Here is a 122,500-nt window from a genome sequence, read left to right on the forward strand (position 1 = left end):
AGTCTTAAAGTTGCCAAGTTTGGGGACCCCTGATTTAGTGGTTAGGTTTGAATCCCACCTTTTTTTTTTTAATTTGCCTTTTCAAAATCTTGGTGCATCTTATACACCGGTGCATCTTATACTCTGAAAAATACAGTATGTGCTAGTCGTTCCCAATTCTAGGGGGCAGTGCCCATCTCCGTTTCAAAGCCAAAGAGCCAGGGCTGTCCAAAGACGTCTCCGTGGTCATGTGGCCGGCATGACTGAATGCCAAAGGTGCACAGAACATTGTTCCCTTCCCACCAAAGGTAGTTTTTTTCTACTTGCATTTTTACATGCTTTCGAGCTGTTAGGTTGATCAAAGCTTGGAAAAGTAACAGGAGCTCACTCCATTACGTGGCGCGAGGGATTCGAACCGCCGAACTGCCGACTTTTCTGATCGACAAGCCCAGCGTCTTAGCCCCTGAGCCATCAAGAAACCATTTGGACTTCCTCACATGCTGTCTTCTGGCTGAATCATTGTTGTCTGTGGGTCCAGAACAAATGGGGGGACAAACATCTCTTGGACATCAGAGACCATCAGAATAGCAGTAGACTTAGCAGTAGACTTATATACCGCTTCATAGGGCTTTCAGCCCTCTCTAAGCGGTTTACAGAGAGTCAGCATATTGCCCCCAACAATCTGGGGCCTCATTTTACCCACCTCGGAAGGATGGAAGGCTGAGTCAACCCTGAGCCGGTGGGATTTGAACCGCTGAACTGCTGATCTAGCAGTAGCCTGCAGTGCTGCATTTAACCACTGCGCCACCAGAAGAAACTCTGCGCATGGAGGGGAGACGAAGAATAGCAATAGCAATAGCAGTGGACTTATATACCGCTTCATAGGGCTTTCAGCCCTCTCTAAGCGGTTTACAGAGTCAGCATATCGCCCCCAACAATCTGGGTCCTCATTTTACCCACCTCGGAAGGATGGAAGGCTGAGTCACCCCTGAGCCGGTGAGATTTGAACCGCTGAACTGCTGATCTAGCAGTAGCCTGCAGTGCTGCATTTAACCACTGCGCCACCTTGGCTCCTTGTATCCCAACTGTCTTCCAAGCCCTAAGTAGGATCAAATCCAAACTCTTCCACTTTCATCCAGAGATCCACTTTCACTTCCTCCAGACAAGGCTAATCAACATTCTTCACACATTCTTGGCTTGAAAATGACCTTTGTAACTTTTTTTCCAGCCTGGACAAATGGCACCATGCTGGAAAGGAAGAGAGAGAGAAGGTATCTAATTTCCCCTAATTGTTCTGTCAAAGTGTAATTAGGCCAGGCAGAGCTGGGATGTTAGGGGCAAACTTTGTGAGCCTTGAATGTCACAGCTATTAGGGGGTTTCCTTAACCTCCGAAGCACCGGCCATTTTTTTTTTTTAAAGTTGGCATCGAATTACTCCTGATCATCTTCCATCTTCCGCCCGGGGCACCCAGCAGAATAAATGGCGGCATTGTCACGGACGGAATGGAAAGAAGGATGGAAGACTCAGCTGAATTTTGCAGGATCAAATCCCATCCTCTTGGCAGCCCACCTGCCCTCAAACAGAGCAAACAGACCCAGATGCGACCTGGCAAAAGCCCTTTTATTAAATGGATGTGAATTCCTCTCAATCACCTTCAGCAAAGGCCTGGCAAACAGTCTTTCAAAGGAGTATTTATAACTACAGACCTTATCTATCTTGGAAAGCTGCCATGTCAATATTTTCCAAATGAGGAGCTGTGCAAGGAAAGTCTGGGCACAGAGTCTCTGAGATTCACGGACAGATCTTCACACTCCTGAAAGGATCTAATCAACAATCAAACAGTTTCTTGCAAAAGCCCCCTCCCCTTTTGCTCCTCTTTTATTTCCTATGGGAGGGGCCACTCACTGTCCACCTGTGGCTTTACTCCCAAGCCGACCCTGATTTCTGAGCTGTTCTTTTCTTCTGGCAGCTCTGCGCATGCGCACACTGGGAACAGGCTCCAGCTGTTCCTCTGCCTCACTGATGTCTAGCTTTGAAGGCAGCTGAGAACTTCCAGATGGCCCTGGCCCCCTCTCTGCCTCCGACGCAGAGCCCTCCTCAGAGCCTTCCCCAGACTCCAGAACTGGTCCATGTTCCTTCCCCAACCTTCTCACTGTCCGACTCTGCTACCAGCTCCTCTGGCTGCTGGCATGCCACAACAGGAGGGAGTTGGGGCTGAGAAGATTTCGACCCATGGAAAAAGAAGAACCAAGGAATCCCAACGTACCATTCAAGTGGCCGCCTCTTCTTGGTGATTAGTATCCGTAAAAGCACCACATCTGTTCATAAACAGACTTTTCTTCCCCTTAGAATCATTCTTTTAATGGCCAAGAAAAGTTACTGAAGAAAACATTCTGAAAAAAGTGACTCATTCACATTTTGACGACCCCCCCCCAAAAAAAACCCCAAAATCTGGGATCAAAATTGGGGCACCTGGCCACGCCCAGCCATTGTTTACGACAAGAGCCAAGGTGGCGCAGTGGTTAAATGCAGCACTGCAGGCTACTTCAGCTGACTGCAGTTCTGCAGTTCGGCGGTTCAAATCTCACTGGCTCAGGGTTGACTCAGCCTTCCATCCTTCCGAGGTGGGTAAAATGAGGACCCGGATTGTTGTTGGGGGCAATATGCTGACTCTGTAAACCGCTTAGAGAGGGCTGAGAGCCCTATGAAGCGGTATATAAGTCGAACTATTGCTATTGCTATTGCTAATTCCAGCTACGTGATCCCCGTTTTGAAACGTTCCCAGCTGGCGTTCAACCCAGCTCTCCTTCCTTGGCTCCCGCCCAAGCCAATTTAAGTCTGTTTGTTTGTTTTGCATTGCAACCTTAAATGCCACTGAATCACTCCTGGAGGCTCTGGAGTGACTTCCCGTTTGATTGACGCTCGCGGAGCTGCTCAATGTTCAAATCTGGGATCACAAGCCTTGGCTTCCCCCTTCTCCTTTCACATTTCATTAAAGCTGCTGATTCTAGCCAGAACCACATAGATGTCTCTCCTTCTCCTCCTCCCCCCCCCCACTCCTGTCCCCTCCCACTAAGTAGTAGAAAAATGATGTCGCCGCCAATCAGTCCTAAATCTTGGTCCTGGGCTCTTAATATTCTCAGGAAGCAGGAGAAGGGGGGAGGCTAATCTCCAGGCTTCAGCAAATGAGATCGAGAGCCTCTGAGTCTAGGGTTCAATGCCCGCTTCTTGGATAAAACCTGAAAAGCAGCTCTGAGCTATAATTTTATCTTGACCTTTGTGAAGATTGAGCACCGTGGAATTGAGCATTTCAGCTTTTCTGGCCCAAATGTGCGGGGATATTGTTAATCTTGGATGGAGGGGCTTAAAGGTCTCTGGGAATTTTTTTTAAAAAATATACTTTTTTTATTTTCCATTTTCATAACATACAATCACATGTATACTATTACATAGCCAGTATCCTATTGTATTAAGTAGTAATTACAACAGTTCCTCTTGCAATTAACGCCCAGAAAGATAAAAACCCATTATTAGCTCTTCTGCTCTCCATACACCTCTTTCTTCTACCTCTCTCCTACCTCCTTTCTTCCCTCCATCATGCTTTTCTACTCTACTTCCCCTTCCTTTCTCCTTCTCCTCTCTCTTCATTCCACTCCTCCTTATCCTTCTCGTCTTCCCCCCTTACCCTCTCTCCTATCCCTCTCTTCCTATCTTTCTTCTCTCCTCTGTTTCCCACTCTTCCTCTCATTGGTGTATTTCAGCTTTTGAGCAAACTCCATTCTATGTTGATGGTATTTATGCTTCCATATCAAAATACTTAACATATCTTAGCTCTCTGGGAATTTCTGGGGAAGAGTTCAGAGCACGCCAAGAACCAGCTGCACAAGGATTCAGCCTGGCGTCCCATTAATATGCTCAAATCAAGATCTACCGTATTTTTTGGAGTATAAGACACACTTTCCCCCCCCCAAAAAAGAGGTTGAAAATCTAGGTGTGTCTTATACACAGAGTACAGAATTTTTTGCCTCCCCAAACCCCACCACCTTCACCAAAATGTCCATGTAGAGCCTCTAGGAAGTTTTTAGAGAGCCCCTAGGGGCTGTGATTGGGTGGGCGTGGACAACTCAATGTCACTCACATCGAGGGGGCGCTTCACCAGCCTCTACTCACCCCTCCCCTCCCAGCCCCTCCTCACCTGTCCGCCCAGGCTCCTTAGGGCGCCAACAGGAAGCAGTTGCTGGAGCTAAGCAGCCACCAGGAGAAAGAGTTGGCAAAACAGCTCAGTTCAAATTGGATCTGGCTGAGAAGGAGGCTCAGCAGAAGCACCTCACTGAGGACTAGGAGCATGGGCTTTCCAAGCAGAGGGAAGACCTGTGGGAGTGCAAGGCCAGGTGCCAGCGCCTGGAGGCTCAATGGGCTGAGATGGTCAGCCAGTTCCAGGCCGTGATGCAGTCCCACTGGAACGAGGCCCTCCGGCTCTTCGCCACCAGCAGTTCTTCCCTCCAGCCTTTGCCCAAAGCCCCCTACCAGGAGGCTGAAGCAGACCCCAAGTCGGAATTTCTGCCCCCCATAAAAAGACCCCAAAAGGGGAGACTCTCTGCAGCAACACAAGCGTTCATTGCACGTATCCAGCCCAGGGGCCGTAGTTTGAGGACCCCTGATTGAGTGCAATATAAAAAATGCAAATAATATTTCTGCGGACCACCAAAATTTTCTCACGGACCACCAGTTGGTGACTGATGCAGTGGAGGAAGGGAACCAATTTCCTAGCTCCTGTGATTGGCATCTCCATTCGCTGTCATTCAAGGAAGAATTTATTTCCCCAAACTGCCGTGCTCTTCCTGGAGCTAATTAAACTCTTAAATTACACCAGGCAACAAGCATTTGTTATTGTGGATCTGTTCCCAGCCCTGGAAACTCACAATTGCTAAAAACAACAACAACAATAACAAGATGTGCCCGGAACCTCCTGATTGATGACCTCAAACAAAACACCGTACATATCCAAGAAATATTGTGGGTAATATTATCGTTATTTTTTTTACAAATATATTGCTTTCATCCAGTTTTAAAGGACCGGTTGTAGCGTGGGAGGGGGGGAGGGGGCAAGGGGAGAAAATGTAATTAATTACACCCCAGAAACATTTTACTGATTGAATCCATGACCCCGACTGGTGGTAAGGTCTACCGGTGATAGATTAGTGAGCCAAGAATACCATGGATGAGTTTGTCCAGGGAGCTCATTACAAAAAATATGTCAGGGCACGTAAATCACCGGAAACAAATAGTGCCATCCATCAGCGATGGGGCCGATAACGATTACAGGCTGCAGAGTGGAGCGGGATTATTATGCAAAATTTATTTTTACGCTATTAAAATGTGAAGAGAGGAGTCGAAGTTGTCCTTTCAACAAGGCTTGGTGGCTGATTAAGAGGACGGATTAGGTGGGCATTGTATGAGCCGAGAGTGGCGCAGTGGGTAGAGTGCAGTACTGCAGGCCACTTCAGCTGACTGTTATCTGCAGTTCGGCGGTTCTAATCTCACCGGCTCAGGGTTGACTCAGCCTTCCATCCTTCCGAGGTGGGTGAAATGAGGACCCGGATTGTTGTTGGGGGCGATATGCTGACTCTGTAAACCGCTTAGAGAGGGCTGAAAGCCCTATGAAGCGGTATATAAGTCTAACTGCTATTGCTATTGTATGTCTCCCGTGGGCCAGGAAGATGAAAAGGAATAACAGAACAACAGAGTTGGAAGGGAACTTGGAGATCTTCTAGTCCAACCCCCTGCTCAGGCAGGAAAGCCTATATAATTTCAGACAAATGGTTCTCCCATCTCTTCTTCAAAACTTCAAAACTTCCAGTGTTGGGGCATTCACAACTTCTGGAGGCAAGTTGCTCCACTGGTTAATTAAGGAAGAGCCAAGGTGGCACAGTGGTTAGGGTGCAGTACTGCAGGCCACTTCAGCTGACTGTTATCTGCAGTTCGGCGGTTCTAATCTCACCGGCTCAGGGTTGACTCAGCCTTCCATCCTTCCGAGGTGGGTGAAATGAGGACCCGGATTGTTGTTGGGGGCGATATGCTGACTCTGTAAACCGCTTAGAGAGGGCTGAAAGCCCTATGAAGCGGTATATAAGTCTAACTGCTATTGCTATTGTATGTCTCCCGTGGGCCAGGAAGATGAAAAGGAATAACAGAACAACAGAGTTGGAAGGGAACTTGGAGATCTTCTAGTCCAACCCCCTGCTCAGGCAGGAAAGCCTATATAATTTCAGACAAATGGTTCTCCCATCTCTTCTTCAAAACTTCAAAACTTCCAGTGTTGGGGCATTCACAACTTCTGGAGGCAAGTTGCTCCACTGGTTAATTAAGGAAGAGCCAAGGTGGCACAGTGGTTAGAGTGCAGTACTGCAGGCCACTTCAGCTGACTGTTATCTGCAGTTCGGCGGTTCTAATCTCACCGGCTCAAGGTTGACTCAGCCTTCCATCCTTCCGAGGTGGGTGAAATGAGGACCCGGATTGTTGTTGGGGGCGATATGCTGACTCTGTAAACCGCTTAGAGAGGGCTGAAAGCCCTATGAAGCGGTATATAAGTCTAACTGCTATTGCTATTGCTATTGTATGCCTCCCGTAGGCCAGGGAGATGAAAAGGAATAACAGAACAACAGATTTGGAAGGGAACTTGGAGGTCTTCTAGCCGAACCCTGTCCGCTCAAGCAGGAGACCCTACAACAGGGGTCTCCAACCTTGGCCACTTTAAGACTTGTGGACTTCAACTCCCAGAATTCCTCAGCCAGCCATGCTGTGCGCCCTTAGTTAGCAATGCAATGTTACCGAAGAAGAAGCTTGCAAAATTAAGTTGCTTTTGCAGCCTCCTCCTTAAATTGGCTCTGTTGTCCCCCCCCCAAAAAACCTGCAATCTTTTCCCTAGGTGTGCCATTATACCCGTGGACCCGCGCGAGGAGAGCTGGTGTCAGAATTTTTACAGCAAGACCCCAATTGTGTGTGTGGAGGGGGGGCAGCAGGAAGTCCTCTGGGGACTTGTACTTATTTGACAATCATAAGAACCGTTTCTGCTTTGCTGGAAGAAAGAGAAAACGGCGATTATTTTTTTTTTAAAGTGACACAGAAGAGATGCAGCAACCTGCCCAATTTGTACCAATCACAGAGGTGACACGATGCCCCCAAACATAACCTTCCTCAGATTGGAGAAACATGGGGTTTTTTGCCAGGTGCCTTCCCATGGCATGGCACACAAAATATGTAATGAAATGAAATGAAAAAAAAAAAGCTTTCTGCAAAGCTTTCACAGCTAGATTAAGGACAGGGTTTCTGAAGCTGTAATTTACTTTAGAAATATATATATGTGTGTGTGTGTGTGTGTGTGTGTGTGTGTGTGTATGAATGTGTGTATGAATGTGTGTATGAATGAATGAATGAATGAATGAATGAATGTATGTATGTATGTATGTATGTATGTATGTATGTATGTATGTATTTAGTGTCACAACCCCCGGTATGCCCAAATATGGGAGGAAGTTCACTGCTTCCATTCTCTGCCCATCGGCTCGTCACAAGAGACCATCCAGGCAGAAACCCAATATTTTTACTGTTGCCTTTGTTACATTTGTGTTGTATTTGTGCTGATAAATAAATAAAGGGAGACTAGTATAGATCTATTTCAAGCTATTTAGCTCTCATCAGCTAGCCATACCCTTACTGGGATTAGAACCTGTGCTGTATTGCATTTTAGGCAGATGTGTTAACCACTAAGCCATAAGGTTCTTCTCCTTTATCAGCTGAGCCAGGGAAATAGGTATGTATTTAGTGTCACAACCCCTGGTATGCCTAAATATGGATATGGATATGGATATGGATATGGATATGGATATGGATATGGATATGGATATGGATATGGATATGGATATGGATATGGATATGGATATGGATATGGATATGGATATGGATATGGATATGGATATATATATATATATATATATATATATATATATATATATATATACACATACATACATACACACACACACACACACACACACACACACACACACACACACACACACACACACACACACATATATATATATATATATATATATATATATATATATATATTAGATTTTTACAACCCCTGGTAAGCCCCAATTATGGGAGGAAGCTAACTGCTTCCATCATCTGTCAATCGGCTCGTCACAAGAGTCCATCACGACAGAAACCCAATATTTTTACTGTTGCCTTTGTTATATTTGTGGCAACAAATAAACACACACACACACACACACACACACACACACACACACACATATATATATATATATATATATAATTTGTGCTGATAAATAAATAAAGGGAGACTAGTATAGATCTATTTCAAGCTATTTAGCTCTCATCAGCTAGCCATACCCTTACTGGGATTCGAATGGCTAGCTGATGAGAGCTAAATAGCTTGAAATAGATCTATACTAGTCTCCCTTTATTTATTTATCAGCACAAATACTACACAAATGTAACAAAGGCAACAGTAAAATATTGGGCTTTCTGTCTGGATGGTCTCTTGTGACGAGCCGATGGACAGAGAATGGAAGCAATTAGCTTCCTCCCATAATTGGGGCATACCAGGGGTTTTGACTTTAAATATATGTATGTATGTATGTATGTATGCATGCATGCATACATACATACATATTTTAGAAGATCTGGGGTTTTTTTTCCATCCAAAAGGTACTTGGACTGATATATATATATTATTCCTGGCTCAAAGCAAAGGCTGCATTCTCCAATTTCCAGGGGCTTCAAAAAGTCCCTTCCCTCCTGAATAGCTTCATTGTTACACACCTAAAGACGTATTTTGCGAGCGTGAAAAGGTAAGAGAGCTGCCTGCTGTTTCTACACGCCTGTGACGCATCACTTATTTATTCAAAGAATTTATAGACGGCCTAAAACGGAACATGGTTGGAAGGACTCCTATAAATGACAAACACATTCAAAGCAATTAAGGGACAGTCAGGAAGTAAGATTGACAGCTTAGCTCGTCATAATAATAAAGCTGGAGCCTTAAGCAGATGCTAGAAGCAGGAAGTCTGGGGGGGAGGTTCCAAAAATATTATTATTTTTCTTTAATAAATCAGTGTCAATGGATTTGGCAGGGTTTTTTTTTTATTATTGGCAAATATTCTCCCTGGAAAAAAAACAGCCATAAAATCAGCCATAAAAACATTAAGAACCTAAAACAACCCAGAGCCCAGGCTGAAACAGCCACAGCGAGACCAATAGCAATAGCAGTTAGACTTATATACCACTTCATAGGGCTTTCAGCCCTCTCTAAGCGGTTTACAGAGTCAGCATATCGCCCCCCAACAACAATCCGGGTCCTCATTTTACCCACCTCGGAAGGACGGAAGGCTGAGTCAACCCTGAGCCGGTGAGATTTGAACTGCCGAACTGCAGTCAGCTGAAGTAGCCTGCAGTGCTGCATTTAACCACTGCGCCACTTCGGCTCTTAGCAGTTAGACTTATATACCGCTTTATAGGGCTTTCAGCCCTCTCTAAGCGGTTTACAGAGTCAGCATATCGCCCCCAACAACAATCCGGGTCCTCATTTCACCCACCTCGGAAGGATGGAAGGCTAAGTCAACAGCCTTCCATCAATCAGAAATATAAAAGGACCCTCACAAACACATTAAATCCAGGCCTGGGATCTGACTCACCCAGTAATCCCAGTGGGGCAATGTGTTTCAGTACCATAGACAGCAGCAGCTTGAGGAAATTCCATGGGTGAGCCCCCAAAAGGTCCATCTCCCACTTCATCGGACTGTGTTGTAATGGCCCTGGGCACACAAGCTTTACAGAAAAGTGGGGTGGGCCTCCCCTCAAAGGACAGTTCTCAATTCATGGACCCTACACCAATCCTGAGGCCACTTTAAGATAGGTGGACTTCAGCTCCCAGAACTCCAATGCTGACTGGGAAATTCTGGGAGTTGTAGTCCACCGGTCTGGGAACTTTTGAGACTTGTGGACTTCAACTCCCAGAATTCCTCTGCCAACATGGCTGGCTGAGGAATTCTGGGAGCTGAAGTCCACGTATTTTAAAGCGGCCTCAGTATTGGGTTAGGGTCCATGAATTGAGAACTGCCCTTTTCCTTCACTGGCAGAAGTTGCCCGATGGCCATTTAGGCTCTTCGGTCCCCCTTTGCCTTCCCCAGCTGTGATTTATACCAAACGGTCCGACTTTACCATTTTTTAAAATACACTTACTGGCTCTCCCCCCCCCCCTCCGCCTAAATGCAGTTTTGCCCATCACTCTCGTTGCCGCCGGAGTTTATGGTGGTGGTGATGCAAACAGGCTGCTTATCCCCATGGTGTTATTTACTCCTGTTTATTCTCTTCTGCTCCCATCCGGGAGATTTATAATGATATTAGTTTCCTTCCCGTGGGCTCATTTCATAAGACTGCCAGGCAATCATTCTGAAAGCAGAGAGCTGACAAGGAAATGAGATAATGGCATCAGGGCCCTTATTCTATCCAGCGTCACCAAGGGGGAAACTGAGGCATCAGAAGGGAGGAGCACCCCTGGACAGCCTTCACCCTGCTGCTCTGTACTGGCCATGGGTTGGTGTTGTGGCCCACCAGCGGCCAGCAGAGCTGGCAGCTGATTCGGACAGTGAGGAGGTTGGGGAGGAACCTGGGGCAGTCCTGGAGTCTGGGGAAGGCTCTGAGGAGGGCTCTGTGTCGGAGGCAGAGAGGGGGCCAGGGCCGTATGCCAGTTATCAGCTGCCTCCGGAGTCAGACATCAGTGAGGCAGAAGAACAGCTGGAGCCTCTTCCCAGTGTTCGCATGCACAGAGTTGCCAGACGAAGGGAACAGCTAAAAAACAGATGTCAACGTGGGAGTAAGGCCACAGGTGGACGATGAATGGCCCCTCCCAGAGGGAATAAAAGAGGAGCGAAAGGGGAGTGGAGTTTGCAGGAGACAATTAGTTCGCTTCATTTGTTTGTGACTCTCCGAGGCTCCTTGCCAAATTTTGCAGATATCGACCTGGCAGCTCTCCAAGCCAGATAAGGTCGGTGACTGTAAATCCTCCCTTGAAAGATTTTGCTGAAGGCGAATGAGCAGAATTCACAGTCAATTAATAAAAGTGTTTTTTTGTCGGGACCAGGAGTTGCTTCAGGCTCTTGGGAAGCCTCAGTCAGAACAGTTGGCTCCACCTTCCCAACATCACATCCTCAGGTTAATTATGCATTGTGGTGAAAGTGTGGTGGTTTTTTTTTTAAAGTGTTCCAGGATGTACTACAATAACAACAACAACAAAAAGCTGTATCCTGCACCCAGTGGAAAAGATTTCGCAAGCAGAGTTACGAGGTGGCTTCCAACAGGGAAATACAATTGGATTGGGGGTTCTGGAAGTTTCTTTCTAATCAAAATAAGCCAAGCCCAGGTTTGAATGCACCGGCCCTGCAGGATGGTTATTCTGCCTGCTTGTTCTTTTTAAACAAAAACATAAAATAAACTGAACTTCGGCAGCTGGTCTGGGGTCTCTAAGTTCTGATGAATCTGCCGAGGTGTGAAGATAACGCAAAGGGAGGGGGGGGGCATACTAGCAATCATCACAGATTGCATCTCTCCGGCCTTTCCCTCCTCAAACCTCCAGATATCAGAACAATCAAGATTGTGTTTCAGAATAAGAATAACAACAGAGTTGGAAGGGACCTTGGAGGTCTTCTAGTCCAACCCCATGTTCAAGCAGGAGGCTCTACACCATTTTAGATGAATAGCTGTCCAGTTCCTTCTTAAAAGCCTCCAGTGTTGGGGCATTCACAACTTCTGGAGGCAACTTCTGTTCCACTGATTAATTGTTCTCACTGCCAGGAAATTCCTCCTCGGTTCTAAGTTGCTTCTCTCCTCGGTTAGTTTCCACCCATTTCTTCTTGTTCTATCCTCAGGTGCCTTGGAGAATATTTGACTCCCTCTTCTTTGTGGCAACCCCTGAAAAGAGCCGAGGTGGTGCAGTGGTTAGGGTGCAGTACTGCAGGCCACTTCAGCTGACTGCAGTTATCTGCAGTTCAGCGGTTCTAATCTCACCGGCTCAAGGTTGACTCAGCCTTCCATCCTTCCGAGGTGGGTGAAATGAGGACCCAGACTGTGGGGGCGATATGCTGACTCTGTAAACCGCTTAGAGAGGGCTGAAAGCCCTATGAAGCGGTACATAAATCTAACTGCTATTGCTATTGAGAAAGAAAGAAAGAAAGAAAGAAAGAAAGAAAGAAAGAAAGAAAGAAAGAAAGAAAGAAAGAAAGAAAGAAAAAAGAGCCGAGGTGGCGCAGTGGTTAGGGTGCAGTACTGCAGGCCACTTCAGCTGACTGTTATCTGCAGTTCAGCGGTTCTAATCTCACCGGCTCAAGGTTGACTCAGCCTTCCATCCTTCCGAGGTGGGTGAAATGAGGACCCAGACTGTGGGGGCAATATGCTGACTCTGTAAACCGCTTAGAGAGGGCTGAAAGCTCTATGAAGCGGTATATAAGTCTAACTGCTATTGCTATTGCTATATTGGAAGACTGCTGTCATGTCTCCCCTAGTCCTTCTTTTCATCAAACTAGACATCCCCAGTTCCTGCAACCGTTCTTCCTATGTTTTAGCCTCCAGTCCCCTAATCCTCTTTGTTGCTCTTCTCTGCACTCTTTCCAGAGTCTCCACATCTTTTCTACATTGTGGCGACCAAAACTGGATGCAGGATTCCCAAGGGTTGCCTTCAAGTCTACTTATTTCATCTGGGAATTGGGCCACAGGTCGCATCTCTCCCACCCTGGCAGACATGAGGAGAAACCTGTGAATTTAATCCCCTCTGCGGGCAGGCTTAAATCTTTATCTCCCAAACGCTGAGCATGCAGAGACGAAATATTAGATTATTAAATCAATGACACTCCGGTTATTAGTCACACTTGTCCGCATACCTGACTGGTAATGATCTTCTATTTTTGCTCTCCTCCTGATAATGTCCCGGAGGCCTTGAAATTATGTCCAGAAAATTAATTTCTTTGCATTGGGACGAGAGATAGAATGGGGAGGGAGCCATTCTGACATGGAGGCCATCCATTCTGGAGGAAAACCTGGCCAGATTGTGGTTTCTTGCTCCATGGGGCGGGGGTCTGTTTTTCTTGGAGGGGTTTATGGGCTTGGGAGAGCTTCAGAGCAGAAGCTATGGCCAGATGGTGAGGCAGGTCCTCTTTGAAGCCTCGTGAGAAAGTGCCCAAGTTGGATAAAACCGTTTTGTTGACTTTGTCCATACTTTCTCAACTTTAAGGCCTTCAAAATACGCTGTCCTGTGGATCCAATCGAACAGATTCAAAGATAACCGTCCCCTACTCTCCAAGGTGTGTCAAAAGCAGAGGAGGGAAACCTGGCATATTCTGGTTTATACGCCGGGAGAGATTTTAGACCCACAATGATCTCTAAAAGGGCATTTCTCCAGCAAAGCCGTCCCAGATTTAATACACAGAAATGTTCCTTTTCCTCTGCAGGGCGTTTGGGTAGAACAATTCGAGGGAATGTATGTAGGTCTCATTTTATTACCTTCCTCAAGCTTTGGCTAAATCAAGAAAGAAAGAAAGAAAAAGGCAAGCAGTCATTTTGCTTCAAGAAATTTGCAGGAAGAATCAAAGTGATGGATGCCGGGAAGATTCCCGCATTCTCCACGCCCAAACTCTTCGGAACTGAAGAAGCAGCAGACCATGTTTGTCTGAAACGGTCTGAAGAGGCCTTATTCGCGGTGATGGCGGGGTGCGAGCCACGCAAGCAGTGGTGGGTTTCAAAAATTGTTCGAACCTACTCTGTGGGTTTGGCCTCCTTTGTGGGAGTGGCTTGCCACCCATGTGACCGGATGGGAGTGGCTTGCCACCCATGGGACCGGATATGAAGATGCCGACGACACTTGTCAGAACCACCTTAAATGACCTCACACACAGCCCTGGCATGCATAAGAATAGGATGTCAACTTGTTTTTGAAAAGGCATCTTTGGTTTGCGTTAAAACAACTTCAACACACGCAATGTTCTGATTGCACCACAAACGCAGTAGTCATCCTTGCCTTTCACAGAGGCACTGAGTTTTATAAATAGGAGCATGATAGTGTAGAATAATCATATCCAAGGACCAGTGGTGGGTTTCAAAAAATTTTGGAACCTCTTCTGTAGGTGTGGCCTGCTTTCCGGGTCCACTGGTGGAACCTCTCCTAACCGGTTCGGTAGATTTGACGAACCGGTTCTACCGAATAGGTGCGAACTGGTAGGAACCCACCTCTGCACGCAAGATCCCCGAAACGCAAAAAAGCTGAACAAAACAAGACGGATGAGCTTAAGTTATGCTTTCCTGGGAATTTCGTGGCCTTCGTGCGAGGCATAGACATGACTGTTGTGGGTTTGGAGTTATGCAAAACGTTGGTGATCAGTCAGGAGAAGGACGGAGGAGAGCGGGGTGCTTCCCACCCCATTCACTGGCTCAGCTAATGATTCGTGCAGGATTATGGGCTTCCAACTTTGCAGAGGGGAAGTTGAGGCGTCTGCCCTATTGTGCAATTGGATTTCATGCTATATTAGCAACAACGGTGGGCAATGATACAGAATGCAAAATCGAGGCCATTAGGAAAAATCTACAGGGTTCTTCTTCGGCGTATTCTACAGTTGCCTGCACGCTAAAATGCACACATGCACACTTTCATTTATATGTGGGTTTGGGGTGGGTTTTGTGTGTGTGTGTGTGTGTGTGCGTAGCCCAGCGTTTTCCTGGAAATATTGGCAAAAAAAAGGGCAATTTTGCTCCGCCTGAGGATACAGCGGGCAAATCTGAATTTAATGCTTTCTGAAATGTTTCTGTTCCTTGATCTATCATCGTTACCCCACTGTATCGTCCCCCAAAAGAATCTAAAGGCAAAGAAAAAGAACTCTGGCCATGGAGGAGAAAGATTGGCGGCTTAATGCAACGGGAGGTTGTGTTTGTTAAAAGGTGGCTACGCAAATATAAGTGGTTTCTTTGTCCAAATCCCGCAATCTTTAGATACCGTCATGTCCAAAGCTTCTACAGAGTTAGGGGCAGTGGTGGGTTTCACAAATTGTTCGAACCTACTCTGTGGGTATGGCCTCCTTTGTGGGAGTGGCTTGCTGCCCATGTGACCGGATGGGAGTGGCTTGCCACCCATGTGACCGGATATGAAGATGCCGACGACACTTGTCAGAACCACCTTAAATTACCTCACACACAGAATATGATGTAAACTTGTTTTTTAAAAGGCATCTTTGGTTTGCGTTAAAACAACTTCCACACACACAATGTTCTGATTGCATCACAAACACAGTAGTCATCCTTACCTTTCACAGAGGCACTGAGTTTTATAAATATGAGCATGATAGTGTAGAATAATCATATCCAAGGACCAGTGGTGGGTTTCAAAAAATTTTGGAACCTCTTCTGTAGGTGTGGCCTGCTTTCCGGGTCCACTGGTGGAACCTCTTCTAACCGGTTCGGTAGATTTGACAAACCGGTTCTACCGAATCGGTGCGAACTGGTAGGAACCCACCTCTAGTTGCGGGCATGAGACACAACAGAACAGCTGCTGACACTCTGGAATCTTACCAAGAACCACCACAAATATCTTTGTGCAATTTGTGGTGTTTTGGAATCTTTACAACTGGTAGAATTGGGTCCTACATAGGTTACTTTGAAGATGGTGCTTTTTTTTCCTTTCCAGTTTTGGAAAGTTTTGGTTGGAACTAAAAACCCAGCTGGGGGCTTGAAGTTGCAATTCTTTGACCTAAGTTCATGGTGGGATCCTGTGTCTACAACCTACACTAGAAAAAGAAGTGTGGATCCATAGGTGAATGAGAAAGTCTATCAGCTGCAACATTGTCGTATCACAATCTGGGCAAAAAAGAGAATTTCCAGCAGGGACAGTCAACATGCCAACATGAAGTAGACAGGGAGTCATCTAAAGATGTTATTCCTCAAACTGGTGTCCCCCCAGGTAGCCTTGCATCTAAACCAACCTGTTTTCCAAAGCACCTGAGAGTAGGACAAGAAGCAATGGACGGAAACTAGTCAAGAAGAGAAGCCACCTGGAATTAAAGAGAAACTTCCTAACAGTGAGGACAATTAAGCAGTGGAACAGAAGTTGCCTTCAGAAGTTGTAGGGTGTCCATCACTGGAGGTTTTTAAGAAGAGGCTGGAGAGTCACTTGTCTGAGATGGTGTAGGGACTCCTTCTTGAGCAGCGGGATGGACTAGAAGACCTCCAAGAACCCTTCGAACGCTGTTATGCTGTTACTTGAGGAGCTGTCATGGAGAAGAGAGGTCAACCTGGGCTTCAAAGCCTATGAAGAACAGCTGCAGGATTTGGATTTGTCTGATCTAGAGAAAAGAAGGACCAGGGAGGACAGGATAGCAGTCTTCCAATATTGGAGGGGCTGCCCCAGAGAGGAGGGAGTCAAGCTATTCTCCAAAGGCCAGACAAGGAATAAGGGATGGAAACTAATCAAAGAGAGAAGCAATCTGGAATTAAGGAGAAACTTCCTAACAGTGAGGACAATTAAGCAGTGGAACAGAAGTTGCCTTCAGACGTTGTAGGGTGTCCATCACTGGAGGTTTTTAAGAAGAGACTGGACAGTCACTTGTCTGAAATGGTAGAGGGTCTCCTGCTTGAGCAGGGGGGGTTGGACTAGAAGACCTCCAAGGTCGCTTCCAGCTCTATCCTGATTGATTGACTGATTGACCATTGAGGGATCCCCCAGCCTACTTTAAATATGGCCACCTGACTATGTAATCCAGAAGACTTCCTGCCACTGGTCCAGGTGTATTAAGAAGTCAACATCATTTTGGTCATGGGGAAGCTCCTCCTACAGAGTTCTATGGCTCTTCCCTTGACTAAAAAGTTGCAGGCCACATCTTTTACGCACAACTGGCAAAAATGCTCGATCTGCCAGATGAAACTCACACCTGACAAGGTAACCCAGATTACAGCAGCAAAGCATTCCGACTTTTGCCCCCGTTCCCAGCAGCCTTTCGCTCCGCTAAAGCCAACTGGGAGACGAGAGTTGGCAGGACATCAAAGGAAAGGCTGAAGGCTGAATGACCCAAATTCTGCCTGGCGAGGGATCGTTGCAAGCAGCCCAGGGAAATTGCTCGTGGCAAGATGAATCGGAGGCGCCATCCTAACCTTGCAGAAAAAAAAATCTCATTCCCGCATCCGCCTGGCCTGGAAGGAAATCGCATCCTCAAAGACAAGCGAGCAAAAAAGAAGCTGTGAGGGTTTTTCTAGCGATTGCAATTTTCCGTGGGAATTTTTACGGGTAGAACCAGGACAGGGAGAAAGAGAGGTGGGAATGTTTTATTTTTCGCTGTGGTTGTTGAATCAGTCTTGATGGAGGAAAGATTTCCCAGCACAGTTATTTTGGGGGGGGGGGAATTGGGTATGTTTAGGGTGATCAGTAGAAACCAAATATGTTGTTATTGTTAGTTGCGAAGTTGTGTCCGACCCATCATGGTCCCATGGACAACGTTCCTCCAGGCCTTCCTGTCCTCTCCCATCCTCTGGAGTCCATTTAAGTTCACGCCTTCTGCTTTGGAGACTCCATCCAGCCACCTCCTTCTCTGCCGTCCCCTTCTTCTTCTTCTGCCCTCCATCTTTCCCAGCATGAGGCTCTTCTCCAGGGAGTCCTTCCTTCTCATTAGGTGGACAAAGTATTTGGGTTTCCCCTTCAGGATCTGGCCTTCTAAAGAGCAGTCAGGGTTGATCTCCTCTAAGATTGACTGGTTGGATCATCTTGCAGTCCAAGGGACTCAATGCAGGAGTCTTCTTCTCCAGCACCAGAGTTCAAGGGCCTCCATTCTTTGGCGCTCAGCCTTCCTTATGGTCCAACTTTCCATAGATTCTTCTTTTGCCCTCAATCTTTCCCAATATTAGGCTCTTCTCCAGTGAGTCTTTCCTTCTCATGAGGTGGCCAAAGTACTTGAGATAGATAGATGATAGATAGATAGATAGATAGATAGATAGATAGATAGATAGATAGATAGATAGATGGATGGATGGATGGATGGATGGATGGATGGATGGATGGATGGATGGATGGATGGATGGATGAATTGGATGGATGAATTGGATGGATGAATTGGATGAATGGATGGATGGATGGATGGATGGATAGATAGATAGATAGATAGATAGATAGATAGATAGATAGATAGATAGATAGATAGGGATAGATAGAGATAGATAAAATAGATAAGATAGATACATAGATAGATAGAGATAGAGATAGAGATAGATAGATAAGATGGATGGATGGATGGATGGATAGAGGTAGATAGATAGATAGATAGGTAAGATAGATAGGTAAGATAGATAGATAGATAGATAGATAGATAGATAGATAGATAGATAGATAGATAGATAGATAGATAGATAGATAGATGAGAGAGGGAGAGGGAGGGAGGGAGAGAGGGAGGGAGGGAGAGGGAGAGAGTGTTGTTGTTGGTTGCAAAGTCATGTCTGACCCATCGTGACCCAATGGACCATGTTCCTCCAGGCCTTCCTGTCCTCTACCATCCTCTGGAGTCCATTTAAGCTCACGCCGGCTGCTTCAGTGACTCCATCCAGCCACCTCCTTCTCCATCGTCTCCTTCTTCTCTTGCCCTCAATCCAGTGGTGGGTTCCTAACCGGTTTACCACCGGTTTGCTGAGAGAGGGCGTCTTGCGGGCACGCAAAAATTTTGAATTATTTTTCCCGACGCTCACAAATGCAGCCCCACCAAAACAGTTATTCCCTTTAATTTCAAATCACACACCCCACGTCTCTGTAACATCTGTGGCCCCTTCCCTGCATCCACATTTAAGAAACGTTTTGTAAACGGGTATAAATTTTGCAAAAACAAACAAACAGGATATCCATTTTTTTTTTAACTTGGCCAAAGCAGACATTGGAATTCTCTGGATTACACAGCGAATCCAGTGCCATCAGGGCCCGAGCGCAGAGGTGGCATTACCAGCTGAAAGCTAAAATTAGCATGGCACCCAAACGCTGACAGTTCAGCTGCAGAGGCCAAGAATAATTTTTCTTTAAAAGCCGTGTTAATTCTTTTTTTTTTTGCCACGTTCCATTAAAAAGCTAAGTTGAGTCACAGCCTATGTTGGGCCCATGGAATTAATGAGCCGAAGAAGCGTCTGGGTGTCAGTGGGAGGTGCCAGCCTCAACTGTTGCAGCAAATAAGGAAATAAGGAAATATCCTCAGATATTCATATAAATGTAATAAATCCAATCCAAATCCAAGATACGAGTTGCTGCAGAACAGTGTTTCTCAACCTTGGTGACTTTTAAGTCCTCTGGACTTGGGGATTCTGGGAGTTGAAGTCCACAGGACTTCCGCCAAGGTTGAGAAACACTGCTGTTGAAGATTCACAGGGTGCGCGCGCACACACACCCTAACAAAGTATTGCTTGCTTCATTAGATCACCATTGGCTGATTCTGCAGAATCCCGTGATACGCCACTCTTAGGAAACCTCAATGGTCAGGCTTTACAAGACAAGGCCATCCCAAAGCTTAGCATGATGTGTGCATCCAGCCCTTGACTTTCCCAAACAGCACCACCTAGTGACAAAGCCATGGAACAACATTGTCCACGTGTATTTTCTCTCTCACCGTGGCTTCATTAGATCATTGGCTGATTCTGCAGAATCCTGTGATAAGCCACTGTTAGAAAACCTCAATGGTCAGGGTTTACAAGACAAGGCCATCCCAAAGCTTAGCATGATGTGTGCATCCAGCCCTTGAATTTCCCAAACAGTGCCGGCTAGTGACAAAGCCATGGAACAACATTGTCCACGTATATTTTCTCTCTCAGCGTGGCTTCATTAGATCACCATTGGCTGATTCTGCAGAATCCCGTGATAAGCCATGGCTAGGAAACCTCAATGGTCAGGCTTTACAAGACAAGGCCATCCCAAAGCTTAGCATGATGTGTGCATCCAGCCCTTGACTTTCCCAAACAGCGCCACCTAGCGACAAAGCCATGGAACAACATTGTCCACGTATATTTTCTCTCACACCAATACTGAATGAAGGCCATCGTGATCATTTTTCCTCGTGATTCTCCTGTTGTTCCTATGTCTCAGGGAAAGGCTCTCCCACGGATCAGCCAGGGTGGGTCCCCCGTTAAGTTACCCGCCTTTTTAAAGGGAAAGACCTCCTGTGTGTAGTGTCCCTCCACCTCCATTGTGTCCAAAGGTTCTTCTCTCCTGCAACGGCGACCATGACTCCTAACAGAAACACTCTCAATATTTATGACACCACAGATAATGTCAATTTAATGCTGGAGTTGAGACGCAGCCAAGGAGAGTCTGTTGCCAACCATCCAGTATCCTAGAACGGAGTGTTTGGCTAGCCAACCAGACACCGTCTCCATAACAAGAGGGACACGGTAATCCTTCTGAAGTCCAGTTAACGTGCTGCATCGTAATTACCACGAGCTGACAGGGGACACTGTCTCTCTCTCCGGCATTAAATTCAAACCTTGACCTTTTCAAACATAATGACTAACTCAACCTTTACATAATAATACATGTGATATTTGGAGAACATAACGTAAGGTGCCATTTTAACTAATTGGAGAGAAATAGATTTACAGAAGCAAATGAAATCGCCAATCAGGGGCGCCTCCCCTTCTTATCTCTTTGATGTCATAATTATCCGCTTTTGATGGCGAGGTTCTGGGCTCTCCGTCCACAGGGCCAAAGCTGAATCCAGGCCTTGGGACCGGGGGGGGGGGGTGATATTTGCGTTCCACACAGCCTGCAGAGGTTTGTGAATAGAAAAATCTCAGGTCGAGATAAAAAAGGGAGAATAGACATTTATCAAACAAAGGCAGAGTTTCTATGGATGGTTTTGGAAATGCAGAGATAGCAACTTGTGAAATCCTTATTGCCAGAAGCGTCATGTGGTTGACACATCCATCATGTCTTCTTTCAATGACAAATGGAGAAACTAAGATAAGACGCCGATGTTACATTATTCATTTCTTAGAACCAAACTTTTTATCATTTGGGGAATTTTGGCAAGAGGGAAGTCAGAGCTTGGCCGAAGAATGATCCCCAAGGTGCAGATGGAGTTGTTGTTAATTGCGAAGTCATTGTGACTCCATGGACAATGTTCCTCCAGGCCTTCCTGTCCTCTCCCATCCTCTGGAGTCCATTGAAGCTCACGCCGGCTGCTTTGGTGACTCCATCCAGCCACCTCCTTCTTTGCCGTCCCCTTCTTCTTCTTTTGCCCTCCATCGTTCCCAGCATGAGGCTCTTCTCCAGGGAGTCCTTCTTCCGTCTCATCAGGTGGCCAAAGGCTTTGAGTTTCCTCTTCAGAATTTGGTCTTCTAAAGAGCAGTCCGGGTTGATCTCCTCTAGGACTGACCGGTTGGATCACCTTGCAGTCCAAGGGACTTGCAGGGTAGATAGTTGTGAAGTCGTGTCCGACCCATCACAACCCCATGGACAATGTTCTTCCTGTCCTCTGCCATCCTCTGGAGTCCATTGAAGCTCACGCCGGCTGCTTCGGTGACTCCATCCAACCCACTCCTTCTCTGTCGTCCCCTTCTTCTTCTTTTGCCCTCCATCGTTCCCAGCATGAGGCTCTTCTCCAGGGAGTCCTTCTTCCTTCTCATCAGGTGGCCAAAGGATTTTGGATGGACTAAACCAGGCACAAGTCCCACAATCAGAAGATCCCCTTCCAAGGTGGCCCGTAGGAAAATACAGCAGCCACCTGCCCTCACAGGTGAGTTAAGGGGCCGAGATGGAAGCTGTGGCTTGACTGCAAAGGTTGCGCACACAGCTCAATGGGCCTCCCCTTGCCCACTCCCAGAGTCAGCTGATCATTTTGCAAAGATGGAGGATCAGTTAACTCTTCAGAATGACAGTCAAGAAGAAGCCTTATCCCAGGTCAGCCTAGCAACCTTTTGGGGGACTCAAGGCTCCCTTTGGACTTTCTGTGTATTAAACCCCCACAGTTAAAGCTGTAAAGCTCTGGTCCAACAACATCCCATCTTCCCAGACTTCTGGGGATCCAGAGCGTTGGTGGTGGAGAGCGTGATGAGTTCCTGGAGATGCTGGGTGGAGACTTCTTGAGACTCTGCAACTGGGAAGACTCAATTCGTGGAACACTTGTAAGTCAGGGTTGAACGGTGGGCTCCTTGATGCCTTCTGAGCTTGATTCTTTCCTCCTGCAATGCTCCATGACCCAGCATGATGTTACTTAGTTGGGTCTGCAAGAAAACAACCAGGGACCTCTTGGATGCAAGAGGTTCAGAGAAGTTGGTAGATGATGCCACCAACACTCCTCTGCCTAAGTCCCTCCACAGTGTGAGTTGAATTAGAACGCCAGAACACCATCAACCCCAGCCACCAAGTGAAGTTCCAAGCTGCAGAGGGCCAGATAAGGCTGCCCAGCCTTCCTCTCTTCTCCTTCCTCCCTTCTTTCCTTCCTTCTTTCTTTCCTGCCTTTTTTCTTCCTTCTTTCCTTCCTTCCTTCCTTTCTTTCCTTCCTTCTTTCTTTCCTTCTTTCCTTCCTTCCTTCATTTCTTTCTTTCTTTTCCTTCCTTCCTTCTTTCCTTCCTTCTTTCCTTCCTTCTTTCCTTCCTTCTTTCCTTCCTTCTTTCCTTCCTTCTTTCTTTCCTTCCTTCTTTCCTTCCTTCATTTCTTTCTTTCTTTTCCTTCCTTCCTTCTTTCCTTCCTTCTTTCCTTCCTTCTTTCCTTCCTTCTTTCCTTCCTTCTTTCCTTCCTTCTTTCCTTCCTTCTTTCTTTCCTTCCTTCTTTCTTTCCTTCCTTCTTTCCTTCCTTCCTTCATTTCTTTCTTTTCCTTCCTTCCTTCCTTCTTTCCTTCCTTCTTTCCTTCCTCCTTCTTTCTTTCCTTCCTTCCTTCCTTCCTTCTTTCTTACCTTCCTTCTTTCTTTCCTTCCTTCTTTCCTTCCTTCCTTCATTTCTTTCCTTCTTTCCTTCCTTCCTTCATTTCTTTCTTTCCTTCCTTCCTTCCTTCTTTCCTTCCTTCCTTCCTTCTTTCTTTCTTTTCTTCTTTCTTTCCTTCCTTCCTTCTTTCCTTCCTTCCTTCTTTCCTTCCTTCTTTCTTTCTTTCCTTCCTTTCTTCCTTCCTTCCTTCCTTCCTTCACCTCCCCTCTCCTCCCTGCATCCCTCCCCTGGATTTCTCTTCTCAGAGGCCGCTTCCCCGCCGTGCTTGGCAAGATTCCTCCGCCTTCTTTTCACGAGGCCCTCGCTGGTTTCCTTAAGTGGACAATCAGCAGGTTTTATGGTGACAAAACGGCCCAATCCAGCTGCTGCAAACCCTTCCCGGCCGCTAAATGCTCAGACAAGATCCCAATTGGCTCCAGAGTGATAAAGTGACCCAGCCAAGTGAATTGCGCTGTGAAAAATAAATGTAAAAAACGCCGCTGTAGATGCGCAAATGATTATTTCATTATCTGGCCAATGTACAAGCGACAGATACAAATTGTTCCAATCATACAGTGATGAAAAAGTAATGAGCAATGGATTCTCGAACAAGCCCGGGAAGAAAGTAATGAATTGCAGTTTAAATGAAAGCAGGAATCAATGGAGTGGATCAGAGACTGTCCTTCCGTCCCCAAAATACACTTCAAACACTGTCATTCCCAGACAAAAGAGCCTTGAAATGAAAAGCGTCGCCTTCAGCGGGCGGGGTGGCCTGCTGCAAAAGATCGGAAGGGTCAACCCACAGTTCAATCGCACCAACAGCCTCCAAGCATCTGGTTCCTAATCCAAGGCTGAATTTTTAATTCCAATTCAGAAAAGGCCCAGGCTGCTCCAAGATCTCCAAACCGCACTGCCTTCTCCTGCTCTTCTCTCATAGCAATAGAGCTTAGACTTATACGCCGCTTCACAGTGCTTTCACAGCCCTCTCTAAGCGGTTTACACAGCCAGCCTCTTGCCTCCCAACAATCCGGGTCCTCATATGACCCATCTCGGAAGGATGGAAGGCTGAGTCAACCTTGAGTTGGTCAGGATCAAACTGCTGGCAGTGGGCAGAATTATTTCGTTATACTGCACTCTAACCACTGGGAGGGAGGGAGGGAGGGAGGGAGGGAGGGAAGGAAGGAAGGAAGGAAAATAGCAATAGCACTTAGACTTATACACCGCTTTACAGTGTTTTACAGCCCTCTTTAAGCTGCTTAAAGAGTCAGCCTCTTGCCCCCAACAATCTGGGTCCTCATTTGACCCATCTCGGAAGGATGGAAGGCTGAGTCAACCTTGAGCTGGTCAGGATCGAACTCCTGACAGTGGGCAGAGTTAGCAATAGCACTTAGACATATACACCACTTCACAGTGCTTTCACAGCCCTCTCTAAGTCGTTTATAGAGTCAGCCTCTTACCCCCCCCCCCCAACAATCTGGGTCCTCATTTTACCCACCTCGGAAGGATGGAAGGCTGAGTCAACCTTGAGTTGGTCAGGAGTGAACTCCTGACAGTGGGCAGAGTTAGCAATAGCAATTAGACTTATACACCACTTCACAGTGCTTTCACAGCCCTCTCTAAGCGGTTTACAGAGCCAGCCTCTTGCCCCCAATAATCCGGCTCCTCATTTTACCCACCTCGGAAGGATGGAAGGCTGAGTCAACCTTATCCAGTCACCAACTCATCTTCTATGTCAGCAGATAAATTTCCACACTGAGACAGCAGGGGGGGGAAATCACTTTCAAAGAAGCCGTTGAGAACAAGGGATGTACTAAACCCAGCTATTTTCTTCACCTCCAAAAGTTAGCTTCGGTCATCTGGAGGTCCCCAACTCCTCCAGAAGACCCCACAGGATTGCCAACTACATCCACAAGATCCTTCTTCTAGACAGAAATGATCATTCAAGTAGACATTGTGCAAATTAGAAGGCCTAAAGGTGTGATTTGAGAAGCAATCTAAGTCAAATAATTTGTGCAGACTTCAAGGGACAGGCCGGGATGATGCTGTCTAGCAGTTGATCTTCTCGTGAGCTTCAGATTTGGGCAGAAAGAGACAGACATCCTACTCTAGTCAAGTCAAAGTTGGAAGCCCTGGAGGTTTTTTGGGGTCAAACCAGTGGTGGGTTTCAAATTTTTTTCAAACCTACTCTGTGGGTGTGGCCTTTGTGGGAGTGGCTTGCTGGCCACGTGACCTGGTGGGAGTGGCTTGCTGGCCATGTTTTCTTTTTCTCTCTCTCTCTCTCCTTTCTTTTGTCTCTTTGTCCCTTTTTCCTTTTTTCTTTCATCTCTCACTTTCTCTTTCTTTTTTTCTTTCTTCCTTTCTTTTTCTTTCTCTTTCTCTGTGTGAGTCTGTCTGTCCGTCTGTGTGTCAGTGATGGGTTTCAAAAATTTTTGGAACCTCTTCTGTAGGTGTGGCCTGCTTTCCGGTTCCACTGGTGGAAACTCTTCTAACCGGTTCGGTAGATTTGACGAACCGGTTCTACCGAACTGGTGCGAACTGGTAGGAACCCACCTCTGGGTCAAACCATCTAGAAGATTGTCCAAGGAAAGATTGATGGCATACGAGGTCCACGCAAAAGAAAAAGATCATGGCTACAAAAATCCAAGGGAGTGGTTTGGACAAAACTCAGCCACACATTTTCATGCGGCCATTGATAAAAATAAGATGGCCAACAAGACCCCCAACGTCCAATGACGGATATGGCACAAGAAGATCTATAAGATGTCTCTAGATCAGGGAGGGTCTCCAGACTTGTGGACTTCAACTCCCAGAATTCCCCAGCCAGCCAAGTTCACCGGTCCTAAAAAGTTGCCAAGTTTGGAGACTGATCCAGATCCTTCAAAAGTGTCATCTGCTACCCTACAGTGGATAATTGTTCATGCTACACACCCCATCTCATGTTGCACTATTTAACTCTCCAAGAAAGTAATATTTTCAAATGAAGTGCAATAAAATGAAAATAAGAAGAATTCAGCATTAAGCCATTGCTGGGGCGGAAATGAATGGCCTGTAAGCTGAAAATACAATCACTCACCGTGACCTTTTCAGAGAGCATTATGAGAAATCTCAGGCTCTGGGTAAAAACACACAATGCCCTCCCTCATTTAAGACTATTTATAACAGTTATTTAATGTGGGGAGGGAGGGAAGAGAAAGGAGGGGGCTGGAGGCCCTGGCAAAGCCCAATCAGGGCCGTAAATCTTGCGTGAATAAAACCTGGGGGGCAGAGAAGGCAAGAGAGAGAGAGAGAGCAAGGGAAAACAGAGAATATCATCAGTGCTTCTCCGAGACTAGAGAAACCAACTCTTACTACATTCCATTTGCTAAATAGATACAGGTGGTCCTCAACTTACAACAGTCCACTTAGTGTTGAGCCAAGGGGGCGCAGTGGTTAAATGCAGCACTGCAGGCTACTTCAGCTGACTGCAGTTCTGCAGTTCAGCGGTTCAAATCTCACCGGCTCAGGGTTGACTCAGCCTTCCATCCTGCCGAGGTGGGTAAAATGAGGACCCGGATTGTTGTTGGGGGCGATATGCTGACTCTGTAAACCGCTTAGAGAGGGCTGAAAGCCCTATGAAGCGGTATATAAGTCTAACTGCTATTGCTAGTGTCCATTCAAAGTTACGACACTGAAGAAATGGACCTGTGAAAGTTTTTCACACTTACAACCGTGGTCGCATCCCCCTGATCGAAATTTGGCTCCTATTTATGACGACTGCGGTGTCCTCTTTTGCAACCTTCTTACTAATCAGATTCCCTTAACGGCGCTGTTATTACTTTTAACAAAGGCAGCAATTCGCTTAAGAGCGGTGGCAAGAAGCGTCGTAAAACGGGGCAAAATGCACTTAATCGGAATTTAGCAACAGAACTTTTGGGCTGTTGTGGGTCATCTGCACACATGAGGAGGGGGAACATGGTTCTACGTGCATGCCTTCTTCCTCTTGCGCCTGGTGTAGTGTGCACTATTGTGCGTTCTCTTTGTTATGAGCCGAGGTGGTGCAGTGGTTAGGGTGCAGTACTGCAGGCCACTTCAGCTGACTGCTATCTGCAGTTCAGCGGTTCAAATCTCACCGGCTCAAGGTTGACTCAGCCTTCCATCCTTCCGAGGTGGGTGAAATGAGGACCCAGACTGGGGGGGCGATATGCTGACTCTGTAAACCGCTTAGAGAGGGCTGAAAGCGAAGTCTTTAGTATGTAAAAGGGACTAGCTTGGCCTTCTTAATGGCCGATTGACAAAGTGGGGATGGGCAGGAAGCTACAGGCAACTATTCTGTCTTTTAAAACATGTTTCTTTCTTTTCGTATCCAGAGAGATATTCTGCCTTTTCAATATTTCCTAGGATGTTTCATTTTTCTGGGAGAGGGCTGGGTGATAACTTCCCACAGAAGAAGTGGGTGTAAATGCTGTTTATCTTTATGTGCCTGCTGATGGCCAATTTGTCATAAATGCCAGTCTTCCAGGAATTCCCTAGCATTTGGAAGATTTAGCTTGACTTAGAATGCTCACAGTTCCCCAGTTCAAACTACGGTTGCTTCCCTTGTCTGCCTGTTGGGAGGTTAAGGAGCTTTCTTGTCATATTTACTCAGGAGCAACGTATGAGAAGAGCAACCAAGACAGACAATCTCTAATTTGCAGAGAAGAAGAACAGTTTAAGGAGGAAGCAACTCCACCAACCAGAACTGCAGCTCCACAACAAACATTTGGGAAACACCTACTGGGAAAATATCCCATCCTGTTAGCAGGATTATTATTCCAAATCTGCCCCCTAGTGGCTACAAGCAAAAAAGGCAAGGAGTCCTTTCCTCCCATCAATTCAGACACAATATTCAATATTTAAAATATTCTACAGGGCAGAAAATTATTGCATGTTCTCCCTCCCCAAAAAGCTGTATTGCAGAGTTCTATCAGAAGAGATGTCCAATATAAAAGGTAAAGGTTCCCCTCGCACATATGTGCTAGTTGTTCCTGACTCTGGGGGGCAGTGCTCATCTCTGTTTCAAAGCCGAAGAGCCAGAACTATCCAAAGACGTCTCCGTGGTCATGTGGCCAGCATGACTCAATGCCAAAGGTGGACGGAACGCTCCTTACCTTCCCACCAAAGGTGGTCCCTATTTTTCTACTTGCATTTTTAACGTGCTTTCGAACTGCTAGGTTGGCAGAAGCTGGGACGAGTAATGGGAGCTCACGCTGTTACGCGGCGCTAGGGATTCGAACCGCTGAACTGCTGACCTTTCAGATTGACAAGCACAGCGGCTTAGTCACTGAGCCACCGACAGACAAAATTTTATTGGGACCACTCGTGTTAAAATAATAAAAATTAAGCCTTCCTTAAACGATTTCACCCCATGTGCCAAATAGATCAAGAAAAATGTAGATAGGGCCAACTTAGAAGGGAGATATACTTGTTTAGTGTATTTTAGTCACACCAATTCTAATCTTAGAATTATTTCTCAAGATTTTTTTTTCTGAAGAAGCATTTGGCTGAAAAAGTCCAGGATTTCCTGCCTGAGCAAGGGGTTGGACTAGAAGACCTCCAAGGTCCCTTCCAACTCTGTTGTTCTGCTTTCTGGCAATTAAGAAGCACAGGTCATTTTCTCTGTTTAGTATTATTCCTTCCAACCATTATGCTCCTGCTAGTAAAATCCTGGGAAACACAAAGCAAGGACATAAAATTCTAATTGAATTCCAAAATTGAGTTCAGGTGTTATTTGCTTCAAAGCTTTTTATCCAAAAATGAGTCTGAAAATAGGCTGCAACATTAATCTAGGCCCCATATGGGAAGCCAAAAAAAAGAAAAGTTTGCTAAGAATTGAAATACTTCTGAAATTTTCCAGATCTTTCCTAATTCTTACTCTGCTCGGGACTAATATTTGCAGAACAAAAGTACCATCACAATGTTTATTTCATCAAGGAAGTTTGGCAAATTGTATTCTCTATGCAAGACACAGAATTAACCAGATATCGTATATGCAACCCACACTTACAGGGATTGAGGAGTGGTGTAACCTTCTTGCAAAGCGTTTATTCTGCTAATATTACAATTTCCTCTTTGGAAACACAGGCACCATAGCTAAATGAACATTGCAAGTCTGCATGTCGTGAAAAATTAATTTTCCAAACCTTACACCATGCTTTAATATGTCAAACAGTGGAGGCTGTTTATCCTCCAAAGTTCTGCAACACGGTGTGTGCCTCCCGTTTCAAAACTCAAGTTTTATTACAATGGCACCTCCAGACCGATGTTTAAAAGCTTGATGCCAGTTCCGAATACAAGCAGCGATAGCGACAAGAACAGCTACAGCAGAAGTTTTAAATTCAAGGGCATATTTAAATCCTAAAGGCAGGGAAAGCAGACTTAGAACATGCCGAGAGAATTAAATCCTCCGACAGAGGTTCTTCGGATCTGAATTTTAATGAAAGCTCCAATTCCTTCGGCACCCCCAGAATTACTTGCGTCTTGTTTGAACAAATCAAGTTGCCCTCTCCGGAAGATGAAATGTTTGTCTTTCATTTTGTCTGTATTTGGAAGAAACTTGGAGGTGAGCTCTCAGTCGAATAAAACACCGTTTCTCCAATCACAACCGCTACCAACAACCTGAAGGGCTGGCGTTAAAAGATCGTCAAGGTTTGAGTAACCAAATCTTTAGCGATGTCCAAATTAATGAGAAAGAGTGGGCAAACATCACAGGGATTAGCGTTTCCCTATCGGCACCCTTTGGGACCAACGCTAATTGTGTGTGAACACAATTGTATAATGGGCTGTGAGGACAACCTTGGAAGACAGGAGGAAGAGTTGCAGTCAAAGCACTCATCAGATAAGAGAAACTTGAGTCCAGAGCAGGAAAGTATTGTAGGTGGATTTCAGGAAAGATCCTCTCCAGTTCTCTGAAAAGTATAGAGGGTGGAGGTGAAAGTGTTTTAGTCTAGGGAGATTGCTGTAATTTTAACATAAATATTAGTATTCTTAGTTTTAATTTCCTGGCTTAGACTTCCTTGAAGTGCCGACCAAGAGAGATGGACTGAGCCTAAATTTTGTTTTTAGAAAGATTTGTGGGGATATCATAAAAATCATACAGATTCTATTCAGGTTCTCAATTTATGCACATCAGCCTTTAATCTTAATAGAAAGGTGAGCTACAAAACTATCTGCCAACTTCATCTGTTTCCCAAAAACCCACTTTTTATCTCCACCAGAATAATTATCCTGGCTGACTCTTAGGACCAGTCAAGACACTTCCTTACAGAAACCATTTTGTGAGAGAGTCCACCAGAAGCTTTTAAAAAAAAGTCTTCCCTGGCTCCCAAAAAGTTGGGAAAGTTTTCTCAAGGTGTAGCTTCTTAATGACAGCTGCAGCCAGCATTTATAAATATCCAATTCTGAAATAATTCTCTAAATTCTTCCTGCTAATTTAAGCAGCTGCACCAAACGTTTAAATAATCCAGTCTGATTGTTGTTTACCCCTTGAATGTTAATTTTTAAAAACCGATCTCTTTTTAAAACGGGAAGCATTTTTGGCATAAACAAATGTTGCTTCCAAGATCTGGGGATGGATGGATGGATGGATGGATGGATGGATGGATGGATGGATGGATGGATGGATGGATGGAAGGATGGATGGAGGAAGGAAGGAAGGAAGGAACGAACGAACGAATGAACTAGTATTCTTAGAGATTCTCTCCCAAAAGAAAAAGAAGAAGAAACAGCAGAGTATTAGCCGGCATGTCCAAAAGCAAATAAATTGATTTGACAGGTGAATCCGATATAATTCACTTTGCAGTTTCCATCAAACTTTCTAGAAAGGGATAAGAAATTCTCTTGACATCTTGAACGGCCCCATCGCATTGCGATTTCAACGGCACAGAAGCCAGAGGGACAAACAACCCCACATCTCCCCTCACAAAAGCCCTCAATACACCCAGCTGCAGAGACGCAACGCGTCAACTGACCTGCCCGAGAACCAGATTCTTCGGAGGGAATGACATTCTGAAAACATGGACCGTTTTTGCAAACGTTGAGGGGAGGAGGTGGGGGAGAGAATAAAATGCAAGCCAAATGAATACATCTACAGCCCAGGGAAGAAAATGCATGGCCTCTGTGAAGAGCGAGCGATAAAATCAAACTGAAGGGCACCCTCATGATCTAAATCTCTGTGTTAAGGTGGCGTTGATGGAATCCCGAGTCTCTCTTGGAAGAGCAGCAAAGAGGAGACAGAGGGAGAGAAAGGAAAATACACGTGGGGGATCCAGTCCGAAGACCTGCACAGCTAAGAGGGTCTCCTAAGTAGGTAGAGGATGGTGATTCAGGTCTTCTCCAACAGCTTCGTTCCTAAACAATGTGGGAAGTGATCACCCAGCCCTCTCCCAGAAAAATAAAATATCCTAGGAAATATTGAAAAGGCAGAATATTTCTCTGGATGTGAAAAGAAACATGTTTCAAAAGACAGAATAGTTGCCTATAGCTTCCTGCCCATCCCCACTTTGTCAATGGGCCATTAAGAAGGCCAAGCTAGTCCACTTTACATAATAAAGACTTCTCCACTTCAGCTGCAGGGGGAAGGGATATTACTCAACTCTCCACACGGCATCTGAGAACTCATCTATACCTGAGAACTCATCACAGCCTAGAGAGTAGCCCCCTGCATGGCACCATGGGAGTCTGACAACCCATCAGAATACATTTCTTACACAGGAACAGGAAACAGAGAGGTGGGACTAAACGGGGTATAAAAAGCCTAGCAAGCCCCTCCCTCAGCCCTTCTCTTCTTCTCCACCAACATCGAAGCATGTGATCCCCTTTTCTGTTCAGGAGCTCAAGCCATGTGGCCCTGTCCAACAATAAACCATCTTTCCAAGCAGCCTCCATGTCTCCAGTGTCTTTTTCCCCACTTGGAGCTGAACCCAGAAGGACATTTCTTTCAACAACAACATCAACCAGCTACCAAAATCCTCTTCCAAATACAGCAAGTGTGTCTAGAACAGTTTCCAACAACCGAAGCGATCTGAAGAGGTCTGGACTTCAACTCCCAGGATTCCCCAGCCAGCTTTGGAATTCTGGGAGTTGAAGTCCTTACCTCAAGTTGCCAAGGTAGAGAAACATCCTTTAGATCGCTATTCTTTGCCTTCAAGGATTTCCTCAAGACCCTCGAGCTATTATTTTCCACCCATCTCAGAATTTATTTCCTATAAATCACGTTCCTAAAGTCTAGATCTCCCTTGTTGAGCGATACGTACAAAGGAGCCATTTCTGCTTAATAGCAATAGCAATAGCAGTTCGACTTATCTACCGCTTCATAGGGCTTTCAGCCCTCTCTAAGCGGTTTACAGAGTCAGCATATCGCCCCCAACAACAATCCGGGTCCTCATTTCACCCACCTCGGAAGGATGGAAGGCTGAGTCAACCTTGAGCCGGTGAGATTTGAACAGCCGAACTGCAGAACTGCAGTCAGCTGAAGTATTCTGCAGTGCTGCATTTAACCACTGTGCCACCTCGGCTCTACATAGCAATAGCAGTTAGACTTATATACCGCTTCATAGGGCTTTCAGCCCTCTCTAAGTGGTTTACAGAGTCAGCATATCGCCCCCAACAACAATCCGGGTCCTCATTTTACCCACCTCGGAAGGATGGAAGGCTGAGTCAACCTTGAGCCGGTGAGATTTGAACCGCCGACCTGCAGATAGCAGTCAGCTGAAGTGGCCTGCAGTACTGCACTCTACCCACTGCGCCACCTCGGCTCTTAAATTTGGCTGGGCCGCTATGGTGGGTATGCCATTGGTGCATCTTCTCCACATTTTAGCTCCTGAGCCGGCAATCAAAAACTCCCACTTTTGGCCATGTTTCATGAGGGAGAAATGGATTTTGGAGTGCTGGTTTTATATTCCTGGGAAACCACCACCCCCCACCCCCCACCCCAGCAGATTTGAGTTCCGCAATGCCGTCATGAAATATGCCCACCAAGATTTCAGAGAAGAAAACGTTCGGGAGTTCCAGAAGGAGGCGCTGTAGCACCAATGCACATGAAGCGTCTTCCCCGTTTCTCCCAATGAAGGGTTGAACTCAAAACATACATCCAATAAATTAAAGAGGTTGCAGAACTGCACCCTTGGTTCTGTGCAAATTCATCAACCCAGGTGTGAGAGAAGCCATTGGGTTTCAACTGGGCTCAAGAAATGCAGATTCTGCACAGGACTTGGGACACACCCTGTGCTTCCCAACAATGGAAGGAAGAATAAAAATAACTCCACAGTTTTGAGTCTGTGTGAGTTAACGCCTGACAAAGCTCTGGGTTCAAGGCCAAGCTTTATCCAACCACAAAATCTTGGAAGGGCCAGGAGGAATGGCTACTTAGCCTTACGAACCCCCTTACTAGCTCTGCTGGCTGGAGAATTCTGGGAGTTGAAGTCCACAAGTCTTAAAGTTGCCAAGTTTGGGAACCACTGCCCCATAGGAAGGCCCATTTAAACCAACAACATACTCAAACATGGGTGCCTGGATGCCAAAAGGCATATTAATTTATCTGGGACAAAAACATACCAAGGTAGAATATTATCAGAAGCAAAATCAGCTGCAGAAAGAGAGGGAGGAACACAGCCTATTATTTTAGAAGCTCAAAAGCATTGAAAGAGTTACTCACCAACCAGATGAAGTCACTGGGCATTGCATTCAATGGGGATTTTAGACCAGCAAGAGCCCACAACAGCATGGGGGTGAAAGTTGGCCTTGGGAGGAAATGAGCTGTGGTGTGTGGCCCTAATCACAACACAAAGATTTCTGGCTTCAGTGCTGCAAAATTGAGATTATTTTCATTGGGGTCCAATGTTCTCCCTAGAGGGCAGCCATCTCTAGAGGCATAAAATATTCCCTCAGCTGTTGCTGAGATCCTTAATTCCACCAATGACTCAGGAACTCTGCAGCTCCAGGGGTCAAAAGTCAAATAGCACCGGGCTCTAATGGCTTTGGCCAACCAAAGCCTTCAAATATGATTCTTTTACACCAGTGAGGAGCCCAGGCTACAATTTCACAGCCTGAATGAAGCCAAGCCGAGAGGATCCGAAGACCAGACCATGCCAGCCATCAATCAAGAGGATTTATTTTCATCAACCCACAAATGGGAATCAGCTGGATATCTCGCAGACAAGGAGGGAGATGGGATGGATGGATGGATGGATGGATGGATGGATGGATGGATGGATGGATGGATGGATGGATGGATAGATAGATAGATAGATAGATAGATAGATAGATAGATAGATAGATAGATAGATAGATAGATAGATAGATAGAGATAGGGATAGAGATATATAGATATAGATACCGATACAGATATATAGATGATAGATAGATAGATAGATAGATAGATAGATAGATAGATAGATAGATAGATAGATAGATAGATAGATATAGATATGTAGATATGTAGATATGTAGAGATAGATAGAGAGAGAGAGAGAGAGAGAGAGAGAGAGAGATGATAGATAACATAGATAGAGGATAGATGGATAGATAGATAGATAGATAGATAGATAGATAGATAGATAGATAGATAGATAGATATAGATAGATACAGAGATAGATACAGAGATAGAGATAGACATAGACAGATATATAGATATATAGATATAGATATAGATATAGAGATATAGATAGATAGATGATAGATAGATAGATAGATAGATAGATAGATAGATAGATAGATAGATAGATAGATAGATAGATGATAGATGATAGATGATAGATGATAGATTTCACAGCCCTCTCTAAGCGGTTGACAGAGTCAGCCAATTGCCCCCAACAATCTGGGTCCTCATTTTACCGACCTCGGAAGGATGGAAGGCTGAGTCAACCTTGAGCTGGTCAGGATCGAACTCCTGACAGTGGGCAGAGCTAGCAATAGCACTCAGACTTATATACCGCTTCACAGTGCTTTCCAGCCCTCTCTAAGCTGCTTACAGAGTCAGCCTCTGGCCCCTAAACAATCTGGGTCCTCGTTTTACCGACCTTGGGAGGAAGGACGGAAGGCTGAGTCAACCTTGAGCCTGGTGAGATTCGAACTGCCAAATTGCTGGCAGTCAGCCGAAGCCGCCTGCAATACTGCACTCTAACCACGGCTCAAAACGGAAGCAAGCACAAATCTTGGGCAAAAACCATCATAACCCAAGACACGGCAAATCAGCCATAAATGCGATCTGGTAATTGAGTGCCTTAAGCTCAGTCCCGTGGCAGCAAGGGGTTGCAACAACTGCCACAACTTCGAGGTTATCCGCACCCCTTGGTAGGTTCACCAGAACTTACGACCAGTCGTTAAGTCAAGGGGTCCCTGTGCTGTAAAGCAGCTGCCTCCACGTTTTAAGGGCCAAGGTGGCGCAGTGGTTAGAGTGCAGCACTGCAGGCTACTTCAGCTGACTGCAGTTCTGCAGTTCGGCTGTTCAAATCTCACCGGCTCAGGGTTGACTCAGCCTTCCATCCTTCTGAGGTGGGTAAAATGAGGACCCGGATTGTTGTTGGGGGCAATATGCTGACTCTGTAAACCGCTTAGAGAGGGCTGGAAGCCCTATGAAGCGGTATATAAGTCTAACTGCTATTGCTATTGCTATTAATCTCATTTTATTGGGTTTTATGTCCAGCTCCAAAGGACTGACCATCCCACCACTGGGTTTTGGTCATTTGGCTCCGAGTGGGGATGGGGGTGGCAACAAAACCAGCTTGGCACCAACCTCCATCTCAGCTGGTTCTTCCCTGGTCTGGAGATCCAAAGGATGACACTCCAACCCGGCCTCCGGGATGCATTGAAGTCTCTTCCTCTCCCACCCCCTTCGCAAAGAAATTGGACGTCGCCACACGGACTGGATTGAGTCCTGGAGCATCATCTCCCCCTTATGAAAGGCAGGCAGAATTTGATTTCCAAAGGGAAGCCTCCACCCTCTTCCTCCTGGGAATAGGAGGGGGAAGGCGTTTCTTGTTTATTGCTACGACTTCTTTGCAACAGCTGTGAATATCTGACCCTACGCACACACACACAACCCTCTTTCAGGCACACTTTGAAGCCACACACACGTGTGTCTATGTGCTCCAACTCACTAAGCACGTCATAAAACAGGTCGAAGAAGATACACACACACACACTTCATTTTCCCCGTCATCCGTCTTCCCCACCCTCCTCCGTCTCAAGAACATGCACGGGCTTTATCCAAACAGCCAGGAGGTTTTGTGCAAATCAAAAGGCACTCGGGGGAAATTAAGGGGAAGGGGCTGAAGCCCAGCGGAGGGATGAGCTGCTTTCAAAAATATCTGGAAGAATGAAGACCTAAAACTTAAAAGATTTTTGTTTGTGGAGGGGGGGGGAAGAGAATTTCGGCCCACAGAAAGTGATGGATTTCCTGGCTTAGATTTAAAAAAACAAAGGTTTAAGGAACAGGTTACTTAAAACAAATCACCCATCTTAAAAAGTTGCTGAGATCGAGGAAGTGACACCAGCCAATAAATCACTGTTAAGTAAAGTGTAGCTTAGCATAATAAACCATCAACATTTTCTTTGTCTTCTGCACCACCAAACCTCCTCTTGCTTCAACCTCCCTTGGGGGGGGGGGGCGGGTCTGGGCTTGGCCCTCTGGTTCTGCCCCACTTTGGATCCAAGAGCTGAGTTCAAATCCAATCTCGCTTGAGGCTGCTGATGAAAGCATGATGGGTCTGGACCTGGGGCGGGGGTGGGTGGGTGGGTTCCAAACTTGATAACTTGAAGACTTGTGGACTTTCAACTCCCAAAATTCCCCAGCCAGCGTGTCTTAAAGCTGCAGAGTTTGGAGAAACAGCCCCCACCCACCCCCAAGTCTGCACGCTGCTTTAATTGCCCCATTTTTGGCTTAGCTCTGCTGCTTAAAATGTGGGAGACAGGGGTCTCTCCTGCTGGCCATCCCTCTCCAAGTCCCCAAGAGTTCAGGTTAGGCAGACTATTGGGTGCAAAATTGCCTACAAAGACAATAATTCAAAGACACAATCCCTTGGGGGAAAAAAAACTCCAGGCTGAGTTTTAGAGATTCTTGATCTCCCAAGGGGGGAAAAGAAACCCCTCCGGGGACCCTGGGAGTTTGCATTTAACGCCTTTAAAAATTCTTCCCATTTCAAAAGCTCTTTTATTTGCTCCTGGGAGACACAGTTCTCAAGCCAAGCTGGGCTGGTTTGAATTAAAAACCCAAAAATAAAAATAACTGGCACGGGAGCGGCCTCTAGTGGCCACGATGTATCCCTGCGAGGCAATTATTTTAGGTTCAATGTTTGATTTAAAGCTGCAGGGTGGAATGTAAACAAATTTAAGCTTTCCTTGTATCTGTTTTCATAATGTACGAGTATAAGGAAGGAGCTTCTTACCTGTACCAACGTTTCTCATCTTGGCAACTTCCAAGATGTTGTGTTCAATTCCCAGAACTCCCTAGTCCGCATGCTGTTGGAGTGGTTGGGGAATTCTGGGAGTTGAAGTCCACATGTCTTGGACACTCCCTAATGGTCTAATCACGCATCAAAAGTCAAAATCCATTGAATCCAGAGGAGAGAGGGTAGGAAGGAGAAGACAGAGGGTAGGAGTAGGGGAGAAGTAAGGGAAGGAAGAAGGGGAAGGAGAAGAGGAAGGAAGGAAGTAGAGAAGGAAGGGAGGGAGAAAAGAAAAGAAAGAGAAAATAAGGTGGTGTCAAAGCAGGTGTGAAGGATGGTAAACAATTCATTCCAAATTATACCTTATAACCTTTTAAATGGAATAATAATAATATAAGAATGGCAAAGAAAAAGAATAACTATGTGAATGTATACCTATAACTGTATGTAAGAGAATAAATGACAGTAAAAATATAAAGCACAATATAGGTAAATAATACTTGATCATAAGTAGCTAAGTATAAAGAAAGAAAGAAATGTATATAAAAATGGATAAGGAATAAGGAGATTACGAACGCAAGATAGAAATGTATGGAAGGGAAAACCTAACTGCAAAGAAACCGATTCGGAACTGCGGTATGATATACGATGGAACTTATTGTTCCTATGTTGTTTTTAAGTTATCTGGTTATTTTTGTTAATGTGTTTATGTGTTCTGTTGATGTGCTTATGTGTATAAAATAAAAATTAAAAAAAAATCCATTGAAATTGTTGACATGAGATTTATTGGTTATAGCCAAGATCACCAAACCCCTGCCTTTTTTTCCATCACAATTACTCAATGAAGAAATATTTGCAAAAGGAGATTTCCAAGCTTTGGCGGGGGCAAAAAAATAAATAAATTGCGGGCTCATCCCTTGCAGTGGGGCAGAACAAAACCTGGCTGCCACATTGGGTGGGACCAGCTGTCTTGGTTTGTGAACTCTGGATTGTGGTTTTGCAAACACACTATATTCCAGTAAACATGGATAAAACGATTTAGCTCAAGGCCTGCATCCAGTTGGGCTTAAAAATCAGGTCTCCGAAGTTGGCCATTTTAAGACTTGTGGACTTCAACTCCCAGGATTCCTCAGAGAGCACACTGGGCTAGCCCATTCAGCTATCAACTGGTCCAGTGGTACTTCTGGAAGCACACAGCTGCAGCATCTGGGTGCAAAATCATTACACCTTGGTTGAGTCTGGTTTAAGAGAAGGCAGAGTGTCAGCCCTTCAAGGTAGACCTGTCTAGGAAAACAAGCTTTTACGATAAAGCTAATAACATCAGAATCTTGCAAGCCTCCGTATGCTTCCTTCCACTCTGATGCTGACTCAAATTACAGTTTTGCCCCAAACTCAAGTTTCTCTTATTTAACGATTTGCCTTGCTTGCAGTTTTTCTCCTGTCCCTCAAGGCTGTCCCGTATTCCCCTGAGGATGATACGATCGGTTCCACCACAAAACCGCGGACGACAAAATCGCGCTCGACGAAAGCGCGTACGTGACGTCATCACGGCGCGACGAAAACATCGCGCTATGATCGATAAATGTAAAAATAAAGCGAAAACCTTACCCTAACCCCCCCAAACCTAACCCTAAACCTAACCCTTAACCTAACCCTAAATCTAACCCTAAACCTAACCCTTAACCTAACGCTAAACCTAACGCTAACCCTTAACCTAACGCTAAACCTAACCCTAACGCTCTAAACCTAACCCTAACCCTTAACCTAACCCTAACCCTAAACCTAACCCTTACCTTTATGTGAATCGGCTTGCTTTAATTTTAATTTTATTTCAATTTTTAATTTTTTTCGTCGCGCTGTGATGACGTCAAATGCGCGCTTTCGTCGAGCGCGCTTTTGTGGACCGCAGTTTTGACGGGTCACGGATACGATCATCCATTCAGTCGTGACACTCTTTGTCAATTCAATGGTCCAGGGCTCTCCGCATCTTCCGATCTTGTACTAGTACTTGTGAGTTGTTCCTCGCTCTGCCTGGTCTCGCTTTGCTGGTATCCAGCCGTTGCGTTCTTTGTCAACCTGGTTTCCTCCCACAACTTAACTCTCCCCAGCGTAATTGCTTTCTCCAGTGAATCCCCCCCCCATAACGTGCCCAAAATAAGTTCTTCCCATTACATAACGGTACACTCCAGCATAGGTAAAGGTTCCCCTCAAACATATCTGCTAGTCGTTCCCGACTCTAGGGGGCGGTGCTCATCTCTGTTTCAAAGCCGAAGAGCCAGCGCTGTCCGAGGACGTCTCCGTGGTCATGTGGCCAGAATGACTCAACGCCGAAGGCCCAGGGAACGCTGTTCCCTTCCCACCAAAGGTGGTCCCTATTTTTCTACTTCCTATTGGTCTCCGAACCATTCCTATGGCTTCCTATTGGTCTCCGAACGCGATTCAGGATGCCCGTCATTACCTTTAAAGCCCTACATGGTTTAGGACCTGGGTACCTGCGAGACCGTCTTCTGCCGCATACCTCCCAACGGCCGATAAGATCGCACAGGAGGGCCTTCCCCGCAGCCGCTCCGACCCTATGGAATGAACTACCCCCAGAGATCTGGACCCCTGCCCACTCTCATGGCCTTCCGAAAGGCTATCAAAACCTGGCTATTCTGGCAAGCCTGGGGCTGTTGACCTCATGGTTGAGGTCCAGCCCCGACCAGATTGGGTGCATGATGAGGTTTTTAATCTGTCTCCTTTGTTTTTAACTCTTTATTTTTTAATGATTTGTTTTTTTGTTGTAAGCCGCCCGAAGTCCTCTGGGATTGGCCTATAAATCTATTAAATACAATACAATATATATACAATACTTGCATTTTTTACGTGCTTTCGAACTGCTAGGTTGGCAGAAGCTGGGACAAGTAACAGGAGCTCACTCTGTTATGCGGCGCTAGGGATTCGAACCCTCGAACTGCCGACCTTTCTGATCGACAAGCTCAGTGTCTTAGCCACTGAGCCACCACGCCCCCTTCTGTTATCATGCCCTACAACAATAATCTAGCATTCCTGGCATCCTCGCAACGCCCATTTCCCGATCTGGCCTACTTTAAAGGGCTGACATGGCCACAAGGATTCAGATTTCCAGACATCTGCCCCAAAACAGAAACACATTTAAAGATGTCTCGGAGTGAGTCATTCCTCCTGGCCGAACTCAGGACCCGTTTCCCAAAGTCTTCTTGGCTTCTACTGCCACATTCCAGCGGCGTTGTGATGTTTTGCCTCCCGAGAGCTTTGTTAGAAAACATTCACACTCCTTCCCTCAAGACAACTTTCTCCTTGGTGGTGCAAGGATGGAGTAAACATCTGTTCCTCTTCGGAAGACACAACTCACTGCAGTGACGTCTCTTCCAAAGGGGGGGCGGGGGAACCGAACCCACTTGAAGAAGTGTGAGCTTCAATTCCCAGAATCCCCCAGCCAGCTTTGGAATTCTGGGAGTTGAAGTCCTTACCTCAAGTTGCCATGGTAGAAAAACACTCTTTAGATCTCTATTGGAGATCTTGGATTGTGAGCCGCCCTGAGTCCCCTCCGGGGAAAAGGGCGGCATATAAGTGCAATAAATTCAAATTCAAATTCTATTCTTTGCATTCAAGGTTATTGCAAGGATTTGTTGAAAACCCTTCGGCTATTATTTTCGACCCATCTCAGAATTTCTTTCCTAGAAATCATGTTCCATTCCTGCTTAAATTTGGCAAGGATGGAGTAAACATCTGTTCCTCCTCAGGAGACATAACTCACTGCTGTGACTTCTCTTCCAAAGAGGGGAACGTCAATCCAGAAGGATAATATCAATATCATTCGATGGGACTTTAATCTGCTTTAATCAATAGATGCCACCCGAAAACCCTTTTGTTAGCTATGCTACTCTGGAATAGAGCACAAGGAGGAAGAATAACCCACCCCAAATTTCCTAAATTAAACTTGCTTCGTTTTTTTCTTTGGAAAACATTTCTCAACCACGAAGCTTTTTGGATGAAGATGCAAAACGTTCTCAAAAGGAAAAAAACCAAGGAAATCCAGTTGCCTTTTGGAAAAGCACCTTTGGAAACAACGATGACCCAGAGGATTGAGAATTGAATGAAAGTTATGGAAATTCCAACGTTCTCCCCCCCACCCAAGGAGGGTTCTTCAGCCGCAATGAGCCCCTTTGCAGACTTCGCCGCTGAAGTTTGAAGCTGACTTAGGAGAAAAATCCTTCAGGAAATGCAATGTACACCGTCAGGTGTTCCTTCGCTCCAACCTCAAGGCCGCCAAAAGGGCTGAGACAGCCCATCTTGGCTCAAGCCCGTCTCCAGGAAGAGGGCATCGGTTTAGCTGGACTCATTTGTGGGCACAAGCCTGGGCTCTCATCCCATGTCGCCATGCGAGCAAACCAGAAGCGTCGGGTTTTTCCTGGAGAGAAAAGCCGACGTGGGCACTCGCTATTTATGTCGCACAATTCCTTCAAGGGCCCTCTGCGAAGCGGCAACCACAGCCCAGATGGATGGAGACGGGGACGGAGGTATTTCGGGAACTGCAGCGTCAGCCAAAACAAGAGGGTTATCTCGCTTGCGCCACCAACATTCCCTGGGTTCAGCTTCTGATTTATTCCGAGAAACCTGTGGTTGAAACTTAAGCCTGGTCTACTCCCATCTTCAGGACTGGGCACTTCGTGGGGGGGGGGGGCTTTGTGGAAGAAAACAGAACTTCAGGCGCGCAGTTTCGCAGGGAAGAAATTAAATTTTAACCCTCGTTCGGTTCCACCACAAAACCGCGGTAGACAAAAGCGCGGTCGACGAAAGCGCGTATGTGACGTCATCACAGCGCGACGAAAAAGATAGAAAAGTGTAAAAATAAAGCGAAAACCTTACCCTACCCCCCCCAAATCTAACCCTAAACCTAACCCTAAACCTAACCCTAAACCTAACCCTAAACCTAACGCTAACCCTTAACCTAACGCTAAACGTAACGCTAACGCTCTAAACCTAACCCTAACCCTTAACCTTACCCTAACCCTAACCCTTACCTTTATGTGAATCGGCTTGCTGTAATTTAATTTTTATTTCAACTTTTCGATCTTTTTTGTCGCGCTGTGATGACGTCACATGCGCGCTTTCGTCGACCGCGCTTTTGTGGAACGCGGTTTTGACGGGTCACGCCCTCGTTCTCCAAAATAACGTTTTTAAGCACGTGGGGAAGCGTTGACTGGATGTCACACCAAAGGCACTGGCTGAATGGTTCCCCCCCCGCAGCCCCCATTTCACCTCAAGGGCTGACAAAATCCAGCAAAATGACACCGTTCTACCATCGGCGAAATAAAAGAGCCTTCGGCGCATTTGATTAAAATGCAGTTTTCATGCGGAACACAAACTTCGGAGCGTGAGATTCGAAAGTTTGCTCAGCCTAAACCCGGGATGGAGAACTTAAGGCACAGGTGGCATCTCGGCTCCGGGTCTCCGGCCTCCGGGCGGTTTTCCTGAAGCCCAGGGAGGGTGAAAAACGGGCAAACTTTCCCAAACTTCCAGCTGGCCTGTTGGGCCTGTTTTTCGCCCTCCCCCGGCTCCAGAAAAGCTTCTGGAATCTGGGGAGGCGAAAATTCCCCCCACGTGCAGGGTGGGTCGCTCGCGCATGAGCAGGGGGGCAGGCACACGCACGCACATGATAGCACGCACCTACACCGTTTTCGCGCACCACCATCACCTAAAGTGAGGCAATAAAGAGCAGAAATGCTGAGAAACCAAGGGTGGCCTATATGGATTGACTTCTTAGCTCTGATCCAGAGGAAAAGGGAGTGCTTCTAATCTTGGGATATGGAAAAGAACAGAATAACAGAGTTGGAAGGGTCCCCTGGAGGTCTTCTAGCCCAACCCCCTGCTCAGGCAGGAAGCCTCGCACCATTCCAGACAAACGGTTGTCCAACCACATCTTTAAAAACTTCCAGTGTTGGAGTATCCACAACTTCTGGAGGAAAAACTGTTCCACGCCTTGGGAAATGTCTTTGTTCTAGATTTGCTCCTCTCCTTGATGAGTTTCCATCCGTTGCTTCTCGCCCTGCCCGAATTCCTGCTCCAATACCCTTCATGGTATTGGACCTGGGTACTTGAGAGACCGCCTGCTGCCAATTACCTCCACTAGACCGATTAGATCCCACAGATTAGGCCTCCTCTGAATTCCATCCGCCGGCCAATGCCGACTGGTGACTACACGGAGGAGAGCCTTCTCTGTGGCTGCTCCGACCCTCTGGAACGAACTCCCCGTGGAGATTCGAACCCTCACCACCCTCCGGGCCTTCCACAAAGCCCTTAAAACCTGGCTGTTCCAACAGGCCTGGGGCTAAAGAATTGTTGCCCCCGTCTCAAATGGTATGACTGTTGTGTGTTTTAAATTATGCATTGTTATGTGTCGTTTTTAATTTTTTGTTTGTATCCCCCTTCCCTGGTTTGAGTTGTGAGCTGCCCTGAGTCCCCTTCGGGGGAAAAGGGCGGCATATAAATAAAATAAACATTCAAACATTCAAACATTCCATCCTTAAAAATCATTCCAAAAAGGAACCACAGAAGAAATCTGGCTGTCCCTATCCTCAAACAAAGCGCATTGGCCTGGATCACAGGTTTTCAGCCGAGAACAACACAGTTGCCTTGGAAAAAGTCATTTCCCAGAATCTAGTTCCCTTTTTTTTAAAGAAGGAAAAAAAAACGGTGCAAATATGATGCCGGGGACCCCACCGCATCTCAATGCAAAGGAAATCCACCCTTGCAGAAGGAGAGACGCACGCCTGATTCAACCGATCCCCCCTTTCCCAAGGGGGGAAAGTTCTATCTGATAGGCATGATTTCTCTCTCTCCCTCTCTCTCTCTTCTGCTCCTTATTTCCAATTTCCAATTTAATAAAAATTGGTATGCCGCCCACTCCCTAGGGACTCTGGGCAGCTTACAGACAGATAAAAAACATTAATTTTTTAAAAAACAAAGGTACATAATTAAAATTGCACATCATCCATTCAGTGTAGGTGGGGCTGGACATTGATCAACAGCCCCAGGCCTGCCGGAACAGCCAGATCTTGGTGGCGCAGTGGTTAGGGTGCAGTACTGAAGGCCACTACAGCTGACTGCCATCTGCAGTTCAGCGGTTCTAATCTCACCGGCTCAAGGTTGACTCAGCCTTCCATCCTTCCGAGGTGGGTAAAATGAGGACCCGGATTGTTGTTGGGGGCGATATGCTGACTCTGTAAACCGCTTAGAGAGGGCTGAAAGCCCTATGAAGCGGTATATAAGTCTAACTGCTATTGCTTTACGGAAGGCCGGGAGAGTGGGGAGGGTCTGGATCTCCACGGGTAGATCCGTTCCACAGGGCCGGCGCAGCAACAGAGAAGGCCCTCCCCCGGGGAGTCGCCAGCCGGCATTGTCCGGTCGACGGCACCCGGAGGACGCCCTTATAAAAAGTTGCAGCTTATGTATGGCCGCCCAAAGATTTCAAGTTACAGGTTCCTGCTTCCCTTGGATGTCTGGTCCAAGGAGATAAAATTTATTAAAAAAAAGAAGGTGGAGCTTCAAAACTCTTCCTTCGGCTTGGAATCAAAGAGAAAAAAAGGGGCTTTGAAAACACTGACTCTGTGCCCATCCTGCCAGGGGCAGTGCCAGCTCTCCTTAAATGCCCCCTTCCTTTCGTAACGTTACATAAGACAGCGGGAAAACAGCAAAACACATGTGAAGATGCGTCACCAGGAACCGCCCTACAGATGTTTCCTGCCATGGACCTCAGAGACACGGCTCAGCCCAAAGAAATTTAGAAAATCTTGTCCCAATGCTCCAGAGTTTGGAGGAGCAGCAAATCAGCGGGGAAAACCGGCGTAGCCCAGTTTCCCCGAGACCAGGACTTCTGGCTCTTCATCTCACAACATCTCTCGGTAGGTCTGGTTGGCCCACCGAGCCATCTTCTAGCTTTCCACACCAAAGTTTCCCAAACTTGGCAGCTTTTAAGGAGCCTGGGCTTCCAATTCTCCATGCTGGCTGGGGGATTCTGGGAGTTGGCAAACCCAGGCCTCTTAAACGTTGCCAAGGTTGGGAAAGCCTGGCGTAGAAATCTAGCAGCCGTTCCCAAGAAGCTGGATAGAAGGAAGAAGAAGAAGACGAGACTTTGTGGCTTCCAGGAAGCAGAGTTTGGAAACCGAGCATAGCTACAGCAGAGTCCATTTTTTCTCCATGCTTTGACGCTGACAAACAAACTTTAAAGAGATTTCAGGAAATGCATCATAGGAGTGAAAGGCTGTTTCTTGTGAAAGGTTGTGAAAAAAGTTATTCCCAGCCATGTATGGTGGTTAAAAGTATATTCAGTTTAAATATATTCAATTTACTTGCTCTGCGTCAAGAGTCTCTGCTAGCTTGCTCTGATGCGGCATTGTTCTTGGGGCATTCACACATTACGTTACAATTGCCAAGCGATGGGCTGCATGTGGGAATCATCCCCACAGCCCTCATTTGCCCACTGACAAATCAGATTCTCCTCACCTGAGTTTTTATCCTGAGCTACACTCTTGTTTTTGCAATGGATGGCTGTGAAGGTTGGAGCATAAGGAAGGTTGAGCGCCAAAGGATGGAGGCCTCTGAACTCTGGTGCTGGAGAAGAAGACTCCTGCATTGAGTCCCTTGGACTGCAAGGCCTTCCAACCGGTCAGTCCTAGAGGAGATCCACCCTGACTGCTCTTTAGAAGGCCAGATCCTGAAGAGGAAACTCAAAGGCTTTGGCCACCTGATGAGAAGGAAGAAGGACTCCCTGGAGAAGAGCCTCATGCTGGGAAGGATGGAGGGCAAAAGAAGAAGAGGAGGATGGCAGAGAAGGAGGTGGCTGGATGGAGTCACCGAAGCAGCCGGCCTGAGCTTCAATGGACTCCAGAGGATGGGAGAGGACAGGAAGAACATTGTCCATGAGGTCGTGATGGGTCGGACACGACTTCACAACTATCTATCTATCCTGCGAGTCCCTTGGACTTCAAGGCCATCCAACCGGTCAGTCCTAGAGGAGATCCACCCTGGCTGCTCTTTTGAAGGCCAGATCCTGAAGAGGAAACTCAAAGACTTTGGCCACCTAATGAGAAGGAAGGAAGCCAAAGAATGGAGGCCTTTGGTGCTGGAGAAGACTCCTGCATTGAGTCCCTTGGACTGCAAGGCCATCCAACTGGTCAGTCCTAGAGGAGATCAACCTTGACTGCTCTTTAGAAGGCCAGATCCTGAAGAGGAAACTCAAAGACTTTGGCCACCTGATGAGAAGGGAAGGAGGACTCCCTGGAGAAGAGCCTCATGCTGGGAACGATGGAGGGCAAAAGAAGAAGGGGATGGCAGAGAAGGAGGTGGATGGATGGAGTCACCGAAGCAGCCGGCCTGAGCTTCAATGGACTCCAGAGGATGGGAGAGGACAGGAAGGTCTGGAGGAACATTGTCCATGGGGTCACGATGAGTCAGACATGACTTCACAACTAACAACAAGACTTGTTTTGGAAATCCCACTCCTCCCTCTGAGCTGAGCCTGATCACAACCTCGCAAGCACAAATAATCCCTGACTTACAACAGTTCACTTTGCCACCTTTCGGAGTTACACCACCACTGGGGGAAAAAAATGACTTAGGACCATTTTTCACACTTACGACCGCTCCCCATGGGCACGTGATTAAAATCCAGGCCCCTGGGCAACTGACTCCTATTTACGACGGCTGCCGTGTCCTCCTAGGGCGTCCCGTGATCCCCTTTTGCGACCTTCTGACGAGCCAAGTCAATGGGGAATCCGGATTCACTGCCCGACCGTATTGCTAACTTAACACAGCGATTCACTTAACAACGGTGGGAAGAAAGGTCATCAAATCTGGCAAAACTCACTTAACAACTGGCTCACTTAATCGTATGTGTGTGTGTGTGTGTGTTTTTTAATCAGGGCAATCCGGTCTACTCAAATATGGGACGGAGCATGCGGTCAAATATAAACCTAACATAAATTCTCTCTCACTTAGCGACAGGGAGCTCAACTGTGGTCTTAGGTTGAGGAGCGACCTGTCTTCTCTCCTCTCCGTCCTCTCTAAAAACTGAAAGTCAAAATCCAGGCGCAGGATATTCACGCTTTTTGGGTTGGTTAGCGTTAATCCAGAACAGGACACCTCTAGGAGTTCTTGGAAGGATAACAGAAAGAATAGCAATAGCAATAGCAGTTAGACTTAAATACCACTTCATAGGGCTTTCAGCCCTCTCTAAGCGGTTTACAGAGTCAGCATATCGCCCCCCACAGTCTGGGTCCTCATTTTACCCACCTCGGAAGGATGGAAGGCTGAGTCAACCTTGAGCCGGTGAGATTTGAACAGCCGAACTGCAGAAAGCAGTCAGCTGAAGTGGCCTGCAGTGCTGCACCCTAACCACTGCGCCACCTCGGCTCTTAAAAAAAAAGAAACAAGGAAATCCTTGGAAAAGAAAAGAAGGTGGGGGGGAAACGATGTTCTGAAAAATCCCTTTGTTAGGGGGACCAGATCTCAACACCGAACAGCTGGGCTCGAACCGAACCTCTCAATGAAAAGCAATCTAAGAGGGGTCTGTGGGGGTGTAACTCACTCCGTTGCAGACTCATTGCCTTTTTGGGGGGTGGGGGAGAGCTAAAAAGGAAATTCCTGAGGAATGAGGTAGTTTCTGAAGCAATGAGGACATTTTTTTTTTGGAGAAAAAAGAAGGCAGAGGGAGAAGAATTTCAGCTGTTTAAAATCCACACACATACACACACCATGCATATATATATATATATATATATATATACATTCCTTCTGCAGGTTTTATGTCTTCATGTACGTTTGGGGAGAGGGGGGGAAACACCCCCCCGCCAGCAAAGAGTCAGCGTAAATTCTGCCTCATTTAGCAAGAGGGTGTTTTAACAAATCAGCGAGCTCCTTCTGGAAAGATTACGCCCGTGGGGATCGGGTTCGTTGTTAAAACTCAGCCGAAGGCCTTCCAGATTTACCTAAAATTCCCTCGCAAGAGCACGCTTTAGGAACTCTGTGCTATGCGCTGAACGCAAGAACTAGGAATGGAAGAAAGATGAAAAAAAAACGTGACCCAACAAAAGGGCGAACGACAAAACCGCACCCAACTAAACCGTGTCGCTAAAACCACGACGTCATCAACGCGCCGACAACAGCGCGTCGACAGAAGGGCGATTTACAACAGCACGCCGGCAGAAGGGCGATTTAAGTTAAGGTAAGGGTTAGGTTTAGGGTTAGATTTAGGGCTAGGGTTATGTTTAGGGTTAGGGTTACGTTTAGGTATAGTTTTACAGCGTACTTCTGTCGCCGCGCTGTTGTCGGCGCGATTCAGCGCTCATTCGTCGGAGCGCTTTAGAACACGCGGTTTTGTCACCGCGGTTTAGTCGGGCGTGGTTTTGTCGTTCGCCCTTTTGTCGGCGAACTGAAAAAGAATGTTAAATTGCAAGAACGAAAACATTCTCCAACAATAGGCTTGAGAAACTTGCATGCGGGATGCCAACACCTTTCAAAAGTAGGACAGAGATGTAGATCGCTTTGGGGGGTCTTCCCTATAGGGCCTCCCGTGGCATTTTTGAGGAACCATTTCATGCCATTTTTCGGGCCGTTCCAGGCGGACCAAATATTTGGGAGACAGCCTTGCTTTCTCTCCACACAACCTCTCCTGGATCCCAAAAGATCATTTCCAAATTGAACGCAACGGTGACTGGACCGGATAGTCCGTCATTCCACTAACGAGGACCTTGGAAGAAATTCCAACCAAAATTTATTTCCCAGGAAGAAGCCACCACTAAGGGAAGCGAGTCCAGCTGAATCAACTGGTCCTTTAGATCTGACCCAGAGGCGCTTCCAAGCTCTTCTTGGGAGCCGAGGTGGCGCAGTGGTTAGAGTGCAGCACTGCAGGCCACTTCAGCTGACTGTTAGCTGCAGTTCGGCGGTTCAAATCTCACCGGCTCAGGGTTGACTCAGCCTTCCATCCTTCCGAGGTGGGTGAAATGAGGACCCGGATTGTTGTTGGGGACGATATGCTGACTCTGTAAACTGCTTAGAGAGGGCTGAAAGCCCTATGAAGCGGTATATAAGTCTAACTGCTATTGCTATCTTCTCTTCCTGAGCGAAATCAACCCCCCCTCAACATCCGAGATCAAAATGGCAGCTGAAATGATGCCATCAAATCCCCATCTTTCTGTCACATTGGGAGTGACATCTTGACTTTCTCTCCCACATCTGCAAACCCCCCCCCAAATGCAAATTGACCCCATCCTCTGTTAAGAGGGAGACCTGGATTCTCGTAAAAGGAAATCGAAGTACACGAAACCAACTCTTCACGCTCCCTTCTCAAAAATCCACACCTCTTTCTTCTAAAGAAGCACCTGTCCCAGGTGAGATCTGGGCAAAAGAGTGTGAATTTTTTTTTTTGTTGTGTTGTTTTTTAAGCACCTTCTCTCTTGGTCTACGAAATACGATAACTTTAAAAAAATAAAAATCTGTCCGCTTCTATAGAGATAACATTTCCAATTCCGGGAAAGAAAGTCATTCTTCAGATACCCCAATCTAGAATCGGTTGGTTTTTTTTTGCCTTTAAAAAGAAAGATAAAATAAAATTCAAGGAACAGAGCGATAAGGAAAGAAAGCCTGATTTAAAAATAAAAAATAAAAAATAAAAAAGCAACGAGACACACCAGGGCTAATGACAGGCCTGTATATACACACACACACTCGACGTCCCACATTTATTGTGGTTTCTCGGTCAACAGATGAGATTAACTGGCCCAAACGGTTTTTGTGATTTCAACCCGTCTCCCTCTTTCCGAAAAGTGAAAAGAGGGCAGGGAAGGGGGAAAAAAATTTTAAACCAGTGGCAACAAGAGTTTTTTTTTTAAACCTGTACATGGTGTTTTTCCGTTTAACTTACAAAGGAACTTTCTGAAACCTTCCCCAAAATGTCTCTCGGTGGTATAAACGTGAAATCCAGGCCCCCCTCGGCATTTTTATTTTTCGTTTTTTAAAAAAAAGTTCTTTTTTTTCCCTCCCTCTCCAACGGTTTTTAAAAAAATAATAATAATAATAATAAAAAGGAGGAGCAGGCTTAGTTATCTCCATTGTCTTTGAGCCAGGAGGAAGAAAAAGAGGCTTAAGAGAAGAACGGCTTCCGACGGGCCGAAGCGGACGGCCAAATCAGTCATTTTTTGATCGATTTTGTTGACGTTCTGTGTGACTTCGGTGGCGTTCAGCACCAGCTCAGGAGAGCACTGTTGAAATTCGCACCCGCTCCCGCTGCCTTCTCCGCTGCTTTCGTCACCTGGGGGGTGGGGGGAAGGAACAAAAAAAATAATTAATAATGATCCACTTTTTAAGATTCAGCCAAGCGTCTTGAGATTTCTCTTCCTGCCTCTGCTTGTGAATTCAGACACGGGTTATAAGCTAATCCAGTGTTTCTCAACGTTGAAGAAGGGTGGACTTCAACTCCCAGAATCCCTCAGCCTCTTGAGGAGAGGTGGACTTCAACTCCCAGAATCCCCCAGCCTCTTGAGGAGGGGTGGACTTCAACTCCCAGAATTCCCCAGCCTCTTGAGGAGGGGTGGACTTCAACTCCCAGAATTCCCCAGCCGCTTGAAGAGGGGTGGACTTCAACTCCCAGAATTCCCCAGCCTCTTGAAGAGGGGTGGACTTCAACTCCCAGAATTCCCCAGCCTCTTGAAGGGGGGTGGACTTCAACTCCCAGAATTCCTCAGCCTCTTGAGGAGGGGTGGATTTCAACTCCCAGAATTCCTCAGCCGCTTGAGGAGGGGTGGACTTCAACTCCCAGAATTCCCCAGCCTCTTGAAGAGGGGTGGACTTCCACTCCCAGAATTCCCAAGCCTCTTGAAGGGGGGTGGACTTCAACTCCCAGAATTCCCCAGCCTCTTGAAGAGGGGTGGACTTCAACTCCCAGAATTCCCCAGCCGCTTGAGGAGGGGTGGACTTCAACTCCCAGAATCCCCCAGCCCCTTGAAGAGGGGTGGACTTCAACTCCCAGAATTCCCCAGTCTCTTGAAGAGGGGTGGACTTCAACTCCCAGAATTCCCCAGCCGCTTGAGGAGGGGTGGACTTCAACTCCCAGAATTCCCCAGCCGCTTGAGGAGGGGTGGACTTCAACTCCCAGAATCCCCACGCCTCTTGAGGAGGGGTGGACCTCAACTCCCAGAATTCCCCAGCCGCTTGAGGAGGGGTGGACTTCAACTCCCAGAATTCCCCAGCCTCTTGAGGACGTGTGGACTTCAACTCCCAGAATTCCCCAGCCGCTTGAGGAGGGGTGGACTTCAACTCCCAGAATCCCCCAGCCATCACAGCTGGGGATTTCTGGGAGTTGAATTCCGCCAACTCTTCAAGTGGCCAAGGCTGAGAAACACAGAACTAAGTTAGTAAAACTAAAAATGGAGATGAAATGTAATTATTAGGAATAATACTGTTATGTTTGTTCGTATTGCACTGTATGACACCCAGGAATCAAACCATCCACGCAAAAATAAAAATACCTAATCTGAAAAGACGATGGGCAGTTGCATTTTTATGGCAGTTTGGATGGGTCCTCGCTTAACGACCTACGCCCAGAGGCCAATTCGGTAGGAAAACGTCCTCCTGGGGCACCCAACAGGCTTTGAGCTTTCACTTAGCGCCTCCCTCAAGATCCACTTACTGATATCTATGAAGTCCACGTCGTTGCCATTGTAGGCGTTCTTCAGCTTGCTGATCATGACGCGGAGGGACATGATTTGACGGCGGATCATGATGTCCGGCTTCGAAGTGTCCACTTCCACCTCGGGGTTGTTTGCCTGGTTGGCTAAGCCGTTCGGCATCACGGCGAAGAGGTACCTGGGGGGGGAAAAAGTTGGCGCTTCAGGTCAGGTGGAGGTAACCCCTCCATATACGTGGTGGCCTTTCGTTTTATCCATCCGTCCCCTCATTAGGGAGCAGCGTGACCAAGTCATTAAGAACCACTCCTCAGCTATTCTTACTAGGTATAAGTATTGACTTTACAGCGGTAGAGACTAACTTGATTCTGCATCTAATAACGGCAGCAAGACTGTTGGTGGCGCAATACTGGAAGAAGGAAGACTTGCCTACAATCCAAGAATGGACATTGAAAGTCACAAACTTAGCCGAGATGGCTAAAATATCGGCATATCTTAAAGATCACTCAAATGAGAGATAGAAACGAGACTGGAAAAAAATGGATTGACTATATACAAAATAAACACGGGACCAAGAAACTCCAGTTAGCCTTTGCTTAAGATCAGAAATGACTTAAATTGTTTAAAGTTAGTTCAGTAAGAAGAAGCTAAGGTCAATGTAGAGATGTCATTAATTTCTTTATTTCTTTTTTTCTCAATAGATTTTAGACTGTGTTTGTTAAAAATCCATACCGTGTACGGGTTCTGGGAAGTCGGGGGGGGGGGGGGGGGAGGTGGAGGGGGGTTGGGGGGAGGGGGGAGGGAGGGAGGGGTATATATTAGGCTAGACAAGAATTTGGTGGTAAACTAGAATTATTTTGATACACAAGAAATTGTACTTCGATGTCTTACTGATTGAGGAATGATGAAATTTAAAAAAAAAAGAAGACCAAGCAATGTTATAGTTTGATTTGTTCTTTGTAATCTGTAATTTGTGATTTAGTTTGTTGGCATCTAGCCAATTAAAGTTTATTTATCAGACCAGCAAAAAAAAAAAAAAAGAACCACGGTTAAAAAAATAAATAAAAACCAAAGTAATATCGTTCCGTGACCCGACAAATGCGCGGCTGACAAATGCGCGGTGACAAAACCGCGACGTCGAAAGCGTGCCCGCTAAAGTGCGCTGACAAAACCGCGCCCACAAAAGTGCGATTAGGGTTTTTAGGTTAGGGTTGTTAACGTTGTTTTCGCGTCCCACTATGTTGTTTGCTGATGGCACGCTTTTGTCGGCGCGCATTTGTCGGTGAACCATATTGTTCTGACCCAGCTCCCCAAACGCAACAAGCCCTCTGTAGTTACCTCGATGATTCCTTTATTAGCAGCCCCGGCAAAAGCTTCTCTCTAAACGCAAGCTAAGAAGTCCATCCGGCAGGGAGATGGATAGTTGCCGGCCCCATCTATTCATCTCCGCCCCCTGCTTTTGATCCCCAGAGCTAGGGTGGGGCTTCGCTAGCAGCAGTGGCTCTTCCGTCCCGAGGACCGGCCCATAGATTTCCACTGCTCTCCTCTCCTCTGCCTTCTGAACCTCCACACGTCAATCCCTGGACCCAGCTGTTCCTCCTCTTCTTCATCAGCCACCTCCAGACCTGGGGGCTGTTGACTCTCCACCTGAGGGCTGACGGATGGCCCAGCCTCCATCTCTGTCTCTCTGTGCCATCTCCATTCCCTCTTCCCCCTTCGGAGCTCTCAGGTTCCCAAAGAGCTGAGGTGGCGCAGTGGTTAGGGTGCAGTACTGCAGGCCACTTCAACTGACTGTTATCTGCAGTTCAGCGGTTCAAGTCTCACCGGCTCAAGGTTGACTCAGCCTTCCATCCTTCCGAGGTGGGTAAAATAAGGACCCAGATTGTGGGGGCGATATGCTGACTCTGTAAACCGCTTAGAGAGGGCTGAAAGCCCTATGAAGCGGTATATAAGTCTAACTACTATTGCTAAGGGTGATTTGTTAAGCTTCAATGGTCTCCTGTCTCTCCAGATTTTCTGGTCTACCAACAACATTTTCAGCCTGTGTGCAAATCCGACAGCGGAGATTTCTCAATGGAACAAGCCACGATTAGCCAGGAATGCATGATCAGTGAAGGAACTAAGCCGTGGTTAAATGCAGCACTGCAGGCTACTGCTAGATCAGCAGTTCAAATCTCACCGGCTCAGGGTTGACTCAGCCTTCCATCCTTCCGAGGTGGGTAAAATGAGGACCCAGATTGTTGGGGCAATATGCTGACTCTCTGTAAACCGCTTAGAGAAGGGCTGAAAGCCCTATGAAGCGGTATATAAGTCTACTGCTATTGCTATTGCTATAATCACACCCGGTTCACAAGGAACATTAAACCAGGAAACATGGATGACAAAACCGCAGTAGGATGCTAAAAGCACCCTCCCTCTAAACACCAAGCCCTGCCGGTGGATTCTGCCATGGCGACTCATCGACCAACCATGCTTTTCAACGCTTCTTGCCTCTACGCGGCGCATCAAACGAGCCACCTGCAAAGCCTGAGCATCAAAGGCTCCTTTTCACCTGCTCTTGTTCTTTCCGTTCCAGCATTCTTCTTCGTGAACGTTGCCGGCGGCCATCTTCTCGTTGCTGCAGATGCTGCCGGGAAGGGAAGACCAAAACTTCTTCGCTTGCTTCAGTTTCTCCTTCACGTCGGTCACCTTGGGTTGAACGAGAGGAAATCCAGCTCAAAAGGGGTCCCCTTACGCCATGCCACCTTCCCCCTTCGTTATCAGATGTTGCCTTATCTTATCGGCCGGGCTCTCTGTTGGTTAGCTAGTTGAGGTTCTCCAGAGCCGTGGCACGACAAAACCGTGCTCCACTAAAGCGCGCCCGATTAAACCGCGTCACTGACGTCATCAGCAGGGCGACAACAGCGACCGCGGACAAAAGAGGGCGCTTTAAATAGCGCTTTGAAAGCAAGCCGATTCAAGTTAAGGTAAGGGTTAGGTTTAGGGTTAGGGTTAGGTTTAGGGTTAGGGTTAGGTTTAGCGTTAGGTTAAGGGTTAGGTTTAGGGTTAGGTTAAGGGTTAGGGTTAGGTTAAGGGTTAGGGTTAGGTTTAGGTTAAGGGTTAGGATTAGGTTAAGGGTTAGGTTAAGGGTTAGGTTTAGGGTTAGGTTAAGGGTTAGGGTTAGGTTAAGGGTTAGGGTTAGGTTAAGGGTTAGGGTTAGGTTTAGGTTAAGGGTTAGGATTAGGTTTAGCGTTAGGTTAAGGGTTAGGTTTAGGGTTAGGGTTAGGTTAAGGGTTAGGGTTAGGTTAAGGGTTAGGGTGAGGTTTAGGGTTAGGTTTAGGGTTAGGATTAGGTTTAGCGTTAGGTTAAGGGTTAGGTTTAGGGTTAGGTTAAGGGTTAGGGTTAGGTTAAGGGTTAGGATTAGGTTAAGGGTTAGGTTTAGGGTTAGGGTTAGGGTTAGGTTTAGGATAAGGTTTAGGGGGGGTTAGGTTTAGGTTTAGGGGTTAATTTTAGCTTTAGCGTTTACAGCGTGCTTTTTTCTCCACGCTGTTGTCGCGCTGTGATGACGTCAGCTACGCAGTTTCGTTGAGCGCGCTTTAGTCGAACGCGGTTTTGTGGTGGAACCCTCCAGAGCAGAGTTTCTCAACTTTAGCCTTTTTCTGACGGGCAGATCTCCCAAAGGTGCTTTTTCAAGAGGCAAGTGGGCTTTTTTGGAAGACACTTCTCATCCAAGACGCTTCTTCACCCCTGACTGGATGGTGGGGAAGGGAAGGATTTATGCTCCTTGCAGACAACTGGTCATTTGCATCCTTTTAGAGGGTACTTGAGGCCGATTGGAGGTTTAAATGTGTGCTCGGCAGAGGTGGGTTCCTACCGGTTTGCACTGGTTCAGTAGAACCGGTTCATCAAATCTACCGAACCGATTAGAAGAGGTTCCACCAGTGGACCCGGAAAGTAGGCCACACCTACAGAAGAGGTTCCAAAAAATTTTGAAACCCACCAGTGGTCCTCGGGGGTCACCTGAGTGGTGCCAGTCAAGAGCTGAAGAAGCTTCTCAGATGACAAGCGAAGCATCTTCAAAGAAAAACCAGAAAGCCTTGTTGCCTCTTGAAAAAAAATCACCTTTGGGATAACCATGTCCTGGATGACTGAGAATCCCCATAGACATAGGATAGATGGACTTCAACTCCCAGAATTCCTCAGCCAGCCTTTGGAGTGGTAGCATCTGGCTCTCTGTGGAATGCCATATCTTGGTTAGATCGGTCTCAACCCAACTGGCCTTTGATAAAGGACTTAAATCCAGCCTTGGAGGCCAAGAGGGGTTTTAAACCCCTTAAGTTTAGTCATTTTAACACTGGCTCAAAAGCTACATTTTTTTCTTGCGGTTTCACGATGTTTTTTAACTGTAATTACTATTTTACTACTGCATTTTGTTTTCGTGAGATGGGCGGCATCTCCGTGACCCGTCAAAACCGCGGTCCACAAAAGCGCGCTCGACGAAAGCGCGCATTTGACGTCATCACAGCGCGACGAAAAAAATTAAAAATTGAAATAAAAATAAAATTAAAGCAAGCCGGTTCACATAAAGGTAAGGGTTAGGTTTATGTTTAGGGTTAGGGTTAGGTTAAGGGTTAGGGTTAGGTTTAGAGCGTTAGGGTTACGTTTAGTGTTAGGTTAAGGGTTAGCGTTAGGTTTAGCGTTAGGTTAAGGGTTAGGTTTAGGGTTAGATTTAGGGTTAGGTTAAGGGTTAGGTTTAGGTTTAGGGTTAGGTTTGGGGGGGGTTAGGGTAAGGTTTTCGCTTTATTTTTACATTTATCGATCACAGCGCGATGTTTTCGTCGCGCTGTGATGACGTCACGTACGCGCTTTCGTCGAGCGTGATTTTGTCGTCCGCGGTTTTGTGGTGGAACCGGCATCTCATCCATCAATTGACCAATTGACCTTCCCCTACTGGGGAAGGTTACCTTGCAGGCAAATGGGCATCAACTCTTAAAACTGCCCAGCTGACCTGGTTAATCTTCGGACCACCACCACCACCGCCCAATCTGAAACAGAGCAAAGCCAAGATCCATCTACTTTAACGATCTTCATAATTGGGGGAAGGGGGACCTATCTTTGGGAGGTCAATGCAGAGCTGTGACATGTTGCTCCCCCCAAAAACTTGACCACTGGGGTTCAATTGGGCTATTGCGGCCCTTCCGAGCCAATAACGGCCGGTTCCACCACAAAACCGCGGTAGACAAAAGCGCGGTCGACGAAAGCGCGTATGTGACGTCATCACAGCGCGACAAAAAAGATCGAAAAATGTAAAAATAAAGCAAAAACCTTACCCTAACCCCCCCAAACCTAACCCTAAACCTAACCCTAAACCTAACCCTTAACCTAACCCTAAACCTAACCCTTAACCTAACGAAAAACCTAACGCTAACCCTTAACCTAACGCTAAACGTAACGCTAACGCTCTAAACCTAACCCTAACCCTAAACCTAACCCTTATCTTTATGTGAATCGGCTTGCTGTAATTTAATTTTTATTTCAATTTTTCGATCTTTTTCGTCTCACTGTGATGACGTCACATACGCGCTTTCGTCAACCGTGCTTTTGTGGAACGCCGTTTTGACGGGTCACGATAACGGCCATTAGCCAGGGCTCTGTACTCACCAGCCGATCCAAACTCGTTCCCGCGGCCGTTGTGGGACGTTCCTCTGGGTTGTAAGGCCTAAAGCGGGCGCTGAAGCCGCTGTCTGATGCTGAGCGAGATTGTCGGGTTTGTGCCACCATCTTGGGTTGCCCGCAGCCTTGAAAAACCTAGGCCAATGAAGACACGTGAGGGGCATCAAACCTTTCGTGAACTTTCTCTACAAACTGGTTCTCCCCACCCAGGGATTTCATGGAGCACCTTGTAGCAGCAGGCTGGAGGTCCGTCCTCCTGTAACCTTAATGACCTTCAGGAGGTGATGGACATAATCCTTGAACACCCTGGTAAGATTGCTGGAGATAACTCCCTTCTTTGCCTACGATGAATTCTTGGTCATCTATGGTGACTGGCCAAGTTTTTTATATTCAATATTTACATATCATGGCCCCAATTAGTTGGCCAAGAGATTCAAACCAAGAGGTTTTTCTGTTTTGGAGCGCTAAGTAGTTAGAAACTTTTGTAAGGATGAAGACTTTCTCACAAAACATCCAACAGACGACAAAAGGGTGAAGCCGCCAGAGATTCCTCCTGCGCTGGAAATGTTTTCCTGAAGTACTCCTTCTAGGCCAGGAGTCAAGTCTCCTGCGGCTCTGGAGCTGCATGTGGCTCTTTCATACCTCTGCTGCGGCTCCCTGTCGCCAGTCGGCATCACAATTTTGAGAGGAGCTTCTGGGGTTTTTTTTGGGGGGGGGAGCTGGATGTGCCAGGAGGAGACTCTATGGCAAGGGGTGAGTTTTCCGGTCAGCTCCACAATTAATAGGGCTTTCGGTTAGGATAGGTAGAGGAAAAAGGATGGCGAACTAGGAGGAGACTCGATGGTGGGGGAACCGGATTGAATGAGGGGATTCCAGTTAGGACCTTTGTGGCTCTTTGAGTGTTTAAGGTTGCCTGTTCTAGGTCAACCATTCCCCTTCTTTCTTCTTGCTCCCCCTCCCTTCCTAAACAGACCCCCCCCTCCGCTTACCTTTTGAGACACCTGTAAGCTGTTTTCTTGCATATTCATGATGGCGTCTGAAATCTTCACATCGATTGGATCCATGACAGACTCAATGTTGAAGGGACCTTCCAACCTCTCGGCCAACAGTAGCATTGAATCTAGACAACGAAAACCAGAGACAAGCAGAGGCAGTTGATTAGAGCTCACGCGGGGCTCAAAATCTTTTTTAAAAACCTGGAATTCCAGGAGATAAGCAGACCAACGTATGTCACCCCAACTGATGCCTTCAAGAGGATCTGGAGAAGGCCCCAAAATTTGTCCAGAACAAAACTACTTGCTGTCTCCCTCCCAACCCATCCTTCTCAGCTCCTTCCACAGTCCACCGAATCCGTGCCCGATTGATAAACAGTCCCATTATTATAAGCCACAGTTAACAAGAGTTTTCTGTCCCTCCAAACCCACTTAAAATTTGAAACCATTCCCCTTCTCTTCTTTCATCACCAGACCAGTTTCTCTCCGGTCCCCCCCCCCCTGCCCTGAACAGCCCCATTAAACTGGGTTCTTGAGAATGGCAAGACAAAATAGTTCCCAGTGGTCTCCTTCTGGAATATTGTGACTTCCCAGTAAGGCCTACAGTTGGGGAGTCTCTGGAGCAGGAGGTTGGCAATCTGTGGCTCTGGAGCCACATGCGGCTCTTTCAGCCCTCTGCTGCGGCTCCGTTGCTCAAAGTATCTGTCACAAATGTTAATGTGTGACACCCGCCGGCAGGCGATTTATTGAGCTTTTCGACCCTTGGTAGGTTTTGAGGCTTCCGGTCTTTTTTATGATATAAATTCATTAAATTTACAATTTACATTTTTTTGTGGGAAACGGATCCAAATGGCACCTTGAGTGTTGAAGGTTGGTGACCCTTTGCTCTAGAGGAAACCCATCTGGTTTTTCTCACCCAGGGTTGACCTTGAGCCCAGCAAAGGGGCAACCACTCAATTCCCCACCACCACCACCACCACAAAATATGAATCCCTCTGCCCTGACCAGCCCTTGGGCATTGAGACATCGGACATCGGCTAAACTCTGTTTGACGGCTGTTGTGAGAATATGACACATCTGGTTGGTCTGCTGCCCTTCTCCATGAGCTCACACTTTTAGAGCAGAAAAACAAGCATCAGCTTTACCAGTGATTATTAATTGTGATTAACAGCCCTCCAGCTTGGGCTGCCGAAAAGCGTGACCCGTCAAAACCGCGGTCCACAAAAGCGCGCTCGACGAAAGCGCGCATTTGACGTCATCACAGCGCGACGAAAAAAATTAAAAATTGAAATAAAAATAAAATTAAAGCAAGCCAATTCACATAAAGGTAAGGGTTAGGGTTAGGTTAAGGGTTAGGTTTAGAGCGTTAGGGTTACGTTTAGCGTTAGGTTAAGGGTTAGCGTTAGGTTTAGCGTTAGGTTAAGGGTTAGGTTTAGGGTTAGATTTAGGGTTAGGTTTGGGGGGGGTTAGGGTAAGGTTTTCGCTTTATTTTTACATTTATCGATCACAGCGCAATGTTTTCGTCGCGCTGTGATGACGTCACGTACGCGCTTTCGTCGAGCGCGATTCTGTCGTCCGCGGTTTTGTGGTGGAACCCCGAAAAGGGTTTATGAATCTATAGGAAGGGAGCGTGTTAGGAAGACAGCGCAGCGTCTCGTAGCCCAGGTTGAAAAGTCTGGGCCCCACCGTTCTCTCGGCTTCCCCGCCCCAGCCCTTCTCATCCGTCTCTTTCGCCTCTCGTTCCATCCGCCCGCCCCTCCAGCCAAGCCTCCCCGGGGGGAGATTCCAGCCTCTTCAAATTGCGCCCTTCTCCGAAATGCTGCAATCAGAACAAATTATCTAAAATAAATAAGACCATCTGCCTTCCCTGCACTGTTTACTCAAAGTGGGCTTCAGGTCTTCCTGTTTCCAGAGGCAGGAGTCAAAGAATTGCGGGGGGAAAAAGACCCTCGGGCTAAGAGGCGCTCCAGAACTTTGGCCGAATCAGATGTTGAGGAGAGAAAGGAGGACACGGGTCTCCTAGCTACCGGGAAGAATGGTTCTCCTCAAAGAAGGTGAGCTGAGAGAGGTTTCCAAAAGGAAACTTATGAAATTAGGAGACCACAAGAACGAAAGTCCTTCCGTCTTGGCCACTGAAGTGCCAAGGGGTCAATTGCTTCAGAAGTCCTTCAGAAGGCCGGCCAGCCATTGACACATCAACATACAATGTCCTGGTGCAAAGCCAGGACTCAAGGGGTCCAGAAATGAAGGGGAAGGAAGGAAGGAAGGAAGGAAGGAAGGAAGGAAGGAAGGAAGGAAGGAAGGAAGGAAGGAAGGAAGGAAGGAAGGAAGGAAGGAAGGAAGGAAGGAAGGAAGAAGAAAGGAGAGAAGGAAGGAAGGCTAAAAAGAAAGGTGGAAGAATGGAAAGGAAGGAAAAAGACAGAAAGCTGAAGGAAGGTGAGGGAAGGGGAGAAGGGAGGAAGGGACAACAAAGAGGAAGGGAAGGAAGGAAGGAAAGAAAGAAGGAGAGGAGGGAAGGAAGGAAAGACAGAAAGTGAGAAGGAAGGTGAGAGAAAGGGAGAAGGGAGGGAGGGACAACAAAGAGAAAGGAAAGGAAAGGAAAGGAGGGAAGGAAGGAAGGAAGGAAGGAAGGAAAGGAGAGAAGGAAGGAAGGGGAAAAAGAAAGATGGAAGAATGGAAAGGAAGGAAAAAGACAGAAAGCGGAAGGAAGGTGAGGATAGGGGAGAAGGGAGGAAGGGACAACAACGAGGAAGGGAAGGGAAGGAAGGAAGGAAAGAAAGAAGGAGAGGAGGGAAGGAAGGAAAGACAGAAAGTGGGAAGGAAGGTGAGAGAAAGGGAGAAGGGAGGGAGGGACAACAAAGAGAAAGGAAAGGAAAGGAGGGAAGGAAGGAAGGAAGGAAAGGAGAGAAGGAAGGAAGAACAGGGGGAAGGGAGGAAAGAAGGAAGATGGAAGAACGAGAAGGAAAAAGACAGAAAGAAGAAAGGAAGGTGAGAGAAAGAGAGGGAGGGAGAGACAACGAAGCCAAAGTGAAGGAGGAAGGAAAGGAGGAAGGAGAGAAGGGAGGAAGGGTCTCACACATGCACACGGACCCCTTCTTCTCCTTCAGAAGAATTACTACTCTCATCCTTCCACACCCCTTACTGATCCTTGCCCTCAAAGGATATCTACATTGGAACCAAAAGCCCCTTCACTCCACAGTGGCTTCCTAGCTCCCCCTTTTCAGGGTCTTCTCCATGGGGGAGGGGGGGACACAAAGTGCCTTTTGGGGCGAGAAAACTGAAGAACCCCACCCCACAATCCCCCCCACACCTTCTATTCCATTTTCCCCTGGGTCTTCTCCACCAACCTTTCCCTGCATGAGAAACTGAGGGTTTTTTTTTTAGCAGTGGGCAAAAGCGAATGCCAACCATCTCCAACTCTGAATGGCCACCTTTGTGCTCTCCTCAAAGGCCCCTTTTGTTCCATCATTTAAAAAGAGGGAGGGAGGGAGGGAGGGGCCAACCCAGCCCTGCTCACCTATGAAGTTGTTCCACTCGTTCTCCAGCTCCCCCTGGTTGGCCAGGCATCCGCGCATGACGTTGAAACAGTAGTTGTAACAGGGCTTGACGGCCACGAAGCCACGGCAGAACGGGCAGTACATCATCTTGGTCAGGGCGTGAACCCCTTGGGGCGTGGGGTTGACCTTTGAGGAGAAGGGGAGAGAGAGGAAGAGACACCACGTTATCGGCGCTGGCCGTCACTTAAGAAATGGCTCTAAGGCTGTGTGGCACGCAAAGTCACGCCACCCGGCACGCGCGACCTTGCCCGTTTTGTTTCCCGGGTTTCTGGCGAGCACGCACATGCGGCGATCAGCTGCCCTTCGCGGCAGTGCCGGAAACCAGCGTGCTGATTGACGGGTGCCCATGCGGGCCAGGACCTGGAAATCCGGAGCACAATCCCTTTGCCCGTGCTTTTCCAGAGCACAGCTGTGATGAGCAAGCACATTTTTTTTTTTTTTTTTTTTTTTTTTATTGGAAATTTATATGCCGCCCTTTTCCCTGAGGGGACTCAGGGCGGCTTACAACAGTGAAGGGAGGGGGTGCAAGACAGGACTTAAAAGAAAGGAATAGTGATTAAAAGAAAATTAATCATAAAACACAACATTCACTCAACATTCGGGCGGGGTGAGAATAATCCTATCCCCAGGCCTGACGGGATAGCCAGTTCTTGAGGGCTGTGCGGAAGGCCTGGACTGTGGTGAGGGTACGGATCTCCACGGGGAGGTTGTTCCATAATGTCGGAGCAGCAACTGAGAAGGCTCTCCTCCGCGTAGTCGCCAGTCGGCACTGACTGGCGGATGGAATTCGGAGGAGGCCTACTCTGTGCGATCTGATCGGACGCAGGGAGGTGATTGGCAGAAGGCGGTCTCTCAAATAGTCAGATCCACTACCATGGAGCGCTTTATAGGTGGTAAGTAAGACCTTGAAGTGCACCCGACGATCAACAGGTAGCCAGCGCAGCTCACGGAGGATTGGTGTTATATGGGCGAACCGTGGTGCGCCCATGATCACTCGCGCGGCCGCGTTCTGGACTAGCTGAAGTCGCCGGATGCTCTTCAAGGGCAGCCCCATGTAGAGCACATTGCAGTATTCCAGCCTAGAGATCACAAGGGCTCGGGTGACTGTTGTGAGAGCCTCCCGGTTCAGGTAGGGCCGCAACTGGCGCACCAGGCGAACCTGGGCAAATGCCCCCCTGGTCACAGCCGACAAGTGGTGGTCAAAACTCAGCTGTGGATCCAGGAGGACTCCCAAGTTGCGGACCCTATCTGAGGGGGATAAGTTTTGCCCCCCCAGCCTGATTGATGGAACGTTAGCCAAATTTTTGTGACGTTTCCACGTCACAAAATGTGACGTTTCCACTCAACCGTTTCCAAATGTGACGTTTCCACTCAACCTTTTCGGCGCTCGGTGCCAAAAAGGTTCTCCATCCCTGGTCTACGGCCATGAGGACATTGTCATCTCCACCTACAAGGCCATAACTAAGAGTAAAGGTAGGTATGGAGGCCTTCCAGGACTCCTGGACTTGCTGTAGCCAAACCACCCTGGGTCCAGTTTGTGCCCCAATTCTGCCCACCTCCAATGACCACCTTAAAAAAAACACAGATGGGGAACGAAAAGGAGAAGACACCAAGAAGGCCACAGCTGGAAGTTAAGACAGGTGGGACACCTTCCACAGCTATCCGTGGCCCCTGGAGCTGCTGAGACTTATGGAGGTGGTGTATCCAAACTACCTTGGTTCATTTTTCTGCCCACCTCCAATGCCCACCTTAAAAAACAGATGGGGAAGGAGGAGGAGACATTAGATGAACAGATGGTTCTTCCTGGCTGACGGAAGGAGAGCTTCCCTTGGGAAGCCAACCATGGTCCTTTTATCAACAACTTAAATTGAGATGCCGTCCCCCCTCCCCACCTCACCCCATTCCGACTTCAAAATCTGGAGACCAAACTTTCGTATTTGAACACCCAACAACCCATCCGCCTATCTCCACATCAGTTGTCAACATCTCACACCTTCTTCTGCTGCAGGTGGATGGGACCCCCGGGGACACGTGAAGGACTCTACAATTATTTCAATACAATACAATACAATGGCAGAGTTGGAAGGGACCTTGGAGGTCTTCTAATCCAACCCCCTGCTTAGGCAGGAAACCCTACACCACTTCAGACAAATGGTTCTCCAACATCTTCTTTAAAGACTTTCAGTGTTGGGGCATTCACAACTTCTGGAGGAAAATTATTCCACTGATTAATTGTTCTAGCTGTCAGGAAATTTATCCTTATTTCTAGGTTGCTTCTCTCCTTGATTAGTTTCCACCCATTGCTTCTTGTTCTACCCTCTGGTGCCTTGGAGAATTAGCTTGACTCCCTCCTCTTTGGGGCAGCCCCTGAGATATTGGAACACTGCTATCATGTCTCCCCTAGTTCTTCTTTTCATTAAATTAGACATACCCAGTTGTTGCAACTATTCTTTCAGACTTCAGGAGAGCCACAAATCTTGTAGAATAGAATAGGAGAGTTGGAAGGGACCTTGGAGGTCTTCTAGTCCAACCCCCTGCCTAGGCAGGAAACCCTATACAGTTTCAGACAAATGGCTATCCAACATCTTCTTAAAGACTTCCAGTGTTGGGGCATTCACAACTTCTGGAGGCAAGTTGTTTCCACTGATTAATTTTTCTAACTGTCAGGAAATTTATCCTCAGTTCTAAGATGCTTCTCTCCTTGATTAGTTTCCACCCATTGCTTCTTGTCCTGCCCTCAGGTGCCTTGGAGAATAGCTTGACTCCCTCTTCTTTGGGGCAGCCCCTGAGATATCGGAACACTGCTATCATGTCTCCCCTGGTCCTTCTTTTCATTAAACTATACCAGGGGTCAACAATTTGCAGCTCTGGAGCCGCGTGTGGCTCTTTCATCCCCCTGCTGCAGCTCCCTGTTGTCGGTCGGCTCCTTCTTTCCAATCGTGCAACAGAACGAGATACCAACAATACACTTTGCAGGTTATTTTAATCCACTTCACCACATGTGTGCCGTGCGTAGGCAGATGAGCACGGAGAGTTCCCGTTTTTAATTTTTTTCGAAATTATAGGCAGAAGGGCAAGGAATCTGTGAACTGTGAAATCTGTTAAATTTCTCCCACGATGGTGAGGGCGAGAAACATCACACAGAACACGACGCAAGAGGTCACAAAGTGGAACCAGAAGCAGATTCGGAAGAGGTTAGCATCAAAGGTGAATCCCACCACTTAAAAGCCCAGAACTCTGTTCTGCAACATGACAACAGTGTCACACCCAGAAGCCATATTTTACCTGTCCCATTTTCCCACAGTAGATTTTCCCCGCCGAGCTTCACTTTGTACAGAAAGAGGCAGGGATTACAAGATTTGGCTGAAAATCCAGACCGTTTTCCTTCCTAACATCTTTTTTCCTCTCTCTTATTTAATCCCGATTTAATCAGGGTGAACCTTGGTGACTTTAAAACTTGTGAACTTCAGCGCCCAGAATTCCCCAGCCGGTCATCCAATTCCGAAGGCTTTTTCTTTCTTTCTTTCTTTAATTTAGAGCAGGGGGTTTCCCAAATTGTTGACTTTCAAGGCCTGTGGGTTTCAATTCCCAGAACTCCCCCGGCCAAAAATTCTGGGAGTTGGAAGTCCTATGGTGACTTGGTAAAAAGTCACCGAGGTTGGACTTACTGTAGGTGATCCCATCCCAACCAGAAAGCGCAGAAGAATCTGGAGGTGACCAGCCCACCAGATTGGGCAACTTCATGAAAGTAAATTGGATTGGCCAACATTTTGGGAGAAATCTTTCCAGTTGACCTCTGATCTCAGGCAGCGATTGGGACCTTATGGCATTAGGTAGCCCTTTTGAGACCGCGACCATGCCAACAAATGCACCTGGCTTATTAGGTAAAGGTAAAGATACCCCTTGGACATATGTCTATTCGTTCCCGACTCTAGGGGGCAGTGCTCATCTCCGTTTCAAAGCCGAAGAGCCAGCGCTGTACGAAGACGTCTCCGTGATCATGTAGCCGGCATGACTCAATGCCGAAGGCGCACGGAACGCCGTTTCCTTCCCACCAAAGGTGGTTCCTATTTTTCTACTTGCCTTTTTTAACGTGCTTTCGAACTGCTAGGTTGGCAGAAGCTGGGACAAGTCACGGGAGCTCACTCCGTTTCGCGGCGCTCGGGATTCGAACCGCCGAACTGCCGAACTTCTGATCGACAAGATCAGCGTCTTAGCCACCGAGCCACCGCGTCCCTTACCTGCTTATTAGTAACCACTTTTGACCCTTTTCAAAACAACCCCTGATTAATGACTTAATTGGGGCGTGGGCCCAAGCTGCTGCCAGAATCTATTCATGCCAAAAAAAAAATCTCCCCCCCCCCTCCCTTTTTCCTTCTTTTTGGCTCCAGCATAATTTGAATGACATTTAGCCATATGGTCTTCATTACCCAGAAATTTCTCTAGTCTATGAGTTGCAAAATATCAGGTTTCTCTCTTGCATGACTCACTGCGGGGTCTGGCTTACACATATCTCCCCCTTTCTTCTTTTTCTTCTAAATATGTATACATATATATATATATATATATATAATAAGATTGCCCCAAGGTTTTGCAGGAAATCTCCGGCGTTGCCCGGCAATTTAAACCTGTTGATTTGAAATGCCTGTCAGGGTTCAATAATATTGCAATCCCCCACGCTGGTTTTTTTGCTATTGACAAGGGGGAAATGAGAGAATACGTCGAAGGAAAAGTTCTCACAGCCCGAAGATTCCAAAAAAATAGCTTGCATAAATTCCCATGGACGGAGAACAGGGCGGTGGGGTGGGAATGGACTGCAAAACCGCCTCCAAAATTTGTAGCAGGGTCTGTTGGGGGTCTCTGCGCTAATCTGCTCCTTGCAAGCAATTAGGCTGAATTTAAAGAGTGCCTTTAATTTAAATTTAAAGTTGCCCTTAAGGGCAAAAGATTTGCAAGGGCCTTGTTCAAAGAAGACCGAGAAGCAGAAAATCACTCAGTTTTTCTTCATTATCATCACCTTTCTTCCTTCCTTCCTTCCTTCCTTCCTTCCTTTCTCTTTCTTTCTTTCCTTCCTTCCTTTCTTTTTCCTTTCTTCCTTCCCTTTTCTCTTTCTTTCTCCCTCTGCATCTCTGTCATTCTCTTTCTCTCTCTCTCTTTCTTTTTCACTCACTGTCTCTCTTTCTCTCTCTCTCTCTCTTTTTTCTCTAACCACTGAGCCTTGGTGGCGCAGTGGTTAGAGTGCAGTACTGCAGGCTACTTCTGCTGCCTGCCGGCTGCCTGCAATTTGGCAGTTCGAATCTCACCAGGCTCAAGGTTGACTCAGCCTTCCATCCTTCCAAGGTGGGTAAAATGAGGATTGTTGGGGGCAATATCTGACTCTGTAAACTGCTTAGAGAGGGCTGTGAAAGCACTGTAAAAGCGGTATATAAGTCTAAGGACTATTTCTATTAACAGAAGGAAAACAGAAGGTCCACTTGGACCGATGGGAAAAAAGTGAAATTTGCTCTATTATTAAAGCCAAGTAAACGCACTGCCTTGTTTCGAATCTTCGTCCATGGATCTCTACCGTCTCATGAGGTTCTCCATGAAGATGGGCCTACGGTGGAAGCAGCCATGGGAGGGGTGGATGACCCCAATAGATGGATCCTCTTTTTCATCTCTTTCATCACACACACTTTCTGACATTGTTTATGCTTTCCTACAAGTTGACAATAGCAACTGCACATCTGGAGTCCTTCCCAAATTTGGAGACACACCGCAGCTGCGATCTTCCCTTCTTGGGTTCTCCCTGTGACTTGTTTTCAAATTTGGGTGATTAATGCGATCTGTTGTCTGGGGGACACGGACACACATACACACAGTCTTACGAAAAGGTGATTCCCCCCCACTTCCCACAACCTCAAATGGGGCCCTGCAAGCTGCCCAGAGCCAAGGTGGCGCAGTGGTTAAATGCAGCACTGCAGGCTACTGCTAGATCAGCAGTTCAGCGGTTCAAATCTCACCAGCTCAGGGTTGACTCAGCCTTCCATCCTTCCGAGGTGGGTAAAATGAGGACCCAGATTGTTGGGGGCAATATGCTGACTCTCTGTAAACCGCTTAGAGAGGGCTGAAAGCCCTATGAAGCGGTATATAAGTCTACTGCTATTGCTATTGCCCACCCCTGAAGCAGGAGCCCCCACTCACCGCGGAGACCTTGGCCACCACATCCTTGGCCACGGCCAGGCCTTGGGCAAAAGTGCGAGCTGCCACGAAAGCCCGCGTCACCTGCAGCTTCAGCTTCCGCGGGACGTCGCCGAAGGGCTTCAGCTGCTCGGTGTACTTGCTGACGCACTCAAGGTACTCCTCCGAGAAGTGATACTGGGGGTTGACCAGGCGGAACATGCGCTCGAGGAGGCGGGCCCAGAACTCGTTCAGCGTCTCCTCCAGGTTGACTCTGCCGCCCGCGTAGTATCGCTTCAGCTCCACAAAGAGGTCCTTAAACACCTCGGAATTCTGCATGTACAGGAGGCCGTAAGTCCGTACAAACATGTCGTTCAAGGATTTCTCGGCGTTGTCCAGGAGTTCCCGGAAAAACTCTGTGGAGGAAGAGAAAGGAGAAACTGACTGCGAGGAATGGGTCACCGTCGAATGTGACGTCCTGGAGAACGTCCCACCAATGTTTGGAAGGAATCCGGGGTGCCCACAGGTTGGGTTCACTCATTCGGTCATTCATTCAGTCACACTGCATCCAGTTTTGGTCGCCACGATGTAGAAAAGAAGCGGAGACTGTAGAAAGAGTGCAGAGAAGAGCAACAAAGAGGATTAGGGGACTGGAGGCCAAAACATTTGACGAACGGTTGCAGGAACTGGGTATGTGTAGCTCAGGAGTCAGGAACCTTAAAACAGCCACAGAGGTCCTAACCAGAAGCCCCCCGTTCCATTCTGGAGCTGACCAGAAGTCCGGTTCCCCTACCATAGAGTCACCTCCTAGCGCAGCATCCTTTTTCCTCTGTCAACCGGAAGTCCGGTTCCCCCACCATAGAGTCTCCTCCTAGCGCAGCATCCTTTTTCCTCTGTCAACCGGAAGTCCGGTTCCCCCCACCAGAGAGTCTCCTCCTAGCGGGGCATCCTTTTTCCTCTACCTGTCCTAATTGAAAATCCTATCAATTGTGGGGCCGACCGACGACAGGGAGCTGCAGCAGGGGGATGAAAGAGCCACATGCGGCTCCAGAGCTGCAAATTGTTGACTCCTGGTATAGTTTAATGAAAAGAAGGACCAGGGGAGACAGGAGAGCAGTCTTCCAATATTTGAGAGGCTGCCCCAAGGAAGAGGGAGTCAAGCTATTCTCCAAGGCACCTGAGGGTAGAACAGGAAGCAATGGGTGGAAACTAATCAAGGAGAGAAGCAACTTAGACCTGAGCAGAAATTTCCTGACAGTGAGAACAATTAACCAGTGGAACAACTGGCCTCCAGAAGTTCTGAATGATCCAACACTAGAAGTCTTTAAGAAGATGTTGGATAGCCATTTGTCTGAAATGGTATGGGGGTTCCTGCCTAGGCAGGGGGTTGGACTAGAAGACCTCCAAGGTCCCTTCCAACTCTGCTATTGTATTGTATTGTGTTGGGTTGGAAAGACAAGATGGTTAAACCATGACTGTGCTGTTGAAACGACTACAGCTGTTTTGTAGATACGGCACATGTAAAGAAAAAAAGGGGGTGGGACGGGGCTATGGATACAGGATGCTAATCCCCATCTTGATCTTTTGACTCTCTATGACAGGAATATTAAGTGGAAGCTTGTCTACGCTTCCACTAGAAATAGAACAATAAGCAAAAGATTTAAGAGTTAATCAAGAAGGGAGACTGTTTTGCATCGTTTTCTGGCCCAGAAAAATCCAACTCGATAAGTCCATTCCTTACTTATGCTTCTCACCTATAATCCCCAGCAATCAAAGCAAGTAGTAATTAATAGAATGAAGGACATGGAGTTCCAAGAAGAACTGAATAGGTTGCCTCTCCACAGTAAGGACAGAATCAAACAGGGTGTGTGGGAATCGGCAAGATCTCTAAATGACCTGATCACCCCAAAACAAAGAATAGCTTTCTTCAGAGCCAGATTTAACATTCTCCCTTCAGTACTCCTCCAGGGCAGGTATAAGAGAACACCTATAGCCGAACGCGTTTGTATATGTGGTAAAGGAGAAGTGGAAGATAATTCACATGTTCTATTACACTGCGAGCTATACGGAGCTTGTAGGTCTGCACATATTCTCCCCTTATTAGAGAGATTGCCAGGGAGGGCAGACAATTTTTATCTAGGCTTTCTCCTCCGGGACACTAACCCGGTTACCACGTATGCAGTGGCGAAGTTCTGTGTTGCTGCAATGTCCATAAGAAAAAAATTGGCTACAGAAGTATAGTACCATCTTGCACCAATTATCTGGACATACCTCTAACAATCTTTGGACCATCATGTTATTATCCACTTTTAATGTCAATACTTTTGAATTATATTTTAATGTTAGTATTTTTTGATATGGTGTAAAAACTAATGTGCATTGCTGGTCTTTGACTGTAATAAAGATTTTACTTACTTACTTACTCACCTATTATGTCAAATCTAGAGGTCCATGTCAATTTAACCCCCAAATAAGCATCAAAACAATGAAGGCAACCTTATCTGGATACATAGATGGTATGTTCACCACAGTGGTGGGTTTCAAAAATTGTTGGAACCTACTCTGTGGGTGTGGCCCCCTTTGTGGGAGTGGCTTGCCACCCATGTGACCGGATATGAAATTATGAATTAGTACTTAGGTCGGTCTAAGTAGCTATTCAGAAACTCTGGCATTGCAAGTCTTAAAGCTGTCAAGTTACAAGATCCTTGCCAGTGGTGGGTTTCAAAATTTTTTGGAAGCTCTTCTGTAGGTGTGGCCTGCTTTCCGGGTCCACTGGTAGAACCTCTTCTAACCGGTTTGGTAGATTTGACGAACCGGTTCTACCGAACTGGTGCGAACTGGTAGGAACCCACCTCTGGTTCACCACCAAATCAACACAGTTGGCTCAAACTCGGTTGCCTTTCTGCGTTATGGGAACCCAGATCATTGTGGTCTGTTCAAGGCTCAAGAGATCATCCAAAGCCAGGGGAAAAAAGAAGATTGAACCTACGCAGACCGCAGCCATCCCGTCTTCACACAGAAGAGTCCAACTTCAAAGCCTCAATCATCTTCCAGGAGTTCAGCAAGGATGCGAAGTGTGGTCCCTACTGTCAAAGAGTTGGCCAAGTGGACATGCAATGGTCTTGGAGGGCCCAAGAAAGAAGAAAACCAACCAGCCACAGGAAGATGGGTTCGGAGCAATACAGGTGTTGGTTGGGGGAATATTCCACCCCACATCTGGAAAACGCAACCTCTGTTCTGACCGAGGCTTCCCAAGAGCCTGAAGCCAACTCCTTGTCCCGACAAAAAAACCCTTTTTATTAATTCACTGCGAATTCTGCTCATTCACATCCAGCAAAGTCTTTCAAGGGAGGATTTACTGTCACAGACTTTATCTGGCTTGGAGAGGTGCCAAGGCTGATATCTGCGAAACGTGGCGAGGAGTCTCAGAAAGTCACGAACCAATGAAGCGAAGTCATTGTCTCCTGCAAACTCCACTCCCCTTTTGCTCCTCTTTTGTTTCCTCTGGGAGGGGCCATTCACCATCTACCTGTGGCCTTACTCCCAAGTCGACCCCTGTTCTTTAGCTGTTCCCTTCGTCTGGCAACTCTAAGCACGCGGACACTGGGAACAGGCTCCAGCTGTTCTTCTGCCCCACTGATGTCTGACTCTGAAGGCAGCTGATAACTGGCATACAGTCCTGGCCCCCTCTCTGCCTCCGATACAGAGCCCTCGTCAGAGCCTTCCCTGGACTCCAGGACTGGCCCAGATTCCTCCCCAACCCTCCTCACTGTCCGAATCTGCCGCCAGCTCTGCTGGCCACTGGTGGGCCACAACCACCTCAGAGAAGCGAGTTGAACAGATGGGAGGCCCTCTGCAGCCAGAAAGTACCGTAAGGATGGTGTTCAGGAAGGGCTCCTCAGAGAAAAGTCAAGAAAGCACCACAAGAAATATATTTAACACCGCCGTGTAATATCTAATAGGGGACATGTCTCTGTAAGATGAAACAGTTGGGTCTTCTCCCAGACAGCTTCTTTGCGAGATGACCACCAGCCACCCGCCCTGCGTGGAACCGTTTTATGAGTTAATGTCCCTCAAAACTGGGGAAGAATCCAGTGGAGGATGGATTCCCAGGGCGAGAGAATCCACAGGGTTGGCATTTGGACTCCGCGCAGCCAAGCCAAGCCCTTCCTGGGAAGGTGGAAACATTGGTGGAGGCTTCATCCACAGCTCCGGTCTTCTCCAGACCTGGATCTGGCAAATAAGAGTTTGACTCACACAGGCCTCTCCTCTGTGCTTCGCCCTCAAAGAGGCAGTGTTCTCATCTCCAAAGTGGTTAGAAACTGGAGCAGAGAGAGAGACAGACAGCCAGATGGGAGGGAGGGAGGGGGGGATAACTTTGGCCCCCTTTGAATTTAAACCTTGTTTAAAGACAGGCTGCAGTAGGTTGGAAATCTTTTTTTTTTAAATCTTCAAAGGACTCCAGCACAAACAAAGTTTGAACCCAGGACATTTTGGGGGAGGAGAGAACTTTTAAAATACATCCATAAGAAGGCTGCTTTTGAACGGCGCGCAAAGGTGCTTTTTCTTTCTCTGCTTTTCTCCTGGAGACGTTTCGCTTCTCACCCAAGAAGCTTCTTCAGCTCTGACTGGATGGTGGGAAATGGAAGGATCTATTATTCCTTGCAGGCAGCTGGTCATTTGCATCCTTTTAGAGGCCACTTGGAGGTTTCTCTGTGTCCTCAGAGTCACCCGAGTGGTGCAAATGGTTCTTGTTTACTTGATTACTGTAACACGCTCTACATGGGGCTGCCCCTGAAGAGTGTTCGAAGACTGCAATTGGTCCAGAACACAGCCGCGCGAGCGATATTGGGTGTACCTAGATACACCCATGTTACACCTATCCTCCGCGAGCTGCACTGTCTCCTCATTGGTCTCCGGACGCGCTTCAAGGTGCTAGTCGTTACTTTTAAAGCCCTACATGGTTTAGGACCTGGCTACCTGAGAGACTGCCTCCTGCCATTTACCTCCCAACGACTAATAAGATCACACAGATTGGGCCTCCTCCGGGTGCCATCGGCCGGTCAATGTCGGTTGGCGGCTCCCCGGGGGAGGGCCTTCTCTGTAGCTGCTCCGGCCCTAAGGAACGACCTCCCCGTAGAGATCCGGACCCTCACCACTCTTCCGGCCTTCCGTAAAGCTGGCTAAGACCTGGCAGGCCTGGGGCTGTTGATTAGTATCCAGCCCCACTCTTAACAGTATGCATGGTGTGAAATTTTAACCATTGTATTCTTATTTTTAATTTTTTATATTTACATGTTTTTTGTCTTGCCTGTAAGCCGCCCAGAGTCCCAAGGGAGTGGGCGGCATACAAATGTCAATAAATTGAAATTGAATTGTAGCTTGCAATTTTTCCTCTAAAAATACATTTCCTCCTCCCACCCCATTCCAAGGGTCTTCATCCCAAATTGTACAGCTAAACGCCTGTAGAGATTCTCCAGGCCACCGTTGTCCCCAAAGGGTTTTTTTTTTTCAAGAGGCAACTGGACTTTCTGTGTTTTTTTTTCCTTTTGAACACGTTTCGCTTCGCACCCAAGAAGCTTTTTCAGCTCAGGGACAACCGAGAGCAGGATGACTGAGAATCTCCGTAGGGATTTAGCTATGCAGAGCTGAAGAAGCTTCTTGGAGGAGAAAGGAAACATCTTCAAAAGAAAAAAAAACAGAAAGTCCAGTTGCCTCCAGAAAAAGCATCTTTGGGACAACCGTGACCTGGAGGACTGAGAATCTCTACAGACTTTTAGCTGAAGAATTTGGGATGAAGATCCTTGGAATGGTGTGGGAGTAGGAATAGCAATAGCAATTAGACTTATATACCGCTTCATAGGGCTTTCAGCCCTCTCTAAGCGGTTTACAGAGTCAGCATATTGCCCCCAACAACAGTCTGGGTCCTCATTTCACCCACCTCGGAAGGATGGAAGGCTGAGTCAACCCTGAGCCGGTGAGATTTGAACAGCCGAACTGCAGAACTGCAGTCAGCTGAAGTAGCCCTGCAGTGCTGCATTTAACCACTGCGCCACCTCGGCTCTCTGGGAATCCATCTTGAAAATGGATTTCCAGAGGGCGGAAAAAATTGCAGACTTACAGGAAGCATTTGCACCACTCGGGTGACCCTGAGGACAGAGATAAACCTCCGAGTGCTTCAAAGACCCTCTAAAAGGATGCAAAGGACCAGCTGCCTGCAAGGAATAATAAATCCATTCCTCACCATCCGGTCAGAGCTGAAGAAGCTTCCTGGATAAGAAGGGAAACGTCTTCAAAAGAAAAAAGGAAACAGAAAGTCGAGTTGCCTCCTGAAAAATACACCTTTGGGAGAACCATGACCTGGATGAGCAAGAATTTCTTTTTGAATGTAGCCATGAGTTCTTGAGACCGACTTGGCCAAGGAAAGAAGAGCTTGATGAACAGAAGCGAAGCAGGACAAGACAAAACTTCTGTCTGCATGGTGACCACCACCACCCCTCTCCTCCCACCATAAAGGACCCCTCGGCCAGGATTAGAATCAAGGTGTCTCCCCTTTCCCACAACTGGCATTTTTCCTGTCTGCAATTCTCTCTCCTGCTTTCTCTGCTGGGTTAAAAACCTGGACAGGGGTGGGAGGTATTAATTTCTAATTCACTTAATCATTTTGAAGGCTCGCTTCCTCTCCCCCCCCCCCCACTCCTCCTCCAATCCTCCGCTTTCCTGACCTTTGAATCGAAAAGGCCGGATCGGCTTCCACTTTGGACCTGGAGAATAAAACCTCAGGGATCACGTGAGCTCTGAAAATAACCGTCCTGAATTCAAAAGGCCAGGCACCGAGGTTTTTGGTACGTGGCCAGTTGTATTTGGCTGGTCAGAATAAACAAGTGGCTGGAAGGGTCCTTTGGAGGTCTTCTAGCCCAACCCCATAGCGGGAGGGTCCAACGTTTAAGACTTGTGGACTTCGACTCCAAGAATTTCCCAGCCAGGTTGAAGTCGACAAATCTTAAAAGTTCACACACCGATTGCTTTATATTAGACAAGTAGCAGAGTAAAGTTTCTCCTTGAAAACTTTCTTCGAGAAAAGAAAAGAAAGAGAAAATAAGGTGGTGTCATCGCAGGTGCGAAGGATGTTAAACAAAGCATTCCAAACTATACCTTATAACCTTTCAAAGGGAATAATAATAATATAAGAATGGCAAAGAAAAAGAATAATTATGTGAATGTATACCTATAACTGTATGTAAGATAATAAATGGCAGTAAAAATATAAAGCATAATATAGGTAAATAATATTTGGTCATGTTACTAAGTACAAACAAATAAAGAATTGTACATAAAAATGGATAACGAGTAAGGAGATTATGAACGCAAGATAGAAATCTAGAGTAGGGAAAACACTAACTGCAAAGAAACCGATTCGGAACTGCGGTATGATATACGATGGAGCTTATTGTTCCTATGTTATTTTTAAGTTATGTGTCTGTTTCTGTTGATGTGTTTATGTGTTTAAAATATATATATACACGATACACATGATTAAAACAAACAAGAATCATACAGACATACATGTCGAGAGGGGAGGGGAACTCATCAACCCCAGGCCTGCCGGCACAGCCAGGTTTTGAAGGCCTGGAGAGAGGTGAGGGTCCGGATCCCTGCGGGGAGTTCATTCCAGAGGGCCGGAGCTGCAACAGAGAAGGCCCTCCCCCGGGTAGTAGCCAGGTGGCATTGGCTGGTGGACGGAACCCGGAGGAGGCCGACCCTGTGAGATCTGACGGGTCTTTGGGAGGTAATTGGCAGCAGGCGGTCTCTCAAGTACCCAGGTCCAATACCATGAAGGGCTTTATAAGTGACGACTAGCACCTTGAAGCATATCCGGAGACCGATCGGTAGCCAGTGCAGCTCGCGGAGGATAGGTGTATAACGTGGGTGTACCGAGGTGCACCCACAATCGCTCGCGCGGCTGCGTTCTGGACGAGTTGAAGTCTCCGAATACCAACCCGGCAGGAGATAAGGAGCTCCTAGCGCAGGTGAGAACTTGCTCCGAAGGTTGTCCTGGGTTAAGTATTAATTTTTCCCCCCTTGAAGAAAACAGATCCATACTGATTAACGAGCCTCAAGGTGGCCCAGGAATAAACCCTCCAACCTTGGGCACGGGAGGGGGGGAGGAAGGGGGGGAGGGGAAGAGGAAAGAATGGCGGGTGGGCAAGTTGGTATCTTTGACAGTTTGAAGGACAAAATGAATGAAGGCCTTTTGTTTGCCTTGGGAGCAGCCCTTGTTCTCAAACACGAAGCTGGACGTTGAGAGATTACTTTCTTGTTTTTACAGCATTGTAAAAAAAAAAGTGTGTGTGGTTTGCAGGGGGGGGGCTGGTGGGGTTGGGGGTTTGCAAACCGGGAGCCTGGAAATTCTCAATGGGGGAAGGGGGAGCCGGTCGAAGCCCACCCCAGAAGCTGAAAGAGGGGTCTTAGGAAGGTCCCTGGGCTACGAATAGCCAGAGAGCGATTATTATGAATGAAATTGTGCTGATGGGCGTGGGACAAGGCCATGGGGAATCCTGTGTGCGTGGATTGGGGGCAGAAGATGCCCCTTTTGCTGCATTCCTATTATTATTGTTGTTGTTGATCCAACGTACAGCCAGATGTTCAGACTGGGGTTGGCAATTCTTTTTTTTCTAAAACCTATTTTTCTATTTCCATTTTCATAACATACAATCACATGTATACTACACAAAGCCAGTATCATATAGTATTAAATAATAATTACATCAGTTCCTCTTGTCATCAATGCCCCCCAAAATAAAAACCCATTATTAGCTCTTCTGCTCTCCATACACCTCTTTCTTCTACCTCTCTCCTACCTCCTTTCTTCCCTCCATCATCCTTTCCTACTCTACTTCCCCTTCCTTTCTCCTTCTCCTCTCTCTTCATTCCACTCCTCCTTCTCATCTTCCCCCCTTACCCTCTCTCCTATCCCTCTCTTCCTATCTTTCTTCTCTCCTGTTTCCCACTCTTCTACATCCTTTCTTCCCTCCATCATCCTTTTCTACTCTACTTCCCCTTCCTTTCTCCTTCTCTCTCTACATTCCACTCCTCCTTATCCTCCTCATCTTCCCCCCTTACCCTCTCTCCTATCCCTCTCTTCCCACCTTTCTTCTCCCTTCTGCTTCCCACTCCTCCTCTCATTGGTGTATTTCCGCTTCATAGCAATATATTTAACATATCCTAGTTTTAAAGTAATAATAATAATAATAATAATAATAATAATAATAATAAATAAAAAATTGACAAAATCACCATCAGTCAAATGCAAAAAGCCGCACTGCTTGGATCTGCACACATTTTACGAAAATACGTTACGACGTCCTAGGCCCCTGGGTGGGGCCCGACTAGTAACCAATGCCAAATCCGGCGAAACAACTGGCCGCTGTGATACAATTGTATAATAATAATGGGTTGGCAATTTTTGTCTACCTATCAAGTCCTTACCAAGAACCGGGGGCAGGTAGGCAAGTTTGAATGTTCGGCAGTGTTACCGATATCGTCGCAAGGATGGAAGCCGTCCCGAGTAAAACCGCCTTCCGCAATTGATTGATGGCAAATTTGTCAATGCCAATGGTGCTCATGTGCTATTATCATTATCATCATCATCAACCTATTTTCCAAAGCACCTGAGGGCAGGACAAGAAGTAATGTGTGGAAACAGATCAAGGAGAGAAGGAACTTAGAACTAAGGAGGAATTTTCTGACGGTGAAGACAGTTAATCAGTGGAACAGAAGTTGCCTCCAGAAGTTGTGAATGCTCCAACACTGGAAGTTTTTAAAAAGGAACTGGATAGCCATTTGTCCGGAATGGTTTCCTGCCTGAGCAGGGGGTTGGACTAGAAGACCTCCAAGGTCCCTTCCAACTCTTGTTATTCTGCTTACTTTCTCTAAGTGGCCCCCGTCTCTACCAAGGATTACAATGCACGAACCCATAAATAATAATGAACTTGGAAATGCTTACTCATTGCCATGTATTTTGTATTTTATCTTAAATTTTTTAATATATGTTTGTCTTGCCTGTAAGCCGCCCGGAGTCCCAGTGGGAGTGGGCGGCATAAAAATACTAATAAATTAAAATTGAAATGACCCAAATTGAGATCAAGTGGGACTCTGCTGATTGTCCTAGATCCCTCTTAACGGATCTCCAGGTCCTCCCCTACTAACCCGGGAAAGACACAATGGCTCATTTGGCAAGCTGCCAGGCAGGCAAAATGCTGGAAATAAAACTGAGGCCCATTCATACGTTCGGTCCCCGAGATTTGGGTGGAATTGTGGCAGGAACTACGATGATGCGTATGCCATCTACGTGCCAGAATCGGGGACCAGGTGTGAGCAGCTTCGGGATGGGGACATCAAAACAGATGGGCTCTTCCTGTTAAATCTTCCACCTCTCCAGACTTCAAAAATTGCATTTGGGGTGTGTGTGTGTCCATTTCGGGAGAGGGCAACGGGGCTGGGAGGCAGGGAGGGACTCAAGGGGAACTTAAGTCCCTCTGGTTTTTATCTAGCCCAACGGTCAATTCATCCTGGTCAATTCTTTCTCTAAACCAGGAGTGCCCAACCTCGACAACTTTTTAAGACCTTTGGACTTCAACTCCCAGAATTCTGTAATCAACTTTTAAGACTTGTAAACTTTGACTCCCAGAATCCCATAGTCAACTTTTAAGTCTTGTAGACTTCGACTCCCAGAATCCCATAGTCAACTTTTAAGTCTTGTGGACTTCAACTCCCAGAATTCTATAGTCAACTTTTAAGACCTGTGGACTTCAACTCCCAGAATTCCATAGTCAACTTTTAAGACCTGTAAACTTTGACTCCCAGAATTCCATAGTCAACTTTTAAGACCTGTAAACTTTGACTCCCAGAATTCCATAGTCAACTTTTAAGACCTTTGGACTTCAACTCCCAGAATTCTGTAATCAACTTTTAAGACCTGTAAACTTTGACTCCCAGAATCCCATAGTCAACTTTTAAGTCTTGTAGACTTCGACTCCCAGAATCCCATAGTCAACTTTTAAGTCTTGTGGACTTCAACTCCCAGAATTCTATAGTCAACTTTTAAGACCTGTGGACTTCAACTCCCAGAATTCCATAGTCAACTTTTAAGACCTGTAAACTTTGACTCCCAGAATTCCATAGTCAACTTTTAAGACCTGTAAACTTTGACTCCCAGAATTCCATAGTCAAGTCTTAAGACCTGTGGACTTCAACTCCCAGAATTCCCCAGCCAGCCATACTGGCTGTGGAATTCTGGGAGTTGAAGTCCACAAATCTTTAAAAAGTTGCCAACGTGGGACCTCCTTGCCCTAAACATTTGCTGGGTAGCTGAACAAGAGCCGGACAGAAACCTCCTCTACCCTGGACAGACCTGTCCTCTGCAATTCGACTCCCCCCCCAGGGGGTCTCCCGACACCTCTCTTGTGTCTTCCTCTGGATCAGAAGATCTGAGCAGGGGCCTTCGTAGGAATTCCAGAGAGCCATTTGCTTTAGAGAACCATCTGTTAGCACTTATCGGCACAGGAAAGAGAGGAAAAATAGAAAAAGAGAGAGAGAGAGAGAAAAAGAAGGACGGGGAAGAGGGGAGGGAAGCCCAGCTGAGTTTGCATTCGTAATTAAAGGAGCTTTAGGGTGGGAGGGGCAAGAATATCTGCTGGGAGGGGGGGGATTTGCAAGCCATCTGTCTGCCTTGCAAAAAAAACAACACCTCCCCAAAACGTCAATTTGCTGGGCTTTCCTGCAGCTGGGAGATAGGCCAGACTAAGGGCAGCCCTGAGTTTTTCCTCCTTGGATGGCTGCCCAGGCACCAGTAAACAGTCCCTACCTCCCTTCCCTCCCGGGGTTTTTACATGATTGACTCCCACCCATTCCACACAAAAAAAAGTTGTTGAGACTGCAAAAGGATTGGGGATCTGGATGCCAAAACACGGGATGAATGGTTTTTGCAGGAACTGTCTGTCTCTAGTCCGCAGAAGAGAAGGGAGAAGGCATGGTGGCATGATAGCAGCTCTTCCAATATCGCAGGGTGGCAACCAGAGGTGGGTTCCTACCAGTTCGCACCTATTTGGTAGAACCGGTTCGTCAAATCTACCGAACCGGTTAGAAGAGGTTCCACCAGTGGACCCGGAAAGCAGGCCACACCTACAGAAGAGGTTCCACAATTTTTTGAAACCCACCACTGCCCCCCACACACACACATACACAGACAGACAGACAGACAGAGAGAGAGAGAGAAAGAGGAAGAAAGGAATAAATAAAGAAAGGAAAAAAGAAAAAAGGAAGAAAAAGAGTGAGAGAGAGATGAAAGAAAAAAAGAAGAAAGGGACAGAGAGACAAAAGGAAGGAAAGAGAGAGAGAGAAAGAAAAAGAGAAAGAAAGAGAGAGAGAGAGAGAGAGAGAGAGAGAGAGAGAGAAAGAAAGAAAGAAAGAAAGAAAGAAAGAAAGAAAGAAAGAAAGAAAGAAAGAAAGAAAGAAAGAAAGAAAGACACATGGCCGGCAAGCCACTCCCACCAGGTCACATGGCCGGCAAGCCACTCCCACAAAGGAGGCCACACCCACAGAGTAGGTTCCAAAAATTTTTGAAACCCACCACTGCCCCCCCCCACATATACACAGACAGACAGACAGACAGACTGACACAGAGAGAGAGAGAGAGAAAGAGGAAGAAAGGAATAAATAAATAAAGGAAAAAAGAAAAAAGAAAGAAAAAGAGTGAGAGAGAGATGAACGAAAAAAAGAAGAAAGGGACAGAGACAAAAGGAAGGAAAGAGAGAGAGAGGACAGACTGACACAGAGAGAGAGAGAAAGAGGAAGAAAGGAATAAATACCGTATTTATCGGCGTATAACACGCACTGGCGTATAACACGCATCCCCCATTTTAACACAAAAATTTGAGTAAAAATTTTTTTCATTAAAAATAAATGACTTCATTGGTACTACAGGAAAGTTGAACCATTCTAAAAGACTGATAAATAGTAGCTTTTCTTGAACCAAATCGTCATACGTAATCAAATTATGGTTTAATTTAGATAAAATATTCTTAAGCGCTCTTTCTCTAATTTCACACAGCTCGTGACCTGTTTATTTTTTTAAAAAGGGGGGAAATATTGCAAAAAAAAAGTTATTTTTTACATATATATATATATATACACACACACACACACATTTTATAAATTCCAAACAATCTGCGGCGGAGTAAACAATTTCTTCCCTGTACATTACAGACCATAATTTAGCACAGTGCAGGTGACAGGCAGATGTTTTTAACTTCCTAGTCTAGGGCTGAGAGAGAGTGATTGGTCCAAAATTACCCAATGAGCTTCTGTATCTATGTTGGATTATTAGAGACTGTGCCTCCTCATATCTATATTCTTGTACATGTGATACCACAAACATATTCAAAATTAGCCAGTGAATTGATTTTGTTAAAACAGCACACTGAAAATTTAGGATACTTTCTTAGGGAGGACAAGGCATGTGACTGTTCATTATCTTTCAATCATGATCTCATATAATCTATTCTTCTAAGCATTTTTCTTCTTCTTTTAATATCAGGAATAATAATCTTTATTGTTAAAAGCTTCTATTACTGTTTTTGTCACTTGCATTCTTTCCATTTCCTGACGGTGTCAATATTCCTTTTTAGTTTTCCACTCCATCTCCTTTTACTACATTCTAGCCAGTTTTGTGCAGTTCTGCTGCAACAATGTTAACATACCTACCCTCTTTATCAATTTTTCCTCTTTTTGGTATTCCCTTTGTATAGATTGTGAAGAACATTTATTTATTATGCGTGATCGTTAAGAGTTGACACTGATGGGATGACACAGTCACCAATCAATCAATACGTATAAAAATAGATGCGACTTTGAAAAGGGGTCGTATTGAGAATCTACCAAACTCAAAACCAAAAGTAGAGAAATAGGGGCGGAATATGCTACTTTTCTGCGTGCAATAAACAGATTCACACTGGGGTTTGTACATCCTGAGAATCCTGGTTTGGGATGTTTTGTGCAGTTAAGCAGTGGTTTGGGGTTACTTTTTTTCATCCCCAAAGCAAAGCCATTATCAACTTTTAGGAATCCAAAAGCAAAACAAAAAACAAAAAAACCCCAGCCTCTGAGTAGGCACACGGGCTATCGGTGCAGACAAACCAACCACTTACGAAGTTTCCGGATAAGCGGAGTCAACTCGATTGGGGGAGAAGCCGCATTAACATTGCAGCCAGCCATCGCGACCGCTTTCCCAGAGCGGCCCAGGTTCAACCGCCGCGCCGTAGGGAACGCGAATGCGCTCGGAAAAAGCGGGAGGCTATTTTTTCAAGAGGCCGCTGGGAAATGTAGTTCCGTCTGTGACTCCCCGCCCACCCGTTCTGATTATTCTCAGACCAGAGAGTACTATACTGGAGATCGAGTGGTTGGGTAATTCTCGCGAGTTTTGACCCGAGTCTTCCTAGTTGCCTAGAGAACAAGGTTTTCTCCCCTCGCCTTTTGGAAGCGCCGCTTTTCCCGCTTCGGCCTTTTTCAATGAATTCGCCCGGCTTTCAACTTAAGTCTTCTCAATGGCGAAATCTCTGCCACAATTGTTTCAGCGGCCAGCGGGGTCTCTTCTAGGCAAGCCAATGAAACACCTTTTCTGAACCGTCACTAAACCTAAGACTTTGGATCACAATTAACAATATAGAATAACGTGTTATGAAGTTGGTTCTATTTTCGAGACTGACTGGGAATTCTGAGAGTTGTAGTTGCGGCAATCTAGTGCAGTGTTTCTCAACCTTGTCAACTTGAAGATGTCTGGACTTCAACTCCCAGAATTCCCAGAAAACGCGGCGTTTCTTCCTGAAAAGCCCTTCTGGCGTCAAGCGGAACTCTCGGGTTGCCCGAAGGGCTTTGCAGGAAGAAACGCGGCTGGAGGCGCCAGGACGGTCCTGGCTGTGGGGCGCAGACTCGGTAAAAGCTCTCTTTGGTTCCCTCCTCCTCCCCCTCCTTCCACAGTGTGTGTGACGCTGCCGCCAGGCTGAGAGCTGCCGCTGAAACAAGTTTGGGAAGGTCCTTTGCAGGCAGCCAGTTCTAGCTGCCTGCAAAGGACTTCCCCACGTTTGCTTTGAAAGAAACCTCTGCGCGGGAGTTAGAAACCTCTGCGCGGGGGTTTCTTGCCACCTTAGAGGGAACAGTGGACCCGGCGTTGGACCCGTATTTATCGGCGTATAACGCGCAGTATCGGCGTATAACACGCAGGCAGGGTTTAAGCTTGCAATTTTAGTTTTAAAACTGCGTGTTATACGCCGATAAATACGGTAAATAAAGGAAAAAAGAAAAAAGAAAGAAAAAGAGTGAGAGAGAGATGAAAGAAAAAAAGAAGGGACAGAGAGACAAAAGGAAGGAAAGAGAGAGAAAGAAAAAGAGAAAGAAAGAGAGTGAGAGAGAGAGAAAGAAAGAAAGAAAGAAGAAAGAAAGAAAGAAAGAAAGAAAGAAAGAAAGAAAGAAAGAAAAAAAGAAAGAAAGACAGACAAACACATGGGCGGCAAGCCACTCCCACCAGGTCACATGGCCGGCAAGCCACTCCCACAAAGGAGGCCACACCCACAGAGTAGGTTCCAAAACATTTTGAAACCCACCACTGATGGCAACCGATTCTCCAAAACACCAGAGAGTAGGACGAGAAGCAAGGGATGGAAACGAGTGAAAGGAGAGAAGCAACTTGGAACGAAGGAGGAACTTCCTAGTGGTGTGAGAACAATCAAACCGGTGGAACAGAAGTTATGGGACAAGAAGCGAGAGAGGAGAGAAGGAGAGAAGCAACTTCGAACTAAGGAGGAATTTCCTGACAGTGAAGACGACAATGAATCAGTGGGACAGAAGTTGCTTCAAGAAGTTGTGGCTCCACCACCACTGGAGGTTTTTTTAAGAGGAGACTCATTTGTCCAGGAAGGTACACGGTCTCCCACTCAAGCAGGGGGGGTTGGACTAGAAGACCTCCAAGGTCCCTTCCCAACTCTTGTTGGAAGCCCCCCTTTTCCTTCCGGCAGCCCTGACTGGGTGGCCCTCATGTCTCTGCTCAGAGAAAGGTCGGATTGAGTGGGGGGCTTCCTCGGTCCTATCTTCTGCTTCCTGGAGGGGCATCTGGCTTTTAAGGTCAACGTCAACAGTCTCATCCTACTACCCGAATCCAAAATAATAGCAATACCAATAGCAGTTAGACTTATATACCGCTTCATAGGGCTTTCAGCCCTCTCTAAGCGGTTTTACAGAGTCAGCATATCGCCCCCAACAACAATCCGGGTCCTCATTTTACCCACCTGGGAAGGATGGAAGGCTGAGTCAACCCTGAGCCGATGAGATTTGAACAGCCGAACTGCAGAACTGCAGTCAGCTGAAGTAGCCTGCAGTGCTGCATTTAACCACTGCACCACCTCGGCTCTTAAATAATGACGATTGGGGTGGGAGATAGAGCCGAGGTGGCGCAGTGGTTAAATGCAGCACTGCAGGCTACTTCAGCTGACTGCAGTTCAGCAGTTCAAATCTCACCGGCTCAAAGGTTGACTCAGCCTTCCATCCTTCCGAGGTGGGTAAAGTGAGGACCCGGATTGTTGTTGGGGGCGATATGCTGACTCTGTAAACCGCTTAGAGAGGGGCTGAAAGCCCTATGAAGCGGTATATAAGTCTAACTGCTATTGCTATAGATGTGCCTTCAATCTTCCCGTTTAACTCCTGGCGACCGACCGCCTGGATAGATTTTCCTCCATGGCGACCCGATGAGAACCCTTGGAAGAAAATGCCCATCCCCTTTTTTGTTCCTCCCCCTCCCCTCCCCTTCCCCCAGTCTCTGCTCGCCTCTTGGGGTCAGATTTCACCCGGTCCCTTCCCAGGCTGCCTCTACCGCTGCTGCGTCACAACTGCACGGAGAATAACAGCTAACAGCAGTGAAGCTACAAACACAGAAACATGCATCCTTTTAACTCCGTGCAAACCACATAACCAAAACAGATTCCGAAACGACGTTTTGAGGTCCCGTGTATGTTTTGAAGTCCCTAGGCAAGAAACAGGGGCCTTTCCCTTTGTCTGAAGGCGAGCGATGGTTGTGCCATGGATGAAAGAGCTGGAAACCAGCGTTTCCCCACCAAAAAAAGGGGGGGGGAATAAACCCACCTGCGTCTTGGTTCAAAGGCCCACGGCAATCTATGAACCCCAATACTCCAGAAGCATCAGGCAGAGGCTTGGGACGAATCAACGGGGTTTACGGGAGCCTCGGGTTGAAATTCGGGTTGTAGGTTTTATGGGGGCATTTAGGAACAAAAGTGGGAACTTGGTGGCGTCCTCCCTGCGTGGGCCACTCAGAGAGACTCCATCAAGGGGTTCTGCTGGATGGGTTTGCACCAAGCAAGAGTTGGTCTCCCCTTGGCTCCAGGGCTCAGGTGTCACCCAGCAAGAGAAGTCATGGGAGGAGAGAGAGAGGAGAGGAGACAAGATGAAAGAGGAGGGGAGGGGAGAGGTGAAGAGGGGAGGGTAGAAGAGAGTAGAAAGGATGGGAAGGGGGAAGAGGAGACAAAGAGGAGGGGAGAGGTTGGGGAGAAGAGAGAAGGGGAGGGGAGGAAACAAAAGCGGAGGGGAGGAGAGAGAAGGGGAAGAGAGAGGGGAAGAGGGGAGGGTAGAAGAGAGTAGAAAGGATGGGAAGGGGGAAGAGGAGACAAAGAGGAGGGAAGGGGAAAAGAGAGGAGGGGAGGGTTGACAGAATGGGAGGGGAGGAGACCAAAAAGGAGGGGAGGAGAGAGAAGGGGAGGGGAGAGGTTGAGGAGGAGGGGAGAAGAGAGAGGGGGAAGGGAGAAGAGAGTAGAAAGGATGGGAAGGGAGAAGAGGAGACAAAGAGGAGGGGAGAGGTTGAGGAGGAGGGGAGAAGAGAGAGGGGGAAGGGAGAAGAGAGTAGAAAGGATGGGAAGGGAGAAGAGGAGACAAAGAGGAGGGGAGAGGTTGAGGAGAAGGGGAGGGGAGAAGAGAGAGGGGGAAAGGAGAAGAGAGTAGAAAGGATGGGAAGGGAGAAGAGGAGACAAAGAGGAGGGGAGGGGAAAAGAGAGGAGGGGAGGGGAGAGTTGACAGAATGGGAGGGAAGGAGACCAAAAAGGAAGAGAGGAGAGAGAAGGGGAGGGGAGGGGAGGAAAGAGGGGAAGGTAGAAGAGAGTAGAAAGAATGGGAAGGGAGAAGAGGAGACAAAGAGGAGGGGAGAGGTTGGGGAGAAGGGGAGGGGAAGAGACAAAAGAGGAGATGAGGAGAGAGTGGGAAGAGAAGAGGGAAGGGGAGAAGAAAGTAGACAGGATGGGAGGAGAGAAAAGGAGACCAAAGAGGGGAAGGGAGGAGGAGACAAAAGAGGAGGGGAGGGGAAGGGGCCAGAGGGAAAGAGGAAGTGGGGGAGAGGAGAGATGACCTGCCTTGTCTGAACCAGCCTCCAACACGGGACTCTTGATTCAGACGCCGCCAAGTACCAGAGACTCACCATCAAACTTTTTGTATCGCGCTCCGAAGGTGCCTTGCAAATTGTTGCTCAGCTCGACAACGGCAAGGCTGAAATCCTGCCTGCTCTGTTGCCAGTACTTCTCCTCCATGGCCTGGGAGCAGCAGGTGTAGCCTTGAGGGCAAATTTTCAAGTGATCACCTGAAAGAAAAGAAAAGGGGGGGCACATCAAAGGGAGAATTTGAGCACCGGCACCTCTGGCCATGCCAACCCCCCCTGGAAGCTTCTCCCGTGCCAACCCACACAAAGCAAATTCCCGGTAGTAGGTATTTCGTAAGGGCATCTTATTCATCCTACGGCTTTCAGAACCTGCCCAACCTCTTGTAACTCCACTCGGGGTGGGTTACTCGAGGTAAGCCTCCTAAAAGCAAGGATTAGGAATAATTCGGAACGAAAATCCTGGGAGTCATCATAAATCAGCCAGCCCACCAGGCAGACAGAGGCTGAGTTAAGGACCCAATCAAATAAATCTGTCTCTAGCCATCTTCTAAAAACCACAAGGGAGCTCCCAAGATGTGGGGGGGGGGAGCCCCCGCATCCCTTTGTTTCCTCCTCGCGCTCACGACCTCAGACAGAGGTTAACAGATGTGCAAACTCACTGCCACAACGGGCAGGAACTCAGTGAAACGGCGGCTGCGTTTTGCATGGCCCTAAACTAGGATTCGCGGCTTGGTTGGCAGCCACCGCACCAAGATTGCTACGCAGCCTTCACACAACTCCCATGTACGACAGCGTGGCCCTGGCAGCCCAGCCCCCGTTGGCATCAAGAAGTCAAAGCTTCTTGTGATCTTTGTTTGAACCCGGCTGCCCTTCACCATTTGGACGTGTTTTCCCGATCAGAGTCATCTCTCTCAGCCGAGTAAATCCGTCCTTAAATCCATGTCTCAGACCAAAAATTGCAGGCTGAGTCACGGAGGAGCGTCACGCCTGGCTTGGCACACAGCTTTCCTGTTTTCTCCGTTTGAAATTTGATGGGCCAAGGACAAAGCACCAGCCTGCGGCAGGCATCACTTTTGGGGCACCCCTCGTTTGCGTGGGGCTGTTGTTGAGAAGCAGCCCCGTTCAGTAACACAACCTCCGGGATCAATCAAATCTCGAACCGAGATGTATAGGCTGAGAATAGGCTGAGCTGGAATTGAATTGAATTGTTTATTATTTATAGGCCGCCCTTTTCCCTGAGGGGACTCAGGGCGGCTTACAATTCATGGGAAGGGGAGTGCAAGACAATATAACACAATACGTGAATAAACAAAATAATAACAATAAAACACAACAGTCATTCAACATTCGGGTGGGGCGGCGTAATCCTTATCCCTAGGCCTGACGGGATAGCCAGATCTTAAGGGCTGTGCGGAAGGTCTGGATGGTGGTGAGGGTACGAATCTCCACGGGGAGATTGTTCCAAAGGGTCGGAGCTGCTACAGAGAAGGCCCTCCTCCGCGTAGTCGCCAGTCGGCACTGACTGGCGGATGGAACTCGGAGGAGGCCTAATCTGGAAGGTGGAGTTAAACATGTCAGCAGTTTAGAATCAGCTGGCCAGCCTAGAAAGGCCCTTTTGAGTTTTCTCTGCCTATTCAGACACATCTTTTTCAGATTTCGTGATGCTTGCCACTGCGGCCTTATCTCTACAACCCAACAAGTCACCAACAGCCTAAATCGTAATCCCCGATACTTGGCTTACAGTTCACGTGTGTGGTGTTAGCTCAGGAAATAAACCACAGGGCTAAGATGTCTTCCTAACAGCCTTGATCCAAAGGAGCGTCCAACCTTCTCACACACAAACCCTGACAGAAAATGTCTTAGTTTTCGAAAACTATCGGTAGGTAGGATCCTTCACCTTCATCGTTTACCTCCCCTGGATCCAGGGAAGCTTCCAACACCGTCATCCTTCCTCTTCATCAACTCTAAGACTAGCAGTAGATGTTCTGACCGAGGCTTCCCCAAAAAGCACGAAGCAGATTCCTGGTCCCGACAAAACCCCTTTTATGAAACGAATGTGAATTCCTCTCATTCACATTCAGCCAAGGCCCGGCAAACAGTCTTTCAAAGGAGTATTTATAACTACAGACCTTATCTATCTTGGAAAGCTGCCATGTCAATATTTTCCAAAGGAGGCGCTGTGCAAAGAAAGTCTCGGCACAGAGTCTCTGAGATTCACGGACAGATCTTCACACTCCTGAAACGAAGCTAACGACCGAATGAACAAATTGTCTCCTGCAAAAGCCCCCCCCTCCCCTTTCGCTCCTCTTTTATGTCCTATGGGAGGGGCCATTCACCGTCCACCTGTGGCTTTACTCCCAAGTTGACCCTGATTTCTCAGCTGTTCTTTTCTTCTGGCAGCTCTGCGCATGCGCACACTGGGAACAGGCTCCAGCTGTTCCTCTGCCTCACTGCTATCTACGTAGACCCTTCATCCGAGGCTTCCCCAGCCCCCCCGGACTGGCCCATGCTCCTCCCCAACCTCCTCACTGTCCAACTCTGCTACCAGTTCTGCCGGCTGCTTGGAGGGGGTGCACAACAGTGGCCAACAAGGTCACAATGACCACCGTTGGCCAAATCCAGCTGAGCTCAAGACGCTGAACCCTGCTGCCTGGGTCCTTCCGTCATCCTTCCTCTTCGGAAGTTCTTGGTCAGCTTTTTGAGCTTAAATGCCATCCTCGCTCCTGGACACACCAGCGTGCATTGTCCTCTCTTAATGGTTTACGACTTCCCCTGAAAATCAGCCATCAAAAGAATCCCGAGGCTAATCCAATTTCACACTCAACTTGTCCTGATCTCCTTATCAGGAGAGATTAAGGTTCCTCTTATCACTGCTAATTAACAAGCTGGCTGGAGAATTCTGCTGAAGACCAAGAAAGCATCTGAAATACACCACAAAGGAGGTTGGTTTTTTTTTCCTTGCTTACAAAAACGGGCACCCCCCCCCCCCCACACACACACAAAATGCCCCCTTTGGACATCTGGAGCAAAAATGATCTGTGGTCAGATCCAGCTAAGAGGGAATACCCAACTCAATTCCCCCAGCCATCTTCAAACAAGATGATGCATCATTCATTGTGCAACCACAATTTTATTTTTATTTTTTTTGGGGGGGGGGATTTGCCTTTCAACCCACAGCTGGAGGGGGGGATGCACAGCAAACCCTCCTTCCATTGCCCCCACACACACACACAATAGCAACACAAGGGCATCGTTTCACTCCCACCCAAAGAGGACAGTGACAATTCATAAATTCGGCAATGCCACAAAACGCTGGGCTCCATTCTGGCCAAAAAAATAATAATAATGATTGAACGTCTCCAAAAGATCCTAGGAGGAAAACTTAACATACTTTGGGGCCTCTCCAGAGAGGCGGGAGGAGGAGATCGATGGGATTTGATTCTTTAAAATCACCCCTATCCAATCCTCCCCCCGCCCCCCCCCCCGCTCCATTTTACTTACTGACAAATTGAGGGTTGTGGATTTAACAAGGGGAAGAATGCAAGGCAGGGGAAAAGCAGGCGAGAGATTTATGCCCTGCGCACTCCGAGCCAAAAGTTACATTAAGAAAACTTAATTCTGTTCTGGAAACAAAAGAAAGAAATAAGAGAGAGAAGCATGTCTCTTTACATAGCGCAGCTTCCTTTTCTCTTTTCCAAATCCTACTTCGACTATCCCAGAAGCCCAGCTTCCCAAACACCACTGTCTATAAATAACTTTGCCATTATTTTATTTTTCCCCTCCTTGCATGAAACCGGCCAAGACAAAAGTCCGTTGAGATTTATGCCTGTAATCATAGATCATAACAAGGCGCAAAGGAGAATAATCATTAGGTTTCAACAATGGAGCTGGGGGGAAGAATAGAACTAATTAATAAATCAAGATAAACGTGAAACTTATCTGATGAAAGGCCCCGGCGAGAAGCTCTAATCTTCTATAAATCATGCAAAACTAATCCTAAAGCTACAGGCTTAGCTAAAATCTAAATACGTCCGTAAGAAGCCTCTTTCAAAACTTAATTGTAAAATCTGCCACTTTCCTAAATCCGGTGCAAGACCTGTTTGCAGAAGGACACCTCAATCTGATCTCTGAATTAATCCATTTTCGGCTCTCGCCTAATACACTCAACTAACTCAATGGGCCAAGCTCACACAATGCTTGCAGAGTCAGCCTTTCCTTCAAAACATCTGAACGAGAAGCCAAGGATGGAAACCAACCAAGGAGGGAACCAACCAAGAACGGAGGAGAAATTCCATGAGAATGAGAACAATTAGCCAGTGGAAGGGCTTCGCCTCCAGAAGTTGTGGATGCTCCATCAATGGAGGCTTTTCAGAAGAGACGGCGCAGCTACCTGTCCAGAAAGGTATGGGATCTCCTGGCTGAGCAAGGTGTTGGATTGGAAGACCTCCAAGGTCCCTTCTGTTCTGTATTTACAGGAAACCTGTGTTCTGCATTCTGCAGATCGCTCAAGGCCAACTACAGGTTGGAAATGTACACATGTGAATCGAGCCAAAACTTATGGCATCTCAGGTGCACTAGTCCAAGCAGAAGAAATCCAGGAGGACATATTTTCATTGCTGTCTGCAAACAAGCTAACAGCAGGCAAGGATTCCTTTGCTGTCTCCAAATGCTTCTCTCTAGCTAACTAAATTTAGCTGGGGAATTCTGGAACTTGGCCCACCCATCTTCACTAGGGGCGTTAAAGACACACAGTTCCCATCCTCCCAACTTCCTTCTCAGAAAGATTTATGGGTGCCCCATTCATACAAGGTGCTTCTCTCCCTTCCCAACATCCGGGGTTCAATCAAAAATCAATCTCCCCCCCCCCTCTGCATTTCCAAAAACCCTCCCCTTGCAACAAAAGCCTAAAACCACCTTTCCCAGCGTCCCCCCAATCCTGCCTCGCTTAACGTCCTTCACTCCAGTGTTTTGTGGAAGGAGTTTCTCCTAAGAGCCATCGGTGTGCGGAAAAGCAGATATCGCCGTGGTGGTTTGCAAAAGCAGTTCTCTAAATATGGTGCCCTGTGTTAAACAAAGCCCCCCCCCTCCATTGGTGGTGGTGGGGGGGTGTTTCCTTGGTCATTAATTAATTTAAGCCAACTGCCAATATCACTTGCAAGTTCCCAAGCAAAGAGATTAGGAGCCTTCTAATAAGGATGATTAGAAGTGAGTGGGGCCTTCAATGGCTTTCTTAAATTCCACATTCCATGCCTAATTCGGAGGGAGGGGACCCATTCTGGTTTTCTCCCCCCCCCCCTCCCCTTTGCTCCAGCATCATTTCCTATCAGAAACTGACATCCTGTTCCTTCTGGGAGAAGCCGGGCAAATAATTAGGCTTAATCCTTGTTAGATCGGCATGTTTCCTTTGAATCCTGTTACCACATTCCTTCATGCAACACACAACTGCCCTTTTTCAAGAGAGAAAATCACATCTCATTATGGCGGGTCTTCTTGGCTGGAAAAACAAGGTCGTGACCTTCCGTTGCCCGTAGCCTTCTAACCTCTGGTTCCTGACTGTGCCTCCCCAATTGGGGAATCAACCCCCCCTCCCTCCCCTCCTCAACAACCCCAACCGGTATGGACACATCATTACTGAAACGAGAAAGTTCAAATGTCTCAAACCGAACAACTATCAAAAAAGCCAGCATCACAAATCTTCAACTAACGCAACTATTCCATGAACCCAAGGATGTCCCTCCTTCCAAGCAGAAGTGCCCAGAAGCCCGCTTTAATGACCCAGAAAGGCAGCTGGCATTGCTTATTTATAAAGCCCAATGTATCCAGAAGACCCCTTCTTAATAAGATGCTTCTTCTTCACTCCGACCAGATACTGAATTCAATGAAACTTGGATCTGTGGTTGAGCTCAACTCATAGTTTTGGGTCTCCACGTTCCTCAACTATAAGATGCACTCAAAAATACCAAGCTTCCAGAAGGATTCTTGGAATCATCCACCATATCAAGGAGAACTTCCTGAAAGTAAAAGAATCCAAATGAAAGCAACTCTAGTTGACATCTGTCCGTCTTAAATCCACCTTTAGTATCCGGTTCTCCTTTGGTTTTGGACTGATCTCATTCTTAAACCCACCAAATGGTCACCAACCATCATCCTCCACCCCAGCTCTCTGGCCTATTCATCCAGGTTATGAGAAATCCATTGTTCCGATTTCTCATCTGCCTGTTGACATCATTCTCATCTCTCTTGTCTCGTCTCCTATCTGTTGATCTGTTTCTTTCCTGTTGCAAACACACAAATCGCCCTCCCTTATCTCTCTGCTTCTTGCATCATTTTACTGGTTGTCTGATGTTGCATCTATGTTGTGACACACACACAACCTTGTCAACGAACGTCAGCGGCTTTAAGGATCTATCCTCTGCTCGGAAAATTTAGGAGTTTGCTGCCTTGCTATCTTGCTCAATCTTTAACTCAAAGATCTAGATGTTGCTCAAGAAGAGATAAAACTCTTGGTTCACGTCCTGGGTTGGGATCATCTCCGGTGGTCTGGAGAAAGTGTCCCCATGTGCGTTTTTAAGTCTTCTGTCTCTGAGAAGAAAACAAGTTTCAGCCCACACAGAGTGAGGCAGCTTAGCATGTGCATTTACTGTTATTAAGTGCAGTCTTAATAAAAGTACGGGAGATTTCCACCGTTTTATGGCTCTGCTGTGTCTTAATGATAAGTCAGCCAAACTCCAGGTCAGGTTCTCCAGCAAAGGTCACAGGCCACAGGCGGTTAGGGAGGAAAATCTGCCTGGATTCTCTCTCTCTCCTACGAAGCATTTCTCAGACACCATCAACCAAGAGATGGAGATACCCCTTGACCCAGTCACTGGTTTGCTGCTGAACTTCTCTTACCGCTAGGAAGTTCTCAAGAAGTTCTCAAGGTGGATGGAGGAACTACCATTCTAGAACTTCTGGTGATTTTTTTGCTATCTTGGATTCAGGAATAACCAATACCGAAAGGTCCTTCGGCACAACGCCCAGTGGTATCAAGTCAACCATCTTAGTTCTTTCAATGCAGTCATTTCTCAACCTTGGCAACTTTTAAGATGTGTGGACTTCCCAAAAACCTGGGAGTGGAAGTTCATACAATGTAAAGGCGCCCAAGTTGAGGAACGCTTCCTTCAATCTCTCCCTTGAAGGACCATTTCCAATCATCTGGTCATCTCACTTGCACCTGTTTCATTCCAGGCTGTCCGAAATATTCCATTCTAATCATTCAGGATGGATGGATGGATATTTATGCATCTTTTTCCCGCTTATCTCTGTGTTGGCTCTTTATGTCAACTGGATTAACACCAGTAAACATTTTATTAGAGCCTGGTTATCCTCTTGTTCTGATCTCATCCCATCCCTGGTGTCTTCTCCATCACCACTTCTCCATGCATGAGTGAACTCACAAACACAAACAGTTCTGTTTCGTTTTTGTGGTTCTGGACCATGGGCTCACTTTGAAGAAACCAACTAATCCTTCCTTCTCAAGCCTTCTTCTTCTTCAAGCATAGTGATCACACTCATTCCTTCCAAGATAGTTATCTTATGTATCTGACCATCCACTGTCTTAAAATAATTCTAATATTTTCCTTATAAAGCTTGAACCTTCTTTTCCATCCATGCCATCTCTCAAGGAGAGGCAAAATTAGCAGAGTGTCCATCTTACAGAGAGTAAAATCTCCTTGCAAGCAACATAAATCCTCAGCCCAAGTTATCCATGAGCAATAATCAATAACACCCAGCAAACCTCTTTCATTCACATATATGTAATTATAGATGCATTATTATATCTAGAATTAATTTCCCATGGCCTTTTTCCAACCTTGAGAGCACATTTAACATAGAGAGGAGGAGAGAAGAAAGGAGGGAAGGAAGGAGGGAATGTAGGAGAGAAGGAAGGGGGAAAGGAAGGAGAGAAGGAGAAAAGAAAGGAGGGAAGGAAGGAAGGAAGGAGGGAAGGAAGGAGGGATAACAATTAAACAATTGTAGTTAAATGGAGGTATAATGATGGTAATATGTATAAATATCTGAGTTAAAATACTTCAGTTAATATGAATTATGCTTGATGACTGTGGAAGAGATGCACGAAAAGTCTTTTGAAACCAACTGATACATTTTCTACTATGTAAAAAAGGAAGATTTTATGTGTTGTCTTTGTTTTGAAAAAAATAAAATAATAATAATAATAATAATAATAATAATAATAATAATAATTTTAAAAAAACATAGCCCAAATCCACGTGCTATTCCAGCATTAGGAAAACAAGGAATGTTAGCAGAAATCCTCCAGAACTAGCAAAAAATATCGCCTAGAATCTTTCTTTTTTTTTACGTTTAGAAGCGTAACAATTCTCCCAAAAATGCTTTATTTGCTTTCCTTCCTGTAAAAATATGTTTTTGCCCTTGGTGTTTTAGGGTCATTGCCTCTTGAGTGACCATCTACCCGATTGGTTAATACCTGTCAAGAGAATTGGGCTTGTCGCTAAGTTTCTGGCTGAAATTCCATTTATTCACTGACCAAATCATGGATTTCTTCCGGTATGGGGGTGGGGGATCGGAAGGGAAGGCAAAAGGGAAGTTTCAATTACTTTGTGAAGCGAGGTAGAAAAATTAAGACCTAAGCAAACTTTATTAGCTATGACAAGTGGGGGGGGGGAAATGGTTACGCTTCACTCCCCCCCCCCAGAACAGAGAAACTTCAAGCTTCCTCCAGAGGCCCTGAACACAAGAAAAGGCACTTCAATCAAGGGGCATTAGCCCATTTGTTTGACCATAAAATAAATAAAATAAAAATCAGCCAAATTAACATTTAAATGACATCGCACCTGGAGATTCCTTAGCAAATAAGAGACTCAAGGCCTCCCTTTTGTTTACAGCTGGGGGAGAAAAGGAGAAAAGAATTAAAACAAGGGGGAACCTACAAATAGCCACTTATCCAAGGACACCAAGAAAGCAAAGTATAAAACTTAAATTTTCTCGTAAGCCACACCGGTTATCTTGCTGCCTGTTTCATAAGCATCCGTGTGGGGTTTTTTTTTAAAGATAATTCCAGCTTAATGAATTATCTGGACCCGCCTGGGATGGCTTGCAAAGTGTGTGTATATCTTGGTGTGTGGCATAGACACAAATCAACCTTCTTCAACAAAACCAGCTTTAAACCAAGGCTCAGGGTAACGAAGTACAGTTAGTCCTTCATTCCGTTTAGTGACCATTCAAAATTACAACGGTTCTTGTGCTCACAACTGTTGGATGACGCCCTCTGGTCAAGGGATCCAAATTTGGGCACTTGGCTTAAAAAGTAGGCACTTACCATGGTTACAATACCCCCAGGTTCCCGCAGTCGACGTCGTGACCTTCCCAGCCGGGTACCAGCACGCAAAGTCACTGGGGGAAAAGCCAGATCTGCTTAGAGACCATGGGATTCATTTAAGGACCGCGGTGATTATCTGAACCACCTTGGCGCCAAAAAAGAACACAAAATTGGGCACAAATTTCTTCACCACCACCACCTTGCTTAGCTGGCCCGTCCAGCTTAAAAGTTAAGATCCACTGGTTTAGGAGCCGGGCAGCCAAGCGGGCTGAGGAATTCTGGGAGTTGAAGTCCACCCACTTTAAAAGTTGCCACGGTTGCGAGACCCTGTCCTGGATAATCTTAAGTCAGTCTTGAGCTGAAATGGCTTTCCATGTTTCAATTCCAATTCTGGGCAGTAGCTGTCTCACCAACCCACGCCTCCGACATATCTCCCACTCAATTCCGTGAGACTACACAAATTGCTCCCTGTTGTCTCACAAACAACTACATCATTGAACAGAAGATCTGCCATTTCCCCCCACAACTGTTATGTCTGGTCCTAACTCAGCTGCAAAGTTTAATCAAGCAGGAGAAGGGAAGGGGGGGGAAATCCAACTCAACTGACCAGACATTTGGCTGAGGGCCAAATGGAACTTCATGCCTTGTTCCAGATTTTGGAAATATGTCCAATCCAGCCATACAAAGGCCTTTAGAAGAAGGTCCACGCTGGGATCTCAGCAGCCCGTTGGAAACTTCCAATACCAGACCAGCCTTCACTGGTTCTTGTTGGGTGGAATCATCTCAGGTAGATTCACCAAAGATTTGGACAAATACATTGGTCGTGTTGACACTCTTACCAAGTCAATCACGTACTTAGCTGCATTCACACAACTTGGTACTTTGGATTGGTTTGAATCATAGCAATAGGAATAGCAATAGCAGTTAGACTTATATACCGCTTCATAGGGCTTTCAGCCCTCTCTAAGCGGTTTATAGAGTCAGCATATCGCCCCCAACAACAATCCGGGTCCTCATTTTACCCACCTCGGAAGGATGGAAGGCTGAGTCAACCCTGAGCCGGTGAGATTTGAACAGCCGAACTGCAGAACTGCAGTCAGCTGAAGTAGTCTGCATTTAACCACTGCACCACCTCGGCTCCATCAATGACTGGCTGCACAAACTCAACTGGTTGGGTACTTTATGATTGAATACCCTGTGCAAATCTGCCAAATGAACTAATTCCTCAAGTAATTCATCAAATTCTTTTTTAAAAAAAATCACCTTTGGAAGATGCTTCTTTTAAAATATATTCCAAGGAAGCAAAACTAGCTAGTTCTCCCTTCAATTTTGATGTACGCAACAATCCTGTGGATCGTCTTGGTGGCGCAATACTGGAAGAAGGAAGATTTGCCTACTATTCAAGAACGGACATTAAAAGTCACAAACCTACCAGAGATGGCTAAAATATCTGCATATCTCAAGGACCACTCAAACGAGAGAGATAAACTGGAGTGGAGAAGATGGATTGACTATGCTCAAAATAAATACGGGACTAAGAAATTCCAGATAGCTTATGACTGAGGCAACAAGGAATGACATAATCTGTTTAGAGTTAGCCTAGCAAAGAGGAGTTAAAGCTCAAATGATAGAGGATATTAATTTTTTACTTTTAAGTTTACTTTAGAATATTTTTGTTAAAGATTTATACCCTGTATTGGTTCTGGGAAGTCGGGGGGGGGGGGGGGAAGGTTGGGGGGGGGGGTTAGGGGGGAGGGTATGGGGAGGGAGGTAAACATTTATAAAAGTTTTTTTTTCAAAATTTTCAATTAAAAAAAGAAATCCTGTGGATTGGGTTCAATTCAGCAGCCCAGGCGTTTGAACGGGGGTCTTTATGGATCCCAAAACTCAAGATGCTTCATTTTTAATCTCTTCTCCTTTCATCTCTTAACGATCCTACATCTCCACCCTGCCCTCCCCCCAAAAAAAAACACCCCATCCATTTTTTATCAGGACTTTCAGGCAATTTAAAACAAACCTGAATTAACAATTGGTTGATGAATTTATTTATTTTTTTACCATTTATATGGCCTGACATTTCTGTGGCCACTTGCTGTAAGGATATTTGAAGGAACAGCCCCCCCCCCCCCAAAGCCTAGTTCATTATCAGCCTCACAACAATTGAACTCTTTTAATTAACCTCTTGATCAAAGGCTGACAAGCCCAGGTGCTTAATGGGCAGATAAACCAGCATGGATGAACTGACTTTTAAGCTGCTCCCTTCAACTCAACAACCTTTTACAGAGATCCTAAAGAATCGCTGTCCCTAAAACAGGGGTGGCAAATGTTTTTTTTCTGCTTGGGTGCCAAAAGGGCACACGCCCATGCGCCCACACCCATAATGCAATGCCCTCCCCCCCGTGCATGCATGCACAACCCCACCGTGCTCCCCCCTCGCGCACGCGCGGGGGCCTCACTGAAGCCTCCGGACTTCCGAGAGCCGAGGTGGCGCAGTGGTTAGAGTGCAGCACTGCAGGCCACTTCAGCTGACTGCTATCTGCAGTTCAGCGGTTCAAATCTCACCGGCTCAAGGTTGACTCAGCCTTCCATCCTTCCGAGGTGGGTGAAATGAGGACCCAGACTGTGGGGGGCGATATGCTGACTCTGTAAACCGCTTAGAGAGGGCTGAAAGCCCTATGAAGCGGTATATAAGTCTAACTGCTATTGCTATCTTCCGATAGGGCCATTGAGTTGTTTTTCGCCCTCCCCAGGCTTCAGCAGGTTTTCCTAAAGCCTGTGGATGGGGGGAAACGGCCTCCCCCTGCCCTCTGGAAGGCTGAAAATCAGCTGGCCAGCATGCAGATGTGCGCTGAAGCTTCCGTAGGGCAACACCTCGCATGCCCTCATATATGGCTCCCCATGCCACCTGTGGATAGATTCGCCATTCCGTTTCTAAAAGATAGCAATAGCAGTTAGCAGTTAGACTTATATACCGCTTCATAGGGCTTTCAGCTCTCTCTAAGCGGTTTACAGAGTCAGCATATTGCCCCCAACAACAATCCGGGTCCTCATTTTACCCACCTCGGAAGGATGAAAGGCTGAGTCAACCCTGAGTCGGTGAGATTTGAACAGCCGAACTGCAGAACTGCAGTCAGCTGAAGTAGCCTGCAGTGCTGCATTTAACCACTGCGCCACCTCAGATAAGATTGATGGAATTCTTCACCCGTCTTCTTAAGAGCAAGTCCAGCTAGCAAAGAGAGCTTAGAAGAATGGGAAAAAAAAACCCAAACCAGGTCATAAAAACTGGGTGAAAACCATGAAGAAATAGAAACCACTTTTTGTTTAGACAGGGATTCACACATGAGGTTGTTCAGCTATGCCCAAGGGTGTCATAGTGTTGGAGCAGATAGAAGCTTTTGCTCTCCGGATACGCTTCAAGGTGCTAGTCGTAACTTATAAAGCCCTTCATGGTATTGGACCTGGGTACTTGAGAGACCGCCTGCTGCCAATTACCTCCCACAGACCCATTAGATCTCACAGGGTTGTCCTCCTCCGGGTGCCATCTACCAGCCAATGCCACCTGGCTATTACCCGGGGGGGAGGGCCTTCTCTGTGGTAGCTCCGGCCCTTTGGAATGAACTCCCCGCAGGGATTCGGACCCTCACCTCTCTCCAGGCCTTCCGAAAAGCCGTCAAAACCTGGCTTTGCCGGCAGGCCTGGGGGTGATGAGTTCCCTCCCCTCTCGACATGTATGGTTGTGCGACTGTTGCCTACTTTTATTATTTGTATTTTGTCTTTTATGTTCCCCCTTTTTCCCCCTTGAATTGTTCGCCGCCCTGAGTCCCTCCCGGAGAAGGGTGGCATACAAATAATAAAATTCTATTCTATTCTATTCTACTTACGAAAGGAGCAGGACTCGAGACCACGAAGGTGCAAGAGAGACAGGTTTATTGATGCACCGAGTTCAGCGTGTTCGCACACCAAAGTCTGAACTGTCCCGGGCTAGGCCCAGGGCAGTGATTTTATACCTTTAATCAAACTTTAGTCAATCAGAAGGTGTTTTTAAGAGGCGTATTCATACAAAACGTCAAAGCATATTTAGTATGTACAAAGTACATTTTGGAAAAGTACTGTGGGAAGTTATCACCCAGCCCTCTCCCAGAAAAAAATGAAATATCCTAGGAAATATTGAAAAGGCAGAATATTTCTCTGGGTGTGAAAAGAAAGAAACATGTTTTAAAAGACAGAATAGTTGCCTGTAGCTTTCTGCCCATCCCCAGTTAATGGGCCATTAAGACTAGCCAGGCTAGCCCACTTTACATAATAAAGACTTCACCCGCAGCTAGAGAAAGGCATGATAATATACTCAACTGACCACAAGGCATCTGAGAACTCATCACAGCCTAGAGAGTAGCCCCCTGCATGGCACCATGGGAGTCTGACCACCAATCGGAATACATTTCTTACACAGGAACAGGAAACAGAGAGGTGGGACTGAACATGTTGTAAAAAGCCTAGCAAGCCCCTCCCTCAGCCCTTCTCTTCTTCTCCACCAACATTGAAGCAGGTTCTGTTCAAATAGAACCTTTTCTGTTCAGGAGCTCAAGCCATGTGGCCCTGTCCAACAATAAACCATCTTTCCAAGCAGCCTCCATGTCTCCGGTGTCTTCTTCCCCACTTGGAGCTGAACCCAGAAGGACATTTCTTTCAACAGTACAAAAAGCAGAAATTCGCACAAAAGTATCAAAAACAGAAAAGCAAAGTGCCGGTTTCGTAACAGCAGTTTTCTGTTAACTTCTCTGCTCTAATATCTTACACCCACGGTGATTTCCTGCGCCCATCCTTGCACAGTATCTTGCCACACAGTTCCAGTAATATTTATAATACTTATGAGGAAGTAAGGAATCAAAGCGTATCGAGGTTTAATGCAAAGCTAATATGGAGTTATAGTAAGCATGTTATAGGGACCTGGCCTTTCTGGGGTCAGGTGGGTTTACCTGAGCAGCCCCCCTCCTCCTGCCTCAATAGGGAAGATCCTCACCTCTACTACCAGAGGAACAAGGAGTAGGTTAGAAGCCATAGCTACCTAGACTTCGCTTAGACGTTAAGTCGAATCTGTTCAACAGTGGAATGATCTACCAATGGAAGTTGGGGTTCTCCACTTCTGGAGGCTTTTTAGGAAAAGCCACACCTCAAAGGATGGTTGAATTGGTTGTTCTGCACCTTGAAGAAGGCTGGACTAGATGTTCCTTGTGGTGGCCCCTTCCAACTCCATTAATTCTGGAAACCTCCAACTACTTCTTCATTAGATAACGGTTAAGATCACCATAGTCTACCAGGAGAACGTTGCCTCTTCCCCGACAAAGCTTAGCCTTCTGAAGACTCAGAGGTTGCATTTACCACCACAACGTGGCCTTCAAGTCTTCATAACATGGTCTTGGGTTTCTGTCTCTTGACCCAAATGAAACAAACATCAAAACTGACCAGTCCACTGATGGATGGGATGAAGGCAACCTTTCTTATAGAGCCGAGGTGGCGCAGTGGTTAAATGCAGCACTGCAGAATACTTCAGCTGACTGCAGTTCTGCAGTTCGGCTGTTCAAATCTCACCGGCTCAAGGTTGACTCATCCTTCCATCCTTCTGAGGTGGGTGAAATGAGGACCCAGACTGTGGGGGCGATATGCTGACTCTGTAAACCGCTTAGAGGGGGCTGAAAGCCCTATGAAGCGGTATATAAGTCTAACTGCTATTGCTGTGTAGAGCCGAGGTGGCACAGTGGTTAAATGCAGCACTGCAGGCTACTTCAGCTGACTGCAGTTCGGCGGTTCAAATCTCACCGGCTCAGGGTTGACTCAGCCTTCCATCCTTCCAAGGTGGGTAAAATGAGGACCCGGATTGTTGTTGGGGGCGATATGCTGACTCTTTAAACCGCTTAGAGAGGGCTGAAAGCCCTATGAAGCAGTATATAAGTCTTAACTGCTATTGCTATTGCTACTTTTTCGGGCATCTTCTCATTCAAAACTTTTTTTGTTTCTCCCCAACCCGATGTGGAAAATTACGAGCCACCTTCTGCTTCTCCACAGTTAAGACTAGGGAGTATCAACTATTCAACTGGGGGTTGGCTGGGTCTTGCGAAGGGGTCGCCCCAAAGGGGAGGAAAAACAAAAAGAAAAAACTCCAGGTAGAATGTTATTTTCTGCTCACAACTATTTGCTTTGGCGTGTGTTCCTGCCCAAAGAAATACCAAAATAAATTCTAAAAGGAGGTGAGGATGCCAAGGCATCTGTTTTAATCAAACAAGCCTTGCTCTGCAGCGGGGGTGGAAAGGAGTTTGACAAATGCCTTTTGTTGTTAACCATTGCTACAGCTCTGTGTAAATACTTCGGGCAGGCCCCAACTCATTAACTCTATCAGAAAAGCAAAGATCAAAGTTTAGCCCCGGGCAAGAAACAGGTGTCTGAAATCTGGTTGCACACTTTCAACATCATACACCCAGGGGAAAAAAAAATATTATTTAATTGCCCTGAGGCCAGGGATCTCGGCTGCAATGCAAAGCTGCTGATTGAACAAGACATGGAGGGAATCCTGGGCAATCCCAGAATCTGTTACGTCCTGGGCTTACAACAGCTTAACCACCACTCCAAGTTACGGTGGAACTGAAAAGGTTGCATGGCTGGTCCTCGCACTTACGACCGTGGATCCCTTCGGCCATGTGATCAAAACTCAAGCGCTTGGAAACTGGCATGCGTTTAGGAGAGTTGTGGTATCTTGGGGGCCACTGTGACCTTCCCAGACCTCACATGCAAAGTCAATGGGAGAATATGGATTTGCTTAACAACCGTGTGATCCACTTAACAGCCGCAGCGAAGATACCGTAATAGCAATAGCAGTTAGACTTATATACCGCTTCATAGGGCTTTCGGCCCTCTCTAAGCGGTTTACAGAGTCAGCATATCGCCCCCAACAACAATCCGGGTCCTCATTTTACCCACCTCGGAAGGATGGAAGGCTGAGTCAACCTTTGAGCCGGTGAGATTTGAACAGCCGAACTGCAGATAACTGTCATCTGAAGTGGCCTGCAGTACTGCACCCTTGCAAAGGGTTGCCAAGATTAAAACCAGGCGAATTTCATCACATTCACTGCAGCGAACCACAAACGAGAGGCACTCCCTGGGCCCTTTTCCACAGCTGATGGAAGTAAAATGCAATATAACCACTGAAACGCCCCAGTTCAACCAAATTAACCCACCCTTGAGCAAAACGCAGTGGACATTATCCGATATCCAAGGAGGAGGTGGGATTCGAATGCTCCTTTGGGTAAAACACTAAAAATTATCTTGGTGTTTTGGTGGGAAAGACTCGGCTCCATTTTCTCCCCAGCACATTTTTTAAATGTATTTTTAATTAATTTAATTTTTTTGCAACGCGCCAGGATGCCAAGCCCAGAACACCAAGGTTTGGAAACCTGCTTTTCAAACAGTAAACGCCTAGCTAGCTTGGCATCACCAGCGAGGAAAAAATGGGAGCCACCAGCCTCAGGTGGAAACCTTGGCACCTGTGCCAAACCCACCCCGTTCCCAAAACCCGAGACAGTCTCTCTTGTCGTCCTGCACCGTAATTAACCACATTTTTTTTTCCCACCGTGCCACTAACAAGCACCGAACGAAGCATCGTACCATGATATTAAAACATGCACACACTGGAGAGAACAAAGGACCCTTGTGGGTGTGTGGGATTTGTTTCCCGACAGATGCCCACATTTTTTGTGTGTGTTTGTGTGTTCCTGCAATTTGGGCAGCGAGAGGGGAATTTGGCAGGCAAGGTGGGTGAGGGGGGAATTGCTTGGCTCTGAATTTTAAAATCACTGGGCGTCCTTCCTCTTCCCTCCTGATTTTAAAAGCTGCAAACTTTTAAAATCAGTTAAGAGAAGAATCCCAATGCTGTCAACTTCAGGGTTTGTTGCAAATGCCTTTTCCCCCCATTGCGAGGGAGTTTTAATCCCTTTTTAACAACGAAGGGGGGTTTGCTCTCAAGAAGGATTCAATCTTCAAGGCGAAGTGATGAGAAAGGAGGGACGGGAGAGAGGATTCCTCGACCTGCAACCACAATCGGGACCGGAACATGGGCCCCAAATCGAGTCACCGCCTGAGACCATACCTGATTCTGTGACCATATCTGAGCCGGTTGTAAATGAAGTCCTACGGTTGCTAGGCAAGTCACAGAGATGTGAAGTGAATTGTGTGGTCGTTGTGGGAATCAACTTTTCCCAGTGGTGTGGGTTGTTTTTTTTGTGTGTGTGTTGGAACCAGCAACTTTAAGACAGGTGGACTTCAACTCCCAGGATGCCCCAGCAAGCATGGGAATTGTGGGAGTTGAAGTCCACCTGTCTTAAAGTTGCCAATTCTGCCCTGTGTCCAAATTTGGTCACTTTTTAAGACTTGGGAATTTCCGCTGCCAGAATTCTTCAGCTAGCGTGGGAGTTCTGGGAGATGAAGTCCACAAGCCTTTTTGTTGTTAGTTGCAAAGTTGTGCCTGACCCACCGGGACCCCACGGACAATGATCCTCCAGGCCCTCCTGTCCTCTCCCATCCTCTGGAGTCCATTTAAGCTCACGCAGGCTGCTTCGGTGACTCCATCCAGCCACCTCCTTCTCTGCCGTCCCCTTCTTCTTCTTTTGCCCTCCATCGTTCCCAGCATGAAGCTCTTCTCCAGGGAGTCCTTCCTTCTCCTTAGGTGGCCAAAATCTTAGAGTTTCCTCTTCAGGATCTGGCCTTCTAAAGAGCATCAGGGTTGATCTCCTCTAGGACTGACCGGTTGGATGGCCTTGCAGTCCAAGGGACTCAATGCAGGAGTCTTCTTCTCCAGCACCAGAGGTCAAAGGCCTCCATTCTTTGGCCCTCAGCCTTCCTTATGGTCCAACTTCCACAGCCATCCATTGCAACTGGGGAAACCACAGCCTTAAAAGGGGCCAAATTTGGAAAGTCCCAGCCTAGACGGAGGGCCCTTTGGGTGGGATTTGAACCCAGGGTTTTGGGGGTGGGTGGGTTTGCTTTCAAAGACTTCCCTCCAAAGCCACCCTTAGCTTTCCAAGCAGGCATTCCTATCAGACAGCCAAGAGGAAAATCAAAACCAAAACACCACTTTCCAGATAAGTTCAAAATCAACACCCCCCCCTAGTGATCTATCCCTGGCATGCATTCAAGTGGCGGTTTTTGCACCTGGGGAGGGAGGGGGCCAAACGGGAGACCCCCACCTTGCATTCAAGAGGCGGCAAAGCAGAAAATACACCAAAAAAACCCACAACCCCCCAAACCCTATAGAGCAGTGGTCTCCAACCTTGGCAACTTTAAGACCTGTGGACTTCAACTCCCAGAGTTCCTCAGCCAGCAAAGCTGGCTGAGGAACTCTGGGAGTTGAAGTCCACAAGTCTTAAAGTTGCCAAGGTTGGAGACCACTGCTTTAGAGATCCGTCCCTCTGCGCTTCGCTCCCTTCCCTGCTTCTCCACCTGACCCCCATGGCTTGAAGAAGACATGCCTGCAGGGCGAAGCAAGATTGCAACTGGAGAGGAAACACCTGATAATTGAGGCCCTCCGAATAACAATAGCGATCATGATTTGACTATAAATGACAAGGAATGCAGCAATGTTTATTCTGGCACGGCCAAAGGGACCTTCTGGGAAGTGTGGCTGCCAAGGGAATGAATCCGCCCACGCTCCATCAGTAAGGGCCAATGCCCCCCACCCCTATTACTGCCCTCCAGCTGATCCTAACCAACTATGGGGAGGTCCAGACACAACACCCAGAAGAGGTCCGCAGCCAGGCCTAGCCAAGGATCAGCCGCAAATCCAGAAAGGATTGGCCCCCGATTCTCCTGGGGTCCACCATGCTACAAGAACTGGTTAACTAATCTAGTTCCTAGCTCTTTCCCATCCATCCTATATCAAAACCAAGTCCTTTCTAGTAGAAGAGAAGGCCTGGTGGCTCAGGCTTGAACCCTGGAGTCCTTGGTGGTCTTCTGAGCTTGGCTGATTGCTTGCAGAGCAAAGTAGGTAACCGGGGAGTGTGGGGTTGGGTCTTGAAGGTAATTAGAAGATACCCCCTACAGCAGTCAACACCCAGAGAAGCAGGGATTAACACCAGACAAACAGTCAAGCAGAAATCAATTCTGGGAGCTGAAGTCCACAAGTCTTAAAAAGTTTGGAGAGCCCTGTTTTTTAGGAGAAAGGATGATTCACCCAAAATCTGGGCAAGCATTAAATGTCCAGATGGCTTCTCCTCCAGGAAGATTATCCCCAGCTGGTACCCAAGTATTACCCGGAGATCAGCAAAAAATGCAAACCCCAACGTAGAAGGACCAGGAATCAGAAGCATTCAGATTAAGCCTCAACTGGTCTCCACAACATTCTCCTGCATTGGTTTCATTTCCTTCCAGGAAATATTCTGAAATCTTTTGTGTGGCTCACCGCCATCCACAGCTGCCGAGCACTCCTGAAACGCCAGTGAGAATAGGCAAACAAGGGAGGTTGGCACACGGGAGGTTGGCACAAGGGGCAAAGATTTATCCAACTCTACAGGACCAGGGGAGAAGACGACCACCAAAAACCAAGGAGGACCATCCATCAATTGATGGAGGGCCACACAAGTGAGTTGACAGATGTCTTCCCTACCGGGAAACTTGAAAGAAATGATGGATGGATGGATGGATGGATGGATGGACGGAAGGAAGGAAGGAAGGAAGGAAGGAAGGAAGGAAGGAAGGAAGGAAGGAAGGAAGGAAGGAAGGAAGGAAGGAAAGGAATCAAGGAGTTGAAAGGAGAAGCAAGCAAGGATCCAGAAATCCTGTCCAAGACAGGGAAACACTTTCAGAACTCATGAAAAGATGCTGAAGATGCAGTGAACGTCTTCAAAATTCTCCTGCACCAACATGTGATACATCATAGAAGCTCATTGGCAGTCAGAGTCCCAGGTTCTGAGGGACAGGAACTGGCCGGGTTCACCCCTTGTTCAAGGCTTGTAAACAAAACACAACCTTAGCCTGGATCCTAAATGAAACCAGCATGCCAAGTCCATCAACAGAGATCCAACTGTCCATATTTGAGGGCCACGGGGTTTAAGCTGCCCGCCTCTCCCAACACTTTCTGCCCGACCTCACGCAACTTCGAGAGGCGAGATGTGGTCCTTCAAAGACGCTGGCTGGGGGATTCTGGGAGTTGAAGTCCCCCAACCTCTTTAAAGTTTGCTGGGGTTCAGAAACGGCCTTCAAGCTCCAGAATTGCTGAAAGACACCAATGAGAGGAAGAGTGGGAAACAGAGGAGAGAAGAAAGATAGGAAGAGAGGGATAGGAGAGAGGGTAAGGGGGGAAGATGAGGAGGATAATAAGGAGGAGTGGAATGAAGAGAGAGGAGAAGGAGAAAGGAAGGGGAAGTAGAGTAGAAAATGATGGAGGGAAGACAGGATGTAGAAGAGTGGGAAGCAGAGGAGAGAAGAAAGATAGGAAGAGAGGGATAGGAGAGAGGGTAAGGGGGGAAGATGAAGAGGATAAGGAGGAGTGGAATGAAGAGAGAGGAGAAGGAGAAAGGAAGGGGAAGTAAAGTAGGAAAGGATGATGGAGGGAAGAAAGGAGGTAGGAGAGAGGTAGAAGAAAGAGGTGTATGGAGAGCAGAAGAGCTAATAATGGGTTTTTATCTTTCTGGGCGTTGATGACAAGAGGAACTGATGTAATTCCTACTTAATACAATAGGATATTGGCTATGTAATAGTATACATGTGATTTATATGTTATGAAAATGGAAAATAAAAAAGTATATTTACAAGCTCCAGAATTGACGCAATCATCCACCGTGCTGGGCCCAAGCCTCAAAAGCCTCCGTATAACCCATCTGGCCCAGCGTTACTGACTCTGGAGTCCCATCGGCTGCTACCTGTTTGCAGGCAAACTTTTGAGCCCGTGGAATCCAGGAACTCTTAAAGATTATTATTTTTTCCCTCCGTGAAAGAAGAGAAGGATAATCCCTACCTGGAAGAGTATTGAATTTTCTGCTCTCTCTCTCTCTCTCAAAGCCCAGAGCCCTCTTTCCTTGGGGAAGGGGAGGGGAGGGACGTCTGTCCAGGCTACCCCCGCAAGCATCTTGACGCCCGAATGAATGGCTGGGACCCTTCACATTTTTGAGTCACTCAGTCATGCATTTTTGTTATTGTTGAAAGTGGTGTGAAATGGCCCGGCTCGGGTGCAAGTCCTTGGTGGTCTCTCAAAGGGCCCCGGCTAAAAATCCTTTTGTTCCCTGGGAGAATGCAGGCCGGTTAGCCATTCAAGGCAGAAAATAAAGCAGGCACGCTAAGGCTGGGCCGAGGGGAGGGGAGGGGGGGGCAGACAAACAACTCGAGGGGTGGGGGGAAGAGAGAGGTTTTTTCTGGGAAGCAGGAGAGCCTCTCCAACTTTTTAAATAAGAGGAGGGCGATTATTTTGCTTGCCAGGAAAACTCCAAAGGTGCCTCTCTCGGTTATAAGCCTGGATAAGAACTAGACCACTACTCAAATTTCCACAGGCAAACCCAGGCTCTGTTGGCCCCCTCCCCTGCCCAGCAGAGGCTGATCCCAGCCTGGCTGGAATGCAAGACCCAGAATGGTGGGACCAGATGCCTGGTTGTGCCTTCCAGCCAGGCTGGACTACAAGACCCAGAATGCTGAGACCAGATGCCTGGTGGGCCTTGCACCCAGGCTAGACTACAAGACCCAGAATGCTGAGACCAGATCCCTGGTGGGCCTTGCCCCCAGGCTGGACTACAAGACCCAGAATGCCCCAGACCAGATGCCCAGCGATATCTTGTCAAGCTGGAGAGGACACATCACTCTGAGGTCTAAGAATCCCCTATTCTGGGAGAATGAAGACACAAACTACACACAAACACAGCCACAACCCCACATACAGAGGATCGTTGACTTAAACCAGACAGATGGGTGTGGTGGAACTGGAAGGACCAGTCAAAGACTCCATGTGGCTCATGCTAAGCCCTAGACATCCTCCCCAGGAGATAAAATTCTCCCAGGATTTCAGGGGTTTGCAAAATCAGATTCTTATTCCTTCCTTCCTTCCTTCCTTCCTTCCTTCCTTCCTTCCTTCCTTCCTTCCTTCCTTCCTCCTTCCTTCCTTCCTTCTTCTTTCTTTCTTTCTCTTTCTTTCTTTCCTTCCTTCCTTCCTTTCTTTCTCTTTCTCTTTTTCTCTCTTTCTTTTGAAAAGCTTTGCACCACTTTTCCAAGCCGTGAAAGATGCCAAGGATGCTTTAAAAAGAAAAAACAAACACAGGAAACACCAACTTAAAATTGCAAAATAAAATTAAAAATGTTTTCGATAAAAGCCCAGGGGCTCCGATGCCCCGCAGCCTCTGCTTCCAAAGCGGCAGAAATATATAGCCGGCGATAAAATGTTACGGCAGCATAACAAGTTAAGGCATTATCCGGCAGCTAAAAGGGAAAATAAAAAATGTCCTCTGCACGGGAGAAGCAGGATAATAAAGTCCGGCCGGCGAGACTCGCTGGGAAGGGAACTCCAGGCTGGGAAGAGGAGGATAATCCAAGGATGGGTCTATTTGCATGCTGTGCCCCCCCCAAACAGAGGGGCCTTCTATGTTCATCAAAGATCGTCAACAATGCAAGAAGGGAGACCCCTCCAGTCTTACATATGGCCAGGAACCTGCCCCCTTCTGAAGCTTGCGAGGCCAAACATGCTGAAGAGACCCAGATACTGGATTCAGACATTCTCATGGTTTCTTTTAACTTCAACAACGAAACATAACTTTCTACCACGTGCTAAGCTATTTTCATGGGCCACGTTAGGCCTGACAGCAAATCCACGCAGGTGGGAGATGGGTACTGTAGTCCAAGCCAGGACAGGGGGGAGGGGGGTTGGATGACCTCAGGGGTGGGGGGCTCTTGGCAGGGAACAATGGGACGGGCAGTCTCTCGTAGCGACCAGAGCCCTGGGGGTGACGCAGCCCAAGGGAGTCCAAGTGTTTCATCCAGACTTCCAATCTCAGTCTTCCCTCTCCCCCCCCCCACCCACAAAATGGGGAGTGGGACCCCTGCCAAAAGGCAGGGTCTGTTTTGAAAAGCTGCGTCTGGCACGGATCGGCCGCAAACGTTTGGCTGGGCCGGAGGCTGGATGGACGACTTCTCGGAAGGACAAACAATCTCATTTGCCGAAATGGAAAAAAGTTCTCCGGCCAAACTTGGAAGCCGACGCAGCTTTCAATGGGCACCATTCTCTTTTTGCCCAGGGGCACGGCCGGGCACTTTTCAAGCCAGCCCCACCCCTGGGCCAAACAGAGGCTCAAAGCCCCTATTGATCCCAAGGCGCCAGGTGGAAAGGCCAACTGGGGTACGAGATTCACAGGTGAGCCTTTCAAGGCAGCCAACCAAAAAATGGACAGGAAGGAGGGGGATGGGGTGGGGGGATTTAAATTGGGGGGGGGTATCCAACCTGGGAAACTTTGAAGAAAACTTGTGGACTTCCAACTCCCAGAATTCCCACGCTGGCTTGAAGAATTCTGGAATTTTGAAGTGCGTAAGTCTTCAAAGTGGCCCAATTTGGAAGACACCCCCCCCCCTCTGCTCTAGTAGGGTTTGACCTTCACCAACTTTTGAGACAGGTGGACTTCAACTCCCACGATTCCATGCTGGCTGGGGGTGGGGTGGGGGGATGGATTCTGGGAGTTGAAGTCCACCCATCGTAAAAGTTGCCAAGGTTAAAGCACTCACCAAGTTTTCAAGTTGCCCCACAGGGAGACCCCTGGGCTCAACTTTCATCCCCCACCCCTCCACTCTTGCCAAAGCCCAGGACTGCTGGAAGACAAGGCTGTGGGCTGCAACGCCCCCCACCCCCAGGTGGGCAGAAGCCCCCAGGGCACAGAGGCATCCCTTTATACCATCTCCCCAATGCAGGACAAGGCGCCCCTGGGGCATCTCGCCCACAGGAACTGCCAACCTGGAGGTCTCCCCTCCCCTCCCCATTCCTCCCCTCGCCCTGGCGCTTCTCCTTTCCTCAATGAAAAGGGAGGGGGGGCGAGAGAGGTTCCTCCCGGGTCTTCCCCCCCCCCCCACCAATCCCGAGCTCCGAGGCCGCCCAGAAACTCCACCCCGGGGCGAGGCGAGGAGGGAGGCGGGCGAGGGGGGGGGGGCAGCCACATGGCGGGTGGAGGGGGGGGAGCGGCATCCATGGTTGCAAATTCCATCAGCAAATTCCTGCGGGGGCCTCGCTTGGATGCCTCTGAGCCCGCTGGGAAAGGGGGGGGCGGCGGCGGAGGGGGGGGGCGCTTTCTCGCCAGAGCGCTGCGCCCCCCCCCCATTTCACCCCCCCAAAAAAAAGGGGGGGTCCCAAAGAAGGAAGAAAGAAAGGGACCCTCTCGCCCTGCCCAGCCGGGACCTGCCCCGACCGACGCCCCCTCCCCACTTTTCTTCTTTTGCAAAGCCGAGGCGGGGGTCTTCCATGCCCACCCCCGGCCCCCTCCTCCCTCCTGTGCAACAGGCAGAGCTTGCAGCACTGGGCAGCCCCAGAGGCGCTTCCCGGCACGTGGGGAGCCCGGGGGGGGGGGGTTGGTGGAGAAGCGAGGAGGGGGCGCCGCCCCGCACCCAGGAAGCCCCCCCCCCGGAGCGGCTCTCTTGCAAGGGGCTCCTGCGTCCCCCTCCCTCCGTCTGCCCGGGAGCAGCGAAGCCCCCGCGAGGGGAAAGCGGGGTTGCAGGGGGAGGGGGCGGCAAGCACCGTTGCGGGGACCCCAACCAGGCGCCCCCCGGCCCGGCTTCTGCCTCCCCCCCGCTCCCGGGCCCAGCGGAGCCCCTTCCTCCCGGCCCGCCCGCCTCCCTGCCTTCCCCGCGGCGAAAGCCCACCGTTGATCTGGTGGCTGGGCGCCTCGCTGTGGCTGAAGCCGCGGGCCACGTAGAGCCGCTTCACTTCGGAGCAACTTCGCGAGCGCAGCTCCTCGGCCGCCGCCGGCCCGGCCAGCAGCAGCAGCAGCAGCAGCGGCGGGAGCAGGAGGAGCGGCCGGAGGGTCCGGAGGGGCGTCGGGCGGGCGGGGGTCGGCATGCCGGCGAGGGCGCTGCGAGGCCGGCTGGGCAGGGCGAGGCTCCCCCGCCGCGGCCGCCCCGGCGAGGCTGGCGGCGTTTCCCGGTGGCGGCGCTGCGCGGTGGCGGCGGCAGCGGCGTCCGACGAGGCTGGCGCGAAGTTGGGCGGCGAGGCTGGAGCGGCGCCCGGGGAGGCGAGCGAGGGAGGAAGCGGCGGAGGGCCGGGCGAGGGCGGGACGCGGCGGGGGGCGAGACGCCTCCTTCCCCGCCTCCCGGCGCGCCAACCAGCCAGCTGGGAAGGGAGGAAGGAGGGAAGGGCGAGCCCAGCCCGGAGACCCTCCAGCCGCCCCCGCTCTCCGGAGGCTGGGAGGGTCCAGGGGGAGGCACGCTTCGCCCGGGACCCCCCCCTCTTCCCCGGGTGGGCGCTTGGGGGCTGCCCGGGACCCTCCCCGCTCTGGCTTCCTGCAGGACCCCGCACAGCCGCCCACCCCGCCCCCGGAGCGCGAACGCGTGTCGTGTGAAGGCGCCCACCTGCGGGGGCTCCCTTCTTCCCTCTCCCCCCACCCACGGAGGGGAGAAAGGGAGGGATGAAGGGAAGAGTCGTGGGAATCGGAAGCGGCTGCCAATTCAAGACACGTGTCCCGAGCCAAGGAGCCCGGGCGGCCCCCAAGGGAATGAGACAAACTTGCCACATGGGCAACTGGTGGCGGGATTCACCCCTCGCCCCCCTGTGGGACAACCGACTGTGAAATATTCAAAAGAAATAAAAAAAATGTCTTCATTTTTGCCTTTCCCACATCCTCCTGTCCCTCCTTTTGCACCCATGATTCTGTCCCACAGATATGATGGTAACTCTTGTCCTGCAGCCAGTTGGCTGTGGCACATGGGCTACGGCAGCCACTTTTAGGAACTTCCCCCAAGTGAACATCTCTCTCTCTCTCTCTCTCTCTCTCTCTCTCTCTCTCTCTCTCTCTCTCTCTCTCTGTCTCTCTCTCTGTCTGTCTCTCTCTCTCTCTCTCCCTCTCTCTCTGTCTCTCTCTCTCTCTCCCTCCTTCCGTTTCTCTCTCTCCCTTCCTCTGTCTCTCCCCCTCCCTATCTCTCTCTCTCTCCCTCCCTCTCTCTCTCCCTCTCTCTCTCTCTCTCCCCCTCCCTCCCTCCCTCTCTCTCTCTCTCTCTCCCTCCCTCTCTCTCTCTCTCTCTCTCTCTGAAAAAGCAGCTTACGACTCACACTTATGACGGTTGCCGTGTTCCCCGTGGCCACCCCATCCAAATTCAGACGCTTGGCAACCGACTTGTTCTTATGACGGTTGCTGTGTCCTCATCATGTGATTCCCCTTTTGGCAGGCAAAGTCCAAGGGGAATCCCTGGATTCGCTTAACAACCGCGGGACTAACTTATATCCCCTGGGGTGATTCGCTTAACACCCATGGCAAGAAAAGTCACCCAATGGGGGAGGGGAAACTCACTTAACAACGGTCTCACTTAGCAACAAGATGTTTGGCTCAGGGCTGGGCCTCCGTTGGGGAGTACCTACCTATATAAGCTTTTCCTGTTCTTGGTCTGGGGGCTAAATAGGCTCCACCCCAGTGGTGAAATTCAATTTTTGTTCCGCTATTGGTTTCTGTGGGCGTGGCTTGGTGGGCGTGGTGTGGCTTGGTGGGCGTGGCAGGGGAAGGATACTGCAAAATCCCCATTCCCACCCCACTCTGGGGCCAGACAGAGGTGGCATTCGCTGGTTCTACGAACTACTCAAAATTTCCGCTACCGGTTCTCCGAAGTGCTCAAAATTTCCGCTACCGGTTCCCCAGAACCTACTGGATTTCACCCCTGCCCTGCCCGCTTTCTGGAAGCTTCATCCCAGGGTCGGAATAATTGCAGACATAGTTTTGGGATCAAAAAAACCAGGAATTCTTCTCCGCCATGAATTGCATTGGAAGGTTGTTGTTTTTTTAAGAAGAGCCGAGGTGGCGCAGTGGTTAAATGCAGCACTGCAGGCTACTTCAGCTGACTGCAGTTCTGCAGTTCAAATCTCACCGGCTCAGGGTTGACTCAGCCTTCCATCCTTCCGAAGTGGGTAAAATGAGGACCCGGATTGTTGTTGGGGCGATATGCTGACTCTGTAAACCGCTTAGAGAGGGTTGAAAGCCCTATGAAGCGGTATATAAGTCTAACTGCTATTGCTATTTTAAATCCAATCTCTCTACCAAATGGAGTTTATGGGCTCGAACTCCTTTCCTGGACCTCGGTGTGGATTCCTGAATCAATCCAACGACTTCCAGCCATCGGTTTCCGTCCCCTCCCACCTTCCTCTTTTGCCACCCGGTGTCAAAAAGCATCTGAAACCGATTAGAGAGAGGCTAAACAAACACACACACCCGCCCACCAGGCCCAGCCACCCGTAATGCAGCAAAGAGCAATAATTCAAACACCAACCACCATCAGATAAAAACCCACCTTAAAAAGGGGGCTGCTTTAAAACCCACCCAAACCAACCTTGGAAAGGGTGAGGGGGCAACAAACACCTTTTCTCGACCGATTAGATCCCACAGATTAGGCCGCCTCCAAATTCCATCCGCCGGCCAGTGTCGACTGGCGACTATCCGGAGGAGAGCCTTCTCTGTGGCTGCTCCGACCCTCTGGAACGAGCACCCCGTGGAGATTCGAACCCTCACCACCCTCCAGGCCTTCCGCAAAGCCCTTAAAACCTGGCTGTTCCGACAGGCCTGGGGCTAAAGAGCCGTTGCCCCCGTCTCGAATGGTATGACTGTTGTGTGTTTTAAATCATGCATTGTTTTGTGTCGTTTTAATTTTGTCTGTATCCCCCCTTCCCTGGTTTGAGTTGTGAGCCGCCCTGAGTCCCCTTCAGGGGAAAAGGGCGGCATATAAATAAAATAAACATTCAACATTCAACATTCATTCTCAAAACAAAGGTGTTTGCGCGTGTTGTGGTTATTACCAGATTTCACAAAAGGAAATTGTTGTTCCCTTCTTAAGGTCGGTTGTGAAGTTAGTCGTTGACTTCCTGGCCATTCCCAGAGGCTATGTGGAGCAGTGGTGGGTTCCGGTACTGGTACGGTTGGAACGGGCCCGGCGGCGTCCACTCAGCGCGTGCATGCGTCTTAGCGCCTCCGCGACCCTCCAGCTCAGTGGTGGGATTCAGCCGGTTCGGTCCACTTCGGCCGATAAGATCTCACAGGCTGAGCCTTCTCCGGGGTGCCGTCGACCGGACAACGCCGGCTGGCGACCCCTCGGGGGAGGGCCTTCTCTGTAGCTGCTCCAGCCCTGTGGAACGACCTACCCGCGGAGATCCGGACCCTTCCCACTCTCTCGGCCTTCCGAAAAGCCACCAAAACCTGGCTGTTCCGGCAGGCCTGGGGCTGTTGACCCCATGAATGAGGTCCAGCCCCATCTAGGTTGAGTGTATGGTGTGTTGCTTTTAAATCTGTCTTCTCTTTCCCTGTATTTTTATTTTTTTTATTTTTACTCTTGTACTTTGTAAGCCGCCCGGAGTCCTACGGGATTGGGCGGCATATAAATTTATTAAATTACAATTACTTCGGGAGAACCGGTTGTAAACTTTCTGAGCAGTTTGGTGAACTGGTTGTTGGAAGAATTCATTAGGGCAGAGAACCGGTTGTTAAATTATTTGAATCCCACCACTGCTCCAGCTGCTCAGCGGAGCGTCGTGCAGGCGCTGTACACACCGTGCGCGGAAGCACCAAAGACTTAAAAGACCAGTAAGGAGCTCGGGCAGGTGAGCCCTCCAGAGCACCGTACTGGAATGGTATCCGGTGCTCCGGACAGGCTCCGTTACGCCCGTACCGGTTCGTACCGCCTGCAACCCACCATTGGTGTGGAGGCTCTTCGTGTCGAGATTGCGCTGTTAGTTGTGGCACAAGACTTTGTCAAAACGGGAGAAAAAAAGAGTGGGAAGAAAAAATACAGGAATGACAAAAATAAGAAAAAAAAAGACGATATATAACTGTATGTAAGAGAATAAATGACAGTAAAAATATAAAGCACACTATAGGTAAATAATACTTGATCGTAAGTAGCTAAGCATAAATAAATAAAGAAATGTACATAAAAATGGATAACGAATAAGGAGATTATGAACGCAAGATAGAAATGTATAGAAGGGAAAACACTAACTGTAAAGAAACCGATTCGGAACTGCTGTGTGATATACGATGGAACTTATTGTTCCTATGTTGTTTTTAAGTTATGTGTTTGTTTCTGTTGATGTGCTTATGTATTTAAAATAAAATTAAAAATTAAAAAAAAGACGAATAGGTGGAAAGTAGAAAGCATAAAAGCAGTGAAATCTCTGCCAGACCAAGATAAAATCGTTAGAAAACGAGGAAGGGAAAAGAAAAGGATTTATTAGTAGAAAAAAAGTGAAATGTGTTAATGTTGTTAATGGTGTGCAGCTAATTATGATGTGAGGGAACGATATTAAGATTATTAATTGTGGATAACGAGCTAAGTGAAGTGCTTATTATATAAAAACATGATTTTTTGAGGGTGTATGCTAGCCATAGTAAAATAGAATAACGGGTGGAAATGGAATGATAGGTTTGGTTAACTTTGGGGACAAGGAGGATACTGTTTATGTATTAAGAAGAAATTAAATTTAAGGTGGAGGGTGTGGAAATGAAATCACAGGGCTGAAATTGGAAATGGAAATATGATGTAAAATGAACTGCGCACAGCAGAAGATCTTAAAGGGGAAAACTTTGTTTATAAGGTAGCGCAGTGGTTAGAGTGCAGTACTGCAGGCCACTTCAGCTGACTGCTAGTTCGGCAGTTCGGCGGTTCAAATCTCACCGGCTCAAAGGTTGACTCAGCCTTCCATCCTTCCGAGGTGGGTAAAATGAGGAGCCGGATTGTTGTTGGGGGCGATATGCTGACTCTGTAAACCGCTTAGAGAGGTCTGAAAGCCCTTTGAAGTGGTATATAAGTCTAACTGCTATTGCTATTATAAAAGAATTTAAAATTTGCAACAAGAAATAACAAGAAATAAAAAAAAACTTTAGTTTCTAAAAAAAGAGAGACTTTGCCAGGGAAGGCTAATGGGTTTCCGGTGGGCTCTCCACAATTCAAGAAAACCAACAATGTCTGCAACTGGTTTTGTGTCGCGGTTTATTTAATTTGCTGGGAACTTTCATCTGCCCGTCTCCCCCCCCCCCACTGGAAGCCGAAACAGCTCAGGGCAGCTACAACCCTCATTGGCTCAAGCCACAATTGTTGGGGTTAAAGGGCACATCAAACCATAAGAGTTCCCCAAATGGGAATGGCTGAGTTTATGGAAACCAGCATAAAAAGCACCTGAGGTTAGCCTTTTATTTATTTATTTGCTTCTCGTTTTTAAAAATTATTTTTTGCAAAGGACTCGAGGGGGTTAATGAAGCCAGCACATTTTCCTCCTCCTCCTGTGAGGTGGGTTGGGCTGAGAGAGAGAATCTTATTCCTTATTGTTTAATGACCCCGTAATTCCTGGGTAGAGAATGGAGCTGTTTACTAGCCGGATGCCCTTCCTGTCACCAATGCAGAGTTCACAGCAGATATATCCTCATTGTGCCCAGAGAGAGAAGTATATGTTGCTACCTAGGATCGAACTCACAGCCTCTGATTGTGAGGTGAGAGCTCCACCTCTAGGCTACCACACCACTCCCGGCGGGTGGGGGGAGAGATAGAGGCAGATAGAGACGGAGATACAGAAAGAGAGAGACAGACAGACAGAGAGAGATATATACAGAGAGGGAAAGGCGGGAGAGAGACAGAGAGAGACAGAGAAAGACAAAGAGAGATGAAAAGAGAGAGAGAGATACAGAGAGGGAAAGGGGGGGAGAGAGAAATACAGAGAGAGAGAGAGAGAGATGCAGAAAGAGAGAGAGTTACAAAGAGGGAAAGGGGGAGAGAGATATACAGAGAGAGACACAGAGAGACAGAGACAGAGACAGACAGAAAGATATAGATATATATACAGGGAAAGGGGAGAGAGAAATACAGAGAGAGAGAGAGATGCAAAAAGAGAGAGAGGGACAGAGACAAAGAGAGGTACAGAAAGAGAGAGAGATATAAAGAGAGGGAGGGAGAGAGATACAGAGCGAGGGAGAGACAGAAACAGAGATGCAGAAAGAGAGTGAGAGAGAGATACAGAGAGAGGGAAAGGGGGGAGAGAAATACAGAGAGAGAAGGAGACAGAGAGACAAAGAGAGGTACAGAAAGAGAGAGAGATAAAGAGAGGGAGTGGGAGAGAGGTACAGAATGAGGGAGAGACAGACAGATAGAGACAGAGAGACAAAGAGAGATGCAGAAAGAGAGAGAGAGAGAGAGAGAGGGAAAGGGGGAGAGAAAGAGACAGAAAGAGAGTGAGAGAGAGATACAGAGAGAGAGAATGACCAGCCCAACTTTACCCAGCCAGCTTTCGTGCCTAAGGCAGGACTAGAACTCTCCGTCTCCTGACAATTGGCCCAAAGTCACCCAGTTGGCTTTCGTGGCCGAGGTAGGACTTGAACCCGCCGTCTCCCGCTTTCTCGCCTGCTGCCTTAGACCAAACTGGCTCTCTTGTGTTTTGGGGTGCCAGGGGTTTGCCATCCTTCCTGCCTTGCCCATTTCGGCCAGCCTATTTCAAACCTATTTTCGTGCCCACGAGGGACCATCGGTGAGGAACCGATGGGAGAGGGTGGAACATCCTTTCCCAACATGGTGGAAAAGGATGCCGAGGATTTGAGCCAGTCCTTCGAAAGGAGGAGGGTGGGGGGCACGGACCCACCCACCCACGCCAAGCTCTCGTCAAAATCCCGCCTGTCTAGCTCCCTCCAGCCCCTTCCACCCCACTCTTCCTGTGGGGACCGCCGGAGCTCCAAGTTCTCAGGGCATTTTGGCTGCCAGGCCTCCTAGAGGAAAGTTCCTCCACGCCTCTCTGCCTGCCAGAGAAAATGCCGGGAGTTTCTTTGGCGGGACAATGCAAATTTGAAGGGCAGCCCAGCAGGGGGTCGGGCATTCTTCTCCCAAAGAGGGGGAGAGAGAAAGGGGGGGCTGCAGACCAGGGGGAGGAGGGGTGGGAAGGGAGAGGAGAGGCAGCAGGCCAGTTGGAGCCTGAAGAAGAGAAGCGGGATTCTCAGAAAGCCAGCAAGAGGACAATAAAAAAGAGAGATTCAGGGGGGCCTCTTGGTGCAAACTGGTATACAGAAGGAACTGGCACCATCCCCAGAAGGAGGTTCCTGGGTGCCATGGTGGTGGGTCGATCCTAGTTTGTTAGTTGCGAAGTCGTGTCTGACCCATCGCGACCCCATGGACCAGGTTCCTCCAGGCCTTCCTGTCCTCTCCCATCCTCTGGAGTCCATTGAAGCTCACGCCGGCTGCTTCGGTGACTCCATCCAGCCACCTCCTTCTCTGCCGTCCCCTTCTTCTTCTTTTGCCTTCCATCCTTCCCAGCATGAGGCTCTTCTCCAGGGAGTCCTTCTTCCTTCTCATTAGGTAGCCAAAGTACTTGAGGTAGGTAGGTAGGTAGGTAGGTAGGTAGGTAGGTAGGTAGGTAGGTAGGTAGATAGATAGATAGATAGATAGATAGATAGATAGATGATAGATAGATAGATAGATAGATAGATAGATAGATAGATAGAGATAGATAGACAGATGATAGATAGATAGATAGAGATAGATAGATAGATAGATAGATAGATAGATAGATAGATAGAGATAGATAGATAGATAGATAGATAGATAGATAGATAGATAGATAGATAGATAGATAGATAGATAGATAGATAGATAGATGTTGTGAGTTGCAAAGTCATGTCCAAGCCATCGTGACCCCATGGACAATGTTCCTCCAGGCCTACCTGTCCTCTACCATCCTCTGGAGTCCATTGAAGCTCATGCCGGCTGCTTCGGTGACTCCACCCAGCCACCTCCTTCTCTGCCGTCCTCTTCTTCTTCTTTTGCCCTCCATCGTTCCCAGCATGAGGCTCTTCTCCAGGGAGTCCTTCTTCCTTCTCATCAAGTGGCCAAAGTCTTTGAGTTTCATCTTCAGGATCTGGCCTTCTAAAGAGCAATCAGGGTTGATCTCCTCTAGGACTGACCGGTTGGATGGCCTTGCAGTCCAAGGGACTCAATGCAGGAGTCTTCTCCAGCACCAGAGTTCAGAGGCCTCCATTCTTTGGTGCCCCGCCTTCCTTGTGGTCCAACCTTCACAGCCAACCATTGCATCCTCTCCATCCTTCAGGACGTTCATGCGTGCACCACCCTCCAACATAAAACACCCACTCTCCAGTTCTTCCACAATGTGATCCCTCCTTTAGCCTACAGCGGATCCTGCTTCGTGCAACCCCAAGAAGGGGAGGGTTTCAAAATATTTTGGAGCCTCTTCTGTAGGTGTGGCTTGCTTTCCAGGTCCACTGGTGGAACCTCTTCTAACCAGTTCGGTAGATTTGACGAACCGGTTCTACCGAATAGGTGCGAACTGGTAGGAACCCACCTCTGGCGCATGTGCAGAGCTGCCAGAAGAAAAGAACAGCTCAGAAATCAGGGTCGGCTTGGGAGTAAAGTCACAGGTGGATGGTGAATGGCCCCTCCCATAGGACATAAAAGAGGAGCGAAAGGGAAGTGGGCTTTTTGCAGGAAACAATTCGCTCAGTTGGTCGTTAGATTCGTTTCAGGAGTGTGAAGATCTGTCCGTGAATCTCAGAGACTCTGTGCCCAGAGTCTTTCCTTGCACAGCGCCTCCTTTGGAAATATTGACATGGCAGCTTTTCCAGGATAGATAAGATCTGTGGTCATAAATATTCCTTTGAAGGACTGTTTGCCAGGCCTTGGCTGAAGGTGAATGAGAGGAATTCACATTCATTTAACAAAGGGGTTTTGTTGGGACCAGGAATCTGCCTCCTGCTTTTGGGGGAAGCCTTGGTCAGAACACACTCATTATTCCAAAGACCAATCCTGGCCAGGCCCACAGAAGATCTCAAGGAGCTTGACTAAGAAACAGCTTTGGGAAGCTAAGCAGATGACAAGCCAACCTTGCTCTCCCCTCGTCGCACAAGAGTTTTCCTCTTCCCTCTTCTGAGTTTCCAAGAGGGGCCCAAATCAACTCGGCACACATGGCAGAGCCCACCCTGGAGCCCCGTGGCTGTGCCACGTGTCCTCTTTCAAGATCCGATGGCCAAGGAGACGACAGCCGCCAGGAACGCTGATCGGCATCGCGCAGGGAAAACGGCCCTGTTCCCCGGGCCAACTTTTGTGGTCCAAAGATTAGAGGCAGCTTTGGAGATCTATCGAAAGAGATATTCCTTCCTCCTGTTGGAAGGATCCTCTTACCTCCTTCTAGAGCAAGAGGAGGCAGCCACTCTTCACATACACACCCCAATTCCTGGGTCCCAACGTTGAGTGCTCAACAGTGGCTCAGAAGTGGCTGTGGATGGAATCCCCATCCCAGCTTCTTGGCGTGACTGCCCTGATCCCCACATGTCCTCCTGACCATGCTTCTGAAGCCAACCTCCTTTGGTGCCCTTGGAGGGGTGCACCAAATCTCCTGCAAAGGGGGGGGGGTGGCTCTCAGCAAAGGAAGGCTTGCAGGGCGGGGCCCTTCCCCAATCCCCCCCCTCCCGCAGCTGCTGGGAGGATAATCTTAGGAACGCGGCTGGGAGAACCGCATTCTCTGAAGCGGTTCCAAGCACTCATCACTCAACCAGACAAGTGCAGGGGGCTGGCAGGCCTCTGCCCTCCTCCTCCTCCTCCTCCTCCTCCTCCTCGTCCCGCCAGAGAAAATGCCCTTTTAAAACCCTGCGGACGCCAGGGCACACAGGCTCGCCGCTTTGATCTCCTTCTCCGAGCGATGGGCAAGATCAATTTTCATCCACCTCACCCAGCTCCAGATCAAAGGAAGGAGGTTTGAGAGCAGGGAAAGTGGAGGGAGGGGGGGGGAGAGGCACAGAAGGCGGGTAGGGGGGGGCAGGGGATGGGCAGGAACCTGAAAACATGGCACAAATACATGCCCGCTTCCATCCTCGGCAGCACCTCCTCCGAGTCGCTCAGCCTCATCAGCAAAGGGGAAGCCACGAAGAACATGGTTTCTTTCGCTAGGGAGACCTCAAACCTTACAAGCGGCCATTTATAAAACTGTTTTGGCATTGAGACAAATAGCAAGAGCCCTTAGACTTATACACCGCTTCATAGTGCTTTCACAGCCCCCTCTAAGCGGTTTATGGAGTC

General features: G+C 47.6%; 1 protein-coding gene across 1 annotated transcript; it reads right to left on the bottom strand.

Annotated features, from left to right (window-relative positions):
* Positions 1–50,103: 50,103 nt before the first annotated feature.
* On the bottom strand, positions 50,104–112,445 carry GPC4 (glypican 4). The gene is made up of 9 exons (XM_087728444.1): positions 112,112–112,445; positions 86,953–87,111; positions 68,448–68,839; positions 62,225–62,390; positions 58,705–58,835; positions 57,704–57,850; positions 54,615–54,751; positions 52,069–52,244; positions 50,104–50,691 (listed from the first exon to the last, which is right to left on the bottom strand). Exons 1-9 carry the CDS (start codon positions 112,305–112,307, stop codon positions 50,483–50,485), a joined length of 1,713 nt encoding a protein of 570 aa, XP_087584570.1. The 5' UTR covers positions 112,308–112,445; the 3' UTR covers positions 50,104–50,482.
* Between the last annotated feature and the right edge of the window lie 10,055 nt (positions 112,446–122,500).

The sequence above is a fragment of the Thamnophis sirtalis genome, unplaced genomic scaffold, assembly GCF_051295495.1.
Source record: "Thamnophis sirtalis isolate CommonGarterSnake01/CBP01778 unplaced genomic scaffold, rThaSir2_p1.2 scaffold_13, whole genome shotgun sequence".
Taxonomy (NCBI): Eukaryota; Metazoa; Chordata; class Lepidosauria; order Squamata; family Natricidae; genus Thamnophis; species Thamnophis sirtalis.

Excerpts from the sequence above, each read along its gene's own strand:
- GPC4 (XM_087728444.1), bottom strand. The coding sequence starts at position 112,307 with ATGCCGACCCCCGCCCGCCCGACGCCCCTCCGGACCCTCCGGCCGCTC. Across the intron at positions 68,840-86,952 it reads GCGATACAAAAAGTTTGATG|AGTTTTTCCGGGAACTCCTG; the intron begins GTGAGTCTCTGG and ends CTTCCTCCACAG. Across the intron at positions 54,752-57,703 it reads GAACGAGTTTGGATCGGCTG|GTGACCGACGTGAAGGAGAA; the intron begins GTGAGTACAGAG and ends GTTCAACCCAAG.